Source organism: Balaenoptera ricei, chromosome 7 (genome assembly GCF_028023285.1).
Source record: "Balaenoptera ricei isolate mBalRic1 chromosome 7, mBalRic1.hap2, whole genome shotgun sequence".
NCBI lineage: Eukaryota > Metazoa > Chordata > Mammalia > Artiodactyla > Balaenopteridae > Balaenoptera > Balaenoptera ricei.
In genome coordinates, this window is record NC_082645.1 from 68,678,935 (window position 1) to 68,823,113 (window position 144,179).

At 37.5% G+C, this 144,179-nt stretch overlaps 1 protein-coding gene across 5 annotated transcripts; it reads left to right on the forward strand.

The window, feature by feature from the left end:
- The first annotated feature begins 15,295 nt into the window (after positions 1–15,295).
- UBE2E3 (ubiquitin conjugating enzyme E2 E3) lies at positions 15,296–106,197 on the forward strand. 5 transcript variants are annotated; one of them, XM_059928262.1, is made up of 6 exons: positions 15,296–15,454; positions 16,924–17,142; positions 18,918–18,968; positions 99,731–99,863; positions 103,780–103,927; positions 105,559–106,197. In XM_059928262.1, exons 2-6 carry the CDS (start codon positions 16,949–16,951, stop codon positions 105,654–105,656), a joined length of 624 nt encoding a protein of 207 aa, XP_059784245.1. In that variant the 5' UTR covers positions 15,296–15,454; positions 16,924–16,948; the 3' UTR covers positions 105,657–106,197. The 5 variants fall into 5 exon arrangements, with proteins under 5 accessions (XP_059784245.1, XP_059784243.1, XP_059784244.1 ...); XM_059928260.1 differs by lacking the exon at positions 15,296–15,454 and adding an exon at positions 15,490–15,884; XM_059928261.1 differs by lacking the exon at positions 15,296–15,454 and adding an exon at positions 16,106–16,293.
- The last annotated feature ends 37,982 nt before the right edge of the window (positions 106,198–144,179 follow it).

Sequence of the window (144,179 nt, forward strand, 5' to 3'; positions counted from 1 at the left end):
TGCAGCCTTAATTTCCCTTTGCCCCCCCCCCACCCGTAACCTTACATATGCACAGGTTCCAGGGATAAAGGTATGGACATCTCTTTTGGGGGGCGGGGAGGGCGAATTATTCTGTCTACCACATTAACAAATTTAGCCTAAACAACAACTGAGACAGAAGTATTAACGTGGTTTAATTTTGGTTATTTCCTTAGGATGAGTTATGAGCGTTGAAATTGGTGGATATATGCATTGTAAAGGTTTTTCAATCATATTGTCAAATTGCTTTGCAAAAACCATTGCAAACTATTACATCAAATTAAAGATTAGATTCTCAGATGCATTGTCATTTCATGTGCCATTAAGGAAGAAAAATGACTTCCAATTAAACTATGACACTTTTTTTTATCACTTAGACTTTTTATTTTAGAGTTACTTAAAGAATTTTCTTAAACTTACTTGGCCTTGGGTTTTTATCTTGCATCACAACAATATGAAGAGCTATGGCCAAGTTCATGCAGTCACAGGCAGTGCCAGCTACATCAGAAGTGCTGCCTGGCTGAGAGTGATTTAAGACCTCATCGATTAGATGGTACATTTTGATTTTGGAGATGTTAAAATGTGCACGTTAGAATCAATGAAATGTAATATATAGAGACCCTTAGAATATGATGATTTAACATTCTTGATTCCCACTCTTCACTAGTACCTGAGATGGTCCGTGACGGGGGGTGATTTCAACTTTGCTGTGACACATATTGCTTGTTTCCCATCTGGTCACAGAACAGGGTACCTCACTTGGTGAATGAGCGTGGTGGGTTATGCACTTGACTCACATGGCCTTGAATGCACCTGTGCAGCAACTCACACACGGCTTGCCACTCTACGCCTAAATTTAAGAATATGCAAAAATTTCCTGTAACTCTCATGAATGCCGAGTCTATGGTGGACAGTTATAAAAAACAGCACATATTACCCTGGGGGAAGAAGAGTTTCAAAAAATGTGCTTGAGTAATTAAAAAATAACTGCCATTTATTTAGAGCTTACTGTGTGTCAGCCATTATACTAAGGGCTGTGTCAACGTTTCCTCACTTAATCTCCCACAACTAACAACCTTGCACAGAAGATATAAATATGCCCCTTTTGTAGATGAAAAAAGTGAGTCCTGGACTAGGTAAATAATATGTTCCAGGAAACCTGGCTAGGAGGGGCAGAGCTAGGTTTTGAACCATGGTTTGTTTGAGTCTAATCACAGTACATACTACCTTCTATATTAATTATATCTAAGCAAATAAATCACTGCCTTCAACTTACATTAAAGTTAGGGGGGATTTTTCTGGTTCTACTGTAATTCATCTTTCTTACTGGATAATGCTAATAAGATACCTCAGGAAAGCATACTTTATGAAAATGAATACATTTCAAGGAGTAACAGCACAAAATACAGATTTATCATTTTTTCCCTAAACTGAGAATGGCTAAAATCTACTTCCCTCCCAAGGACATCTCTGCTACCTCCAAGTACCATTTGAGAATTATTTATTCTGCATAGTTTTTGAATTAATAATATATTTTTGCTAAGTATTCAAATTTACTTCTCTGAAAAAGAACTCCACAAATTAAAAATTATTATATATTGAAATGAGGGGCAACTTATATCACTGGCGTATTTCAATCTTAATAAATAGGTATAGGGCTTCCTTGGTGGTGCAGTGGTTAAGAATCCGGCTGCCAATGCAAGGGACACGGGTTCGAGCCCTGGTCCAGGAAGATCCCACATGCCACGGAGCACCTAAGCCTGTGTGCCACAACTACTGAGCCTGCGTGCCACATCTATTGAAGCCCGTGTGCCTAGAGCTCGTGCTCTGCAACAAGAGAAGCCACCGCAATGAGGAGCCAGCGCACCGCAACGAAGAGTAGCCCCCACTCGCTGCAACTAGAGAAAGCCCGTGCGCAGCAACAAAGACCCAATGCAGCCAAAAATAAAAATAAATCAAATAAATACATTTAAAAAATAAATAAAATAAATAGGTATAAACACTTGTATAATCTGGAAATTTACCCTCTCATATAATAGGTGGAACTGAAGTTATGATTGTCAAAGAAATCAGAAAAAAAGATAGCCTAATAATCTCTTTCTACATTATCATTGGTCTACAGCAGTTTGAACAATCATTGACATTTACTTTTTAATTTAGCAAATAGACGTTCTTTTCTTACTATTTCTCCACCTCGCTGATTCTCAGCATTCCTACCACTAAGTAGTTCTCCACCTTGACCTTACATTGGAATCACTCGAGCAGGGGGTGGGGGTGGGGTTAGAAAAGTACTAATGTCTGGGTCTCACACCCAGAGCTTATGATTTAATTACTTGGCAGTGTAGCCCATGCACCAGGAGTTTTAACCACTCCCCAGTCATCGCCAGGTGATTCTAATATGGAGCCCAAGTTGCGAACCATGAATACAAAGGGTTAGGTAATAGAAAACACACCTGTGAGTTTAAGAATGCTGATTCTAATGGCTTAACAGTGATACTTTTGAATTAGCTACAGATTTCCATGTATATGTCATATCTGTTCCTAACACCACAGCAAACGAAGACATAGTTGTGTTGCTAAATGCTCTAGGTATTTCGTGGACCAAGAAATATAACCAGATCATTATCTCATTTGTTAACTCTGCTTCTAAAATTATCTTATTTGTTTCTGGAATTCTGTAACAAATTTGTGTTTGGATCATAGCACCAGAAAAGTCGATAGTACTACTGTCTTGGGGGAGGGGAGTGGGAGTGTGTAGTAATACGGTTTAAAATTTATAACTTACCATCTTGAGCAGTAATCCTGGCCAAGTTTCTTAAAGACAGTTTGACACACTAATACAACTTCTGCCAAAAATAATCATTTGCGGAGCCAAAGTAACTTTAGGTACGATAAACTGGCCCCAATGCATGAATCTATGAAACAAAACAATTGTAGGTCTATCTGTACTTTTGATGTTGCTGTTTTCTCTAAAAATACACATAGAAGAAAGCAAGATTCTGTATAGAAAATGGTAGAGATACAGCTAGGCCCCCAATAAAAATAATTTCTATTCATATAGAATTTTATAATTTTTTTAGCTTCTTCACAATAAAGGTCTTTATTTGGTTTCTATGGTGATTTAAAGTCACCTCACTTCTCGGTAATGTTCTTTCTTAAATAAATGTTTTTACAGCTCAAGCGGTGTACTAATAAGGTAATTTAAAAGAAAATTCGTGACTGGTTGATGAGAAGCTATCATGATGCTGTCAAGAAGGATAAGGTAAGTCACTATGATGTTTATATCTGGCATTATTGCTGTTTCTAATTAGCATATTTACCTTTGGTTCAGACTCTACATCATTATACATGAATACTCCACTTTACATAGCTCCTTAGTGTTATGTCTTCTAAATAGACAATTGGCAACCACAATAGCAAACACTCTGTAAGAGGAAAATATGACCTCTTAAGAGGAAAGTGTCATCTACTGGGACTTGATGTCAGCGAATGAATATTCATTCAAATAAACATCTGTTAACTTCCATAAGCCACCGTACTAAATCAGTTTTAAGAAGCCATACAGAGATAAATATCATATCACGTTCACTCGCCCCAAATCAGTCTCTTTAAAATGGGATCCCATTTGTTAGAATTTTACATTCCACATCCCACACTAAACCACATTGTAGCTACTTAGCTTCTGCAATTTAGAGCCTATGTCTATGCTCCTGATGTCAGCCCCTGATACTAGTTTTTACTTATTCCTTATTTGCAGCACCTACGTCATGTGGTTTATCCAGTTATGTGGTTGTGAATGCTGCAATGTTGATCCTTATTTTCAGTCTTTAACAAACAAGTGCTTGTCCTTGTAGCAAATTGACTATCTGTGCACACACACACATACACTCATATATGTGTAAACATTTGCACTTTTTTACTAATTAGACTGAATTTACTCAGATTAAGTCATTAATCCGTTTACTGTACCAGGCTAGGCACAAATTGTCTAGTTATCCTGAGAATTTTCTCTAGACAACTCCTGTAAATGACTCACTATTATTTTTATATTCTCACATAGTTAAATGAACAAATATAATTTCTTAATCTTTTAGTGTTCTTTTCAGAAACCCAGAAATTTCAGCATTCTATAAACTATCCCTTAGCTGACATTAGGCACAAATGAACTCTTGATCCTATCATAAAGTGAAGAGTCTAATCAATGTTAAAATGTTCTTCAGTCTAAACTTGGAGATATTTTTAAAATTTGAAAGAAAATGTTAAATTTCAGCATGAACTGCTTTGTATTTAAGATTGGCCATCTCTTCTACTAATATTGAAGTGATAGGGTACCAAGATTTAGTTTCATAATGTCTCACTTTTTAAGGGTTAGTCCACTTTGGGAGACTTTTTTTTCTATTAAGAATCACTGACCTGCATGTACAGCATTAATAAGGAACAATTTCGAAATAACTTTGGTTGTTTTTTTCTAATGGAACTGCAGAGGAAAGTGGGATGATATATACATTTGATTTAATAAATACAATAATTTAAAATTTAGGTCAAGATTATAACAGGCTAAAAGGGATAGTAAAGAAAAGGGACAAAGGAAGAGAATGGCATAAAAAAGAATGAACTAGAGAGAGATTAGCAGAAGAAAAATTGCCCAAACGGACCACAGATCATTTCTGATTTTTATAAGAGCTTCCTTACATGTCTCTTTCTCATTGAACAGTCTCTCTGTCAACCCCAGCAACCAAAGACGGTCCAAAAGTAACCCTGATGGGATGCCTAAACTTTCTCATTCTTCACTGGCTGTCAACATCTCCAGCCTGTCCCAAGGGTCCCAATTATTTCCCTTCTGGCTATGGGGCCAATGATGCTAGTTCCTTCTCCTCCCTCCCATCCCCTCACTCGGAATGCCACTTATTTATTTAGAAGTGGCATAGCATAGCAATCAAGAGCGTAGGCTTCCCAGCCAGAGTCCACCATTTACTTGTCACGTGACCTTGGGCAAGTTGCTTTATCTCTCTGTGCCTTGGTTTTCTTATCTGTAACATTAATATATAATAACAGTACCTGCCTTATGGGGGCTATTGAGAGAATTAAATGAGTCAGTGCATGTAAAATATAGCATAAAAGACATTAAGTGTTACAGAAGTGTTTGCTATTTTCCAACAAATATTTCTTGAGCTCCAACAACATGCTAGGCACAGGGGATACAGTTGTGATGGCAGGGAGTGAGTGAAAGAGACCAATATCTGAAGTATCCTAGCTGGAAGGTTGAACTCTGAACTCTGGTCTCCTTAAAAAAAAAAAAGAAAAGAAGAAAATGGATAACTTGCTACGATGCAAAAATAATTCAACTGCTGCTTTTTAAACCATATAATTATCCTAAGATAGAACTTGTTTTCCATCTACTCAACCAGTGCTTACTTCTTCAGAGCCTGCTGTGTTTGTGTGTGTGTGTGTATGTGTGTGTTTTGAAAGACATGCCATCTACATTCAAAACTATAGTTTTCCCAGTTGTTCAGTAGGTACTCAATGTTTGTTTGTTGAATAAGCATATAAAATCCCTCTTTTACATCCTCTGGCTTCTCCTCTAATGTATTTGAAGGTAGTAAAAGCACAATTCTAAGGGGCTGCTTATGATAAGAAGAGGAGGTGAGTGAAATTCTGCTATTGTTTTTTAGGCAGGAAACTCCTGTTCTTGGATCTTGAAGTCCTCCCTCTTAAACCATCCTGCTAGATTATAAACCCTTTAGAGAAGAGACAGTATCACGTATTGTTTGACACACATCTTCTAGCACTGTGCTTTGTCCTTGAAAAGGCATTTGTTATGTTTGTTAAACGAGTAAATAAAGGCTCAGATATGAAAATAGTTATATTTCCTAAGTTCAAGTGGGGTTTTTGTGTGGGTGGCAAAAATGGCCATAGGTAAGTTATGGACTTTTTTTTTCTAAGAAATTTTTCCAGGGACAAGGAAAAAACTTAAATTTAGAATTAATCCAACAAAGAAGTGGAAATTTCACCTGATGTAAACAACCTTATTAGAAATGACATTATTTTCTTTGGAAAATTTCAGACAACTAGAATTACTGGTATATATATTTTCCACTTAAATTGACAGCTGGTTTGGAGGCACGTATATTCATATAGCCAAAATAACTGAGGGTGGGGTGGGGAGGGATAGCTGTTTATGGTAGCCTTTATGTAAGAAGGACATTCAAATTTTTTCAAGCCAAACTGAGTTTTAATGGATAATCAACTTGTGTGGTTACATATGGCCTTAAATCATTGCTGGCCAATACAACCCAGCAATCCCACTACTGGGCATATACCCTGAGAAAACCATAATCAAAAAGAGACATGCACCACAATGTTCATTGCAGCTCTATTTACAATAGCCAGGACATGGAAGCAACCTAAGTGTCCATCAACAGATAAATGGATAAAGAAGATGTGGCACATATATACAATGGAATATTACTCAGCCATAAAAAGAAATGAAATTGAGTTATTTGTAGTGAGGTGGATGGACCTAGAGACTGTCATACAGAGTGAAGTAAGTCAGAAAGAGAAAAACAAATACCGTATGCTAACACATATATATGGAATCAAAAAAAAAAAAAAAAAAAAAAGGTCTTGAAGAACCTAGGGGCAGGACAGGAATAAAGACGCAGACCTACTAGAGAATGGACTTGAGGACACGGGGAGGGGGAAGGGTAAGCTGGGACAAAGTGAAAGAGTGGCATGGACATATATATGCTACCAAAAGTAAAACAGATAGCTAGTGGGAAGCAGCCTCATAGCACAGGGAGATCAGCTCGGTGCTTTGTGACCACCTAGAGGGGTGGAATAGGGAGGGTGGGAGGGAGGGAGACGCAAGAGGAAAGAGGTATGGGGATATATGTATATGTATAGCTGATTCACTTTGTTATAAAGCAGAAACTAACACACCATTGTAAAGCAATTATACTCCAATAAAGATGTTAAAAAAAAATCATTGCTGGCATAATCTTGCCATTAAGCAATGCTAGAATTTAAAAAGCACTACCAGCCATACTAGTTAATTCAGTTTGCTCAACAGCACTTACTTATACAATAGCATAAATCATAGATTCCAGAATCAGAAACAACCTCCAGACTTATTTTGCTGATGAGGAACCTGGCATCTAGAAGGCTGAACAATGTAATGGGAACTAGAACCCAAGATGCCAGGTTTCTGGGTCAATGACCATGATGTTCTGATTAAGAGCTAGAGAAAGTTGGACCAAATATATAACAGTTTTATTTTTCCATTGGTCCTTTTAAATGGCTCTGCCAATGAGTCTGAGATTGATTGAGGTTGATTAATTTTAATCTTAGTCGCCAGCATTTAGCTTTATAGAACACATAACTCCACCTCTTCTATGTAGACACTGTATAACGCAGATTAGAAAAGGTTTTGCTGCCCTACTGTATTTTTAGAAAAGAACATAAACCAATATTCATTTTCTGACTATGGTTCTATAAGAAGTTTGGTCATTGTTCTCCTGACACGCATTTCAGAGCTTAAGGTCACATACCAAACACCCTTAATTTATTTGAATGTATGAACCTACTGGCCTTTAATTTCTCTAAATAATTTTGGACTCCCATATGCTTAGCCTGTGCTACTTTTCATGTCCATAAATATGCCAGACAGTGGGAAAAGATCTTTCTTCTTGTTGTTGCTGTTATTCTATAACAGTCCCTTCAATTGACTTTGAGTGTGAAGGTAACTTGGCCATCCACTCATTCATTCAGGTATTATTTACTAAATATTATATGCCAGGCACTGTATTAGGCACAAAACACTGATATGGTCCCTGCCCTCATTCTAGGAGGGGGATAAAAATATCAAAGAAATAAACACAAAATATTTGTTTACAAACCACGGTAAGTATTATACAATATATATAGGATATTATGAGTGATTATTACCAGATTACCAAATTTATAACGGCGTATCGGAGCTCTTTCTCATGCTTATGAACATGGGTGAGAAAAGACTGTTACACTTTCAAGAACTTTCTGATGATATCCTTTTGACATTTCTACAGGAGCTAGTGACTTGGTAAAGTGGTCTATATGCCCTGGTGGATATGACAGCATAGTGAAATGGGGGCAGAATGCAGACTTGAGGAAAGTGATTTGGTATCTCTGAGACTGTTTCCTTGGTTAAAAGTCTAGCACTTCAATATCCTTTTCTTGGATTATAAGTACTGCTACTAAGCAGTCATTCCTTAATATGAGTCCAAGTTTCTCCTTACCCTCACCACACACTGAGTCTTACTGAAAACTATCACTTTTTTTAACCCACTCACATCACTCTGTGATATTTACTTTATCTGAGCTATTTTGGGATGTTGTAATTCAGAGAAGTTAAAATCATATGCATTCTGACATTTTACTAGGCACATCTTTGAGATCTTTTATAAATGACAAGCCTGTAGAATATGGACCTGAAAAAAACTAAAGTATAACTCAACATATTTAATTAATATCCCCATTTTAAAAAATATTGTTTTACTTCTTTGGTATAAAGACATTTAAGTAAAATGGAAACTTGTTTATCATTGCAAATTAAACTACTTTCTTTGCAACCCCAAATTAAAACATATTGTTTCTTATTGAATCTCTTCCAATTAGATAACCACTTGTGCAATATGGAAAAGATGGCCAGAATCACAAGTAAACTGGCCCTTAACCCAAAATGATTGTTTGCATATTTCTTCCAAATCTCTTGTATACATTTTCCAGGCAGTCATATTGTGCATACAAGTTTGTTTTCTGAAGCAGAAAGTATACACTTAACCTGATTTTACACATGACATACTGTAAAGCATCTTGGAAAAATTTAAGTGACATGATGTTAAGTAAAAACAACAGTTAAAAAGATGATGCATGACATCTTTGTTAGTTTTATTAAGTAAGTAGGACATGAGCTGATCTCATAGAAAAGGATTTACCATGAGAAGGAATTGTTAGTACAAATGATAGTTATAATACTCACTATTTTATATTCACGTACAGTCCATTGAGTGAATGGACCATAATTTACTAAAGCATAGCCTTTATGTGGGACAGTTTGAGTGGTTTCCATTTTTATATAGTATAAATTACACTGGGATAAACATTGTCAAGCATATGGCATTTTTTAATATTTTGGATTATTTCCTTAGGATAGATTCCCAGAAGTAGAATTACCAGGTTAAAGGGTATGAACATTTTTATGACTCCTGAAACACATTGCCAAATTGCTTTCCAAAAGAAGGTTATATCAATTTACAATGCCACCAGCAATACAGGAAAGTGCCCTTCTCATAATATTCTCACAAGTATTTGGCATCATACAGCTTTTAGATGTGTAAATTTTGTGGAATAGATATATATATGTGTGTGTATATACACACACACATATATATATCTCTCTTAGATTTTTAAGACAACATGTAGTTTAATAACCTCCAATTTCTAATCTGTCCTTTAACTGTCTATGATGATTTGATATTTTTATAAGTCTATTTAGAATTATATGTGATGTATGTTAATCTTTTTTCATAGTACAAACTGCTTTGTCTATTTTGATGTTTCAGCTTGGTGACTGCACGTGTATGTGTGTCAGGAAGCATACTGAAGATTCAATTTTTGTACCTGGTCAAATACATATTTTCTTCTGTGATTTTTCTTTTTCTGTTGGTTTTTAGCGTAGCTTATCATAACTCATCTCCATCTATATTAAGTAATCAAATTATTCTAACTTTCCCAAGGAGCGATTTTTTAAAAACTTAACTCTTGAATTCATCTGTAATTTATGTTGATGTATAAGGTATGGTTCTAAGTTATGTTTTCCATATTGGGAACTAGTTACCTCAATATCATTAATTGAATAATCCTTCATTTTTCTATGTTTTAGATGAAGTCGCATTTGTTACATATTATATCACCTAATTCTTATTTACTTCTTCTGTTTCAGTGATCTATCTGTCCTTGAGCCAGAGCTTACTGTTTTATTTAATGAAGAGCCCCTTCACACAGCTTTTTAAGGATTTAAAAAATGGTCTTGTTTATTTTTTCTTATATCGACCTTAAAACTTTGACAAATTCTGAAAGTCTACTTGTATGTACATTTCTTTTAATTTATAAAAATAATAATTTTAAAAACTTAAAACAGTATTTATTTTCACCAAATGTACACCTCTGTATTTATTCACATCATTTTTTCCTCATTATAGTAGTAGTAGCCTGCTCATTAAAAAAAAAAAAGCTGAATATAGAAAGAATTAAAAAGGTTATTCATAGTTGCTCTAAAATATAAGCATAGTTAACCTTTTATTTTATTTATTTTTCTTTAAAGATTTTTTTGATGTGGACCATTTTTACAGTCTTTATTGAATTTGTTACATAATTGCTTCTGTTTTACGTTTTTGGTTTCTTGGCCTTGAGGCATGTCGGATCCTAGCTCCCTGACCAGGGATCTAACCCGCAGCCCCTGCATTGAAAGGTGAAGTCCCAACCACTGGACCGCCAGGGAAGTCCCTAGTTAACCTTTTAGAGTATATTCCTTTCAGATATTTTTGTCTTGCTAGTTGTACAGATATAGTACATATTCATTTGACAGATATTTATTGAGCACTTACTTTGTGCCAGATACCTTCCTAGGCATTGAGTCAAGCTCTGGTTTCACAAAATGGACAAATACTGCCCTCATTAACATTTTATCATAATCCATTTTTGTATTTTTGCATATTCCTCATATGTATTACTTTAATAACTGCAAATTTCATTGTGTGGGTGAATCAGTTTGTGTAATCATTTTCCTATAGCTGGACACTTCCAATTTTTCAATGCTATTTTTTCCACATTTAGAATACCTTCTTAAGATACATTTCTTGAAATGGAGAAATTTGGTTAAAGGCTATGAACACATTTAAGATTCCTGACATAGACTTACAAACTGCTTTTCAAACAGCTAGTACCAACTTTCGTTGCCACTGGAAATGGACAAAGGGAAATTTTTTAACTAATTTGCCAGCAATGATTATAATCACTAAAAATTCTTTTTGTTATTTTGATATGTATCTCATTTTAATTTTCCTTTTTTTGATACTTAGCAAGGTTGAGGGTTTTGTTTTGTTAAAATAAGTTTAAATAAATGTATTTCTTTTAAAATGAATCTGTTCAGGGAATTCCTTGGCGGTCCAGTGGTTAGGACTCTCCACTTATACTGCAGGGGGCCCAGGTTCCACCCCTGGTCAGGGAACTAGAATCCTGCAAGCCAGAACTAGGATCCCACAAGCTGCACGGTGTGGCCAAAAAAAAATGTATCTGTTCATGACTTTTGTCTTATTAAGGTGCTTATGTTTTCATTTCATGTGTACAAGCTCTTTATGGAATAAAGACATGAGCCCTTTTTGGTATATACTCTCCCTCAGAGTCATCTCAAAGGAGAAAAGCAGGAAATGATCATCGAGTTTTGTGCCTTGAAGTCCCTGAAGTCAAACAGAGGCTTAATGCACCTTTCCATTTCCACGCCCCAGCCCAGGGTCTGGCACACAGCAGGTTTTGTACACATGACACAATGGAGGAACGCTAGATGTCAATCAGTGCATTGGACTCTGGAGGTCCAGAGACACTGAGACTAACAATGGCAATCATGGCTTCTTAAACTAAGCCTGGGCCAGGAAATGACTTCCTAATAAACCAAACTCTTTTTTTTTTTTTGAATGGATAGAAAGAGTTTTATAGCCAGAGGACAAAAGGATACAAGTAACTGGATAGCATCTGAAACAGCCTGAAAAAAAGGCTAAAAGGAAGGGATGTTGAGAAAGGTTATTGTGTGGAAGGAAACAAACGAAAGCACTCTGAAATCAACAAAACAAATTAATAAGTATTCTATATCCATTATGTGTAAGGTATGTTGTTGGCCATGGTGGGTGATTTAAAAAGATCTGTGGCTTCCCTACCGTAGCTTATATAATCACTCAATTCAGAAACTTATTAAGCAAATCAAACGTATATTCCTGTAGAATTCTTGGTTACACACACACATACTCATGTACCTATATAACACTGAGACCCATTGAAAGGCACGGGAGAAAGCAACTCCCAAACCAGGTAAGTCTAAAGGATTCTGGGTCCTGCCTTGTCTGCCCTTGTAATGACCAGTTCCTTTTGGTCACAGCATTTGGGGGCGGGGGGGGGGGGAAGAGAGAAGAGATCTTTGTGGCAATATCTGCTGCAATTGAATTTTTTATCTTTCCTCTTACTTCTGCCTTTTTCAGAGTTGTGAGTGAGAAGCTGGCAGGACCCCATACCAAGAAGAGAAAAAGAGGAAACCAAGAGGGAACAATCTTCTTGTGGTAGCTGATGTCTACTTTGTGGTACTATTTTGAGGGGTCATATGGGAAAAATTTTTATTACATACTTTATAGAATAATTTGCACTAGGTGAAATACGTATGTGCTCAGGAATGCCTATAAGACATGATCCCTGTTTCCAAGGGTAGACACGGCAAAAAAAAGAGAAAGATAAAACAGGTGTCCTGTGAGGAAGAACTTCAAGTTAGATAACAATTCATAACTTACAAGTTGCTTCTGGTCAAGATAGTGATGTCAGATGACCTTGGAGGAGAGCTGTGAGCTGGAAACAATTTCTTGAACAAACCCCTTCAGTCAAGTGAATAATGGTAGCTGGGTACCTAATACTGTGAGGGCAGGCCACTAATGTCCCTCACCTTATGGAGCCATTCATTTTCTTTATGGTGACTTTAACAATTTGGTAAGTACTATTTATTGAACACCTATTATGTCCCAGGTACTTTGCCCAGAGCATTATCTATATTATCACTTATTGATCCCTCCAGGCCCAGTTCATTGCAACTTCTTTTGACCCACAACCCATGGTGCAGAACCCCAAGCTGAATTAATAATTCCATTACTAATTTTTAATTCATAATTAATAACACTCCACTCATTCTGTCCACTCCTTGAATGCAGCACTTCTCATCCTGTAGTCTACATTTCTGGCTGTTCCACTACCCACTGAGCTCAGGAAGAGCAGCACCCATTATTTCACTCCAATTTCTTAGCATTTGGTAGTTCCTAAGTAATCTGTTGCGTGAATATTGAGTGGAACTCCATGACTTCAAACTCATTGAAGAATCATGAAATTTTTGAGCAAGGATTTACACTTTTGCTACATACGAGAAAGACTGAACTGGAAAGAGTAACTTGCCTAGGCTTCCCTGATGGCGCAGTGGCTAAGAATCCGCCTGCCAATGCAGGAGACACGGGTTCGAGCCCTGGTCCGGGAAGATCCCACATGCCGCGGAACAACTAAGCCCATGCGCCACAACTACTGAAGCCTGCGCGCCTAGAGCGTGTGCTCCGCAACAAAATAAGCCACCGCAATGAGAGAAGCCTGCGCACCACAACGAAGAGTAGCCCCAGCTCGCCGCAACTAGAGAAAGCCCGCGCGCAGCAAGGAAGACCTGACACAGCCAATACATACATACATACATACATACATACATACATACATAAATACAATTTATTTTTTAAAAAAAAGAGTAACTTGCCTGAGGTCACATGAATTGGATAGAATAAGATTAGAATCCAGTTCCCTTGCTTTTCAGTCCACTGTTGTTTCTTTTATCATGGAAAATGCTACCAAACACAACTAAATATCTTTATCTACCAATCTCCTAGCCCCACCCTAATCCTATCAGCAAATTGCCATTGGGCCTTCAGTCTACTTCTGTGATATTAAATTTCCTAAAATAACCCACTTTTTTATATATAGCTTTCCTTTCACAACTTCCCATTCCAAATAGAGCAAAATCCAAACTCCAAATTGGTTGGCTTTTGCTGTAGCAGCACAGTGTAAAAGTTGGGGGAAACTTCTGCCTGTATTTTCACTAACAAGCTCTTTCCACAGGTACACTTTGATCCAGCCCAGTCAAACTTCTTGTCAACACACACACCGTGCTCTGTCTTCCACATCTGAGACTTCCTATTCCTTCTGACTAGAGTGTCCTTCCTCCTAATCGACCTGGTGCACTTTAATGACCTGTTCCCCTTCTGGACTGGTTGCTTCTAGCACAGAGGAGAGACCTGGCTTGAGTCACACAGTAATTGAATGAGTGAATTTTGTGTGTCCAGCACCTAGGGCATAGCCCTCCGAAAGGTTCGCTGAATAACTGTCTTTGGAAAATCACAGAAATGTAACTTACTCGTCAGAATTGTAAGCAACAATTTACCAAAACTTTTCTATTTGGAGGAAAAATAAGTAAATATATTGGCTCACTCAACCTTTTGTTTTTTCCTTTAATTCTAGTTCAGCTGTTATGACTCTGCTATTGTCACTCCCTCTGTGAACTCCACATTCTCCCAGCACCCCTGCCCCTGACACTTGTGGGAGAGGAATCCCCAAATTCCTTAGGGGATCCATCACTGGAGCAAGTTCTCAGTAGCAGGAGAAGGTCTGGGCTGCAAACAGGAAGTTTTTGTACTTCTGGCCACTTTGTGCCCGGGGCAAAAACTGCAGAGTCCACCTGGAGATTGCAAGCGAGAATGACAGAACAAAACTAACCTTCCCTTAACCCCATCTGAAGATTTTCTGTGTGGACATTCTGACCCAGTATCACTTAGGGCTTCTCTTTCCAGAACTGGCGTCTAGCAGGCACGTCAGAAGGGCATCCAGCAAAGCATCAGGTATGAACCCTCCTTACAAGGACCCTCTTCACTTTAAAAAATGTTGAGTGGGACATTTCAATAATTGTTCTGAATTTTTAAGTTTTCGAAGCATCCGAAGGACCTTCCCCTTTGGAAGGCTGAGGGCCAAGGAGAAGCAGAGGCTGCTCACCTAGTCTCGAAATCCTTTTCCCCTCCCTCAATGCCCAAGACCCCATCTTGCCCCTTTAGCTCACACGAGGGGCAAGAGGCAGCTTTCCTCCGCCTGCGTGCCTGGCCTCGTCAACGACACCCATTAGTCTCCAGTCTTCCAGGGCAGCGGGGGGACTCCCGGCCACGCGCCCCGGGCCCTTGCCCAGGCGTGGGGGCCCCGTGGACCACGCCGGCCCGTGTGTAGGGAGAGGGGATGCGGCCAGCCCCGGGGATGACCCTGGCCCCAGCCTGCGGGGCGGGTAGTCCAATGGGCAGCCTCGCTCCGGAGGCGGGCTCAGGCCGGAAGCCACCCCGTGGCACAGCGGCCCCGCGAGACGGCGCCCGTGCCCCCGCCTTCTCCGGTACCAGCTCCGCGGCCAAGGGCGTCAGGGGCCAGTCCGCCGGGTCCCCGCCGCGCTCTTTGTCCTGGCCGCGCGCGGGCGGACGCGTGCGCCCCCCGGGTGAAGGGAGGTGCGGAGAGAGCGCGCGGGAGCGCGCGAGAACAGCTCGCGCCCGCCGGGCGCCGGCGGCGCGCGCCCGTCCGCCAGGCAAGCAGCGAGCGAGCACGCGCGCCGCCGCCGCGCCCTCCCCTCCCCCCGCGCTCGCCTCGGAACTTGCTGACTGCGCGGCCGGGAGGAGCCGAGCCGGGCGGCGGCGGCTGGAGGCCACAGTGCGCGGGGGTCTCCCGCGTCCCCTACGCCTCGCCGGGAGCTCGCGCCCTCGCCCAGCCGAGCTCCCACCCCCCACTTTTTTCCGAAGGCGCTGGGCGGCGCCACCCTCCGGCCGGAGCCCGGCACTGCACAACCCCCTCCGACTTTCAATGTTCCACACTCCCCGGCCAGAGCCTCCTCGGCTTCTTTTTTTCCCTCCCCCCCCTTTCCCCCCCCCAGCTGCCTCCATTTCCTTAAGGAAGGGTTTTTTTCTCTCTCCCTCCCCCACATCGTAGCGGCGCGCGAGCGGGCCGGGCGGGCGGCCGAGGTAAGGCGGCGGGGCCGGGGGGCCGCGTGGGGGGCGGCCGGGGCGGTGGCGGCGGTGGGGGAGGGGGCGGGGGCGGGCAGCTTTGTTCGCGCCGGGAGCCCGCGCCGCCGGTGTCCGCGAGCCGCGGCGGGGCCGGCCGGGCTGCTCGCATCACTTGGCGCCCGGCGCGGTGAGCGCTGCCCGCGGCCCCCGCGCGGCCCTCCCCACAAAGGGCCGCGGAGCTGCGTGGCCGCCGTCGCCGGCCGCGGCTCGCCTCGGCGGGCGCGGAAATTTGTTGCACTTCTTGGGGCTTTGTTTGTTTGTTTGTTTTTCCTCTCAAATTTTTTTTTTCGTTATTTTGGACAAAATGTCGGTCCGTGATGTAAAAATTGAGCGAGGAACCTTGATGGCACGGGGAGCTTTGCAGAAGGTGCAGTTTGAATTCTGCTTTTCCCAGGGTGGCAGCTCGGTCTTGGCCGGATGAATCTTCTCTGCTGGCCGTGAAAACGGCCAGAGCAGCTTGTTAGTTGATTTTTTAAAATTCGTAAGTGTTGTATTTAAAGGCTTACGGGCTCAGAGGAGGAATCGCCACCTTAAATAAGCATATGGGCTATTAATAGGGTATGTTTTCCTCTCGGAAAGGGAATTTGGTAGCTTTGACCAATGTCAGTGTGTAAATATTTAGACGTTATTAGTGACTTTTTAACATTTTTCAGCGAGATCTGTTATTTACAGTGTGTCATATGTTATTAATGCTCGTTGCCTAAGTTCCCTGGCAAATCTGTTTCATGCCTTCTGAGAAAGTAGACAATTGATAGATTGTCCAAGGGATGGAAAAAAATGTGAGTGGGTTTTCTAACTTGAGTTCGGTAAAGCCCTGAACGCTGCCGTTGTGAGACACATCACCTCCCCTGTAACCTTCCTGTACGATGAGATGTGTGAACACTTTTGAAGCGTTTTCATTAAAATATGATTTTAGGTGAAGATTAAGAGAAGAAAATGCTGTTGGCTTATTTCTTAGACTTACATTTCCTTTCTTTCCCCCTTTTCTCTTTAAAAGTTTTCCAAGAAATAACTTCACCAAGATGTCCAGTGATCGGCAAAGGTCCGATGATGAGAGCCCCAGCACCAGCAGTGGTAGTTCAGATGCGGACCAGCGAGACCCAGCCGCTCCAGAGCCTGAAGAACAAGAAGAAAGAAAACCTTCTGCCACCCAGCAGAAGAAAAACACCAAACTCTCTAGCAAAACCACTGCTAAGTTATCCACTAGTGCTAAAAGGTAATGTGTAAAAAAAGGATTAAGCACGTTGTCAGGTTGTCTTCCAAATGGCTGGACGCTTTTGTTGGTTTTATATCAGTAGCAATAGTTCGAAAACATTTCCTTTGCGCTCAGTTTTATTTGGACTTGAATGAGTTGTCATTCTTTAGGTGGCATATAATCCTCCTCCCTAGAATTAGACTTTTAAGCAAACTCGTTCTGTACTTTGGTAACTTCAGTGAGAGTGTCCTCGAGCAGAGATTGGACTAACATCTGACAGATTGTTTAAGGAGTTGGCAAGGAATATTTGGTGAACCCAAATTAGCTGATGCATTGAGGATGTTTCCTTTTTATGAGTCATATTCGGCTTCCTTGAAATTGACACTTAGGTCCGCAGTGTCTCTCTTCATGAAACTTAATGATCAGAAATGGTCATGTTTGCTAGAAAATTTGTAAATTCAAGGCCTTGGCTATATTTGAAAGCAGATTTTAAAATTGTGCTCCAAATCTGCTTTCAGTTTTACAAACGACTTTAAGTCATGCATCCCAGGTATTACTTTCTGTAATTAGGCTATGGTTATATAGCTCTGTGTCCTTGTGAGGGCAAATAAAACTGAAAAGTAGCCATTTACATTTTAGGTGGCACTTGGTGAGTGACAACTTTGTCATTTTTCCTCTTCACTCTAAAACTTGTGGATATGCTTGTCACATTAATACTCAACAGCAGGAGAAACATATTTTGTTGGATATAAGTGAAAGATCATTTGTTTCTTGTTGATTTATGTTATCTGTAATGGTGAAAAAAAGACTGTCAGTGGGACTCCATCAGTGGTAGTAGTAGTGGAATACCCATGATTTCTAGTAATTATACATCAAATGCTTCTATAGCACTAACCAATATTGACATTTTATTGATTTTTGTTGATCACAACCAAAAGAAAAAGAAAATATAAAAGCTGATCAAATGTTGGCATTCTGTAGTGATATTCTATGGATTTTCACCTCTATTATATCAATAATCAAGTATTAATAATGAGAATATTTATGAAATAACAGCAGTCTTTGAGATAATTTAAAATTCTCAATTTGTTGTAATCTTGTTGATGAACGTATTAGACACATCTTAAGTTTTGAAAGCATTTTAAATTTGAATAAAATAAGGACTGCGTTTTTTTCCTCTTACCTCAAGGCTATCATTATCTCTTCTCCCAAATTTATTAAATTTAAATGCTGTACCTAAGGTCAGGGAAGACAGATTCAGTTAAATAAGAATGCCAGAATCCTTTGGAAGTTTTTCACTGGTAAAAATATTTGTAAATTTCAAACTCTTTTTTTTTAAAGATAAAATATTGTCAGAATTATTAATGTGCACTTGCAGTAGCCTGTTAACTCTTACCTTGGTAAAAGTGACTTGAAGTCATTGTCAAATATTCCAGTGCTTTCCCTCCTCCCTTCTTGTCTCATTTGCATATAAGCTTGAAAAGAGAATTTCTTTGGTAAAAAGTGTTTTAAAATACATTTTATATCCTTTACTGAGTACTAGCAGAGGGCTAGTTCTCAAATCAGGTGTAAACGTCTTACTTATTTATAGTAGCAAGTGAGAAAAAAAGCTGCAAAGTTTCTGTTAAGGGATTTGGGTTATGCCTCTGAGAACAAAGAGGAAGCAGCCATGTTAGCGTTACTGAAGGCGAAGCCAGCCTTGCATTTAACTGCATGGTGGTAGAGGGCAGTGTGATTCCCCGGTTATTCTGTAGACTCTCTCAGATCCTTTTTGTCTCTTCTCATTTCACTAACAGAATTCAGAAGGAGCTAGCTGAAATAACCCTTGATCCTCCTCCTAACTGCAGGTAAGAAACAAATCTTGTTTTAATTTCAAATTGTGGAAAAATATCAAGAGATTCATGTATTGTCCTTGAATATGTGTGCTGCAGAAGAGGCTACATTTGCTTCTTTTCAGCTTTGCAAGTGGATGAAACAAAAATTGTCTTGGGTGAATTAAATAAATTCGGGAGGAATAAAACCTTTTTAGCGTGTATCATACACTTCGGACTTACGAATATATTGATTTTGTGCTTCTTGCTGGGATTAGTATGAATAGTGCTGATTTTTGTTCTGCCGTAGTAGTTCTATACTGTGTTTATTCAGAAGTATATTGCAGAAACTTCTAAAATTTTGCTAAGCTTTAAAGTTACTGCTTGTGTGCAATCTGAACTGACCTTCCAAATTTAGAAATTGCTGAATGTGGTGTTACAAAATGTAAATGCAGTAAACAAGAGTATAGTTGTTTCTGTTTGATTTATGCAGTAACTTGCCTTAAGGACAAATTTTACGTGCTAAGCTAATGGTTTTAGTTGCTGCTTTCTAGAGAATGCATTGCTGGAATTATTTTCATTTTAATTAAATGGCCTAATTACTTGGGAAAATTCTTAGTAATTTTAGTACTTGAAATACATGTATAAAAAGCAGTGAATGAGTTGGAATTTGTGGAAAGAAGTCATTTCAGTGAAACTCATGTAGAATAATTTAAGATTGTTGGTTGGTATAGGTGTATTAAAAGTAACTGGTTGATAATTTTTTCCCTGAAAAATTTTTTTAAATTCCTCTTACTTAGTGCTCAGTTTTTCAGCAGTGACTTTATGGCTTCCAAAATTCATCAAACTTAGAAAACCAGTCTTTAGATAATTTGCATGGAGATACCTGCTCAAGAACAAGAGTGGCTGCTAGAAATAAGGCAGTGTTGTGGTTTGGTATGAAAATGTTTTCTTGTCTTACCTATATTTTTGCTACAAGTTGTGTTCACTTGTGATGATCAGACCTATTTCTGAAGTCTACTTGAGATATAATAGGATATAATCCAACTGCTTCTTATCATGTGTGTTAACTGGGTCCTCCAGTAAGGTGATCTGATCCTTATTTGCTCATACTTGTTGTAATCAGACATTTCAGTTCAAAAAGGAAACATGAATGTAGACTAATTTTAAACATAGTGGTATGTCAGATCTCAAAGTAGCGCTTACGAGCTGCACTGTCCAGTAACGTAGCCACTAACCACTTGTGGTTATTGACCATTTCAGCTGTAGTCCAAAAATGAGATGTTCTGTAAGTGTAGAATACACATCAGATTTTGAAAACTTAGTATGAAGAAAAGAATTTTTGTAAAATATCTTAACTGATTTTCTGAAAAATATTTATTGCATGTTGAAATATTAATATTTTTGATATGTTGGGTTACATAAAATGTTTTAAAATTAATTTCTTCTTTTTACCATTTTAATACGGTTATTAGACAATTTAAAATTACATATGTGGCTCGCATTATATTTCTGTTGAACGGCACTGCTTTAGAGAATAAATAAATGAAAGTATTTCCTTTCAGGCTTCTAAATGGTGTGTCAAATCTGTAGCCATTTAGGGAGGTCAAGTTAAATTTGCTCTCTGGAAGAATCACTTAACTTGCAGAGTGTATTCTGGTATTTCTCATTGTAAAAGGCATAAAGATCTATCAGTTCAAAGGTCTTAAATGTTTTAAAATTGCACGTAAGGTCAAACATTTTTTAAAAGTTTTTGTTGATTTTCTGCAAATGGCACAAACTAGTGTTCTTGTGCAGATCTAGCGAACCCAGTAGGCATGTGTGAGATGCCCTCAGAGCAGTTGCTTAGTGTTGCAGTTGCTGAAGAAATGTGCTCTACATGTTTAGCCCAGGAATGTTTCCACAAGGTCACTGATGATTATTTTAGAGGAAGTAGAGTCTTTCTTGGAGATAGAAAGTTTAACTTGTTATTATTTTTCTCTTTATCTACCAGATTTCCTTTCAGTCCATGAAATAATGCTTCACATTTAGTGATTAGGCTAGTGAAATAGTGAACCTTTGGGCTTGCTCGTGTGCAGTAACTTGGACTACATCATCTGTGCTTTCCCTCGTCACAACTTGTGATCACTGTCAACTATTGCAAATGACATCTTTCAGTTCTCTGCTTCTTGTTACGTATGAGTTTCTTTGTGACTGTGTGAGTGATTAAAGAAAAAAAACAGAAAATATGAGTCTTAGTAGGAGACTGGAGAAGTTTTTTTTATTAGTTTGGGCACAGCCTTCCTTCATATGCTGGACAAGTAAAACACCCACATAGTTTTGTGTGTTTTTCTATAAGTCTTCAGATTCTTTTGGGTGGAAGAACATCTAGTCCTTGTTCTTGAGCAGGAATTTGGAATAGTGAGTGTTTAGTGGAAGCATTTTAGGATTTTGACAGCTAATTTAAAATTTGTATTGTGTTTTTTTTTTTTTTTTTTTTTTTTTTATTATGTTTATTTTTGGCTGTGTTGGGTCCTCGTTTCTGTGCGAGGGCTTTCTCCAGTTGCGGCAAGTGGGGGCCACTCTTCATCGCGGTGCGCGGGCCTCTCACTGTCGCGGCCTCTCTTGTTGCGGAGCACAGGCTCCAGACGCTCAGGCTCAGTAGTTGTGGCTCACGGGCCCAGTTGCTCCGCGGCATGTGGGATCTTCCCAGACCAGGGCTCGAACCCGTGTCCCCTGCATTGGCAGGCAGACCCTCAACCACTGCGCCACCAGGGAAGCCCTGTATTGTGTTTTTACCTTTGTGTCATACTTGTGGTGTTCTTGTATTCACAAGTGCGTTGGTGAGAATTTTAGCTTTATGATGATCGTACAGTTTAAATTTGTTAATTTTTGTCTTAATTAAAAATGAGACTCTATATTAATAAATTGTAGAGTATGTGAATTCATATTGCCTGAAATCTATGAAACCTAATTCTTTTGACTTTAATGTGTAATCAGAATTCCATTATGGTTTTGAATATGATTTTTATTAGCTTATCAAAGTACGTGACACATTTAATTCTTCTTCAGGTAAGAAATGTAAAGTATGTCTGTGTACTTTCAGGAAAAAGTTGAATGGAATACAAGAAAACTCAACAAAACCAAAATTACTCAGACTTGATTAAGATTTTTCTTAAATTCCTTCCTATGTTTAATTAATAAAATATTCTTTAGTTATTATACAGCTGTGTCAAATATGTATACACCCAGGGTGATCATAGGATAGACTTAATTACTGAATTGAGTGTGTGGCTTTAAACATGTTTGAAAACATTTTGATAGTATTGATATTTCTTTTTCCAATAGTATAAAAGTTTGATAAAATGTTATTTCCAGTGATTTGATGGCATTTCAATTTTTAGGTACTAGAGTGCTTTAGGCCAAAGCATTCTAAACATAGGGATATAACATTTAGTGCCTTCAATTCATACTCTTTACTGTATTCCAGATTAGAGTATAAACAGCTGATACACCAGTGAGAATGAAGGGAATGTGCTATTAAGACATTTACGTTCCATCCAAAGAGTGTCCTTGTCCTCTCAGGACTTGACAGGTGGCAGAAGTTTAGAAAGGTGCTGGATTTTGAACTTAGCCTCTAATTCTTTCTGTATCTGAGAAAGTAGAAAAATACGCTCCAAAAATATTCTTTAACATGTTCAGATTGAATCTGTGTTAAAGTAGGTATTCAGGGACATTTGTAAATAGTTTTTGAATGTGGAAAAGACCTTATTGGGAGGGAGGTGTGACGGTATCAAGTTATAGTATTAATATGCGAAACCTGAAAGTAGGTACTAATGCTTGCAAATTTTGCTCATTTCCTTCTTTCTAAAAAAAAAATTAATAAGAGAAGCAGTTAAGTTCTAAACCAGAAGTTGCCAAGCCCTGATTTATTTGTAAGCCTAATTGTCTAACCGGATGAGCTCTATCTCCTTTGGAGGGTTACCACCACTTTGCACCATTTCTAGGGAAGATAGAACTTCGCTGCTCAAAGGGTGGTCTTCAGACCAGCATCATCTGCATCACAGGTGAGATTTTTAGAAATGTAGAATCTTGCCTCCCCCGCTACAGAAGTACTGAATCAGGATCTGAATTTCAACTAGATTTCCAGGTGAATTGTATGTATATTAAGGTTTGAAAAGCAGTGGTACTGGAACTGGACTGTGTGGGTTCAAATCCCTGCTCTGGCACTTAATAGCTATGTTAACTTAGATAAGGTATGGAATATTTCTGTCTTTCAGTTTCTTATCTGTATGATGAAGATTAAAATGATATCCCTCTTTATAAGTTTGTTGTGAGGATTAGATGAATTAATATGTTTAAAATTTTTTTAACAATGTAAACTTGGTCAATAAAGTGGCCGTAGCATGGTTAAAGAGCTAGTTTATAGCAGTATGCCTTCACTCTTGCTGGCGTTTTCTCCAGTGCATCAGCATCTGACTGTAGGAATAATTTCATCCTAATCAGCTCCGCACCTATTTATTGAGACTATGTCAGGCAGCTGTTTTTTTGATGTTAGTAAAAGCAGTTCCTTGGAACTTGAGTAAAAAAGAAAATAAACCTAAGAACATTGGGTAAAGCTGAACAAATAGTATATCCTCTTTAAAGGAATATGCATAAGGTTAATGATACGTCATTCAGTAGAGAATGCTCTGACTGTCCAATAAATTATAATAAAAAATTCTTAAATAATGGTGATAGTTATGTTTTCCCTTTTAAATGTTCCATTGTAGGAATTTGTAGTTTTACTGTGTTGAGAATGAGATTATATCAATGTTTTTGTAAAATTTAGATTCTGAATTGATACAGTTTACTCGTTACCTAAACATAGCATTCTTTCCTTCTCTCTGATCTAGGGAGAGATTTTGGAAGCTTTCTCTGATTGGTGTATGAAAGCAGGTCATGATCAAAATAACATATGATATCTACATAGCTTTGTTGGTTGCTTATACAATACTTGGTTTTAAACCCTCCCACACATATGGATAGATTGCTTTTTCTTTTTTACTTATGCATTCGATTGTTATTAGCCAACAATATTAGCCAGTTTATATTAGCCAGTGTGTGCTATGTGAAGGTACCCTATTTTATAAAACAAAATTGTGTCATTAATCATCTAGTCCTTTTGTTCTCAACTCTTGAAAAAAAATCCTGCAGTTGCCTTTTTATAAAAATTAAATCTCAGTTGGATGCTCGATTTGTAAAACAGATAAGTATAGAACTACTCTGACTGAAGGTGTTTTCCATCTCACTCTACTGTGGTCATCTACCAAGGGAGAGTTCTTTTTTTTTAAACATCTTTATTGAAGTATAATTGCCTTACAATGGTGTGTTAGCTTCTGCTTTATAACAAAGTGAATCAGTTATACATATACAATATGTTCCCATTTCTCTTCCCTCTTGCATCTCCCTCCCTCCCACCCTCCCCATCCCACCCCTCTAGGTGGTCACAAAGCACCGAGCTGATCTCCCTGTGCTATGCGGCTGCTTCCCACTAGCTATCTATTTTACATTTGGTAGTGTATATATGTCCATGACACTCTCTTACCCTGTCACATCTCACCCCACCCACTCCCCATATCCTCAAGTCCATTCTCTAGTAGGTCTGTGTCTTTATTCCCGTCTTGCCACTAGGTTCTTCATGGCCTTTTTTTTTTTTCCTTAGATTCCGTGTATATGTGTTAGCATACTGTATTTGTTTTTCTCTTTCTGACTTACTTCACTCTGTATGACAGACTCTAACTCCATCCACCTCATTACAAATACCTCCATTTCATTTCTTTTTATGGCTGAGTAATATTCCATTGTATATATGTGCCACATCTTCTTTATCCATTCATCTGTCGATGGACATTTAGGTTGCTTCCATGTCCTGGCTATTGTAAATAGAGCTGCAATGAACATTGTGGTACATGACACTTTTTGACCTATGGTTTTCTCAGGGTATATGCCCAGTAGTAGGATTGCTGGGTCGTATGGTAGTTACTATTTGTAGTTTTTTAAGGAACCTCCATACTGTTCTCCATAGTGGCTGTATCAATTTACATTCCCACCAACAGTGCAAGAGTGTTCACTTTCCTCCACACCCTCTCCAGCATTTATTGTTTCTAGATTTTTTGATGATGGCCATTCTGACCGGTGTGAGATGATATCTCATTGTAGTTTTGATTTGCATTTCTCTAATGATTAATGATGTTGAGCATTCTTTCATGTGTCTGTAGGCCATCTGTATATCTTCTTTGGAGAAATGTCTATTTAGGTCTTCTGCCCATTTTTGGATTGGGTTGTTCGTTTTTTTGTTATTGAGCTGCATGAGCTGCTTGTAAATCTTGGAGATTAATCCTTTGTCAGTTGCTTCATTTGCAAATATTTTCTCCCATTCTGATGGTTGTCTGATAGTTCTTATTTTATTATTAATTAATTACATTTTGGCATCAGCATAGACCTCAAAAATCATGAGGATTTTTCTTGGTACTTGGACATTCCTGATAATTTTAAATGTTTTATTTTTCAATAAGCTAATAATTGGTTCAGCGCAGCTGTAATATCAATACGTGAATCCGGTATGTTAATACTATATACTATAATTATTTACTTATTTGTCTACCTTCTGCAAGAGTTAGTGTTCCTTTGAAAGGAGGATTGTCTTGAACATTTTTCTGTCTTGCTTCACACCGTGCTTTTCATGTGAAGATTTATTAAGTTAATAAATAAGTTGAAGTCTGTCAGATTGACAGGAATAGAAATTCCAGGCAAAACAATGAGTTTGGATTGGAGAAAATCTATTAAATATCCCATATATTCTTTACTTTTTCATAATTGTAATTTTTAATATGATTATTCAGAGGTATTTGGTTACCATTTTTATTATAAAAGGAAATTGATTCACAGTAAAGCTAATTATTTCCCTTATATATGCCAGTGTAGCAGAAGGACTCAGTTCTCTTGTGACTAAAAATTTTTTCCAAAAGAATGATGTGATTGAAAATAATATTCTTCCCCATCTAAAGGTCACATTTCTATTAGGGATCTATTAAGTTCAGTGCAGATAATGTAATTACAAAGTGTGTGAAAACTGTGCATTTAAAAAGTTGCGTGGTTACTTTGCCGCTACATGCAGGACTCTCAAATTGTTTTGTTGTTCCTTTCTATACATAACCAACTGGTACCTTATTCTCTCCTTGAATAAGTTGCTGTAACAGCAGATGGATATGTTTAGTTATAAGAAAGTCAACAAGTCATTGTTCCTTAGAGTGCCGGGCGCTCCGATTGATAACGGAGAACTTGATCTGCCATTCTGGTCTTTCCTACAAAATTAAGATTAAAAACATAGAATAAAACCACCTGTAGATCTAGAGAAATAGAAAATGGTTTTTTCCCTTCCCATACTGCTTTTAACAGGGAAATATATTTGGCATTTTAGAATCTTGAAGAATAAACATCTTTAAACTTTTAATATTTCTCTTGCCTCAGTTCTCAACTGGGGGCAGTTTTTGCCTTCTTATTCCCTCACCCCACCCTGGCCTAGGGGGCAATTGGCAATGCCTAGAGACTTTTCACAACTGGTGGAAGAGGGGCTGCTACTGATAATTTAGTGAGTAGAGGTTAGGGACGCTGCTAAATACCTTGTAATGCCTAGGTCAACTCCCTCCAGCAAAGATTTATCTGGGCTATAAAATGTCAGTGGTGCTGAGGTTGAGAAATCCTGCTGTAGATGTTTATTCCAGTACCTTGCCTCTTTAATTTTTACATGGTTTGCTTTTTACCATTTTCCTATCTTACTAGTGATGCCTACTGAATACATTCTCCTATACCTTCCTCAGAGTTGGTGTCCACATCTCCCACTACTCTTGTGCTGTAGTTTATCTTATGTTATCTGATACATGTCTGTTTTTTTATGTGAACCTACAGGAATGGCTACCTTGAGTACCTGCTAAATTATGGTCTATTGAGGCCAGAAATGCTTACAGCAGTATTTTTAATTAACTAGTCTCCTAGTTAATTATACCCTCTCATGATTTAGCTTTAGGCTGGTTGTATCTGTGTGCTACTGGGAATATTGAAGTATCATCAAGTAGAAATACCATTGGAAAGTCATCAAAATTCAATTGGATTCAGTACATTGATTGAACTACAAACAGGTTAGAAAGCCATGCTCTTCATTTGACTTTTATTTTTATCATTAAGACAATACAGAGATTATTTACTTCTATTATTGTTACAAGTCCACAGTCCTTTATTTCAAACTCTTGGGGCCTGTAATGTTTCAGAATTTGGAAATTTTAAGATTTTAGAAAGGGAATATGATATGTTTGTTGTGTTTTATGTAACACCGCCAGTGGGATCTGGAGAAGCACTCCATAAACAAACACATTCATATTTCTACAGTCAAATTGTATGCATGTTCATATTAAGGGGATAAATAGACACTACAGATAGTTTTTGGTTAGTTCATGTTTGGTGTTGCTGCCAAATTATTTTTCTCCAAACTTACTTTTTTTTTAATCTTTGATTTTTAGAGCTTTTGGGATATTCCAGAATTGCGGGTAAGCAGTTGTGGCTCTATAATACTTCTGTTACAATGACAAGTGACTTCAGCTATTTTACTCATGGTGAAAGGGTGTTTAAAGTCTTGTTCAGCTTTTCTTTCTTTTACCTGTTTCCTGATAGCTGTTTTTAGTTTCTCAGTTGTTGTTTTTGTACTGTTGCTTTTTTTTTTTTTTTTTTGTATAATTTGTGTGCTTAACTAGAAAAAAGTTTAGACTCTTGATTTTAGAATCTTTTCTCCTTAAGGTGAAACTATAAGTATCAGTTTCTTTTTTAAGTTATTCTGTGTACATTCGATTACTTTTCTGCTTTGCTAACAGAATTCTCTTTTAACCATTCTATTCATCCTGGATATACAAAATTACACAGAAAGGAAGATATCCTTTAATACCTAAGCTCAGGACTTGCCATTTTTATGTATGCATTTTGTCTAGCATTTGAGTGCAGTTAGGCTGTAAAAGGAGACGTTGAATTTTGCTAAGCTGTGTTGCGTTAACAAACAAACCTAGAAAGCTTATAACATGAACATATAAACATTTGTCTCACTTGTATGAAGTCCTCTGTGGGTCCACACTCTCCTGGTTAGCTCTTCCACGTGTCGGCTCAGATCTGTGCAGCTTACATCTTGTAGCCCTGCCATTTGGAACATGTGTCCAGGCAAGATAGCTAGAGGGTCATGTGCTGTCTAACTGTTAAGTGCTTTGGTCTGGAAGTTAAGACATGAATTAATCACATGGCCTCGACCAACTGCAAGGTGGCTGGAAAATGTCGGGGAGCGTATGGATATTCAGTGAGAAATCGATTTCTCTCCCTATATACAAAGGATATATACTTCATGAATAGGTGAGCACCCAGACTGACACTACTGGATTCCATAGTATAGTGCCTATTAATATGCTATTTTATTTAATTCCCAAAACAATCCTTTGAAGTATCATTCTTGTTAAGATTTCAAAAGCTAATCTGAGAGTTGTCACACATGTAGTGCATATATATATAACAGCTCCAGGGCAAAAATGTAGGCTTACTTTTTTTTTTTTTAATACATTTATTTATTTATTATTTTTGGCTGTGTTGGGTCTTCATTGCTACTCGCAGGCTTTCTCTAGTTGAGGGGAGCGGGGGCTATTCTTCGTTGCGGTGCGCGGGCTTCTCGTTGCGGCGGCTTCTCGTTGCAGAACACGGGCTCTAGAGTGTGCAGGCTTCAGTAGATGCAGCACGTGGGCTCAGTAGTTGTGGCTCATGGGCTCTAGAGCGCGGGCTCTATAGTTGTGGCGCACGGGTTTAGTTGCTCTGCAACAAGTGGGATGTGGGATCCGCGGCATGTGGGATCTTCCCGGACCAGGACTTGAACGCGTGTCCCCTGCATTGGCAGGCAGATTCTTAACCACTGCGCCACCAGGGAAGCCCTTTAGGCTTACTTTTTACGTGAAGGTAAGCACTTTTGCTTTTGTACACTGCTGCTTGAGAAATCTGGTAAAAGCATTCAGAGTTGTTTAAGGGTTTGTAGGTGCATGCTTAGTATAAGTACATCCCATTTGTTTGCTTATAGTCTCTTGAAGGATCCAAAATACTGTATGGTTTTAGAACCTGGCAAGTGAGGTCCAGATGGTGAGTTGGAGAAAGAAGAGTTGCCTTCTTCGGCTTGGGGGTGCTAGGCTCGCCTTGGGTTTTTATTTTTTTTCTTCTTCTTCTTCTTTTTAAATCATTCAGAAGCATTTTCTTTTCAAGGAGCATTCCCCAAGTTGCCAGCTTTCTTGCCTATTCTCTTGCCTTGTAAGGAAGAAGGTCAGGGATTGAATATGATCGTAATGGAAAAGGCAAATCTTTGTTCTCTGGCTTGTAGTTCCTTGTGTAAGGCTTTTCTTTGGGCAAAGCAGTGAGACTTTAAATCTGCCTCTACTTTTTTGTCTGGGGTATTGTGAAGTGGTCTATGTTTATGAATTGCTTTGAAGTTGGAAAAAAAATCTATGGATAAGAATTTCTAGTTTTATGGAGAAAAGTCCTAATCACATAGGATTTTAGGAGTATTTTAATGCTGATTTCTCAGCAACATGTGCTCTTGTTATTTTTTAATACTGGTATTAGATCTGACTTTTTATAGAAATTTGGCTTTATATTAGATCCCTCTTAATTTTGTCTTGTTTTCTATAGTTTCATAGTTTATTTAAGCACTATTTTTCCTAAACTTGTGAATTTATACAAAAATATTTCCAGATAATAGTATGGAGATTTGCTTTTTTCCTAGGAGTTTCTCTGGAAGAGGAACTGTTCTGCTTAGAAAACAGACCTAATGTTTTCAGTGTGACCTGCTAGGTTGATATAGTTCATTTTAGATTGATAAAACTAAATGAGTTTTGTGAATCATATCTGTGTCTTGCATCTTGTCTAAATGCTGTATAAAAATTAAATTCTAAAACTTTCAGCTTTTTCTTTCTGTTGACATTTCATCAGTTTTATAAGGGTATAAAAGGAAATAGCGTAAGCTTGTTTTTAGCACCTGTTTTGGATGTGATGGTCAGTAAGATGTGATTAACCTTAAGTAATAGCAAGAGGGTCAAATTTCTAGAGTTATTAAATTTTAAAAATCCCAGCCTCCTGTTTGGTCCTTGTTGTAAATAATAATTATTTTAATTTTATGGTTATTTGCAACAGATAAAACTTTGAAAGGAGTTGCAATATTGCCTTGTTCATTCATTGTCCAAGGTTTAATCTGTCTGTTTTGGAGGGATTTGGACCAGTTTTGCCATTCTGAAGTTTCTTTGCTGCTTCACTGTCCCAGAGTAAATATACTTTGTCATTCTGTTTAACTTCTAGCTTGTCTGGGGAAAAATAAAGACATCTCTAGTCTGAAATTGCTTTTGGGAGTATAGCTCCACATGTTTTGGTCTGAGTGAAAGGCCTAGGGAAACATGAATTTTGTTACCTTTTTATTTTATTTTCCTTTACTTATAAATCATCATGATGATTCTCCCTTTATATCCATGGGACTCGCTTTTTATAAACACCATTCATTCCCTTTCTGAGGGTGGTTATTTGTAGTTTGTTTTGCCATTTACAATCTTATAGGTCCTTTACAAATGGATCATTTTTTTACATTAAATTTTAGTAGGTCAAGAATCCATTTATTTAGGGTCCCCAAGAGAATCGATCTCAGAAGATTGTGGCTACACATTTTTTATGGCTTCCTACTGCTTTCTGTAGTCTTCTCAATTTAAACAGTAACAACATCAAAATATAGAGGGCATCATAAAGCCTTGGCTTTATGGTTTTATTTTTGTTTCACACTTGTTTCTAAGGGTATTGGTAATATTTGTTGGATTTGTAAATACTTGTAGTAAATCTACCTGCTATCACAAAGAGGGGAAATCTGGCATTTGAAGGGTTTAAACACAAACTTAGATGCACACGACCCGTGTGGAATTCAGCGACGGTTTTAACTAGTGCACCTTTAGATTTTCTTTATTTTATTTACACCAGTGTCTGTTTAAAATTTGTAAAGACATTTCTGTTATATCCTCCCAGATGCTTAATATCCCCATATCCATTAGAGGACTATGCCAAGTATTCATTTTGTTCTTTTATAAGCCGGAAAATAAACATGTTGCAAATGATCGCTTTTCCCTCCTGCTGAGGTTTCTTAATTTTTTAAAATAAACTTATTATGGAGAACTTGAAACATATACAGAAGTAAACAGACTAGTGTGATAAATGCCCTTGTAGCCTTCACCCAGTTTCAATAGTTACCAACCTTTGACCAATTTCGTTTCATCTATAACACCAAACCATTTCACCCTCCCATATTACATTGAAGCAAATCTCAGACATCATTTCATCTGCATTTTGAAAGAACAGCTATTTCAGTGTGCATTTTCAAAAGGTAAGGACTTCTTTTAATTTAACCACAATGTCATTAACACATCTAAAAATATCAGAATTCCTGAATCAGTCATTGTTCAAATTTACAAATGTCTCAGGGATGTCTACCTTCCTTCTTCACAACTAATTTGAATCAGTATCCAAATAAAGTAGAGACACTGTGATTGGTCAATGTTTTTTATGTATCTTCCAATCTATAAGTTCTCTCTTTTTGTTTTTGTCTTTCTCTTTTTTCATTTTTGCAATTTATTTAACGAAATAGGGCTGAGTTTCTAAGTCTGGATTTGCTTATTACATTCTTAGTCATAGTATAATATCTTTCTTTGTGTTCAGTGTTTCCTGTAAATTTGGGAGTTAGGTCAAGAGGCTTGTTCATATTCAGGATTGATATCCCCCCCCCCCCTTTTTTTCTTTTGACAAAACTGCTTTATAGGTTGTAGTGAGCTTTTCTATCAGGAAACACTTAAGATCTGATTGTCTTTTTGTGATGCTGATAGTCATTGGAATACACCTCTTAAGAGAAATTTACCCACATCTTCCATTTGGTTACCAATCTGGTGAGTTACATAGTGAAGGCAGAATAAGTGGTTAATTCTTCCCCTTGTTTATCAGATTTATTTTTTTCTTCCTTTTCAGAATAATGAGTTGGTTTCCTATTATCCTTTTCAGACTCGTTGTGAACTTGTAGTGTTTCATTCCATTGCAGTACTTCAGTATATGCTGCTATAGTCCTTACAGACCTTCTTAATTTTAAATAAACTTCAATTTAAATTGCTTTGCCTTAGGAAACTTTGGATGTATAAAAGTTGCATGGACATATTTGGTGGTAAAATAATGCAAATGCATGTTATTCAACTTAACCAATGCCCTAGGTGTTATTTTTAAAACTGAATACTTACCGAAACTGTTGCTTTAAGCATAACATATTTTCCTGGCCACCTCTTCATTTGTCAAGGGATAATCAATGTCTTAGCATTAGAATAACCAAAATTCCTTTATTAGAACTATATGTCTTAAGTTCTGAATTTAAATAGATTAAGTTGGAATGCAAAGACCTTTATCAGAATCAAATTATCACAAGAATTAAGTTTAAGAATGAACTTTGTTGTTCATTTTTATCTAAATATGAAAGAAGAATACACAAGAAAAGCGACCTTCTTTGTCTGTTTACAGTGTTTCTTATCAGTGTCCACCTCGGCATTTTGGACTGGGTTGTGCTTTGCCTTAGAAGACGCTGAGCATCCTTGGACTTCGCTGACATAGTGTTAGTAGGGCCTCTCCCAGTACTGTGGCCACCAGAAACCAACTCCTCCTCCCATTTCCAGATGTCTAGGGGGGAAGAAGGGTTATCATTTCCAGTTGCAAATTACTGGTCTAGATTCCACATTATAATGATAGCAAATCATAATGCTGTGATAAAAATATTTTTGTATAGCATTGCTTTAGTAATGTATGATTTGTAATAGACTTCTTATGTAAAATCTATCATGACCAAATGTGTATGATTTTACTGCATATGAAATTGTCTTCTATGCAAAAAATAGATATTTTTTTCCTCTAGCATTTTACTTTTTACACCTCCCCCAAACTCTGAAATCCTTCATTAAATTTAAGCTTTTTGTATGACCTTAACGTGTACATATACACACTCTCTGGCAAATATGTATCTTTGTATATTCCTTTGATCTTTTTATTGTGAGTGAATTTGATTTTATTTACAGGAAAACCTGTGCTCTTAACAGGATTTTTCTGCTAGCCCATTGCCTGAAACTGAACCTTTCCTTTTCATTTATCTCCAGTCTCTTTCCAATTATTAACCTTATCCTGTTTCTGAGAGGTTTTTTTTTTTAAAGCCCATTTAATTGTCACCTTTTCTCTTCTTATCCACTCTCTGGCTGCCCATTTATCTTCTAGTTTACTGAGCCATATATATCGCCACATCTCCACCTTTCTGTCTTGTATTTCTTTCATCTTTTTGTAATCTGGCTTTTCCTCTTCTATTTTATTTGAAAAAGCTATTTGGTAATCTAGCTGTCAGTGTTTTCTTCATATGACTTATTTTTAATTTCTTTTTTGTTTTAACTGCCTGCCTTCTTATATGTCTTTACTTTCAACTTCTTTTTGACGTCCCTGAAATGTCTCTTCTTTCTCCTAATTACTCTTCTTTAAGTATTTAGTATTTCCTCTTATGTGGGGTATTATTCTTTTTTTTCACTCTTGTATCTTTTATCCCTTCTCATTTCCCCTGGGCACTCATGTCACATTGTGTCACAGCTGCTTCTTGATTATGGAATTCCCTCAGGAATTTTAGTGGGTGTACGTCAAAACGTTCTGCATTTGGTTCTTAACTTATCTTTATTTTAAATTTCTGTTACGTATAAAAGCTATGCTCTGGCAGAAGTGGTCTGTTTCCCACCCCCTGGGCATAACATGGGTTTCTAGGCTCTGCATCTCTGTTTACCTTCTCTCACTGCATAGACTGGCTTTCATCCACCAAACAGTAGTGCTCCTTTAAGGCCCATTTCAAATCCTACATCTTGTGAAGCCTTTGCTGCATATCTCTCTTTTGAGAGACCTACATATTTATTCTCTGCTACTTATCGCCTCTTGTCACATGCTCTTTCTTTCCAACTGAACTGGGCACCAGAACTGGGTGTGGATCTTACGTTTCTTTACATTTTCACCTCTTAGTATAATACTCTTGCACTACATTTTAGGATAATGTTAATGAACTCCTAAGTTGAAAGTAGTTCTGAAGCTAGCCAAATTCTCAGAGGTGAGGCATACCACAGGAACCCTACTTTGACCATACATCCTGGTTTATATCTTTTGTCTTGGTGTAATTGTTAATAGCATTTCCTTTCACTTTCAGAAATATCCCAGTTAGTATGATAAGTTGTGGCGTTACCTTGCCCTAATGCTATATGTGGGCAGTGTTCTGGTTAGGCTTGGTGAATCAAAAGATTCTTGTAATCAAGCATTGTCCAAAGCAGAGATTCTAATTTCGTAGTCCAAGGGTGGCCTGAGAATGTGCATTTTGAGAAGCATGTCTTAGGATTCATGTACTAGCTGCACTGTAATCAGTTTTTTGAGAAATAGTGCTCTGAGGTTTAGGGTCCTTGTTGGGATGAGCAGACTTGGGAAGGGACAGGGGAGATAATGAAATACCATGTATTCTCTATGAAGCTAGAGAAAAGTTAAGATCGTGTTTCTTACTTGGTTTTTAATGGCTAGCTGTTTCTTAACATAAGCACTCTCTATACTTTGATTGCCTGTGTCCTAATGCAAAAGATTGGTAAAAGTGTGTGGCAGGAGTGTGCGAAACATTAGGGCCGTGTGTATATGTATGTGTGTGTAGCTAATGACTTAATGAGGGCATGAAATTTTAGTGTGAACAGCTGAAAATAGAAGTTAATCAGAACTTAATAAGATGCAACTTTGGAGGAAGATGGCATTAGCTAAAAGCACCAGAGACATCCCTAAATTACTAGATGTTTTTATTTAAAAAAAAAAAAAGAAAATTTAAAACAAACTTCAACAGCAGTCTCTTAACGATAATTGACAGAGTATGATTCATTTGAAAACATGAATTAGATTATTTGTAAAATAACTTTTAAAAATTTATGCTTAATACTTTTATTAAATACTTTTCTCTATAGATTTACAGTTAAGATGTTTTAAACTTCCAAGTGGTAACTCTTTCCGATATTATCTTTTATTCTAGAGCATAGGAAAAGATGACAAACTACCTTAAATGTTTTGAGGCAAATATGACCTAAGTCCCCAAGCATGATACTAGTACTGCCAAAATGACAATGGTCTAATTTCATTGATGAACAAAGAACATTAAAATTGTAAAAACAAATAGAATACTCTTCAAACAAAGGAAGTTTGTTGCAAGACTGAAGAATGGCAGTTCCCAGTCCTCTGATATATCACAACAGTAGGCTAAAGAAGAAAAGTTATTGAGCATTTCAAGAAATACATAATATGATATAACTAAAAAAAAGAAACAGACTCACAGATACAGAGAACAAATTAGTCGTTATTGGGGGGGAGGGGCAACATAGGGGTAGGGGATTAAGAGGTACAAACTATTATGTATAAAATAAGCTACAAGGATATATTGTACAACATGGAATATAGCCAATATTTTATAATAACTATACATGGAGTATAACCTTTAAAAATTATCAGTCACTATATTGTACACCTGTAATTTATATAATATTGTATATCAACTGTACTTCAGTTTTTTTTAAAAAAAGAAACACAATATGAAATAAAAGCATTTGGTACATTTTATCCACTCATAAGTTATGGACATTTTGGTTGTTTCCACCTTTGGGCTGTTGTGAATAGTGCTGCTGTTAACTTGTGTGTACAGGCATTTGTTTGAATACCTGTTTTGAGTTCTTTAGGGTACATTCCTAGGAGTGGAATTGTGGTCATATACTTGCCAAACTGTTTTTCACAAAGTCTATGCCACTTTACTGTCTCACCAATAATGTATGAGGGGTCGAATTTCTCCATGTGCTTGCCACACTTATTTTCTGTTGTTTATTTGTTTGTTTGTTCATTATAGCCATTCTGGTGGGTGTGAAGTGGCATCTCATTGTGGTTTGGATTTGCATTTTCCTAATCGCTCCTGATGTTGAGCACCATTTGGTGTATTTTAACTGACTCTCAAATCTTAAACAGTGAAGTAGAAGAGAATTCTTCCTTAAAATAATAAAATATGCTTCTCTTTTAACAAAAAGCCAATATTCTATTTGTTGAAAATACTTGTGAACAGTTCTTTTAAATTTAGGGATGGGGGGAAACCAAAGGTGCCACCATTATAGTTAGGTAATAACTGTGACTATAAAATTCCCAACTATTGGGAAAGCAGAGACAGATCCCCCCCCCCCTTCCACCCGCAAAACAAACAGACGAGCAAAAACTGTCCTTTTGTACATCCAGAAAGTCCAGCTGACCCAGATAAAGGGCTCTGGAGTTGGACAAATACAAGTTCAAGTCCCAGCTCCACAGATTAACTGTGAGCTTTTGAGCAAGTTATTTAACTCTTCTCTCAGAAATCCAGATAATAATCCTATTTCATCTGTTTTTTTTAGTGAGTTAGATATTACATACCTTGTATATGTTACATGTAATGGTAAATAGCAGTTATATGGAAAAATAAACAGGCATGTTTATGGAAGAACATTTTGAAAAACTGAGGTATTAGAACCAATAATTGTACAAAAAAATAATTCTAGTCCACAAATAGCAGTGATGAGTGGGACAGAATAAGAAAATATTATACAGCATGGTAATTGATTTATTTCTCTGGTGAGAGTTAAATTTTTGTGTTCAGCAACCATCCTTTGCATTTTTCATTATCAGCATTTAGCCCAGTTTCTAGCATGTGGAAGATACATATGTATTTTTTTAAGTTTTGTTGAATACAGGTTCAGATTGACAGAGAGTATATTAAACAAACACCTTAAAAAATCTGTTAAAGTAACTTTCCAAAACATGGAATTAAGAGTACTTATCAAATCAAGCTGAGGTAAATGAATAGTGATTTTAAAAATTGTTAATCGGCCTTCCCTGGTGGCGCAGAGGTTAAGAATCCACTTGCCAGTGCAGGGGACATGGGTTCGAGCCCTGGTCCGGGAAGATCCCACATGCCGCAGAGCAACTAAGCCCATGCGCCACAACTACTGAGCCTGTGCTCTAGAGCGCACGTGCCACAACTGCTGAGCCTGTGTGCTGCAACTGCTGAAGCCTGTGCTCCTAGAGCCCGTGCTCCACAACAAGAGAAGCCACCACAATGAGAAGCCCGTGCACCACAATGAAGAGTAGCTCCTGCTCACCGCAACTAGAGAAAGCCCGTGCGTAGCAACGAAGACCCAACAGAGCCAAAAATAAATTAATTAATTAATTAAAAATAAATAAATAAAAATTGTTACTCACAACTTTTACAATATAATCTCCATATGGATGAAAATCTTAAATATACTGTAAAAAGTCAAATACTTATGTGGAACATTTCAGGAGGTTTGGGGACCACAAATTTCCTTCCAAGCTCTAGTTTTATAAGTGGATTATTACATTTACTGTAAATTCGTATGAAGAAACAAATTAAAATTTGTCACTTATTCAGGAAAGATACTTGGGAGAGAAATAACTTTATACCCTTTAGAAAGTTGAGAGCTTGCATGTTGAAAGTAGAATTAAAAGAGCTTCTTAAATAGCTGGTGAAAAGAAAAATAAAATTATGTTTTGCCTTGACTTTCCCCCTTATGAATGTGTGGGGGAACAAGAAGTGGAATTATAACAAAAGAGAAGATTTGGAGAAGGAGTGGGTTAATGGAGCACCAGATCAGTAGGTTTGTTCAAGCACAATGGAAGGAATAGGCGGAAAAGTAGAGAAAAAATAGATTAGCCTAATGAAACTCAAAATTGAAGATAAGGATCCTGACATGGAAGGGCAATGGGAAATCTCTGCAGAGTATTGAAAAGAGGAGTTGGGGTTTAGAGGTGTAACAGATGAGCCTGTAAAGTGAGTTGTAGGGTGGCTAAAGCGACTTAGGTAACTAATTGGCAAGTGGATGCTCCTGGGGGAAATGATCTGGATACAGTTCATTGTTCAAATCAATTAATATATTATTTTCAAATATGAATGAGGAGACTTTATAATTTTACCTTTTTAAACCTCTTGTAAGACAGTGCTATTCTCACTTTTAAATACTCGGTGACTAAAGAAAGTGACGTTTATATATGTCTTTGTGTTTTAATAACGGAAGTTTACAAGGAAGTTGTACTTTTCTAGCTGTTGCACATTGGGGATTCAAGGACTTGAGTATCACAAGCAGCAGGCATTAATTACAGTATCACAGAAGCCCAGTTGTCATTAGTAAGAACTACATGTGGCCTTCCACGCCTAGCTGGCAAATAAAATTCTGGGAATTAGGTTGACTTTATGATTGGCCTACTAACCACCTCTTGAAATGGATTTGTTTTAATGGATTTCTGTTTTGATGAAAATGTGTACCAGTTGTTGGCTGCATGACAAAAGCACTAGTACGTTAGTAACAGCATAACGATCAAGTATATAATCTATATTATATATTAATACGTTTACTCTGTATTTGTAGTGTTCACTGGTGTTAACAAGTCCTAAGAGGTTGTATGAAAAGTATGGAGGTGGGACAGGACATGTAGATTGTGTAAATTGGCAGATGCTTATCTCTTTTTTGTTGTTAAAGACAAATTTAGGAATGATTACAAATGAAGAAAGTCCTCTAAACTCATAGATTTAGACGCTATGACTTAGAACAGTGCTGTCCAATAAAAATATAATGCAAGTCACATATGTAATTTTCAATTTTCTAGTAACATTATTAAAAATTTTTTTAAATGAAATTAATTTTAAAGTTTTTATTAATGCAGGTATCCAAAATTATTATTTCAACATGTAAACAATATATACAGTATCTTTGAAATTTGGTCTGTATTTTACACTTACAACATATTTCATTTCAGACTAGCCACTTTGTAAGTGCTTAATAGCCATAGGTAGCTAGTGGCTACTGTATTGGACAGCATGGATTTGGAATGTTTGCCGTGTCTTTCTATCTGTCATGGGTTAACTTGTCTTTTACTCCCTCTTACCACTTTTTATTGTGCATAGATTTTAAGAACTGGGGCACACCCCAGTTTGTAAAAGTAAGATTAATAACCCTTCATGGCTGGAGGGAATTAGATGTGAAAGGTCTAAAAGAAAGCTCAGCACCCAGTGTAGAAATGCAAGCTGCTTTCCAAGGGATTCTGTTTTGAAATATATTTCTCTGCCCATGATTCTTCATTATTGCTGTCTTATGGTAGTATGTGCATCCTTTTTACTTGATAAAGAATCTTTTTGCGAATGGAGAGTATGTCTTGAACATCACTTTTGTGACAGGAAGTATATTTGGCTTAATTAGGATTCCTAGATGGAGGAGTTTATTTAGTAAGGAGGTTACATTGGACTTAAATGTATTATTATTGGTTTTCTAAGCTGAAATGTCATTTGTTATGAGTTTAATTTTTTATATTAACACCTTTTAAGCAAATGTAAGCTTATGTATTTGTAACTCTTTTACCTTGTTACAGATAATCTTGCCATTAGCAATACTCATGTTTTAGACAGTCTCTAATGAGCAAATATGGTGTTCTCACTATGGGCATTTTTAGAAGTACTGCTTTAATTCAAATTATTTGTGTCTTATTTTCTAGGAACTTAATTCCTGGAGGGATAATATTATCTCAAGATGTAAAGTTGACTTAATCTAGTTACAGTTGGATCTTATTTGATGTAAACTTTAAATAAGATAGTTAGTTCTCTGTTTTTCTGGATTGTGATTTTTATTTACTACCCTAATGCCATAGTCATTTTGCTGTTTTTGAACACTTAATTTGAATATTAAAAACTTCATGAAATAAAATTTGCATATAGTACACGGTAGAACCAGACTGTGTTTTCCAAGGCTTCTAAACTTTTATATTTTTATACCATTTTTTCTTATGTGTTGAATTATGACAAGTGTCACTTAATTGCAGGTATGCATGCCCATTTGATGCAATAGCTATTACTTATTGACTGTGCTAGGTACTTTGCTAGGTAATGTACATGTATTATCTTTTTTCTCAGTTCTCTCAGGGAGATATTATAATCATCTTTTTAGAAATGAGAAGAGTAAATCTTTGAGAGATTATGTAACTAGTCTAAAGACATGCTAATTAATTGTGGAAGCAAGCTTCAAGCTCAAGTCTGTCTGATCCCAAAAGCCATGCTGTTCATCACAATGCCTTAGATATTCTGACGGCATCAGGTGTGAGTGTGTGTGTGTGTGTGTGTGTGTGTGGGCACGTGCCTTAGTGCGCGGCTGTGTGTATTTGTGTGTGTGAGAATGTGTATGTGGGGTGGCGGTGAAGAGATGAGGATAATCATTTTAGCACAGTACTCCATGAATACTTGTCAGTTTATGCTTGTGTTGTGTGCACATGCTTAGGGCTTGTTTCTTTTTAAAGAGGCCTAGGCATTATAGTCTGCTATACTTGTAAGAAAGTAATATATATTATGTAGTGACGACCAAGGCCGCTGTTGCTTCTTGGCCTTTTGCCAAATGTAGTTTTGAAGGCTAGTATTGATATATTAAATCTTAAGGTATACTATATCTTACAAAGAAAATATTTTGAAAAAAATTTAAATAAAACCCAAGAGTTTATATTTGCATATACTTGCGTACCGGCAGCCTGTAAGCCAAACGTAGCACTGTGTGTTTGTGTGAACTGTTTTAAAAAACTGATTTTGAATTCCTGTATCGAGACTCACTTGGTTGCAGTAGTAGAAAATGCAAACCAAACTGGTTTGAGAAAAGCATTAATTTGTTGGCATTAACTGAATAATGGCACAACTGAATAAGTTGTCTCACGTAACTGGGAAGTTCGGGGTAGAGTTGGCCTTAGGCATGTCTTGACTTACCTCTCCATCTGCCAGGTCTGTTTCCTTTTAGTTGACTCCAGTATTGGACAAGCTTTGTCGTTGTGGTTATAGGATAACTGCCTAGCACCTCCCAGTTACATCCTTTAGGTTCAGATGTAGTATGAAATAGTGTGAGATTACTAGCCCCAGTATTTCTATCAGAAGTCCAGTTGCATCTCCATAACTCTAATTGGGTTCATCATTGAATCAATCACAATGGGGTGAGTGGAGCAAGGGTGAAATGTTATGCACTTATGGTTCATGCCTATCCCTGATATTGGGGTAGGTGTATAGGTTATGAGAAGGGCTGCAAATGTGAAGTGGCTTACCACAAGTCAGGTGAGTGGGGCTGAGTAGCAAAACCAATGTGCATTTCTTTTGGGGTGGCAGGTATTCTTTATTTCACCATAGTCCTCACTCTTTCAAGCATGCTGGCTTATTTAAGTAATTTACATTACCTGCTTGGTACTTTAGAGTACTTGGTTTTAATTCCTCTGGTTTATATCTTCCTGTTATCAGAAATTATTGAAGAATTTGTTGTGTTTATATAAAATGTATATTTTTCTCTAGTGCATTTAACAGATCTATTTTTATAGTTTAATCTTTTGGATATCTGTGGCTTACTTTTTGAATAGGAAGTTACATTTGTTTGAGTTGTGGAATGGCAAAGATGTTTACAAAGGGTTGGGTTATTTTTTAAATGACTTTACCAAAACAAGTTTATTTCTTGGTTAAACCTCAGCCAGATGTCCTGAACTGCTTCTGGCAGTTTTTTAGAAGATCCTGTAGCCAAGGTTTTGACATGTATGTATAGTTACAACTAAACCAGAAGCTACTAATCTGAACACCAGTGGATGGGCTGCTGTAGTTGGAAGGAAGAGGTTCCAAGCCTAGCCCTTCTGTAGGAACAGAATCAGAGGCATTTCTAGAGTCCCTGACTCAGAGCAAGCCAGAACTGGATGGGGTAGAGAGGCACGAGTCTGTGGCACTATTTGGGATTTGTGTCAACAGGTTAAAATTAAGAGTGGGATCTACAATTGAGTACAACTAATGTAGAAAAAACTCTTCCAACAGGATTCTCTTGCACTGGCATTAGATTCAGAGCCTTAGGGTTTGCTCTCAGGCATGTCTTTGCATGTTTTAAAGACACACCTCTCCACCCATTGTCTATATTTACTCTCTCTATATTGATTGTGATTTCCGATTTTGTCGACTTCCACTCTTTGCCTTTAATCCTTTTGAGTCTAGGGTGGCCGGATAAAATACAGGACACCTAATTAAATCTGAATTTCAGATACACAACGAATAACTTGTTAGTATAAGTATGTCCCAAATATACATGGGATATACTTATACAGTATTTCTTGTTCATATGAAATTCAATTTTAACTGGGTGTCCTGGGTTTTTCTTCAAATAAACTTTTTATTTTGAGATAATTATAGATTCATATGCAGTTGTGAAAAATAATTCTGAGAGACCACCCTGTATTTTTATTTGCTAAATCTGGCAACCCTCTCTGGGTCTTTTCATCATAAGGCAACCCAACCTCACAGCAGTTGTGTTTTGCCAATGATAAATATTAGTTGGAAACCTTTTGGAGACCCTCTAATACTTCAGAGAAGACTGATTTTTGAAAGAATAATGTTTGATGTAAGATACTACTAAAAGTACTTCAACATTTTCAAAATTGCAGAATAAAATTACTTTAAAAGCTATGCAGGATAATGCATTGGAAATGTTAGGAAACAATGAACTAATTTAGCTTGAGACATCTCTGAGCAGGTAATATTTTGAGCCAGGTATCTCAGATCTCTTTCATCGCCCAGTCCTTTAAAGTTGTTACAACTCCTTTGACCCAGATTTGGCAAGAGGGTTTATAGTTCTCTCTTTTCTAGCAGTTTGTGGTGACTTCAGAACTGTGGAATTATAATTTGCCTACCACACCTTTGAATAAGATGGGAAACAGAAAAGACGGGACACTTCCGGTTTTCAGAGTTCTTGCATCAAATTGAATCAGCTAGCTTGTTTCAATTTGTCCTTTTTCCTCATCTTGACAGGATAGCATGGGGAGAAACATGACCAGCTTGTTTCCCACACAGCTACTTAGTCAATCCCAGCTGTTACTCTTCATTGGTAAACAAACCTCATTAGTACTTTTATCTTAGAATAGACCGAACTGGGGGAAAGGAGAGGAAGTAGAACTGTGAAGTAAAACTGTATATACTAAGTAAAACTTAGTAAAAATTGATCATCTCTCTTTTTCCTTTATGCTTGGAAATAGTTGGGTAAATAGCTCTAGAACACTGTTCTCTAGTGAGGAGATGAAAATTGGAGCTGGAATTAATTAGTCCACTGGACCTTCCATTGGGTCACCTCTGGTCTCCAGCTTTACCTCCTCTGGAGGGGCACTGCCTCGATATGTTCTTTGTGTCACCACTCCCTGGGAGGCAAGACAGTGCACGGAGGCCTTTACGGCAGTGGTGCTGCTGCAGGGCTCTGATTACGACAGCATTGTCCAAAGAACTTTCTGCAGTGGTTGTAATGTTTGATCTGCCACATGTGGGAACTGAGTGCTTCAAAGGTGGCTAGTACAAATGAGGAACTGAATTTGTAATTTAATCTTACTTATTTTAGTTTTTATTGAAGTATAGTTGATTTACAGTGTTTCAGGTGTACAGCAAAGTGATTCAGTTATATATATACCTATTTTTTTTCAGATTCTTTTCCATTATAGGTTATTACAAGATATTGAATATAGTTCCCTGTGCTATACAGTAGGGCCTTGTTTATCTTTTTTTATATAAGGTAGTGTGTATCTGTTAAACCCAGATTCCCAATTTATCCCTCCCTCCCTAATTTTACTTATTTTAAATTTTAATAACCACATGTTGCTAGTGGCTACCATAGTGAATGGAGTCTTAAATCTTTATCCAAGCTTCTTCAGGAATAGACAAGTCAGTTTGTGTTTGTTCCCCAAGCATACACTGAAAATAAAACCAAACAAATATAGTATTTTGAATAGTCTATAGCCTGGCTTTTTAAAGTAGGGCTTGACAGGTGTCAAGATCTAATCATTTAAGCTTTGGCCTTAATGATAAAATCACCAGTTGTGACATCATGGGTCTCTACAGTATAGACAAATATGATTGCTGTACCAGTCAGGCAGTTATTTTGTATGAGGGTTTTGTTTTTCTACATGAGACTTGGCTGAATGCTTTGCAAGTAAATAATTCTGATATTTCTTGAACAATCACTATTGCCGGGCATTATTCCAAGTCTCACAGCAGCTTTATGGATGTTATTCTCACTTTAAGAAGAGAAAACTGAGGCACAGAGAGAGAAAATAATTGCCTGGGATCACACAGTTGGTAAAAGGTGGAACCAAGATTTGAACTCAGGCATACTGGCTCCAGAGTTCATGCTCTTAACTGCTGTACTGCACTGATCTTGTTAAGTTGTTGTTAAAGTGGCCATAGACATTTTGTTTGTATGCTTACAAGCTGAGTACTGGTGGAAAATGCGTTCTTAGTTCCAGTTGAGGTCCAGGGATGTGTACTGCAGCCCTGATTGTGTAAGGAAAAGTATCCCGGTTCTAAGCCATTGAGGGGAGTGCTGGGGGGTCAGCTCTGGGTTCTAGCTGAGCGATAGCTTGGGCCTGGCTCATGTGCTGAGGATAGTGGAGTGGGAAGGGAATTCCTCAGTGGCTTTGGGCTGGGAAAAGGGCATACTTAAAGCAGATCAAGAGCACTGGGCATGGCTAAGGCAGGTCAGCTTCTTACAAGCAAACATTAAACAGTTACTGAGAGGTGACGGATTAATCTCTTGAAAGCTAAATTTGAAGTAATAATTTGATACATTATGACCATATACTTTGACAGAGTCATTCAGTCTAATAATACTTGTTCCTCAGCAGACCAGGCTATAATTTGTTTTATTTTCCAATGGAAATATAAAATTAGTTGAATAGAATAACGTTGGGTCTTATGCATTAAATACTATGGCAATGCTAAAAATACTATGGCAGTGCTAAAGACAGTTGTCCTAAAACAGTGTATTTTATACTGTTTGTATAAGGTGAAGGAAGTAGTAATTTCTTTTAGCCAACTCTTTTTTTTTTTTTTTTGGCCACACCATGCGGCTTCCAAGCGCCTTGGGGGATCTTAGTTCCCTGACCAGGGATTGAACCCGCACCATCAACAATGAAAGCGCAGAGTCCTAAGCACTGGACCATCAGGGAATTCCCTTTTAGCCAACTCTTGACATTTTGTCACCTGCCTGCTCCTTTTGAAAGAATGTCCTATCTAATCCCTGATTTTCCTCAGTAATTAATGCTAATGTGTTATTTTTCCTAGGCATGTACTATTTTTAATGTTGACAGATTGGGCACATTACAAAATAAGTGACTAAAAAATAAATTATCTTCTCTACCATTTATCTTCAGAGACACTATGAGTTATTAAGTTATCATATTGCTTTAATTTGTTGTAGTATATACACCTGCCTGAAGTCATGAACAGATATAAATTTCTTCTTTTCAGTATTTCTCTGCTACTGAAGTGTTGATTGTGAACATGTCTTCGGACTCCTGCGCTCTAAAGTATGTGCTAGCCCTCATTTATTTAGGAAATGTAAGAAACACTGTTTTAAGGATATGTTGATATCTAGATATGCAGGGTGGTATAAATAAGGACATTGGCACTTAGCTACTTTATGAATGCTTTTTTATCATAAAAGTACAATTTATGATTTTTTAATAAACTAACTTTTCCAGTTTCTTTTTTTTTTTTTTTTTTTTTTTTTTTAATTTTTTTTTTTTTTTTTTAATTTTTTTTTTTTGGCTGTGTTGGGCCCTCGTTCCTGCGCGAAGGCTCTCTCTAGCTGCGGCAAGCGGGGGCCACTCTTCATCACAGTGCGCGGGCCTCCCACTATCATGGCCTCTCTTGTTGCGGAGCACAGGCTCCAGACGCGCAGGCTCAGTAGCTGTGGCTCACGGGCCCAGTTGCTCTGCAGCATGTGGGATCTTCCCAGACCAGGGCTCGAACCCGTGTCCCCTGCATTGGCAGGCAGATTCTCAACCACTGCGCCACCAGGGAAGCCCTTCCAGTTTCTTTAATACATTTTTTACTCCTCATCAATTGTCCTCTTGATGTATTTGTATTTTGATATCGTAAATACTATTTCTGTTCTGTTCTAGCCAGATACGTGGTTGTAATGGGATTCTAGTTACATCCATTTTTTTTACCCTTTCTGGATCATGGTAGTGTTTTACCAACTAGAAACAGAGTAAGATGAAAGTCTACCGAAGTATTACTTCTGGTATGGTACTAGTACAACAATTAGAGGATATATATTTGTGGTAGACTGTATCCTTTTGTATTATTGTGTTTCTCTATGTAGTTCTTTTCCTTTTTAAAATAAATTTATTTATTTATTTATTTAGTTTTGGCTGCATTGGGTCTTCGTTGCTGCGTGTGGGCTTTCTCTAGTTGCGGTGAGCAGGGGCTACTCTTCGTTGTAGTGTGTGGGCTTCTTATTGTGGTGGCTTCTCTTTGTTGCAGAATACAGGCTCTAGGTGCGCGGGCTTCAGTAGTTGTGGCACGTGGGCTCAGTAGTTGTGGCTTGCGGGCTCTAGAGCGCAGGCTCAGTAGTTGTGGTGCACGGGCTTAGTTGCTCCGCGGCATATGGGATCTTCCCGGACCAGGGATCGAACCTGTGTCCCCTGCATTGGCAGGCAGATTCTTAACCACTGTGCCACCAGGGAAGTCCTATGTAGTTCTTATTTTCAAAGAAATCAGTAGTAGGGTCAATTTCCGGTGTCTTAGAGCTGGTTACTAACATGTTATTGTACTACTGTTTCTCCTTTGTCCTATCCTTTATAATATTGAAGGGTTATTTTTTGAGGTGGTTGCTTTTCGCTGATTTCTTTTTAAAATAAGAGTAGTGGCTGATATTATTGGTTGTAGAGGAAGTCAAAGGGATGTTCATTTATTTCCAGGTGTGCCTACCTGCCCTAAACCTTTTTGTGTGCTCCTCAGTTATAGTAGGTTACTACTATTACTACTAAAAGGGAGAGCATGTACAGGAACTATGCAGGTTTTTAATATTCCTATCAGATTGAAAGTTTTCCTCACTATGGTGTAAAAATTCTATTAGGATTGGTGTTGTTTTAGTTAGATTTTGATAATTGTTTCGTGGTTCCCAAGAATGGATTCAGAAGTTTCATGTGAACTTGATTTTCACAGTTAGATATAAAAGGAAAACAGTAGCTAGTAGAATTTTTCTCAATATCATGTTATACTCTTCCTTTTTCTCCATTTGGATAAATAGTGTTTTCTAGTGGGAGTTAAGAATAGCTAAAACAGCCTGTGACTCTTAAAACCTGTTTAGGGGGAAAAAAACCCCTTTCTGATAAAAAGAAGTACGATGTTACAGAGTATTGAATATATGTACCTCCTGCTTGTAGTTTTTGTTATATTCTCTTATTTTTGCATTTTACTCCTACATGGATGTGCTTATTGGCAATATTCAAATCTGTCTCAGACTTTTATGTGTGCCTTGGGTGCCTCTGCAAAAAAGAACCTACTGATTTCTTTATTAGTGAGTGCCCTGAGTTAAAACTTACTATTGAAGACTTATTACTTCAGCTGCACATCATAAAACACAGGGCCTTTGTGGACTTACTTACTCTTAGCCCCTAATGTTGTTAGTAAAATCAAGGAGTGATTTGGTGACTTGGCCATGAGGTCTTGACTCATTTTTGATCAGAGCCAGAACAAAAGTCCAGATCACCAGGCTCCAGTCCATTGTTCTTTCTAGTGCTCCTCGAGCAAAATTTTCTTTTAGAAAGATAACCCAGTAGCTGCAAAGGAACCATGATATAGAATCATCATTTCTAATTATATTAGTTGCCAGGTAATGTTCTTCCATTCTTCAGCTTTCATCTTAATGCCAGCTTTGTGTGAGCTATAACAGTTTAATCACTGAGATCCTCTGGCAAGTAGTGTTATAAAAATTGGATCATAACATTATTTATTGTTTTATTTTAGCTTCTGAAGCGAATGAGCCGTGTATCTTCCTTTTAGCTGCTTTTAGGAAGAACAAATGGTAAAGATTGACTGTAACATTTTTTCCAATTATTTAATTTCACATTATGAACAATGGTTTGTATTTATTTGTCCTTAAATTCCCTGAGTGAGGCTTATTAGGCAAAGTGGACTCCATAGAATACATCATGTTTTCCTGTCACTTTAGTGTTTTCAGAATTAAACTTTCATTTTATGTGTAAGGGCAGATCTATTTTGTTCCACTGTGAGGTAGAGGACTCAGTTATTAGGTGGGAGGGGGAAAATTAATTATTGTCTTCTTTTCAGAGAAAGCAGTGTGATTGGTCACTAGCTACAGATTTGTTTTGTCCCTTGCCAAGAATGATAATTTTTAATAGTTTGTGTATTCCTTTGTTGTGTGGCAATCCTGATTAGATAACAACACCAATTAGATTGGTTTTTAACAAATCTATTATATATATAAGGTATGCTAGGAATTTTCAAACATGTCAGGCAAATATTTTATTTTGTCTTATTGAGTTGATAGAGAGCCAAGATGTTTGTCAGTTATAGTTATCATTTGAATCAATGTTGTCTGATGATTAACATTATTTCCTAGGTAGTTTGCTGTATAATTAGGTACTTTACTAGCTTTTTAAAAACAAACAAACATGGTTGGGGTGGGGGGAGGTGTGTGTGTGTCTGTATACATACACACACACAAGTGCGTGCACTCTCATGGATTCATGTTTATGTGTGTATAATTGATTTTAAGTCATTTATCTACACAACTACACATCGTCAGGTAAGCGCACAGAGGTTTAACATTTAACAACGAAGTAATATCTTTGTTATGCCTGAAGCCAGTTTGGAAGATCTGACTAGTAAAAAAATGCAGTATATTCCATGAACACTAACAATTTGATAAACACACATACATACCCCTATATCTGTCATTTTATATACATATATATGTAATTAACATCTACGTTTTGAATCAAGGTGTTAAGCCATTTGATGATGTCATACTTTAGACTAAAGTTTTATTATTATCTAATAACACATTTGTAGTCATGAATTTAGAGATATTGATAAACATTGACATCTCTCATATTGAATGTTTCTGGCGTCCCTACTATGTATTAGACATTACTTGGTGATGAGAATATAATAGTGAACAAGTCAGCCTTTGTCCATATGCTTCTTCCTTTTTAGTCAGGCAGACATATAAATTTTTTTTTAATTGCAAATATATTAAGTGCAACAAAGGAAAAATACTAACTGTTATGATAGATGCCATAGGGATTTTGTTAGCTATCTATTGCTGCTTAATAAATTACCCCACAACTCAGTGGTTAAAATAGCAAACATTATTATACTTTCTGTGAGTCAAGAATTTGGAGAGGATTAGCTGAGTGATTCTGGTTAAAGATCTTCCATGAAGTTGCAGTCAGGGTATCAGCAGGCCGAAGTTATCTGCAGGCTTGATTAGATTGGAGGATCCATTTTCAAGATGGCTCACTCATATAGCTGTTGGCAGGAGGCCTTAGTTCTTCACCACATAGGCCTCTCCATAGGCTGCTTAAATTTCTGTATAACATAGCAGCTAACTGCCTGCAGAGTAAGCGATGGGGGGAGGGTGTTGGAGTGTGGCTTCTCCATGTGGCCTGGGTTTCCTTAAAACATAATGGCTGAGTTTCAAGGGCAAGCATTCTCAGAGAGAGAAAGACAGAGAGGGAGAACCAGATAGAAGCTACATTGCCTTTTCTGACCTAGCCTTGGAAGTCATACAGCATTACTTCTGCTGCATTCTGCTCATCAAAGTAGTCTCAAAATCCCACCCAAATTCAAGAAAAGAGGAAGAAACCATACCTCTTAATGGGGAATGGCAAGGTTCTGGAAAAAGCATTTGGACCACAGTATTGATGTGGTCATTTTTGGAAAATACAATCTGTTGCAGAAGGGAGAGGAAGAGAGGATGCTGAGAGATCAGTTAACTTCTCGTAGTCCAGGAGGGAGATGATGGTGGTAGTAGTGGGAGTGGAAAGAAGAGGATGCATGTAAGAGATAGGCCAGAAGGATGGACAGAATCTAGTGATTGAAAGGATGTGGATGGTAAAGAAGATGGGATGTTAGAGAAGACTCCCATCCTCCAGACGTAAGCAGTCAAGTGGATGTGGTGTCATATTCTGGGATGGGAAATCTTGTATAAAGACCAAAGTGGGGAAGGAGATTTTGTTTCTGTTTTCAATGGTTTTTGTTTTCAGTGGCTATGGTGGGCTGAGTTGGGAAGATTCTAAGTTTATTTCTGAACATACTGAGTTTGAGTTATATGAGAGACATTCAATGGGAGTGGAATGCTGCTAGTCTAGTTCAGAGAAGCAGTCTGGGCTGGAAATAATTATTTGAGAATTTTAGGTATATAGATTGCAATTGGTATGGGTAGGTTCACTTAGGTGAATGTAAACTGAGAAGACTAAAAAGGGGGGAAAAGGTTCTGAGGAATGTTATCTTTAAATGATTGATTAGAGGAGACTACATTAGCACATAAGCCTGAAAAGGACTGGCCTGAGAGGTAGGAAGAAAACAAGAAGAATATAAGTATGTCAAGGGAACCTAAGGAAGATAGTATTTCAGGAGTGCATAAAAGTCAAGTAAGTTGAGGGTTTAATAATATTTTGTGGATTTGGCCTCTTGGAGGTGACGTTAACCAAATTGTTTTTGTAGAAGAGTGGAAGTGAAGACAAATTGGAGTGGTGTGAAAAGTGAGTGGGAAGGGAGGAATGGCGATGCCTGATGAGTCAACTCTTAAGAAGTGTGGTTAAGGAGGAGAGGAGGGGGACTGAGGCCAGTAGCTGCAGAGGCAAATGAAGTAAAGAGTTTTTTTTTAAATTAAAATTGTTTTCTTTTTTAAATGGAAAGGGCTTGACACTTGAAATGTGTGGGTTTTTTTTAATTAATTAATTAATTTATGGCTGTGTTGGGTCTTCGTTTCTGTGCGAGGGCTTTCTCTAGTTGCGGCAAGCGGGGCCCACTCTTCATCGCGGTGCGCGGGCCTCTCACTATCGCGGCCTCTCTTGTTGCAGAGCACAGGCTCCAGACGCGCAGGCTCAGTAATTGTGGCTCACAGGCCCAGTTGCTCCGTGGCATGTGGGATCTTCCCAGACCAGGGCTCGAACCCGTGTCCCCTGCATTGGCAGGCAGATTCTCAACCACTGCGCCACCAGGAAGCCTATTTATTTAATAATTTAGAGAGATTTAAAAAAGGTTGGAAGAACCAGGGACCCAGAGAGAAAGAAATTTCTTTGTGTTAGAGGCCTGGAAATGCCAGAACAGTTCAGAGAATAGGTGTGTTTGGGACTAGCAATTTGGATCCCATCTGAGGACTGTATCACAAACAAGAAGATGGGGGGAGAGAGTGAGGAGCACCTGGGTCTGATTTAAAAGAGAGCTCAAGGGTAGAAGACAGAATTGGACCAGAGATGGAACCTGGATTATAGGAAAGCCTGGAACTGAGGATGGAACACTCCCTGGGACAGGGAAAAAGAGTGTAAAGCCTGAAGGAGGGCCAAAGGGTTTGGGAAATCTGGAAGAAGCATAGGACTGGGAGCTCAGATTAAAGCAGGACAGTGGCCAGGACTCTCCAGAGATTACGAAAGTGTGCAGGTAAAGTCTGTGGCCCAAGAGGGGCCACTAGGACAAGGGCAGGGCCAGTGAGGGGAGCTCAGAAATGAAAGTTCAGAGTTGGGGACATCTGAGGTTGGGACCCTGGAGGTTGAGTTGGGGGCATAGAATGGGGAACCAAGTATGAGTCTCTCTTGTACTAAGCCAACAGTTTTTCTTCTAAGACTAGACCATGAATTCTGCAGCTTGGGCAGTTTTCTCCAAGGGGAGATAGTTTGTATGTATACTACCATTTTGGTAAATGTGACTGATTCTAAATTTGATTCATCTGTCATAGCTCTGGGTTCTTCCTTGATCTGATTTGTGTAGAAGTACTCCTTTCATATGTTGCTTATTTGAAAAGTGGTAAATAAAAGGTTTTTAAAAAATCTCTTGTTTAAATAATACTTAGATCCAGAATGCTCCTTCAGCCTGCCTTATCTTTCAACTCCCAACTAAAAAGAGGGCTTTGATAGCCAGAGAATAGGGGATCTAGGCTGCCTTTCTAAAGAGAGCTATTGACCTGAGTGACTGAGTCCTACTGACGGCAGATTTTCTTGGTTACAGAAATCCCATCCCTCGTGTTGTCAGTCATCATCTTCCAACTTGCCAGCTTGGTTTACTTTTTTTCTCCATTTCCTTTCAACAGTATGTTTACTTTCTGCTTTCTCTTTCTACCTCGAAGATCACCCTAGTTAATTTTGTTTATAATGAGACTGCCAAAGTGGCTTTGTTTTGGTTTCATTCATGCCTGTTGGACTTTCATTTGCTTTGCTCTTGGTACTTGGTTGGCTATCTCTTCTAAAATGAATATTCTTAAATAACTAATAAAAAAGGTTATATTACAGTAGTACTTTATGCCAGTAAAACCTAAAGAACAGTGCTTATATTTAAAGGTTCTGTCTTGGAGGACTATATACTGGTAATGTACATGCATACATAAACACACAAGCACCCATGTTTCCACATATGGTTAATATTTTTACATATACATATATATGTTTGACCTATAGGAAGACACAGTTTTTGTACTATATATCTATTGGGGTGGTATGTGTGTGTGCGTGTGTGTATACCTATATACACATATACATATTTCAATGTACATGATCTATTCATTATTAGCTTTTGTGCCGGAGGACCCAGGGGAGTGTAGGTAGTTAAAAACTGTGTGCCTTTCTTACTTGCTGACAGCTCTGTATTTTGTTTCAATTTCTTATGTTTGTTCTTTTATTAGACCTTTTAATAAGCAGGTTCTGAAGAGCTTGAAGAAGGAAATCATTTTAATTGCAGGAGTTAGGGATTTGTCATTCTGGTTTTCCCTTCTGCTAGGATTCTTCATCTTTGATTTGATACAATAGTAATATCAATAAATGGACGTAGGGTAGTAGTACAACATACATACTTTTTTTTCCCCCAGTATCTGGAGGATCTAGAAAAGCTCATGCTTTTTGTGTAGGGGAGAATCATTTTCCTGATAAATGATTATCTGGGCTAGGAGCAGGAGAGATCTACGTTCTCTGGACTCAGATTTTTCATTGTAAAATGAGAAAGTTGAAAATACTAAAACTCTGAAGTTTCTTTCCAGCTCTAAAATTTATGAGAATATGGGTTCGTGAAATTCTTAGTTGACAGACATTAAATCATTGGAGCATGTTCAGCTACTGCTCAAAATTTGCTGCTCATAAATGTCACTCAGAAACATATTAACTTTGCATTAATCTCTTTTTCCTCCCTACAGTATATACTTTCAAACTTTCAAAATGCACTGTGCAGTGGCCTCTTTATTTTGTTTTTATTTTTATTTGTTAAAGATTTAATTTTATTTATTTTTGGCTGCGTTTGGTCTTCGTTGCTGCACGCAGGCTTTCTCTAGTTGTGGCGAGCGGGGGCTACTTTTCGTTGCGGTGTGTGGGCTTCTCATTTCGGTGGCCTCTCTTGTTGCAGAGCACGAGCTCTAGGCACTCGGGCTTCAGTAGTTGTGGCACGTGGGCTTAGTTGCTCCGCAGCATGTGGGATCGTTCCGGACCAGGGATTGAACCCGTGTCCCCTGCATTGGCAGGCAGATTCTTACCCACTGTGCCACCAGGGAAGTCCCACAGTGGCCTTTTTAGCTTCTTGTTTCAGTTTGTTACTTTGGAAAGCACAGCATGGATTTTATTTTCATTTCACATTTTAAAGGAATAATAGTAACTACAGAACTTTCAGGAGTGGGGGGCTTCATTTGTAATTGTATCTAAATTTATTTTCATTGGAGGGCACAATGTACAGTGATTTTTTTTTTTTTCAAGTCTATTTACTGTTAGTTTTTTTCAAAAGGTTGATATATTAGTTTCTTTGGGCTGCTGTAACAAAGTACCACAAAACTGTGGGTGGCTTTAAACACAAATTTATTGTCTAACAGTTGTGGAGACTAGAAATTCTTGAAAACAAGATATAGGCAGGACCATGCTCCCCTCTGAAACCTGTAGGAGAGACTCTTTCCTTGCTTCATCTAGTCTCTAGTGTTTTCAGGCAGTCCTCCGCATTCCTTGGCTTTGTAGATGCATCATTCCAGTTTCTGCTTCCATTATCACATGGCCAGCTTCTCCTTGAGTGTCTCTGTATCTCTTCTCTTCTTAAAAAGATAGAAGCCATATTGGATTAAGGGTCCACCTTTCTCCAGTATGACTTCGTCTTAACTAATTACTTCTTCAATGACTCTGTTTCTAAATATGGTCACATTTTGAAGTACTGTAGGGTAGGACTTCAACATATCTTTTGCCGGGGGTTGGGGGGAAGCACAGTTCAACCCTTAATTGTTGATAAGATTATGATCGTAAGCACTAATGTACTAAAACCAGATTATTGTCCTCTTACTCCTTATTTCATAAATCTTTCAACACTGCCACTACCACCTTTCCATCTGCTGAGCAAACGTTACTGAATTCTGTTTGTTTCTGGTATCTAAGATCAAATAAAAGCCTTACAGTAGATTCAGAGAAATGTTGAAACTAGTTTTCATATAAAGCTAAGAGAAAGAAGGTGAACAGTTAGAAGTGGGTTACATATGTAATGCGCAAGAAGAAAATATTAGGTAGTCATAGGAAGTAGAAAACTTTAAATTCACCTTAACATATCCAGGAATTCCTTGATGTGAGTATAAAATCCAGTGCTGTGGTTGTAGCTGACTGGATAGATTACAATTCTAATTAAATTTTTAGATTCAGAGATTGATAAAAGATGGAAAAGAAAGGGGGAATTGTATCCTTCCTGTTTCATAATGTTTTATTTGGAAATGTTTCAGTATTTTAATGTATAAGCATTTGAAACTAATAAAAGGGTTATTGTATACTTTGTCAATAATTTTATAGACTACTGTGCATAAAAAGCAGTAATTATTTCAGGAAAGATGGTTTAACAGGTACAAAAATAATGGAGTAGATCATTGCTACAGCAATATACCACTCTTTGTGGACTTGCATATATAATAATATAGTTGTAATTAAAAAACGTGAGATTAGTTGAGATTGTGGTATTTACTGGCAAACAAAATATTAATTCCAATGGAGTATTGTTCTCCCTCTTGAAATTATGTATTCATTTAAATTACATTTTTCTGTCCTTATTCAGGTTTTAAAAATTAATTATTCACATAATTGCAAGCCCCTACCCCCCCCAGTTAACAGTTTTTCTTTTTAGATGTGCTATATCTATTAACAGCTGTGGTCATGGAACCAAGTAAAGTAATTTTAGTAGTGGTTTTTTGTTTGTTTTGTTTTAAATTTAGGAGTGTTTTGAAGCGATGGATTTCTTAATATTCTTATAGACTATCTGTTTGTTAGTTTGTACTTCATCTTTTTCAAGGATCATATGTAGGTTGGAAAATGTTTTTGGATTTTGTTTTTTTAACTTAAATGATTTCTGAGTATACCTGCAGGTTCAGAGTAACAGTCCTGAGAATCCATGACCTAGGTCTTCCTTATATGTGAAACCACTAGTTTTTCTCTTTTGATCAGTTTTGTTAAGGGAAAAGCTGCCCTGTCTCACTCACAACTTTTGTAAAAATTAAATAATGTGTGTATCATTTTGGAAATTGTAAAACACGTACAGTTGCAAAACACAGTAAGATGTCATTAATAATAATATTAGAACTTAATAATATTAGAACTTAATGTGTGATGTCCTCTGATTAATGTTTGTTATGATAAATATACTATAAATCTAGGAATTATGGAGTGCTTTTTTAATGAATATTTAATAGTTATCTGATGGTTATGAAATTTAACCTTTTCATTAAGACTGTCTTGAAAATAAAATTAATTTTGCTAGCTCGATCCATTTCAAGAAGACTTATCAGGTGGTAGGAAAAAGAAATTCAGTCAGTTCTCATTATTTGCAGTGGTTATGTTCTTTAGTGTTGCCACAAACACTGAATTAGTGAATATCGAACCATTGTCCCTAAAGGAAATACAGGGTTAGTTTCCTGCGAGCCTCTGGTTACCTTTTCGTCAACAGATGAAGGCATAACTTTATGTTTTTGTTTAAAGATACCTTATCTAATATATACTGTTAATTTATTAACATTGAACCGGTGGCCAGCAGCACTATAACTCAGGCCTGGAGAGAGCTTATGTAACACATATGTTTTCTTAGGGCACATCAGAGCCTTCTTGCATTTCGGAACAGACACTAGACAGCACTTCAGCACTATGCTTCGGGGGCCATCCCAAACAGCAAGTCACCCACAAAAAGCACAAAAAATGGGAAAAACGTAGTACTAAATACACAGTGAAACTTGTTTACAGTATGAGAGCTGAAACAAAAAGGCAGAGTTTTTATTATTTATTTATTTATTTATTTATGGCTGTGTTGGGTCTTCGTTGCTACGCACGGGCTTTCTCTAGTTGAGGCGAACGGGGGCTACTCTTTGTTGCGGTGTGCGGGTTTCTCTTTGTGGTGGCTTCTCTTGTTGCAGAGCGTGGGCTCTAGGCTTGCGGGCTTCAGTAGTTGTGGCGCACAAGCTTAGTTGCTCCGCAGCACGTGGGATCTTCCTGGACCAGGGTTTGCATCGGCATGGCGGATTCTTAACCACTGCGCCACCAGGGAAGTCCCGAAGGAAGTTTTGTCTTCTACCTTAGCTGAAACTAAAATTTTTTGCCACTGTGCACATGCCTCGAATGACTGCAGAAGCACTGCTAGTATTGATTTGGAATTTATAAACGTATTTTCAGGAGTAAGTGAATTCAAATATAAAATCCATGAATAAGGGGCTTCCCTGGTGGCGCAGTGGTTGAGAATCTGCCTGCTAATACAGGGGACACGGGTTCGAGCCCTGGTCTGGGAAGATCCCACATGCCGCGGAGCACCTAGGCCCGTGAGCCAAAGCTACTGAGCCTGCGCGTCTGGAGCCTGTGCTCCGCAACAAGAGGCTGCGATAGTGAGAGGCCCGCGCACCGCGATGAAGAGTGGCCCCCGCTCGCCGCAACTAGAGAAAGCCCTCGCACAGAAACGAAGACCCAACACAGCCAAAAATAAATAAATTAATTAATTAATTAAAAAAAAATACTGATCATGAATAACCTTTAGAGGAACTGTCACCTTACAATCTTTAAAAAAAAAAAAAATCCATGAATAAGTGAGGATCAACTGCCTACTGAACAGTGAAAGAATGAGTTGGGTTAAGTTACTAAATTGCTAAAGTTGGATTCAGAGACTTTTCATCTTAATTTCTTAAATTTATGTTTACAGTAAATAAACTCTATCTTTATCTTTTGATTTCTCAAACAATATAACCACAAAAATATCCATTATCCATGATATTTGTAACAAATTAGTAAATATAATGTAATGCCTTGCCCTTTCATTTGATGATAAGAAATCTGCTATTCAAGGAATCACGAAATGCTGTGTGGCATCAGAAAGATGACAGAGGACTTTGGCCAGTGTGGCCAATGTGCGGCATCCCTTATACTACCTGACTCAGCAATAGCTAAGCAACTGCACTCTGACAACCTCTGGGTAATTCTGGGTGTAAATCAGGGGCATCCAGTATAGCAAAGGGGTTAAGAGTATGGACTCTTGTCTATCTTGGTAAGATCAGTTACTAGATGTGTGACTTTAGTTCTGTTAAGTTTATTGTGCCTCAGTTTCTTTTTTACAATGAGGAAGATAATAATACAATCATGATTTTGGTGAGAGAATTAAATTAACTAATACATAGACCATACATAAAATAGTGCCCACCACTTAACTTACTGCTCAGTAAATGTTAGCTGTCATCATTATTACTATTGTTACCATCCTTAGTTTAAGTAGACCTATTTTATTCCTCCCTGCCCCTTACTGTCATGAGTGATAGAGCAATTGAAAACCCCGTGCTTTATAGTTTTCATATTTGTCACCTCTCCCAGCATTCCTGTTTATCATCGATGTAACTAGTCACTCCCCACCCTTTTACTATCCTTGTTAAGAGGTCAGGAAGGGGAAGAGAGAAACTTGTACATTCAGTCCTCCATTATGAGCCAAAAGTTGATATGGGTACTTGAGCAATGAGTCACCAAAGGATTATTTTTTTAAAATATTTATTAATGTCTTCATTTTTCTTCCCCCAAGAATAGTCTTTTGGCTGACTTTTTCTTAGAAAATAGTTGACAGTGTATGTAAGATTGACTCTTAAAGTGAATAATGGATTATGTTAAGACTTGATCAGGGAAAAGTGAGACTCCATCCTTCTATCCTACCATCTTGCAGTCATTCAGCATGAATGACTGCATGAAAAATAATCCAGAAAAGTTTTCAAAAAGGAGGGAACATTTAATGAAGTATTTGGGGAACTGAGTTTCAATCATCATGAAATGAACAAGCAATAACAAGCAATAACAAGATTAGGTAAAGCTCCAATAAAATAGAATTGTAGAACTATAAATTATACTTTAATATTTTTCCTCAATTTATTTTCAGACTTCACATTATACCTATATATATGCATACATATGTACGCACACAATATCCTTGTATATAAAATACTGTAAAGATGTAATTGTGATGTGCTGCTGTGTAGATATGAGTCAGTGTTTTTTCCAGTTTTTCTCTCAACATTTTGTTATGAAAATGTTTAAACATACAGCAAAGCTAAAAAAAAATTTTTTAAACATGTTTATTGGAGTATAATTGCTTTACAATGGTGTGTTAGTTTCTGCTTTAAAACAAAGTGAACCAGCTATATGCATACATATATCCCCATATCCCCTCCCTCTTGGGTCTCCCTCCCACCCTCCCTATCCCACCCCTGTAGGTGGTCACAAAGCATCGAGCTGATCTCCCTGTGCTATGCGGCTGCTTCCTACTGGCTGTTTTACATTTGGTAGTGTATATATGTCCATGCCACTCTCTCACTTCGTCCCAGCATACCCTTCCCCCGCCCCGTGTCCTCAAGTCCATTCTCTACGTCTGCATCTTTATTCCTGTCCTGCCCCTAGGTTCTTAAGAACGTTTTGTTTTGTTGTTGTTTTCTTAGGTTCCATATATATGTGTTAGCATATTCCATATATATGTGTTAGCATATGGTATTTGTTTTTCTCTTTCTGACTTAACTTCACTCTGTATGACAGACTCTAGGTCCATCCACCTCACTACAAATAACTCAGTTTCGTTTCTTTTTATGGCTGAGTAATATTCCATTGTATATATGTACCACATCTTCTTTATCCATTCATCTGTCGATGGACACTTAGGTTGCTTCCATGTCCTAGATATTGTAAATAGAGCTGCAATGAACATTGTGGTAGATGACTCTTTCTGAATTATGGTTTTCTCAGGGTATATGCCCAGTAGTGGGATTGCTGGGTCGTATGGTAGTTCTAGTTTTACTTTTTTAAGGAACCTCCATACTGTTCTCCATAGTGGCTGTATCAATTGACATTCCTACCAACAGTGCAACAGGTTTCCCTTTTCTCCACACCCTCTCCAGCATTTATTGTTTGTAGATTTTTTGATGATGGCCATTCTGACCGGGGTGAGGTGATACCTCATTGTAGTTTTGATTTACATTTCTCTAATGATTAGTGATGTTGAGCATCCTTTCATGTGTTTGTTGGCAATCTGTATATCTTCTTTGGAGAAATGTCTATTTAGATCTTCTGCCCATTTTTGGATTGGGTTGTTTGTTTTTTTGATACTGAGCTGCATGAGCTGCTTGTATATTTTGGAGATTAATCCCTAGTCCATTGCTTCGTTTGCAAATATTTTCTCCCATTCTGAGGGTTGCCTTTTCATCTTGTTTATAGTTTCCGTTGCTGTGCAAAAGCGTTGAAGTTTCATTAGGTCCCATTTGTTTATTTTTGTTTTTATTTCCATTTCTCTAGGAGGTGGGTCAAAAAGGATCTTGCTGTGATTTATGTCATACAGTGTTCTGCCTATGTTTTCCTCTAAGAGTTTGATAGTGTCTGGCCTTACATTTAGGTCTTTAATCCATTTTGAGTTTATTTTTGTGTATGGTGTTAGGGAGTGTTCCAGTGTCATACTTTTACATGTAGCTGTCCAGTTTTCCCAGCACCACTTATTGAAGAGACTGTCTTTTCTCCATTGTATATTCTTGTCTCCTTTATCAAAGATAAGGTGACCATATGTGCGTGGGTTTATCTCTGGGCTTTCTATCCTGTTCCATTGATCTATATTTCTGTTTTTGTGCCAGTACCATACTGTTTTGATTACTGTAGGTTTGTAATATAGTCTGAAGTCAGGGAGCCTGATTCCTCCAGCTCTGTTTTTCTTTCTCAAGATTGCTTTGGCTATTCGGGGTCTTTTGCGTTTCCATACAAATTGTGAGATTTTTTTTTGTTCTAGTTCTGTGAAAAATGCCAGTGGCAGTGTGATAGGGATTGCATTGAATCTGTAGATTGCTTTGGGTAGTAGAGTCATTTTCATAATGTAGATTCTTCCAATCCAAGAACATGGTATATCTCTCCATCTATTTGTATCACCTTTAATTTCTTTCATCAGTGTCTTATAGTTTTCTGCATACAGGTCTTTTGTCTCCTTAGGTAGGTTTATTCCTAGATATTTTATTCTTTTTGTTGCAATGGTAAATGGGACTGTTTTCTTAATTTCACTTTCAGATTTTTCATCATTAGTGTATAGGAATGCTAGAGATTTCTGTGCATTAATTTTGTATCCTGCTACTTTACCAAATTCACTGATTAGCTCTAGTAGTTTTCTGGTAGCATCTTTAGGATTCTCTACATATAGTATCATGTCACCTGTAAACAGTGACAGCTTTACTTCTTCTTTTCCGATTTGTATTCCTTTTATTTCTTTTTCTTCTCTGATTGCTGTGGCTAAAACTTCCAAAACTATGTTGAATAATAGGGGTGAGAGTGGGCAACCTTGTCTTGTTCCTGATCTTAGTGGAAATGGTTTCACTTTTTCACCATTGAGAATGATGTTGGCTGTGGGTTTGTCATATATGGCCTTTATTATGTTGAGGTAAGTTCCTTGTGTGCCTACTTTCTGGAGGGTTTTTATCATAAATGGGTGCTGAATTTTGTTGAAAGCTTTTTCTGCATCTATTGGGATCATATGGTTTTTCTCCTTCAGTTTGCTAATATGGTGTATCACATTGATTGATTTGCGTATATTGAAGAATCCTTGCATTCCTGGGATAAACCCCACTTGATCATGGTGTATGATCCTTTTAATGTGCTGTTGGATTCTGTTTGCTAGTACTTTGTTGAGGATTTTTGCATCTATGTTCATCAGTGATATTGGCCTGTAGTTTTCTTTCTTTGTGACATCTTTGTCTGGTTTTGGTATCAGGGTGATGGTGGCCTCGTAGAATGAGTTTGGGAGTGTTCCTCCCTCTGCTTTAATTTGGAAGAGTTTGAGAAGGATAGGTGTTACCTCTTCTCTAAATGTTCTATAGAATTCACCTGTGAAGCCATCTGGTCCTGGGCTTTTGTTTGTTGGAAGATTTTTAATCACAGTCTCAATTTCAGTGCTTGTGATGGGCTGTTTATATTTTCTGTTTCTTCCTGGTTCAGTCTTGGAAGGTTGTGCTCTTCTATGAATTTGTCCATGTCTTCCAGGTTGTCCATTTTAAGGCATATAGATGCTTGTAGTAGTCTCTTACGATGCGTTGTATGTTTGCAGTGTCAGTTGTTACTTCTTTTTTATTTCTAATTCTATTGATTTGAGTCTTCTCCCCTTTTTTCTTGATGAATCTGGCTAATGGTTTATCAATTTTGTTTATCTTCTCAAAGAACCAGCTTTTAGTTTTATTGATCTTTGCTATTGTTTTCTTCATTTCTTTTTGATTTATTTCTGATCTGATCTTTATGATTTCTTTCCTTCTGTTTACTCTGGGGTTTTTTGTTCTACTTTCTCTAATTGCTTTAGGTATAAGGTTAGGTTGTTTGAGATGTTTCTTGTTTCTTGAGGTAGGATTATATGGCTATAAACCTCCCTCTTAGAACTGCTTTTGCTGCATCCCATAGGTTTTGGGTTGTCATCTTTTCATTGTCATTTGTTTCTAGGTATTTTCTGATTTCCTGTTTGATTTCTTTAGTGATCTCTTGGTTATTAAGTAGTGTATTGTTTAGCCTGCATGTGTTTGTATTTTTTACAGATTTTTTCCTGTAATTGGTATCTAGTCTCATAGGGTTGTGGTCAGAAAAGATACTTGATAACGATTTCAATTTTCTTAAATTTACCAAGGCTCGATTTGTGACCCAAGATATGATCTGTCCTGGAGAATGTTCCATGAGCACTTGAGAAGAAAGTGTATTCTGTTGTTTGTGGGTGGAATGTCCTATAAATATCAATTAAGTCCATCTTGTTTAATGTATCATTTAAAGCGTGTGTTCCCTTATTTATTTCCTTTTGGATGATCTGTCCATTGGTGAAAGTGGGGTGTTAAAGTCCTCTACTATGATTGTGTTACTGTCGATTTCCCCTTTTATGGCTGTTAGCATTTGCCTCATGTATTGAGGTGCTCCTATGTTGGGTGCATAAATATTTACAATTGTTATATCTTCTTCTTGGATTGATCCCTTGATCATTATGTAGTGTCCTTCTTTGTCTCTTGTAATAGTCTTTATTTTAAAGTCTATTTTGTCTGATATGAGAATTGCTACTCCAGCTTTCTTTTGATTTCCATTTACATGGAATATCTTTTTCCATCCCCTCGCTTTCAGTCTGTATGTGTCCCTAGGTCTGAAGTGGGTCTCTTGTAGACAGCACATATATGGGTCTTGTTTTTAATATCTATTTAGCCAGTCTGTGTCTTTTGGTGGCAGCATTTATCCACTTACATTTAAGGTAATTATCAATATGTATGTTCCTATTACCATTTTCTTAATTGTTTTGGGTTTGTTATTATAGGTCTTTTCCTTCTCTTGTGTTTCCTACCTAGAGAAGTTCCTTTAGCATTTGTTGTAAAGCTGGTTTGGTGGTGCTGAATTCTCTTAGCTTTTGCTTGTCTGTAAAGGTTTTGATTACTCCGTCAAATCTGAATGAGATCCTTGCTGCTTAGAGTAATCTTGGTTGTATATTGTTCCCTTTCATCACTTTAAATATGTCCTGCCACTCCTTTCTGGCTTGCAGAGTTTCTGCTGAAAGATCAGCTTTTAACCTTTTGGGGATTCCCTTGTATGTTATATGTTGCTCTTCCCTTGCTGCTTTTAATATTTTTTCTTTGTATTTAATTTTTGATAGTTTGATTAATATGTGTCTTGGCGTGTTTCTCCTTGGATTTATCCTGTATGGGACTCTCTGCGCTTCCTGGACTTGATTAACTATTTCCTTTTCCATATTAAGGACGTTTTCAATTATAATCTCTTTAAATATTTTCTCAGTCCCTTTCTTTTTCTCTTCTTGTTCTGCGACCCCTATATTTCGAACGTTGGTGCGTTTAATGTTGTCCCAGAGGTCTCTAAGACTCTCCTCAATTCTTTTCATTCTTTTTTCTTTATTCTGCTCTGCGGTAGTTATTTCCATTATCTTATCTTCCAGGTCACTTACCCGTTCTTCTGCCTCAGTTATTCTGTTGTTGATTCCTTCTAGAGAATTTTTAATTTCATTTATTGTGTTGTTCATCATTGTTTGTTTGCTCTTTAGTTCTTCTAGGTCCTTGTTAAACAATTCTTGTGTTTTCTCCATTCTGTTTCCAAGAGTTTGGATCATCTTTACTGTCATTACTCTGAATTCTTTTTCAGGTAGACTGCCTATTTCTTCATTTGTTTGGTCTGGTGGGTTTTTACCTTGCTCCTTCGTGTGCTGTGTGTTTGTCTGTCTTCTCATTTTGCTTAACTTGCTGTGTTTGGCGTCTCCTTTTTGCAGGCTGCAGGTTCCTAGTTCCTGTTGTTTTTGGTGTCTGCCCCCAGTGGGTAAGGTTGGTTCAGTGGATTGTGTAGGCTTCCTGGTGGAGGGGTCTAGTGCCTGTGTTCTGGTGGATGAGGCTGGATCTTGTCTTTCTGGTGGGTTCTTTTTGGGGTGTCTGTGACCTTATTATGATTTTAGGCAGCCTGTCTGCTAATGGGTTGGGTTATGTTCCTGTCTTGCTAGTTGTTTGGCATAGGGTGTCCAGCACTGTGGCTTGCTGGTCGTTGAGTAGAGCTGGGTCTTAGCGTTGAGATGGAGATCTCCGGGAGAACTTTCGCCGTTTGATATTTCATGGAGCCGGGAGGTCTCTGTTGGACCAGTGTCCTAAACTCGGCTCTCCCACCTCAGAGGCACAGGCTTGACACCCAGCCAGAGCACCAAGAGCCTTTCAGCCACACAGCTCAGAGGAAAAGGTAGAAAAAAGGAAGGAAGGAAGGGAGGGAGGGAGGGAGAGAGAGATGGAGGGGTAAAATAAAATAAAATAAAATAATCAAAATAAAAAATAAAAATAATTATTAAAAGGTAAAACATTAAAAAGTAATAAAAAAAGAAGAAAGAAAGAATAGAGCAACCAAACCAAAAAACAAATCCACCAATGATAACAAGTGCTGAAGACTATACTAAAAAAAAAAACAGAAAAAAAAAACCAGGCAGACAGAACCCTAAGATAAATGGTAAAAGTAAAGCTATACAGACAATATCACACAAAGAAGCATACATATACACACTCACAAAAAGAGAAAAAGGAAAAAATATATATCTATATATAAAAGAAAAAGGAGGAAGAGAGCAACCAAATCAGTAAACAAATCTACCAATGATAATAAACTCTAAATACTAAACTAAGATAAACATAAAACCAGAAACAAATTAGATGCAGAAAGCAAACCCCAAGTCTACAGTTGCTCCCAAAGTCCACCGCCTCAATTTTGGGATGATTCTTTGTCTACCCAGGTATTCCACAGATGCAGGATACATGAAATTGATTGTGGAGATTTAATCCGCTGCTCCTGAGGCTGCTGGGAGAAATTTCCCTTTCTCTTCTTTGTTTGCACAGCTCCTGGGATTCAGCTTTGGATTTGGCTCTGCGTCTGCATGTAGGTCGCCTGAGGGCGTCTGTTCTTTGCCCAGACAGGATGAGGTTAAAGTAGCAGCTCATTAGGGGCCTCTGGCTCACTCGGGCAGGGTACGGAATGCGGGGCGAGCCTGCGGCGGCAGAGGCAAAAGTGAAGTTGCAACAGCCTGAGGCTCGCTGTGTGTTCTCCCGGAGAAGTTGTCCCTGGATCACGGGACACTGGCAGTGGCGGGCTGCACAGGCTCCCAGGAGGGGAGGTATGGACAGTGACCTGTGCTTCCACACAGGCTTCTTGGTGGCGGCAGCAGCAGCCTTAGCGTTTCATGCTCATCTCTGGGGTCCGCGCTGATAGCCGCGGCTCGTGCCCATGTCTGAAGCTCATTTAGGCGGTGCTCTGAATCCCCTCTCCTCGCGCACACCGGAACAATTGTCTCTTGCCTCTTAGGCAGGTCTAGAGTTTTTCCCAGACTCCCTCCCGGCTAGCTGTGGCGCACTAGCCCCCTTCAGGCTGTGTTCCCGGAGCCAACCCCAGTCCTCTCCCTGCAATCCGACCGAAGCCCGAGCCTCAGTTCCCAGCCCCCGCCCGCCCCAGCGGGTGAGCAGAGAAGCCTCTCGGGCTGGTGAGTGCTGGTCGGCACCGATCCTCTGTGCAGGAATCTCTCCGCTTTGCCCTCCGCACCCGTGTGGCTGCGCTCTCCTCCGTGGCTCTGAAGCTTCCCCCCTCTGCCACCCACAGTCTCCGCCCGCGAAGGTGCTTCCTAGTGTGTGGAAACCTTTCTTCCTTCACAGCTCCCTCCCACTGGTGCAGGTCCCATCCCTATTCTTTTGTCTCTGATTTTTCTTTTTTCTTTTGGCCTACCCAGGTACGTGGGGAGTTTCTTGCTTTTTGGGAGGTCTGAGGTCTTCTGCCAGCGTTCAGTAGGTGTTCTGTAGGAGTTGTTCCACATGTAGATGTATTTCTGATGTATTTGTGGGGAAGAAGTGTCTCCCCTATTACTCAAAGCTAAAAATTTTATAGTGACTACTTGTATGCCCACCACCTGGTGTCTGTCACTGAGCAATTTATTTCTATAAAGGTAATTTTATGTCACAGTTTCATAAACAAAGCTGTACACTTTAAAAAACCAATGTGTCTTTCCCCCGAAGTCTTTAATAGAAATTAAATAAAGGTGTCTTTTTTTTTTTTTTACTTAGGATAATTTGCTTAAATTGTAGTAATTCAGATGGAGTAATTTCAAAAGTATGTCTTTCTGATGTGTATTATCATACTGTTTCATATCAGCTCCACTAATAAAAGTAGAAAAATAGCAAAATAATTCTCATTACTCCATTCACAGTACTGCCAATTGTAAAGCATTGTTAATAATATCAAGTAATTTTTAGGGTCAACAGTGTTTTGAGGTACAGTTTTGGATTTAGCGTGGGTCTACGCATTTGTCCAGAGACCAGACCACTTTGCTCAATATGCTTGAATTACTAAATGTATTCACTAACCTAAACAGTCTCCTACGTAAATCAGAAACCCTACTCTTAATAGCATATAAGATGGTGTAGTAAGTTTACTTTTTGAAAATGTTTTCATTTTTATTAGCAGTATTTTCTTTACAAATAAATACAATTTGCACAGGGTCATTGTGTTGATTTTTGTCACTGAGGATGTTACCTATTTTTTCCCGGTAGTTGATGTTAAAATGTGAATAGCGTTGTTGGCCAAGATAACTTCAGTAGTTTCCTTCAATATTTATTGTGAAAACAGGTATAATTGCCTATAATATATGCATTTAAAGATATTCTTTTAGAACAGTTATCTAAGAGGTACCTTTAATCATAGTTGTTAAATACCACTTGCCACTTTTTTCTGGTTTTAAGTGACTAACAGGCTGTGTTATTGAACTTGTCTCAGAAATGATAGAAATATCGGGTCATTATATTAAATTAATTCTGGATTTGGATATTATTGGCTATTAATGATCTTCCAGAGTCACATCTACATATGTTAGCGGTAAAGAATCACTTTAGTAACAATCTGTTAGACTTAATAAAAAGAGAAAAAAAAAAGGAAAAATGTTAAGTTCACATTTTGTCTTCTATAACAATAACTCTAATGTAAGTGTACAGCCCTTTTTTATTTTTAAAACTCTCTAAGATAATTAAACTTTATATGAAAACAGTTTTCAAGAGAGCGGGAAATGGACTTAAGGAAAGTTGTACAGTAAACTTTTACTCACATTTTATCTAAAATGTATAAAAATTATTTTTAATGTTCAAAAATGTTAACATTTGAATAATACCAGGAAGCAATTTTACTTCATTTAGAGGGTCAGCAGAGTAGTTAATAAAATGATAGAACTGAAGAGACTTTTGCTATAGGATCAAGTGTGTTGGGATAATGAATAAATAGTTTGAATTAAAACAGCAGAAAAAACTGAAACAGCAAACTCAAATCCTTTGGGAGATTTAGTCATAAATTTTGAAAATAATGATTTGAGCCTGATATTTTAGACGTTTTCATAGAAGCAGAAAAACAGGTAAATGTATCAATAGATTACATATTCTATAGATTGTTTTGGCATTTTCTTGTAATCTGATTTTTTTAATTTAAGAAGACATTGAATAAAGCTAGGTAACTCCCTCAGTTAAATTCCCCGAAAAGACACCTGTGGGCTCATAGAGAATTTTTATTTCTAGTGCTTTCTAAGTTTTGTTTGTCTGAAGGTAAGAAAGAGGCTCCTCTTTGCGGGTATATTTTCTGTCAGGGAGTTATTAGATCTTTAAACCATTTTTTGATAATCCTGGGAAAATGCCCTCCAGAGGCTGAGAAGAAAAGAAAGAGATGGGGGGAAAGCTACGTTTCAAAGGAATTAAGCAGGGTAAATTAGTGTTCTTCAAGTTGCAACAATGCCATTAATTTAAATTTTGGATATGAGATTTGTTCAACCATCACTTCAAGTAGATTACATTTCCTTGACTGGGCTGCCTGTACTTCTGTTGTGTCAGTCAATATGGTTATGTTTAATTAAATCTGTGGCAATGCCAGTATTGGATCCGTTGTACATAAATTGTCAGTAATCTTGTATTTATTTGATATTGATTGAAATCCATGTCCAATTTGAGTCTGTTGACCATGTGACATTTTGTATAATTTCTATGGTTATTGTAAACATAAAACTGATAACCGGTTACCTAGGGAATTGTATTTTAAATGTTTTGATTTGGATTTATCTAATCAGTCAGAAATCTCTCTCTCTATGAAGCTAATTATTTGTTAGTAAAAAGATTTGTGAACCAGCATTGTGCAGCATATCCAAACTTAATTTTATCTATTCTTTCCTAATTTAAACTACATTTATGAATGTTGTCAGCATTTTTATTGAAACTTTATTCAAAATTTCTTAGGTAATCTGTACTCCTTTAAAATGTTACCTGCAACTTTTAAAATGAAAGGTCATATATTTTATAACTCATGTTAATTTCAAATTTATAGCAAATATACGTGTATGTATATGTATGTGCATGCGTGTACAAATTAAATCTTAGAATATAAGATGGACTGTAACAAAAAGTGTAGGCAAGTTTTATAGTAACAATATCCTGCTTTTTGCTTTTCTGGCTAAGAAGTTAGTAACTGCATCATGGCCAGCCAAACCTCTTGTTTGAAATGATAGGCATGGTTAACCATGATTTAAAATACCCAATAAATCTGAAAGTAGAACTATTTGACCCATTAAATGAAAAAATCTTAGCAGGAATTCCTAGATGTAAAGCCATTTAATTCTGAGATTTAACTTAAACAATTCATTTATGGGTAGACTTTTTAAAGGTTTTGTCATTGGAGCATTATGGAGGCTAGACATTTTGGGGTTTTTTTTTATTATTATTTGAAGGTCTTGGGGGGAAAGTGTTATATAATTATGAGATGCAAGAGAATTGTAACATATTGTGTCTTTTAAAGGCTTTTAGAGTGACAGAAAAGCCCAAATTCTCTCCTAGTATCACTTTTTAAATAAAGTGTTGAAGCTGAATGTAGTTCAGCTAGGTTTTGTTTGCTATCTCCCACTCTTAACATTGCTGTAACTACTTTCCTAGTCATCTGATTCTGCAGAAAAATTATACTCTTATTTTGTTTGTAAGTATACTGTTATTGAGTATCTATGCACTACATAATGCATAGAAAAAAATAGATGTAACATGCTATAAAGCATAGTAATAAAATAAACACTGATGACCTCTCACCTACCTAAGGGACTAGAATACATCATTGAACCTATATTGTCCATCCATATCCACTCCTCTGTTTCCCCTCACCCAGATGAGATTTTAAAAATTATTCCCTTGCTACTTTAAAAATATAGGTTCTCTGTATATTCCTAAACAGTGTATCTTTTGCTTATTTTTGAGCACTATATAGTTGGTATCATAACGTAATTAGGCTCCTACAATCTTCTTTTTCTCTTTTGTTGAAACTGAAAAAAAATTTTAATGAGGTATAATTGAGGTTTAACATTATATTAGTTTCAGGTGTATAACAGTGATTCGATTTATGTATTTATTGGGAAATGATCACTACAATAAGTCTAGTTAACATCTGTAACCACACATACTTTAAATTTTTTTTCTTCTGATGAGAACTTTTAAGATTTACTGTCTCAGCAACTTTGAAATAGAAAACACAGTATTATTCACTATAGTCAACAGGCTGTACATTACATCCCCAGGACTTGTTTATTTTATAACTGAACGTTTGAGCCTGTTAACCACCTTCACCCATTTAGCCTGCTCTCCATCCCTCTGCCTCCAGCAACAGCCGTCTGTTCTCCGTATCATTTTTTTAAAAATTCCACCTGTAAGTGAGATCATATGGTATGTGTCTTTCTGTCTCACTGATTTCACTTAGCTTAATACTTTCAAGTTCCCTCCATGTAGTCACAGATGACAATATTTCATTCTTTTTTATGGCTGAGTAATATTCCATTATATATACGCCATGTTTTTTTAATGCACTTATCCATCAGTGGACATTTAGGCTGCTTCCATATCTTGGCTCTTGTAAACAATGCTGCAGTGAACATGTGGGTGCATATATCTTTTTGAGTTGGTGTTTTCACTTCCTTCAGATACATACCTAAAAGTAGAAATGCTGGATCATATGGTAGTTCTATTTTTAAATTTTTGAGGAACTTCCATACTGTTTTCCACAGTGGCTGCACCAATTTACTTTGCCATCAGTGGTGTCCAGTCTTCCCTTTTCTTCACATCCGTGCCAACAATTGTTATCTCTTGTCTCTTTGACAGTAGCCATTCTAACAGGTAAGAGGTGATAGCTCATTGTGGTTTTGAATTGCATTTCTCTGATGATTGGTGATGTTGAGCACCTTTTTGTGTACCCTGTTGGCCATGTGTATGTCTTCTCTGGAAAGATGTTTATTTAGATCCTCTGCCCATTTTAAAGTCTGATTCTGGAGTGTTTTTTTGTTTTGTTTTGTTTTTTTGCTGTTGAGTCATATTTGTTTTAAAATATATTTTGGATATTAACCTTTTGTCAGATATATGATATGCAAATATTTTCTCCCATTCTGTAGGTTACCTTTTTTAAATTAATTTATTTATTTTTGGCTGTGTTGGGTTTTTTTGTTGCCTCCCGCGGGCTTTCTCTGGCTCATTGCGGTGGTTTGTCTTTGTTGTAGAGTACAGGCTCCAGGCGCGTGGGTCTCAGCAGTAGTTGCAGCTCGCGGGCTCCAGAGCACAGGCCCAGCAGTTGTGGCGCACGGGCCTAGCTGCTCCGCGGCATGTGGGATCTTCCCGGACCAGGGCTTGAACCCGTGTCCCCTGCATTGGCAGGCAGACTCCCAACCACTGCGCCACCAGGGAAGTCCCTGCCTTTTCATTTTGTTGATGGTTTCTTTTGCTATGAAGAACTGCTTTTCAGTTTGATGTAGTCCTACTTGTTTACTTTTACTTTTGATGTAGATCCACATGTTTATTTTTGCTTTTGGTGATCCATGTCAGGCAGCTTACTGCCTGTGTTTTCTTCTAGGCTTTTTATGGTTTGAGGTCTTATGTTTAAGTCTTTAATCCATTTTGAGTTGATTTTTGTATTTGGTGTAAGATAGTGGTCCAATTTGATTCTTTTGCATGTGACTGCCAGTTTTCCCATCACCATTTTGTAGAGACTGTCCTTTCCCCATGGCTCCCGTGTTGCATATTAAATGACCATATATGTATAGGTTTATTTCTGGCTCCCTATTCTGTTCCATTTATTTTGTGTGTCTGTTTTTATGCCAGTACTGTACTGGTTGGATGACTATAGTTTAGTAATAAAGTTTGAAATCAGGAAGTGTCATGTCTCCAGCTATCTTCTTCTTTCTCAAGAGTGTTTTGGCTATTTGGGGTCTTTTTTGGTTACATACAAATTTTGGGATTGTTCTATTTCTGTGAAAAATGTCATTGGCATTTTGAAAGGGATTTCGTGGAATCTTTAGATTGCTTTGTACAGTATGGACTTTTAAACAATATTAATTTTTCCAATCCATGAGCACAGAATACCTTTCTATTTATTTGTTTCTTCAGTTGGTTTCATCAGTGTCATAGTTTTCATTGTACAGGGCTTTCACCTCCTTAGTTAAATTTATTCCTAGGTATTTTATTCTTTATTTTAATAAATTATTTTTATTTTTTAATTTTTTTTAACACCTTTATTGGCGTATAATTGCTTTACAATGGTGTGTTAGTTGCTGTATAACAAAGTGGATCAGCTATATGTATACGTATATCGCCATATCCCCTCCCTCTTGCGTCTCTCTCCCACCCTCCCTATCCCACCCCTCTAGGTGGACACAAAGCACTCAGCTGACCTCCCTGTGCTGTGCAGCTGCTTCCCACTAGCTATTTTACATTTGGTAGTGTATATATGTCCATGCCACTCTCTCACTTTGTCCCAGCTTAACCTTCCCCCTCCCCATGTCCTCAAGTCCATTCTCTACATCTGCATCTTTATTCCTGTCCTGCCCCTAGGTTCTTTAGAACCTCTTTTTTTTTTTTTTTTTTAGATTCCATATATATGTGTTAGCATCCGGTATTTGTTTTTCTCTTTCTGACTTACTTCACTCTGTATGACAGACTTTAGGTCCATCCGCCTCACTACAAATAACTCAATTGCGTTTCTTTTTATGGCTGAGTAATATTCCATGTATATATGTACCACATCTTTTTTATCCATTCATCTGTCGATGGACACTTAGGTTGCTTCCATGTCCTGGCTGTTGTAAATAGTGCTGCAATAAACATTGCGGTAATATGACTCTTTTTGAATTATGGTTTCCTCAAGTTACACGCCCAGTAGTGGTATTGCTGGGTCATATAGTGGTTCTATTTTTAGATTTTTAAGGAACCTCCATACTGTTCTCGCACCAACAGTGCAAGAGGGTTCCCTTTTCTCCACACCCTCTTTAGCATTTATTGTTTGTAGATTTTTTGATAATGGCCATTCTGACTTGTGTGAAGTGATATCTCATTGTGGTTTTGATTTGCATTTCTCTAATGATTAGTGGTGTTGAGCATCTTTTCATGTGTTTGTTGACAATCTGTATATCTTCTTCGGGGAAATGTCTATTTAGATCTTCTGCCCATTTTTGGATTGGGTTGTTTGTTTTTTTGATGTTGAACTGCATGAGCTGCTTGTATATTTTGGAGATTAATCCTTTGTCAGTTGCTTCATTGGCAAATATTTTCTCCCATTCTCAGGGTTGTCTTTTCGTCTTGTTTATGGTTTCCTTTGCTGTGCAAAAGCTTTTAAGTTTCATTAGGTCCCATTTGTTTATTTTTGTTTTTATTTCCATTTCTCTAGGAGGTGGGTCAAAAAGGATCTTGCTGTGATTTATGTTATAGAGTGTTCTGCCTATGTTTTTCTCTAAGAGTTTTATACTGTCTGGCCTTACATTTAGGTCTTTAGTCCATTTTGAGTTTATTTTTATGTATGGTGTTAGGAAGTGTTGTAATTTCATTCTTCTACATGTAGCTGTCCAGTTTTCCCAGCACCACTTATTGAAGAGACTCTCTTTTCTCCATTGTATATTCTTGCCTCCTTTATCAAAGATAAGGTGACCATATTTGCGTGGGTTTATCTCTGGGTTTTCTATCCTGTTTCTAGGTATTTTATTATTTTTGATGCAATTTTAAATTTTTAAAAATTTTCTCTTGCTGATAGTTCATTATTAGTGTATAGAAATGAAACAGATTTCTGTATATTTTTAGATTTTTGTCCCGTTGATTCTCACTTCTACTTCTAGGAGCCCTGTGATGCTCATATTGGTCCTCTTGTTGATCTTCCATAAGTCCTTTAAGCTTTCCTCACTCTTTTATATTCTTTTTTTCTTTTTGCTGCTCTGATTGGATGAGTTTTGCTGCCTTTTTTTTTTTTGCCATGCTGTGCGGCATGTGGGATCTTAGTTGCCCAACCAGGGATCGAACCTGCGCTCCTGCATTGTGAATGCAGAGCCTTAACCACTGGACTGCCAGGGAAGTCCCAAGTTTCACTGCCTTCTGTTTGAGTTTACTTATCCTTTTTTCATTCTCATTTAGTCTGTTGTTGCAGCCCCTCTATTGTATTTTTCAGTTCAGTTGTTGTATATTCTTCAGCTCTGTGATTTCTGCATGGTGTTTTCTTATATTTACTATCTGTGTTGAAATTCTCACTTTATACATTGTTCTGACCTCAGTGAGAATCTTTATGTCAGCTATTTTGAACTCTTTATCAGGTAAATGACTTATCTCTGTTTCATTAAGGTCTTTTTCTGACATTTTATCTTATTCTTTTGTTTGGAATATATTCCTTTGATTCTTCATTTTCCTTTACTCTGTGTTGGTTTCTATGCATTAGATAATTCAGCCATCTCTTAAAGGGGTAGTGAGTGACCTAGTGTAGTAGATGAACTTTATTGTTTAACTTTGCCCTAGCTCTTAGTTGTCTTTGAAACCTTGAGACAGTACAAGCCAGCCTACTTTGTTCTTAGTTGCTCCCAGTAATTCAGGGTGTGTCAGTGTCCCAAAGGGAAGGCTCTTAATCAGCACCTAGATTCAGGCAAATTGGAAGCTAAATTCTCAGGTAGTATCTTTTAAAGTATTTAGATATACCTCTTTCTGGGGAGGACTGGGAGATGAGTGTTTTTTTGTGCTTTCTCTGCACTGAGCCCTGGGGTGATAGCCAATTAAGAACTGTTTGTTTGCTACCATCTGTTGATCACAAGCCCTGCTGGCCATCAGAGCCAGGGTATGAGGGTGGCGCCAGACTTCTGCACAAGTTCCTTGGAGATTGGAGATACCAACAACCTGGAGTCAAGTAGAAGGAGAGAGTGAAGATGATACCGGTTGGCTTCCTGTTCTTTGGGGAGAATTTCTGTAGGCCCCTAGATGTGTATTAAATTAGAGGCCTGCCCTCAGGCAGAAGCTTTCAAGATAAGCAGATGACCTCTTTTATGCAAAGACAGGGTATTTCAGTCAGCTGCTCTGTGCTGGGCTCTGTGGGATAGCCTTAGTGAGTCTCTTTGTGCCTTTTAAGACCTGTTTGTCATTTCATTATAGCCTTGTGGATCTCATGGACATATGTCCCATTGTCTTTCAGAGCTGATATTTTTGGGGCCTGTCTCTTAGGTACAGGCCTTAAATGTTGCCATCTTGAAGTGAAACTCCTTTTTCTCTTAAATTGTGTTTCGAGATTTATTTGAGCCATGGCAGCTACCTGTAGTCCATTAAATTTCACTGTTGTATACTAAATATTTCATTATGTGAAAATACCTTGATATATTCTATAGTAGGGAATATCAAGTGTTCAATGTTTATTTTGTCATGAGCACTTTTAATGTGATGATTATTTAACATGTGTTGTGGTATATGTGAGTAAATTCTTTACGTGTATATCTAGGAGTGGAATTAGGGTCACGGTATGTGCGTGTTCATCCGTGCAAGATAACGCTAAATTGGTCATGCACCATTATACAGTCCCGTCAGCAGAGTGCAGTAATTCTCTTTGCTATATATGCTTATCAATACTGACAGTCTGCAGACTTCTTAATTTTTTTTCCTTAGTCCATGTGTATCATTCTCTTACATGGTTAGAACTTTTTTAGGTCATGGTTAAGAACTCTTCACCTGCTCTAAGGTCTTGAAGATACTATCAATATTTTATTTTTAAAGTCTTGTCCTTCATATTTATTTTAAATCTATTTGGAATTGGTTCTTTGGACAGTGTAAGTTCATGGTCCAGTTGCATTTTTCCCCGTATGGATAACTGTTTGTTCTAGTATGATTTATTGAATAGTCTCTCCATTGACTAGAGTACCACTTCTGTCATTTCATGATTCTGTGCATGGTTCCATGCTGGGCTCTTCTGTTTTATTGATCAGATTTTCTGTCTCTGCACAGATACTACATGGTACTGTTTTAATTACTAAAATTCTATTGGGTCTTGATATCTGTTAGGGCAAGAATCCATGCCTCCTTCATCAGGAGCTGCTTGACAGATCCATATAATTTGAGAATCAGCTTATCAAATTCTTGAAAAATTCTTTTTGTGGTCTTGATTGGAATTTTATTGAACTTGTTTATCAAATTAGAGAGAAGTGAAATTCTTAAAAATGTTGAATCTCTTTGTCCATGAATATATACATTTCTGCATTAATTTAGGACTTCTTTGATTACAGTTATGTTTTATAACTTGTTCTATGTAAGTATTGTACATCTTTTACTAGATTTATTCCTAAGTATTTAGAATTTTGATGGTATGTATTGTAAATTACATCATCTAAAAATTTCAATTTGTTCCTGTTCTTCTATTTAGAAATTAGGTTGACTTTTTTTTCTGTCCTTGTATTTAGCAACCTTACCTCAACACTTTTATCAAATCTAATTGCTTAAACATTTTTTGTGCTTTCTATGTAGACAATTTTATTATCTCTAAATGACAGTTTTCTTTCTTCTTTTTTAATCCCTTTTCCATTTAGTTCTTTATCTTACTGTAATATCCACTAGGTCATAAGTGGGTTTCCTGTCTTGTTTGAGATTTTAAACAGAGTGGTACAAATTTTTGTCTTTAAAAATGATGTTTGATGTGTATGTTTGAAAGATTACTGTTTATCAGTTAATGAAGTCCTTTTTTCTAATTTTCTAAGATGGTATTTTTGTTGTTTGTGGTGTTCTTATGGAAACTCTTCATTGGGTATTAAAATTTTCATCAAATGCTTATCTGCTATTGAAAGAAATAGTCATATTTTTTTCTCTAGTCTATTAATATGAGAAATTTCATTTGTATAATTTTTCTAATGTCAAACTAACTTTGCATTCCCAATTTGGTCATGATATATCATCCTTTTTAATATAACACTTTTGGATGTGGTTTGTTATTAAGAGTTTTGCATCTATGTTCGTTAGTGAGATTAGCTTTTACCTCTTTTTTAAAAATTCTACTTTATTAGCCTGTTTTTAATATCAAGGTTATATTGGTCTCAGAGAAGAAATTTTTTGGTTCTTCAAAGAGTTTTAAGATTGGAATGATCTTCTGCTTAAAATTTAATAGAACTCTTCTGTAAAACAATATTTGGACCTGGTTATTTTATATTTGGAGTGGCTTGACATAAAGAAAAGGTAGAGGTTATCTACTAGTCCACTTCTTAATTGATTATAGCAGTATTCTCATAGTCTGTTTCTTTTGGTAAGTTATATTAATATTTTTCTATGAGTAGGACCATTTGTCTAAGATTTTTTTTCTTGTCTGTTGTTTGTGCCTTTTTTCAGTCAGTCTTGTCACAGGTTTGTATATTTCATTAGTCTTGGCCAAAATAAATAAAAAACACTTTTAATCTTTGTTGATTTTCTATTCTGTGTTTGTATTCTATTTCACTAATTTATACTTTTACCTTTGTAATCCTTTCTTATTTATTGTAGCTTATTCTGTTGTTCTCTTTGTAGTTTTTTTTAGTTTGAGTATTTAGCTCACTAATCATCAACTTTTCTTCTGTAATGTAAGCCTGTGAACTGCAAATTTACCTCTAAGTACTGTTTTTGTGGTTCCTCCGATACTGTGGTTCTAAAAATTTGTTGAGATGTGCTTTTTGGCCTAATACATTGTTAGGTTTTGTAAGTATTTTCAGTATGTTTGAAAAAAATGTGTCTTCTCTGATTGTTAGGTTTAGGGTTCTGTTTGTCTCCATTATATAAAGCTCAGTAATTGTGTGTTCAAATATTTTATATCTTCTTTTTTTTTTCCTACTTATCAAAAACAAACATGAAAATGCGTGCACTTGTTTAATCTCTCCCATAGCAGTGTATCTTGAGGCTATTTTCTTAGCTAAAGCAAGTTTGAAATCATATGCCTCAGTAAATTGAAATGTTTATCTTTTTTTTTTGGCTTTCCCACATGGCTTGCAGATCTTAGTTCCCCAACCAGGGATTGAACCCGGGCCATGGCAGTGAAAGCACTGAGTACCAACCTCTGGACAGCCAGGGAATTCCCTGAAACATTTATCTTTATAGCTTTTGGGTTTTGTCTTTTAAAAATACCTTATTACTCTTTGTGTGTATGTGTGTGGGGGACAGAGAGAATTCACTTTGACAATCTTTGAAAAGTGATCCATTTATATTTGTTGGATTGGGGCTTGTTTCTACTATCTACTTAATACTTCCTATTTTTCTGTCTTCTCCTGTCCTTGTCTCACTATTACCTTCTTGCACGTCTCCCTTTTTAAATTTATTGAAGGTTTTTTACATGTTTATTAGTTCTTTTTTTCTTTCATTTTTTTTCCTCTTTATTTTTAGAAGATACACACTATTTCTGTTTTCTTACGGTTCCCTTGAAATTTTACCATGCCTACTTAAAGAAGTTCTAAGTTAATATCTTAAGAGCCTCTCATGTAACACAAGGACTTTAGAACATTTTAACTCCAATCAGCTCCTTTCCTGATTTGAAATGGTTCCAGACTAACAATTTTTTAAATGCCATTGTTTCTGTCTAACTCAGAGTTTGCCAGGCTCACAAATGCCACTTTGGAAATTCCATATAACCTGTGTTTATCATCCAAGAGTTATTTTCTGCAGTGGGAAACCTACATCAGGGAGGGACTCCAATAGCAAAACCTGGAAACCAAAACCTACTGATAATCACTCTTCTGAGGTTTTTCTTCTCTGAAGAAGCAGAAGCTTCTAGTGCTACTTTGAGCAGATTCTATGTCCAGTTTTCCTTGGGAGACATCTCTGACAAAATGAACTTTCATATTGAAGTAATATCTTATGAAAGCTAAAGTGAACCTCATCATTTCAAAGGGAAAGAAAAATAGAACACAGCCCTACTTATTCATCTGGTAGTAATTGTATGAAATAACATATTCAACATTAATTTTTAATTGGTGACATTTATTTCTCTGTAGAGTCAGCTTCTGCTGATAAAAATGTATATTATTTCATATATATAGACTACAGAAAAATCATTTAGCTAACTTATTCAAATGACCCCTATCAAAGAGAACCTCTGTAATGTAGATAGTATGGATAGGATAATGAAGTTTCAAATAATATTACAGTGACTCATTCACTGTTTTTGCATATGTTCTTTGCATCTTAGAACTTTCTCATTTGTGTGCATTTCTTTATAGTTAACTCTCTCAATCTTTTTACCAAGTATTTCTTTTTTTTTTCTGAATAAGAAAAATTGACAGTCTCTGAATGTAAAAGAGAAAATTTTAAGTGTATCACCATAATTTGGACATGCAAAGGAATGAGATTGAAAAAATATAATTTTCAAGTGTGCTTCCTTATTCCCAACTATTATTCAGAATCACTGAAATTTATGGGCAAATGTTTCATGTAATTTTAGGATTATCTAACACTATCTGAAATTTCTTGGAGCTAGCATGATGTAATATTATTTTATGTCCTACTCAAATTTTAGTATGTATTTGAATTGTATTTCATTTCTATTTATATTGAAGTTTCAAAGCAGGTACTGAGGAGGACAAAATATGAAGGACAGGGGAAATGGTTTTAGTAATAGAAAACACAACTTTATCATTGTCATGGAAATTTTTCTAAAGTTAAAGGATATATAATAATATCTTCAGGGAGGAATTAGTTTGAAACTTGTAATATATGAAAGGTAGAGAAAGGGGTAAGGTAAGACACTAGTATTTTATATAATTCCAGGTAAATAAATTCTATTTAGGTAAATGACAAACTTCTGGCTTAGTATTCATAACTTTTAATTTTTGTGTATATATAGCAAAAGAACTATTTTGTTGCAGTATTTGTGTGCATCCTCTTTAAGGGACAAAACCATTTTCAGCAATGAAAATTTAAGCCTCCAAGTGAAAAATTTCTAAGGTACCTACTGTTCTATGATTTGTATGATGCAAGGATATGTATGAAAGTATATATATGGAGATAGGCAGACAGACATAGATATATAAGGTATATAAGGATGGATGTATAATGATATATATAAAATATTCTTATAAGAATGTATGTATTTGTTATACACACACACTCATAAAATATTCCTTTTCCTGGGGTATTCTTTTTGCTGTTACAATAGCTCTTACAACTAGTAATTTTTCTTTTTTTTATGCGCAAGAATTTTCATCATTCTATTGATTTTTAAATGTGTTCCTAAAGAGTATGAGTTCACTTTAAAATAATTATTATTGTTAATACAAGTTTTACTTTATATGTTCCCAAGGTTCTTGGCAATGGCAGTATGGGGACAAGAGGAGGGTCACATAATGGGCAATATATGCTTATAACGAATTTTTTTAATCCTTCAGTAGTCAGCTGTCTTTGGATTCAAGATTTATTTTATGTGATATTGAACTCTAGAGGTATATATTAAAGTAAGTATATACACACACACACACTTAAGTAAGTGTATATATATATCCACATACATACACTCGAAGTACGTATTTATACTTATCTATATATGTAAGTCTCCAGTGTGGTAGGTAATATCAATACAGTACATTTTTTAAACAGCAGAGACATAATCATTTTCTTGAGTAGTATCTTTGAAACACCAAGTTTTTAATTGAAATGAACAGGATGGAAGTACTGGATACAACTGGTACCACCTTGGACATTATAATTTTTCGAAATGAAGAACAAAGTTGGAGGACTCGGACTACTTGATTCCAAGACATACTGTATAAAGCTATAGTAATCAAGATAGTGTGGTATTGGCATAAGGATAGACATACAGATCAGTGGAACAGACTTGAGAGCCCCAAAATAGATCAACACAAAAATGGTCAGTTGATTTTTGACACATGTGCCAAGGCAATTCAGTAGGGAAAGGATTTCAACAGATGGTGCTAGAATAACTGCATATCCACGTGCAAAACAGTGAGCCTTGACCTTTGCCTTGCGTCATGTATAAAAATTAACTCAAAATGGGTCATGTGTTAATGTAGAGGCTAATGTAATAAAACATCAAGAACAAAACATATGAGACAGTTTTTATGACCTTGGATTAAGCAAAGATTTCTTAGGCCTCAAAAAGCATGAAATAAAAGAACGAAAATGGGTAAATTGGACTTCATCAAAATAGAAAACTATTGAGAAAATGAAAAGTCAAGCCACAAACAGGGAGAAAGTATTTGCAAAACCTGTGTCTGATAAAAGACTTGTATCCAGAACCTATAAAGAATTCTTATATCTTAATTATAAGAAAAAGAAACCAATTCAGAATGGGCAAAAGATTGAATGTACATGCCACCTACAAAACTGTATAAATTCCAGTGATGATTAACATTATTAGTCATGAAAGAAATGTATTTAAAATCACACTGAGATACAACTACACACAGACTAGAATGGTTAAAATTAAAAAAAAAAATCATACTAACTGTTGGGGAGGATGTGGAGTGGTTGGAGCTGTCATACGTTTGCTGTTGAAAAGGCAAAATGGTGTATCTGCTTTGACTAATAGTTTGGCAATTTGTTGTTATAAACGTACACTTACCGTATGACTCATTGTTCGGTTTGAATTGTGCCCGCGCCCCCCCCACCCCCCGCCAAAGGTATGTTTAAGTCCTAACCCTCAGTACCTCAGAGAATGTGACCTTATTTAGAAATAGGGTCATTGCAGCTTAATATAAGGTCTTACTTGAGTAGGGATTTCTTAATCCAATATGACTTGTGTTCTCCCAAGAAGAGGAGAGAGACAAGGAGGATACAGAGGGGAGAGATGGACTGCTGAGGATTACAGACACTAACATCAGCTAAGAAAAAGACATGGAGCAGGTTCTTTCCTAGAAGCTTCAAGAGAGCATGGCCCTACCAACACCTTGATTTCATACTTCTAGCCTCCAGAACTGGAAGAGAATAAATTTCTGTTGTTTAAGCCACTCAGTTTGTGATTCTTTGTTATGGCAGCTCTAGGAAACGAATACAGCCACCAATACCACTTACAGGCATTTACTTAAGGGAAATGAAAACATGTTTTTACAGAGATGTACTTTGAATATTTACAGCAGTTGTAGTCCTAATAGCCAAAAGCTGAAAATAATCCAGTGTCTACAAACTGGATGAGTGAATAAAAATTGTGATATATCTGTGTAGTAGAATGAACTACTGATACATGCCACAACATGAATGAGTCTAAAGGGATTATGCTAAATGAATGAACCCAGTCTCAAAGTTCTGCTGACTCTGTACTTCTACTGATATGACATTCTAGAAAAGGAAAAACTGTGATGGCAGAAAGCAGATCAGTAGTTCTTAGGGGATAAGGGTGGGGAGAGATTAACTGCAAGGAACATGAGGAAACTCTTGGGGTAGTGGAAATGTTCTCTATGATGATTGTGGTGATGTTACAGGACTATATATACTTGTTGCAACTTAACCAGTTGTCCGCTTCAAAATGGTGAATTTTATTATAAATTATAACTCAACAAAGCTGATTAAAACATGTAAAAAGGAATATAATAAGTGGTCCCATTGAGTGTATAATGAATATGCTTTTAGATTGAACGAAAAAACATTTAAAGATTGTACAAATCGTACTTTTGGCCACCATAAAATTTGTGATAACGGTGTCAATTGTAGAATCAAAAAGTGCTGTATCTCGATAACTTAGAAGTGAAGATCGTGTACTCTAGAAAAGGATTCTGGTGATGATGAAGACACTGATGTCAAGGAGCTGAGTAAAATTTTAATGAAACATGAGTAGAGAAAAGCATTATTCGCAAGTTAATTTCTTATTTTATTGGGTGATTTTAAATATCTCAAAACTAGTGAATATTTTAAATGGCTGACTGTTTCCTTGACATTCCTAAAAATTGATGTATTAGATTGGAGGGAAAAAACTTTTTTTCTCTTTGTACTGGGAAAATGGTGGATTGCCTTATATTCAGGCATGCATAGAGCCTTCTGTTCTACACAGTTAAGCAGAGTTGATACATCCTCCCTCATCCTTCCACGGGACATTGAACTGTCTATAGTTCTGCACGTGTTACACTGTGTTGCAACCATTCTGTAAATTTAGTTATGTGGCATTTTATTTATCTTTTTTATCCCTACCACGGTCTACAGTGCCTGATTTCTGATGTACGTAAAATAAAAAATTGGTGGATAGGACAAAAAATATTTTTATAAAGAATCAATCTTGTGCCATGATGCCTTTTATCATGCTTGACATTTACTCAACAAGCATTTTATTAAATGTTATGTGGAAAGCATTATACTAGCTGCTTTGGGACGTATAAAAATGCTATAACATCTAAACTTCTAAGGTTAGAAGAAATTGTAATCTCTATTTAGTGTAAAGTATAATATAAAGGATGAGGGTGAGTAGTCACTAGAGCTTTCAGGTGTATCATAGGTTAAAATACTGGAAAAACTGTTTAGCCTGATGACAAAGGAAATCACTTTTCAGCAACTATAATATTCAAAGTAATCATAGTTTAAATGTCATTTAACAAAACAGTTTCTGGGATTTTTATAAAATCATTCTCCTTACTATCATATTGTTAGGTTGATCAAAAAGAGTTGGACTGTGCAGTAAATGAAATAGTCCTTACCAGGAAATAGTGATTTCCTGATGACAAAGGAAATCACTTTTCAGCAACTGTAATATTCAAAGTAATCATAGTTTAAATGTCATTTAACAAAACAGTTTCTGGGATTTTTATAAAATTATTCTCCTTACTATTATATTGTTAGGTTGATCAAAAGAGTTGGACTGTGCAGTAAATGAAATAGTTTTTACCTTGGAAGAACGGGAGACTTGAATTTTCATAAGTAGGCTCTTAGAGTTTCCGTCTCGTGCTTCAGCACATTTCCTTTCTCTAAAGAAGTACAGTGAAGAGTAGTGCTTCAAAGATTCACTGGCATTTTTTTTTTCCTTTTTAAAGTAGATTTTAGAGTGTTTAATAGCACTTGAGACAAAGCCCTTTACCTCTCCTCATAGGGGCATTGAACAGTAATGGAAGCTTAGTGTGAAATATATTTTATGTACTAATGGTTAAAATGGATGTCAGGGTTTTCTGTGAGTGCCGTGAAACAAAAGGATTCTTAATACTGCAAATTGTGATAAGGTTTTGTCAAATAGAACTACATTCATTCCATGGCTGGTGCTTTCACTCGGTGGATTGAATGACAACCAAGACTTGGACACGAGGCAACGTAGTCTAGAAGAGCATTGGAGTGTGAGGCAGAAGACTTCATCTCTCATCTGGGCAGACCTTAGCACTATTGACTTAGTGCTATAATGGTGCCTATCCCTTAGGCAATAGAAAGCGATTGGAAATGAGAAGATATTTGTGAAACCTTCTGCTATATCTGTCAAAACTAAGAAATTAATACTGGTAAATTACTGCTAACTGAGCTGCAGGCTTCATTCAGATTTTATTGTTTTTTTCACTAATATTCTCTTTTTGGTTCCAGGATCCATTCCAGATACCACATTGCATTTAGTTGTCATGTCTCTTTGGTCTAACACATCAGTTTTCAAGAATATTTTAAGTTTTCCAGATGTTTGAAAATTAATGTTTGACTTGTCTCAGGAAACAGAATATGTACTGAGCATCACTCAGTCTTGTCCTGTTAACTCAAGGCTGTTATTGTGTAACATGTTGCTATTCGGTGCCTTCAGGGGTTGTTTACATGTTTCATGTTTTCTGCCTTGACCTCAAGCTGCTGTGCTCTTCTTCTGGTTGGCCCTCCATCTGTGTAACCTAACTAAAAAACCAAACAGCAGTGTGTATTAAATTAGTTCAGAAGGAGGGAGAAGTCACTTTAGTATTAGGGAGGGCTTTCTGTTTATTAATTAATTCCAATAAAGTATATTAAAAGAGACAGGGATGATCATGGAGGTGGGAGAAATGGCATGAGCAAAAACATGAGGAATTTTTCCGAGGATTCCAGAGGATTTCCAAGCCTTCCCAATACAGTTAGTTTGCTACTTCCATTCTTGTGTTGTAAGAACGATTGCTTAAAAGGGCTTGTTGAATGATTGGATATGGGGCCTGGAGAAGAAGGAAGTTTAATACTCAAGTCTGTATAACTTGAACAATAAGTGAAAGTGCTATTTTTTTTAAATAACATTTATTTTCTGATTATAAAAGTATAATTATTATAGAATATTTGATAATCAAAAGCAAAAATATACATAATAAAAATCAACTGATTTCAGTATAGACATAACCACTGTTAACGTTTCCATCTATCCTTGTTAAAGTATGATACATATACATATTTTTTACACTTTGATTACTACTAATACAGTGTTGTGACCTTTTTGCACATTAATCTGGTATGAGCATTTTCTAATGTCAGTAAATCTTCAGAATCTTAATTTTTAGTGACTGTTATAGTTCATTGAAAACCACGTCATTTAACTATTACCATTTTGTTGGATATTTGAGTCTCATTTTTAATTTGCTTTGAGCCTCCTTGTACAAAAATCTTTATCCACATCTCTGTTATTCTCTTAGGACAGCTTCTTGGAAGTGGGATTACTTGATCAAATGGCTCTTGAGACATGCAGCTAACCTTTAAAGTTATACTCCTCTCTCCTCCCATCAGTAATGTGTGAGCATGACTGTTCCTCCCACACTTTTGCTATCAAGTACTATAATTTTTGGTCTTTAGAAGGGCCAGGTTTTATTTTGAAGATTATTTTGACCTTGTTGAGTTTGAGGTGACAGTTGGACAGATAAGTATAACATTCAGTAAGTAGTGCTTGAAGAAGCAGAGTGATAAATGCAAAATATGCATACTGCAATTAAAGGTTTAGAAACCATCTGTATGTAGTTCATGTGAAATAAGTTATCTCTAAGCAATAAATATATATAGTGTGTGTAATGATATCTGTGGTATCATTGGACAGATGAGTATAACATTCAGTAAGTAGTGCTTGAAGAAGCAGAGTGATAAATGCAAAATATGCAAACTGCAATTAAAGGTTTAGAAACCATCTATATGTAGTTCATGTGAAATAAGTTATCTCTAAGCAATAAATATATATAGTGTGTGTAATGATATCTGTGGTATATATAACAAAAAGTAGGGTAGTTAAAGACTGATGAACTTTAGGGCAAACCCAGACAGTAAGAGATGGAAGTGGGGGAAAAAAGGATCTTTCAAGGTGATAGAGAATGCGGGGTTAACATCAGTAGGAGGTTGTGTTTTCTGTAAGGTCTTACCCTAAGGAGTATTTTAGCTTACGGTGCAGCAACTGCTTTTGTAATTTCACATTTCTAACCTGGTTTCAATATTCCAGTGTTATGCCAATAGAACTGTTTTATGTCACATAGATTAATATATTCTTGATCGTCTTAGTGAACCTTTTGCTGTTTTATATTCTTTTAGATGATATTACTAAAGACCCCAAATGGTAGTTGCAGGTCTGAAACTGTTCAGGTCTGTTTTAAAAGTATTTTATAGCACGGTGGTCATAATAATATCTAGTGATGTTACTGATAAATGTTCTAGACTTAATGATACATGTTAAATGCAAAATATACTATTTTAAATACTATTTTAAATAGTATTTTACCCATCTCTAATTGCTCTACTCTGTGTTTATGATTTTAAGTCTGCTTCTGCTTTATAATCAGAGAGGGAGGGAAATGGCAAGAAAGCAGAGAACAGCAAGAGCAAGGATCTTAAACTATCATAAAACATTTTACTTTTTAGAGACAAATGTATAGGCAAAATTATTTGTGCCTTATGTGATTAAGAATATTTTTGAGACATTTTCTCATTTGACCAGTTTCTTTTTTTCAAGTTGTTGTATTCTGCTGCTTATCATTGTAGCTTTCTGAGGTGGTGATAGGGAAGTTGTCCAGGGAGGCTGGCATGCCCCTGGCTGAGCCCAACCGGAGTAGCATTACCTTCATAAATTCACTATAATCCAAAGATGATAATGAGTTTTGGCAAGAAGCTATCGTAGCCTGTTAACATCTGTCTGCACAATAGGAGTAACAGTTACACAGCCTAGATAATTATGTCATATCTGAGAATTAGAATATTTTCTTACGTTTCTATTCTGCCATTTCCCATTCTTCTGCATATCAGATCTCCTGCTCCCCCAAGTCGTTTTGAGTCTTGGCTGCACTTTATGTCACCTGATGAGTTTTAAAATCTCTCTAAGCTCAGATCACACAGCACACTCCCACACTGATTAAATCAGAGTCTCTCAGGGCTACAGCCTAGGAATCAGTAATTTTTAGAGCTCCATGGGTGATTTCACTTGGAAGCCAAAGTTGCAACCCATGGTTTCAGCTGTAGTAATACCATCAGTGAACTTAGTAGTTATCTTTTTTTTTTTTTTTAATATTTATTTATTTGGCTGAGCCGGGTCTTAGTTGCGGCGTACGGGATCTTTAGTTGCGGCAGCTTAGTAGTTCTTAAGAGGGTTGCTTATTAAAATCACCTGGGAGTTTTTCTCCATGCTGTTCCTTCCCTCCCTCTTCCCTTATTACTGGAGTGAACCAGTGTCAACTGACAGGAGTATAACCCACTCCTTAGATGTGTTAGGACAAAAAAAACCAAACAAACAAAAAAAAACAAAGGATCAGTTTGTTAAGTACTCATTTTCCTATACTCTTTTTGGGAGATATTCCTCTTATGTAAGTGACTTTGCATTTATCCAGTATTATTTCATGTTAATAATTTTGTGGTGTTTGTTTAGTATTTGTATAATCTCTGTGAGGGCAGAGGTCATGTCTATTCTGTTCATCACTCTATTTTCAGTACCTAACAGTGCCCAGCATATAGTGGTTACTCAGTAAATGTTACAAAAATGAATCATTAGCCCTGAGTTTTGGGAGTACCTCACTTACTGTTTTATATCTATATGTACTACCTATATTATAAAGCTTTATAATTACATTATCTGCTAAGGAAAAAGATCTTCCATAAAACAGAACATAAACAGGAAGTAGATTTATTTAATTTTGAAAGTTTTTTGCAGGTCAGGGATTCAGTGTGGATTATTAAATTTTGAACAAAGATGCGGCACACAACACAATTCATACTTGGCTCTCAAATCAAACTTCAAAACAAAACATATAGAAAAACTAAAAAAACCAACAGGTACTTTTAGAGTTTGTGCTTAGTTTAAGCTTCATGATAAACTAGACTAGAGCTTGGTACATTTATCAGCTTGTTAGTTGTATTTTACCCAGTCATAGTCTGTCTTAAAGTAGAAGGTGGTAAATTAAAATGACATGATCCTGTCAAATATGGTTGACTTGTGATACAGATTTACAATGCATTGGCAAAATGGCTTAAATTTTGGTTGAGCTCTAAACTTTATAATGTGCAAAGAATAGGGGAAAGGATGTTACCTAAGATATCTAAAAGCTGTTATTAAATCTTTGTTATTCCAGAATTAGGGAATCTCTAGTGCCAGAGTGCTAGGATTGAGGATAACATAGCATGTCATACAAATTCATTCTGCCTATTTAAAAACCTTTATGGTTTAGATTTTCTCCTGTGGCCTTAGTGCTTTACTCACTGGGTTTTCTGTTGTTTCCCCCCCGCCCCTTACTTTTTAAATTAAGAAACAAGTAAAAAAAATACTTTTTTTTAATACATAGTGAACAATTCAGAATAGAATAGAAGAGAGTATACAGTGAAAAGTAGGTTTTCTTTCTACTGTAGAGAACTATTCTTAGAGGAAACCACTGTTACCATTTTCTTGTGTATCTTTCCAGAAAGAGTCTGTTTATATTTCCAGCATACACATGCAGATAGCTTTTCATATCCACTGTTCTGTACCTTCCTTTTTCTTTCTGTTTCTTCTTTTTTGTTCCCCCACCAACCCCATTTAACATATGTCTTAGAGATCTTTCCAAATTACTTTTTTATTTTCCTCACAGTGAGCTGGTATGATCCCCATGTCCTTACCAGATGAAGTCTTCCTCAGTCTATAACATCCTTTTCAAACCCAGTTTTCCCCCCATGTCTCTTCATGTAATTAATCTCTCCTCTGCTTTGCTCCCATTTATTTTTTTTGTCCCTCTATTACACACCTGTCACAGGTCTGCCATATATTATCATGACTTATGTGTGGTTCTCTCATCCCAGGTGTCATCTCCTCATCTCACTCTATTCTTTCCACAGTCTGGCTCATCCCATCTTTAGGACTTTAGTTACCACCTGTGTACCAAGGTCTCCCAAATTTATATCTACAGCCCACCTCCCCCCGCCACACACACACATCATTGACATATTTATTTCTTGTATATCTCAAAGGCAGCTTAATCCTAGTGTGTCCAAAACCAGCTCCTTTTCCATTGTCTCTATCTTAGTAAAAGGTATCTGTATCCATCTCAGTTGTACAGTCCGGAAAACTATGAACTATTCTTGATATCTCCTTCTCCCTCACCTCCCATATTCCAAAAACATAAGTTTGGTTGATTTTTTACTTCCTAAATCCCTCTCAAATCCATCCTCTTCCCTTTATCTCTGATATTACCTTAGTCCAGTCTGCCATAATCTTCACCTGAATTATCACAGTAGTCCACTGACATAGCCTCTCTGGTCCTCTTCCAGACCATTTTCCACACAGCAATATAAGGAATGTTTTCAAAATGTAAATATTAGTGCGACCCCCTTCCCTGCTTAAGATATTTTGATGTCTCCCTGTTGCTTTTAGGATAAAGACAAGATCTTTAATATAGCCTAACAGGGTCCTGCACGGATATTTGTTACTAATTCCCTCTTCAGTTCATCTCTTACTGCACTCCACCCCCCAGTTCTCTTTGCGTCTACCACACTAGACTTAACTTCCAGGCGCTGCCGTTCACCTTGCTCCTTACTACCTCAGGGCATTTACATATGCTGTTAAGTCTTCCCCAGCCCTTCCCTTTTACCTTCTCCTAGTTAACTCCCACTTAGTGTTTCAAATATCATCTCAAACATTGGTTAACTCTGTGAATCTTCCCTGAACTTCCTGACTAGGTCACATCTTCCTGTGACTCAGCAAAGCACATATACCTCTCCTTTGTAGCACATTTTCTGCTGCATTTGTGTGTGTGCTAGCATTTGACTAATCACTATATACCCAGGTAGGCAGTAATCTCCCTGGAGGCAGTAGCCTTTATATCTTTAGTTTCCTGCACAGGTGCTCAGCACAAAATAGTAGACACTCATATCTTTAATGAATACATGAATGGATTTGTTTCTGTTTTCTCCATTGACTCATCTTGTGGAAACTATGCAAAATTTTGCAAAGGCTCAAATACATATTTCAGGTTCAAAGTGAATCCATATGCTCAACAAGGCACAGTATGGCTTAATAAGCAATATGTACCACAGACTTCCCAAGGCCTTAAGTTTACCAGAAAGAGGTCATTCTGGGGGCAGGGAATGGGAAGATAATTGTGAACTGCTAGCAGATTTCTAGGTCTATTTTGTAGTTAGTGGAATTATTTGCCTGTATTGTTTCCTAAGCCATTTCCCCTCTCCCATTGTCTTATATTTCCCTAATAAATGATCTCCTAATTACTTTCAACCTAGAGAAATAAAACTTTTCCCAAAGCAGTCAGGAATAGACCTTTTCACTTATAAAACAATTGAAGTTCGGAAAGAAATAATAAAGATATGGTTAAGATTGTATTCTCTCTAGATAGACTGACTGTGTCTGCCTACCTATTAGCCATGAGAATTTAGGGGAAGCTATTTAACTGCTGTGAGCCTTGGTTTTCTCATCTGGGAAGCTAGGATGGTTACAGCATCTATCTCATAGTATTACTGTGAGGATTAAATGAGATAGACAGCATTTAATGTAGTGACTCCTGGCAACATACAAATGCTCAGTCAGCACACATGGTTGCTGCTGTTGCTGCAGCTGCTGTTCTTGTTGGGACACATTTTCCCAGTACAAAGGTTGTTTAGTCTAGTTCACACATACCTTCTCCCCCCACTCCACCTTCCTGTGTCACAGGGAAGGTAGAACTCTACAGGCTTCAGCCAAGAGACAGTAGAAGGGACTAGGAGGAGAAAGGGTGATGGGTGTTTGCATTAGCAGTTTGGAGGGGAGGATAGGTGTTCCTGATGTCTCCATTAGTAAAAGAAAAGTCTGGATCTTCACATACATGGTACCTCACTTAAAGTTATGGGGGAAATGGTTTAAATTGACTTGTGAGCCAACATTGAAACCACCGTTTATATTACTGTGGTTAAAATGTGATCCAGAGTTCCAAATTACCTGATTTTAAAACACATTATTGTGTTTCAAACTCTTTCTATAAACCAACACTTAAAGAAACAGTTAGTACTTTTTGCTTTAATATGGAAACATTTACTTGTTCTAAACTTCATTTGTATTTTTTTAAATTAATAAATGTTATTTTTAGAGCAGTTTTAGCTTCACAGCAAAATTGAGCAGAAAGTACGGAGTACCCACCCGCGTACCTGCTGCCCCACACGCACGCCTCCTCACTACCAGCACCTCACACCACGCCAGTGCACCTGCTACCATGGATGCACCTGCGTTTGACACACTGTTACCACTCAGCGTCTTCAGTTTACGTTAGGCTTCACTCTTGGTGTTCTGCATCCTGTGGGTTTGGATGACTGTATAGTGACACGTATCCACCATGGTGGTATCATACAGAATAGTTACACTGTCCTAGAGATCCTGTATGTTCTTCCCGTTCATCCCACCCTCCCCATTAAACCCTAGCCACCACTCATCTTTCTACAATCTCTATAGTTCTGACTTTCAAGAATGTCATATAGTTGGAATCATACAGTATGTATGATTCAGATTGGCTTCTAGTAATAGGCATTTACGTTTCCTCCATGTCTTTTAATGCCTTGATAGCTTATTTATTTTGACTGCTGAATAATGTTCCACCATCTGAATGTATCACTTTATTTATCCATTCGCTTACTGAAGGAGATCTTGTTTGCTTCAGAGTTTGGGCCATTATGGATAAAGCTGCTATAAACATTCGTGTGTAGGTTTTTGTATAGGCCTAAGTTTTCAGTTCATTAAGTACCTAGGTGCACAGTTGCTGGGTTGTATGGTAGGAGTATGTTTAGTTTTGGAAGAAACCGGCAAACTGTCTTCCAGAGCGGCTCTGCCATGTTGTGTTCCCACCAACAATGAATGAGAGTTCTGTTGCTCCACATCCTCGCCTGTATTTGGGGTTGTCGGTGTTCTGGATTGTGGCCGTTCATATGGGTGCGTAGCGATGTCTTGTTGTTTTAGTTTGGAGTTCCCTGATGATGTTTTAGTCCATTTGGACCGCTCTAACAGAATACTATAGACTGGGTGACTTATAAACAACAGAAATTTATTTCTCACAGTTCTGGAAGCTGGGAAGTTCCCGATTTGGTGCCTGATGAGGATCTGCTTCATGGCTCGTGGATGGCTGTCTTCTCACTGTGTCCTTCCATAGCGGGGGGAGCAAGGGAACTCTGGGGGTCTCTTTTATAAGGGCACTCACTCATGCCGTTCCTGAGGGCTGCATTCTCAGGACCTAATTCCCTCCCATAGCCCCCCCCCCCCCCAACACACATATACCACCACATCAGGCGTTGGAATTTCAACATGAACTTTGGGGGTGGATGGGAGACAACTCACAGACACTCAGTCCACACCAAAATGTGATGTTGAACATCTTTTAATACGTTCTTTTGCCATCTGTGTATCTTCTTTGATGCGGTATCTTTGTTCATGTCTTTTGTCCATTTTTTAATTAGGTCGTTCATTTTTTCTTTGAGTTCTAAGGGTTCTTTGTGTATCTTGGATAACAGTCCTAATCAGATGTGTCGTTTGCAGATATTTTCTCCCAGTCAGTGACTTGTCTTCTCATTCTCTTGACGTTGTCTTTTGCAGAGCAGAATATTTTAATTTTAGTGAAGTCCAGCTCATCAATTATTTCTTTCCTGTATTGTGTCTTTGGTACTGTATCTGAAAGGCATCACCATACCCAAGGGCAACTAAGTTTTCTCCTATATTATCTTCTAGGAGTTTTGTAGTTTTATATTAGGCCTGTGATCCATTTTCAGTTTATGTTCGTGAAGGGTATAAAGTCTGTGTCTAAATTTCATTTTTTTAACATATGGGTGTCCAGTTGTTGTAGCACCATTTTTTGAAAAGGCTGTCTTTGTTCCATTGTATTGCCTTTGCTCCTTTGTCAAAGATCACTTGACTTTATTTATGTGGGTCTATTTCTGACCTCTCTGTTTTGTCCCATTGATCTGTCTATTCTTTTGCCAATACCACACTGTCTTGATTACTGTTGCTGTATAGTAAGTCTTGAAGTTGGATACTGGCAGTCCTCTGACTTTGTTCTCCTTCAATATTGAGTTGGCTATTCTGGATCTTTTTCTCTCCATATAAACTTTCTAATCAGTTTGTTGATATCCACAAAATAATTGGCTGGGATTTTGATGAGTTTGCATTGAATCTGTAGATGGGAAGAACTGACATTTTGACAGTATTGAGTTTTCTTACCCATGAACATATAGTATTCTCCATTTATTTAGTTCTTCTTTGATTTTATTTGTATTTTAACAGATTTTATATTAATATATAGTATTTTAAAATTTAGTCATGGTGGATAAGGTCTATTGAAGTTATACCAATATGGCATCTTAGTTCAAGCTCTTTCATTTCTGTAGCTGTAAAATTAAACCCATGCTTAAATAAGAACTTTGTATTAGTAATTTTTTTTTAAATGCACACTACACACACAGGTATATTTTAACAATTTAATGGTTTAGAATGGGACACTCACCATTCCACCACTTTTCATAGTTATGTCCGTCTTAAGTCAGACATAAGTTATATTCTTTTCTCCTTGAATTTAATTCAGCTCTTCTTAAGATTGCCATAGGGATAAAAACCATACAGATTTTAGTGTAAATCTTTGCATTTGGCTTAGTATGGGATTTAAAAATTGTATAAAAAAGCATTGTGTTAAAAAAAAAGGATATTTGTAAAATTGAATCTGTTATTAAATTAAGCATTTGAGAGTTCTTGTGGGAAATCACTCCAGTGCTGTAAAAGGCTAGTGTTTATGACCCTTGTAGTAACAGTAATTTCTGAACGAATATTCAAGTGATGAGAAAATGGATTTTGCTAAGATCAGTCCTCTTGCTGCTAATGTTTAAAATATTGTTACTCATTAACAATAAGAGCAGCTAGTAACAGAAAATTCCCAGGTGCAAATTTGTCACTCTATCCAAACTTTCTGCCTGCTTTTTACTTTTGTTTGTTTTGTGCAGAAGCTATAATAGCTTATGGGAAACATGGTATTTAAAGGGAGGAAAGTAATGTTTGCAGGGGAAAAACAGTAAAATAAAAGTACTACTCTTTTTCTTAGTGGTATTTAAACAAAAATTTACATCCTCAATTCTGGAATTTAACAAGTGATCTTTCTTTTTGGCATTAGCAAAATATTGAGGTTGCAGTAAACAAAGTCCCTGTTAACTTTGTCTCTGCTTTTTCATAATTTGACTCAGAACTGGAATGAATTTTACTTCTGCTGTATCAGTGAAGTAAATTACTAAGTAAATTAACCCTTTTTTATGAAATTAATACATGTTTACCCCACTATCTGAAAGTAGAGTGTTCCTATAAAACCTTTTGTAAGCCTAAATGATGTAAAGCGAAGAAGCAGTTACCTTAGGACACATCTTGCTAATGGCTGCACAAAATAAATCGAGATAAAGCACAGATACTCACAGACACACAGTTCAAAGCTACGGAGGCTTGATGCTGAGATGCTGAGTGTAGTTCCCCGGGAAGGAGCTTGGCAGTGCCGCTCTCCCTGCCTCTAGAATGTTCACTGCAGAACAGACTGAACGCTGTTTTTGCTTTTCACCTGTTTTTGTAAAAGCGAAAATCTTCTTTAGATCTCTTTTGGTTGGTGAAAACAGGTACTAATGTAAGTCTTTCGTAAGAGCAAAGTGGCATAAAGTGAATTTTTTAAAAGCAGGGGATACCCATTTAAGAAAAAGTTCCCTTTCTGCTTCCCCCTTGCCTCTTTTCCCTTTCCTCTGCCATTAAACATGCTCTATGACAGGGGTCCCCAACCCCCGGGATCTAATGCCTGATGAACTGAGGTGGAACTGATGTATAATAATAATAGACATAAAGTGCACAATAAATGTAATGCTCTTGAAGCATCCTGAAACCATCCCCCCTACCCCCGGTCCTTGGAAAAATCGTCTTCCACGCAAACGGTCCCTGGTGCCAAAAAGGATGGGGCCCGCTGCTCCATGAGATCTCTCTTTCCTCTCCCCTTGGGCAGATCCCACAACTCTTTAGTCACTTTGAGTTATTAAAGTACATCTGATTTTCAGGGCATAAAAAGCCCGTTTCACCGTAAGTTGAAGAGCCAGGTCCACATCTTGCAGCCTCATGGAGCTTCCATTTCTAGTGGGAGACGGACAATAGTAAGTAAGATAAATAGATAAAATATATGTTAGAGAGCGATAGAGGCTATGGAGAAAAAATAGAAAGGCGGGTGAAATGTGTGGAGACCGTGTGTGACATTTTAGGTAGAGTGGCCAAGAAAGGCCTCGCTGAGAAGGTGGCTTTTGAGCCAAGAAAGACCTGTAGACGGTGGTGGCGCAAACCACGTGGATATCTTGAGGAAGAGCATTGCAGGCAGAGACACTGGTGCGGAGACCCTGAGGTGGAAATGTACATTTTAGTTGGAGAAACAGGTTGCTATAGCCAGTTGAGCGAGGAAAGGAGGAGCAGATAAGAAGGGTGGTAGTGGTGATGGTAGCAGCAAATGATACAGTGCCTTATAGGTCAGAAGACTTTGACTTTAACACAGAATAAGGAGGTAAGCCGTTGGAGGGTTTTGACCAGAGTTCCGTGATCTGATTTACTTATCGCTCTGCCTGGTTGTCTTTGAGAATAGACTACCGTGGTGGGGCTTAGGGTCTCAGGTGGAAGCAAGGAGGCTATTGTAATTAACCAGACAGAGAATGCTGGTGTTTTCAATGAAGGTTGAGGTGGTAGGAGTAGGGAGAAGTAGTAGAATTTGAGGTATGTTTTGAAGATAAAACCAGTGGAATTTACAGGAGGTGGGATAGAAAGAGTGTTGTCAAGGGTGAGGTCTAGGTGTTTGCCCTGAGGAACTAAAGAGTTGCCATTAGCTGAATTAGGGAAGCTTGTAAGAGGAATTGGAATATCTGGGATTCAGTTTGGGGCATGTTAAACTTTTCAAAATTACTGGATACAAAATATTAGATTTCAAAATAAAGAGGGTTTAGTAGGCATTTAGATGTATAGCTCTGGAATTTAGTATAGAAATGTAGGCTAGAGATACAGGTTTGTAGGTTCAGAGCTTACTGATGCTATTGGAAGCCATAAAACTGCAGGAGATCAACAAAAGAGTAGATGTAGTTAGGAGAAGAGGTTTAAGGACTGAGCTCTGGAAGATTGGCAATATTTAGAGGTTAGGGAGATAAGGAACAGCAATAGTGATTGAGAAGGAGAGGCCAAGAAAGTTAGGAGGAAAACCAGTAAGTATGTTATTCTAGCAACAAAGCAGAGAAAGTATATCAAGGAGGAAGAAGTGACCAACTGTGTCATATGTTGCTGGGCCAGTCAAATAAGATGAAGATTGAGAAATGAGCATCGAGTCTAGTGATGAGGTCATTGGTGACCTTGGATGAGAGATGTTTCAGTGGAGTGTCGGGGGGGGGGGTAAGAGCCTGTTAGAGGTAATTGAAATGAGAGCTGGAAGGGGTAGAGGAATCGTGGTTAGTTTTTAAATAAAGATTGGGGAAATGGCACTGTAGTATTCTTGTGGGCATGATTCACCAGAGAGGGAAAAATAGATGATCCAGGATGGAGTGTAGAATTGCTGGAGTGTTGTCTTTTTGGAAAAGAGAAAGAGAGAAGATGGAGAACTAGTGAAAAGGTGTGGCTAGCACCTATCTTGAGATTGTCAGCATTTAGCACCCATTTTCTACTCAGCTGTGAAGCCTCAGTGGCAGGTCAATTACTAGCCTATAAAATGTTACGTTTGAATTAGGGTGGAGTCAGTCGTGCCTCCAGCACACCCGCACACCCCCTCCTTACCACCCCCAGCCCCCCATCTTGATTAGCAGGTGGCATCTTTGTGAGAAGGAAAATGGAGACTCTTATTCCAGACAAGGCAGCCAACAAGAGGTGGATATTTAGCCCTAACTCACCTTAGGCTAGGTTCCTTAGAACACAGCCATAAGCTGCAACCCTGCTAGGTCTACTCCAAAACAATAGGGAAAGTCACATTTCATATCCTGCTGCAATAACCATATCCTTAGTGTCTTGTAGCAGAATAGCATAACTGAGAAGACAGCAAATTTAAGAACCAAGAACTTGGTGTGGGAATTCCAGCTCTTCTACCAACTGGCAGAGGGGAGTTAAGATGGATCGCTTACTTTCTGTGAATTGGTTTCTTCAAGTGTAAAAGGAGGGGTTTGGCTTCAACCAGATCCTTTTCATGCTGAAATTCTGTGATTCATTAAAATATAGTAATCCCCAGCCATCTGAAGCATAACATAGTTCTTCTGCCAAGAACCAAAGAATATCACCGAGGAAATTTGGTTTCTTTGGAGAATTGCTCTCCTTGGGTTCCTACCCAAGTAAGTATTTGCAAAATTTGACTGGAGATTAAATTACACATAGTAGCACTGAAATTATAAGAGGGAATATAAATATAGCAAAACTATTGAAGTCAGTAGAGATTTATTCAGACTTTGTCCAAATTCTCTCTGAGTATTTTGTAGCTGTGGGACGTATGGAAAGTTATTTAACTCTCTGAACTTTAGTTTCCTCATCTAAAAATAGGAATATAATAATAGTACCTAATTCATAGATTTGTAAGGAGAATTAAATGAGATATGCACTATGGTGCTTTGACAAATGCTTGGCTTATTATGGAGTAAACCTTAGCTGCTGTTGTTATCATCATCATCATCATCATCATCATCATCATTATTATCATCAGTGTGTGACATGTGTAGTTTAAAACATTTTAGTATAGCAGGTGTACTATAAAAGTCTCATACTATAATTTAGTTTTATAACGATTACTTTGAGTCATCAAGGGAAAAATTAACTTAGAAAAGGAAATGCCATTGAATCAGTTTAAACTTCTCCTTTTTTTAAACAAAATTGGTACTTCATTTTGTATGCTTTTAGTTACAGTGAAAATTCCCTTGGGGAATATACCTGATTCTCAGATGATGACAGAACAATGAGCCATTACTGTAATTAGTTCCAGTTGCTGTGTATACTTAAAACTTAGAAAATAGTATTTTTCAAAAGTGCATTTTCCCTAAATAGGCCATAAAAGTAAGATCTTATAGTTCATATATATCTGCCTTAAAAATAGGTTTTTGAAACATCCGGTAAACATTTTGATTGTACCGTCAAGTTTTCTCCACCCTTTCTGTATGAACTGTTGTCAGAGTGATTATTGATAGCATCGCCTACTTGATGTTTACAGTCTGCAGTGTATGTTTTACAGAATTAATAAGCTATAGTTAAATCATTTAACGTATACCTGAATGTCCTATTGTAATTAATGTGGTTGCTTTATCAATGCTGGTTTGCACTTATTTTAAATCAAACATGCAGATCATTTTTAAATTGATGGTCATTTTAAAAGAAGAAAAACTTTATACATACCTTAGTGCAGAAAGTCAAGTTAGTCTATAGTGTAAAGGTTAGAGAAAAATGGAAGTGTGTAAGGTAAATTTGAAAAGGGTTTAAGGGGTATTGGATGTGTCTTACTAACAAATAACTGTGAGTTTAGACTTTGAATTATCTCTCATTGTAGTTTATAAATGAAATGATGGTGTTGAACACAATGTAATGTACTTGGGGTTTAATAGCACCTAGCACTCAGACCTTGAACAACATTCCCACTAAAAGGAACCAGGGCTCCTTGAAGAAATGGCAGATTCCAAGGATGGGAGCCTGGAACATATCGTTAGGCCAGAAAGTAAGGAAGTGTTCAAAAAAATGATGGTGGCCTATCACAAGGATACAGGGTCATTTTGAAGGTGTTCCCAGTGGCCAAATCTGGGGTGATTTGAGTATCAAAATAATTAAATTCAGTAAGAATTCTAAACCATTAGGAAAAAAGATAGGAATCCATGAGACCTCACCAATAATACACATACATATTCATAGAATCAGGAGAAGAGAGGGCTCAGGGGCCAGCTGGTAAATGTGGAGGAAATGCTGACGTTGGAAAATTATGATTTTATCACTATCATAGTAAGGTTTAGTTTAGCCAAGAATCACAAGTCGATGTTAAATCTAGGGGAGAAATTCTGATGAAGAGTGGGGTATTTGCAAAGGTTGCTTATTGGTTGCAGTAGGAAAATTGGACAGCACTTGATCTGGATAGTGAAAATTAACATCACCAGTGTGCCTCTGGATGTGGCACCCTGAGAAGAACACAGCATCACTTAACGTTCTCTTCTAGCCAGGGCTGAACTACCTGCATCTAATCATAAGGAAACATCAGACGAGTTCAAAATGATGAGCATTCTATTAAAAGAAAAACTGTATTCTTCAACAATATTAATACTATAGAAGGCAAAGGAAGGCTAAAAGGCTCTATATTAAAGGAGACTAAAGGCACAGGATATATAGATGGTCGATCCCAAGACTGGGCATCTTGTATCTGGAGGAAAACTAAGATTTTTTCCTAAGGCGTAATTGGTTCAGTTGATAACATTTTGCAGATTGTAGGTATTGTGTAGATTTTACTTTTACTGAAATTGTAGCTATATTGCAGTTGTATTAGAAAATGCACACTGAAATATTTATGGGGAAAGGGCCATGATACATTCAACTTACTCTCAAATGGTTCAGAAAAAAAAGCACTTTGTGTGTGTGTGTGTTGTGGTGTTGTGTATGTGTGTGTGGTTTTTTGTTTTGTTTTTTTTTTTTAGCAGGAGGAGATGGAGAGGGAGAGAGAGGGAGTTGATAAAGCAAATGAGCAAAATGGGATTCTGGATAAAGTTATACAGGTGTTCTTTGTTTTTGTGATTTTTCTGTAAGTTAGAAATATTTCCAAATATGTTTATACACACATGCGTGCACAAGTTGGTTGAGACTTATTTCTTTTACACTTATCTCTTCTTGTTCTAGTTTGCTAATTTACCTTTGATACTTAATTGGTTTAAGATGTTAAATTCATTGATCACAGATATACACATTGATTTTTAATTTCTTTTAAATAGTGCTGGGCCTAAAGGAGATAACATTTATGAATGGAGATCGACTATACTTGGTCCACCAGGTTCTGTATATGAAGGTGGTGTGTTTTTTCTGGATATCACATTTTCATCTGATTATCCATTTAAGCCACCAAAGGTAAGAACCTAGAATTGCATTCTTTAATACTTATCCTTTTCCACAGTCAGTTTATTCTAGGGGATGGACGCAGTTATTTTTATTTAATTGTTTTTCATGGATTATACAGAAACTCTCATGTAACCAAGGATTTTTAAAACTAGAAGTAATTGATTTGTGTCTTTTACAAATAACTTTGTAACCAGCGGAGAGTTTGTTAATTGTAAGTGAAAGTATGCCACTTTGCACATCAGTAAGCACATAAATTTTAGATTTATGATATGAGAAAAAGTATCTTATGAACCTTGCTTAAGAAACCTGTTGGGATAAAAAGTAAATTTGTCTGACAGCTTCCGGAAAGAAGAGTTAAGTAACTTGAATCTTGTGTTAAATACCCTATCTTTATAGATGAGCAAAGACTAGATACCTATAGCACAGAAGAGAGAACTAATACTATTTAATAAACTTTTTTGTGCTCTCTGTAAGTATGATGCATTAGTGGGAGTGAGGGTGGCTGGCTGACTTATGCCTCCTGTTGCCTCTGAATGTCAGTTAGGTGGATAACAGCAAGAAGGGTTGAGTTGTGTCTTGTGATCACTGGCAATTATTTTTCAAGTCTTAAACATAGCAGTTACTTGAATAGCTTCCTCCTCTGACTTCTCCCAATAAAATGGTCAAGCCAGCAGTTTTTACCATCAGTATTAAGCCTGAGCATAATTATGCTGTAGTTAGAAAGACTTCTGACATGTCAGGGAGAAGTGTTATCAAGCCCTTAACTTTTAGCGTAGTTCCTTATGTTCCCTTCACTATTTAAAATATATGTAGCGATTTAATGCCTGCCTCACGTGCATGTGTGTTGTTATGTGTGTGTGTGTAAAGATAAAGGATTTTTTTTTTTTTTGGAAAGAAGGCAGATCATTTCTCCCTTATCTAACAAGGTAACAACAGTTCCACCTAGTGGTATTTACCTCAAATTGCAGAGACCAAGTTTCCCTATCACCTAGAGGTATTGGCTCTCAACTACAGCTGTCAGTTTTTGAGTGCTTTACTGTGTGGTCCCATCAGAACCTAAGATCTTTAAATGATTGTCTTATTTAATGTTCTTGGGTATGTCGAGTATCTCTTACTAGATCAATCAAAGAAAGGGACAAAACCCTCATGTTAATAATACTGCAGATTGTATTCACATTCAAAATGACACATGTTAAATGCCAATATATCATTAACTATTCAGTTTGCCTTCAGTGCTTAAGTTTTCTGTATTATAGCAAACAAAACCTTAGCAAAATAGCACATGACTGTATTTATAGTGAGGCTTATTTCTACTTTCATCATTTTTCATATTGGAAATTGGTTTTAACATGGTAGCAAAATTAGAAGAAAAGTTTGCAAGATATAGTTTTTATGAAATAATTTTTATACATGAGGGAAAATTTGTTAAAGGAAGAGACATTTTTCTTGGAATCTTTTAATGGAAAATAGAGATTGACTAGCATAGTTCTGTATATGATTTGTCATAATTATTTTGGTTAATATGATGGCTATTTATTAATTTAGCATGTTAATTTTTTCACTAAAGTCTCAGTATCTTTATTTTCTAACCCTTTAATGTTGATTCCTTCCTCTTCCCTAAGATATCTTATGCAGATTATGAAGCATTCTTCAGATCTATAGTTGGACAAGTGAAAAAGAAATAAGACTTCTGCTGTTATCTTGGTTTAGGTATAATTATTTCTCTACAGTTCTGCTTATTTTTGAAGTTCAGATAAGGTGTTGAACTTCTTGAAGAATAATAGAAATTTAATTCTCTTCTGTTCATTGATTGTTAAAAGCTGAAAGGAATCAGAGTATTAATTGTGTTTGTAAGCCATGCATATCTATTGAGTAGTCAGCTGTCAACGATATGAACATACATTATTCCCATATTCTGGAGCAGGGCTGTCTAATAGAAATATAATGCAAGCTACATGTGTAATTTTTTATAGAAACAGTGAAATTAATTTTAATAATATTTTACTTAATCCAGTGTATCCAAAAATATCGTCGTTTCAACATGTAATCAATAGAAGCATCATTAGCGCCATATTTTACATTCTGTTTGATATTGAGTCTTTGAAATCTGGTATGTATTTTACACTTTTAGCCCATCTTAATTCTTGTAACCACATTTTAAGAGCTCTGTGTAACTAGTATGTACTGTGTTAGAACAGTTCTAGAGTTATATACAGTAGTCCCTCCTTATCCTCAGGGCGTATGTTCCAAGACCTTCAGTGGATTCTTGAAATCATGGAGAGTACTGAACCCTATATGATGCTATTTTTTCCGATGCATAAATGCCTATGATTTATAAATTTATAAATTAGGCACAGTAAGAAATTAACAATAATAAAGTTAGAGCAGTTATAACAATATACTGTAATAAAAGTTATGTGATTGTGGTCTCTCTCTCTCTCTCAAAATATCTTGTACAAACTTAATGCCTCTTCCATCGTAACTAAGCACTTATGCCTGTAGCTTTTTCAGCCTTAGGTACAACAGCAAAACTAGCACAAGTGTTTTTTTCCTTTTACAATTTCATGGATAGAAGACTCATTCTTAACCATAGATCTTAGCAACCTCAGTGTAGAATTTTTTTTCCTGCCCTTATTAAGTCAAAAACTTTCACCTTTTCACTTAAAGCAAGAATTTCACAGCTTCTCTTTGGCAGATCTCAGTTGCCAGCATCACTGCTCTTGAGCTTTGGAGCCGTTATCAAATAAAGTAGGGTGACTTGAGCACAAGCACTGCGACCCCGCAGCAGTTGAACTGATAACCAGGATGCTACTTAGTGGACTGACTGGGCAGGATTATGCTGGACACCCAGGCAGGGTAGAGCAGGATAGGGCAAGATTTCATCATGCTACTCAGAACAGCGCAAAATTTAAAACTTATGAATTGTTTATTTCTGGAATTTTCCATTTAATATTTTTGGACCCCAGTTGACCTCAGGGGTCCAAAACTGAAACCATGGAAAGCAAAACTGTGGATAAAACGAGTACTACTGTGGTCTCTTTCTCCTCCTTCCCCACCACGCCAGTGGTTTCTTTCTTGTTTTTAATTATGCGTCCTTATCAGAAATACACTTTTGAGTGCTTTAAACATTTTCTTCCCAGACTCCACTTGGGAGATCACAGTACATAGCTAGTTCCAAGGAATCAGGCACTGTCTTTTTTCTTTGCAACTCCAAATTAAGAATTAACCACCCAATTTGTGTTTGTGATTGTTTGAAACTGGTGAGTGTTTGTTTCCATGATTTATTCTCTTTTTTCACATATCTCAAGGATATAATAGTTTCCTTTATTCAGTAGCTTAAGACCTTACTTGTTTCATTTTACTGTCTTAGTCTAACAAGACAGTGAGCCATTTGTGGAAATGAAAGTCTGAGAAATAGAAAGGCTGGTGATTTCACCAACCTTCTCCAGTATTTTCGGACACATGGCAAGAGATTAGCTGAGTTGGTGACCTTTTTCTATCAAGAAACTAATGTAACTTTAGTTTTATGTTTAAAAAAATTCTTCACTAGTTTCTCTTACCTTTGGCACCAGAACGTTTGTGTTCTCCCTCACTTCCTGTCTTTAAATAGTGGTGTGTGTGTGCACGCCCACACACTCATTCATAGAATTACCCTATCATTTGTTTAAACAGTTCAGCGACTCATTTGGTTTAAAAGCAACATAGTTCCTGCTATACTGGGTAAAAACAAAATTTCTCTGAACTGAATTAAATAAAACCATTTAATTTTGCTATTACTTAAACCTAGTGTTTGTTAGCTCGTCAGTGAAATTATATGCTATTTGCTATGATCTGTGATATGTTCCACTTCCTTTTTGCTAGTGAGAGTTTTAGTTGGTAACAAAGCTTTTTATTTTCTTTCTGTCTTTAATGTCACTGCCCTTAGGTTACTTTCCGCACCAGAATCTATCACTGCAACATCAATAGTCAGGGAGTCATCTGCCTGGACATCCTTAAAGACAACTGGAGTCCTGCTTTGACTATTTCAAAGGTTTTGCTGTCAATTTGTTCTCTTTTGACAGACTGCAACCCTGGTAAGCAGATTTTTATTAACACATGCGATGAGGCTACAAAAACAGTGCATTTTTTTCAGTTTAAAGTGAATTTAAGAAGTAAATGCTGTTGGTAGAAAGATCAGCATAAAACACTTTTTGAGGAAATTATCCATGCCATTTCAATTAGAATAGACCAGAAGTTTCACAATAACTTCCTTTAATTTGTTAATGGCATACTACCCTATAATTATTTTCTCCCTGTCATTGGTGACTCTCTGTTTTCTAAATTAATGGAGTTGTACAAACCACTTTTGACGGGAGTAAAGTAATGTTTCTGACACCACTGCCTCCTCCTCTTGCTCCTTCCATGCTGCCGTGTGCTTTAACGCAGCCTCTCAGTAATGATGGGCTTCTTGTTCTCCCTTCCTTTTCGGATTATGGTTGGTTGTATTAGATGTGGTAATAGTCGATATTAAAATGATAGCCGATGAGAGAGTTAGACTAGATTATGATTATAAAAACTCAGAGATAAAGTCATTAGTGCGTAATCTGGAAGAAATGCCTAACTGCCACACGTGATCTTTAATGTGGGTAGCTGACTTGAAAAAATAATGTTTAGACCTGGGATTTCGCATATGCTCTCTTACTAAGTGGTCATTTTTTAAAGAAGTTGGCTTAATTTTTCTAAACATTGAATCAATCACCAAAGGTTATTACTATTATATTAGGCCTAGCAGTTGTACATATACCCAAAATACATTGATTGATTGCTAGATAGATAGAAGGATAGATAGAACGATATATAGAAGGATATTCATTGTGGCATCTTTTATTAAAGCAGAAGATTGTAAATAACCTACATATCCATTAATAGAGGATGTAGCTTAATGAGGTAGCTCTATGTGAATGGTTAGAGAAAACTATCTAAGATATGTTAAGTAAAAAAGCAAGGCACTGAAAAAAAACACACATGCGTAACAATATTCTAAATGCTTATAAATGTGTATAATGTCTCTGGGTAGAAATGCTGTGAACAGGTATAAATTATTTGCCAGGAAGAGAAACTTCTGAGTAGTTGGAGTCAGGAGGGAAGAGAGCTTTACGTTTTACTGGCTGTTGTTTGGTGTACTTCAAATGTAGTACATAGTACACCTTTTTGAAAAATAAATTCAAAATAAAGTTTACATCTCAGATTCAATTTCTCACTCAATACTATTTAAAACAAAATGGCAAGTAAGCTTTCAAATGGAGGTAAGGGTAGTGATTTAAGTCGTGTTATTGTACAGAATGAAGGAAATATTTCATTCTGAATAGCATTGCATCATAGGATCTGAGTTTGGAAAAATTAATTTTTAAATATCCATAGAAAAACAAATACAATCATCTAGCACACTTTTATTGTTCAATAAAATGCTAAGAGTGAAAAATAGTTTTTGTATATTAAAGGCATACACATTTTTAAAAATCAGATTTATTAACTCAACATTTATTTTTTAGAGGCTTTTCTAATTTGAATACTAAAATATAAAGATGATTATGTTACTTTAGAGAAATTAGCCATTATATATCAAGATGCTGCTGAAAAATCAGCATTTCAATTCAGTAGACTATTAGAACTGAACCTTTAAGACACCATATAATATCTTTTAATGTTCTTTCCACTTTTCCAGCGGATCCTCTGGTTGGAAGCATAGCCACTCAGTATTTGACCAACAGAGCAGAACATGACAGGATAGCCAGACAGTGGACCAAGCGATATGCAACATAATTCACATAATTTGTATGCAGTGTGAAGGCGCAGAAGGCATCTTCTCACTGTGCTGCAAATCTTTATAGCCTTTACAATACGGACTTCTGTGTATATGTTATACTGATTCTACTCTCTGCTTTTATCCTTTGGAGACTGGGAGACTCCCCAAAAAGGTAAATGCTATCAAGAGTAGAACTTTGTAGCTGTAGATTAGTTACATTTAAAACGCCTACTTGCAAGTCTTGCTTCTTTGGGATATCAAAATGTATTTTGTGATGTACTAAGGATACTGGTCCTGAAGTCTACCAAATATTATAGTGCATTTTAGCCTAATTCATTATCTGTATGAAGTTATAATAGTAGCCGTAGATGACTAGGAATTATGTCATTTGTATTAAACCCAGATCTATTTCTGAGTATGTGGTTCATGCTGTTGTGAAAAATGTTTTACCTTTTACCTTTGTCAGTTTGTAACGAGAGGATTTCCTTTTACCCTTTGTAGCTCAGAGAGCACCTGATGTATCATCTCAAACACAATAAACATGCTCCTGAAGGCATAGTTTCCTGTCGTAATATTTTAAGTCAGTCTTGTTAGAAGGTGTGTCTGAGATGATTGTTGATGAAATAAAAATGTGGATATGAAGATTGACTACAGAGGACTAGTATAAATAAATCATTTATTAAATTGAAAACATTTGAAATCTTATAAATGTGTAGAGTTTTTTTCCTTTAAGTCCTAATGAGAGAATACATGAGTTTAAATATACAAAACTGCGTTTTTTAACCATTGGTCTCAAAAAAAAGATAAAGCTCTACTTTGATAATATGATATTTGAGCTAAAAATAACATGAAATCCTGGCTTACGAGATTTTGTTTCCAGAATGATCTGTCCATCATTGGGCAGTATTGTCAAATAACTTTAATCTGGTAGCCCTTCTGTGTCTTTCATGCATTTTTGACTTCTAATGCTGTTCTTGAATTTTCATGGTGTTTTTGGTGTGCGTTACCATTCTTATTGTGCATTTGTCCAACAGATATAGGCAGAGGCAGAGATGAACACAGAAACCCTTGTCTGCCCTGAAGGTAGACTAGAACTCTGGATTACTGTGCAGTTGTGGCATTATTTCTCAGTTGAAAGGATAGGGAATTTTAAGGGTTTAATAGGTTATATGAATTCCTTCTTTCTAGTTATAATTATTAAATATTAGATTTCTTACAGGAGCTAGTTTATTTTTCAATATTCAGATTGGTCAACAGAGTATAAATGTTTTTTTCTATGACTGGGATAGTTATTGAGGTAATTCTCTGGTCATGTAACCAAAGTTGTGGAATATGGGCAAATATCTTCTCCAGTCCTAAATATGGAAATAGAAAAACACCCTAAAATTTATAGGCTGGAATTATTAGCATAAAAATACATTGCTCCAAGATAATAAAGTAAAACATTTCTAGTTGTATATACCCTCACAAAGAATAATGGACTCCTACTTGAGTATTTGTCAGTAGAAGTCTTAAATCAGGGTAAAAAAAAAATTACACTTTTATATCTATCTTTCACTTAACACACACCCGCCTCTCCGCCCCCCACCAAAAAAAAACAAAAAGAATCTCTCCATGTTACAGAGGTACACCAAACAGGCTTAGGCTTATGAAAACCTCTGAGCCTTGACTATTTTAAGCAGTAACTAATAATCTGTACTGGAGTTCATGTTAATGTGATGAGAATGGGCATCTTTTATGTAAGCTATAAGGATTTCTATGTAGGTGAGCTGTAGAAAGTAATTTTTACCCACTTCCAATATTGCACATTCTGCATCCTAGGTTAATAAACATCTCTTAGTCCTAGAAAAGCTCTCATCATACTGAATATCAGGATGTTTGGAGATGCTATCCTTTGACTTCCTTCATTTGCTATCAGCCTAATTACTACCACCAAACTGCTTACTTGTAGGCTGTGTCCCATACTCACCTGGGACAGAGTGGAGAGAACTGGTGACATAAAAATATTTGTGGCTCGTCCACAAACTACCTTTGTGGCCTTAAATAAGACACTTCCATCTCTTATGTAAAACTCAAAGAAGTTAATATCATTATTTCCCTATTCTCTATTAGTCCTTAGTCCTCAAACTCAGTCGTTCTAATCTTATAAAATTTGTTATACTTGTTCCACTTTCTCTTGCCGGGAACAGGCCACAGTTTCAAATGGACTGAGTAATAAGTCATCACTTTGGTTCCTACTATTAGGTTCTCTTAAAATTCTGAATTTTTAAAAATCTTTTCTATTTTTGATCCACTTCCCAGTTACATAGATGTCCATCCATGTGTACTACAGATAGGTTTTTTTTTTCCCCCATGGAACTTTGTTCTAGATGTAAATTGTGATATTTTAAAACCTAGACTTTTTTTTATTCATTAAGAGCAAATTTTACAAGTCCAAATGTAATGTTGTAAGTATTCAAGAATGGCCATAGCACCATGTACCCTGTTGAGCCTGGAGTGTTCTAATTATGATCGTGTGCCCTCAGAGGGGCCACGCAGTGCACAGACCACTACATGCCAGGCTCCACTTAGTTACTGAGGTGCCTCATCTCATTTACTATCCCTCAGAAAGCTTCAGGAGAGAGACACTCTGATGATCCTCAGTTGACAGAATAGAACTGATTCACGGACAGGTTAAATAACTTGATGCAGATTACACGGCCAGTATGATGCAGAGGTACAGCCCCCATTCTTTACCACTAGGCTAAGAGTTTTTGTTTATAGCATTACAGTTAGTATTGAATATATATATGTTTATATGTAAAAGCGGGTATACATAAATTAGAAAACTTCTGAAAGGTAATCTATAAGATAAAGTACAATTTTGCATTTTAGTCAATCCTTATTTTAATCTTCTATTTTAGTCTCAAATGGAACCTCACAAAATAAGCCTTTATTAATTGATTCCAATGAATACGAGGTATGTTTATTTATCTTCTGTCTCAGACATTTGTCATAAGAATACTTTTAATATCACTGGCTTCCCTTTTTTAATTTGGAAAATGAGATAAACGATGTTATTTTAAATTTATTTAACCGTGCATCACATGACCACATCAGAAGATTTATATTGATAAATTTATCAATCATTTAATGATGACCTTTTTCAAAATAAGAAGATACATTAGTTATCTAGACATTGCCTTTTTTTTTTTTTTTTTTTTCCTAAACTAGGGTATCCTAACATGTCACAGGGATAAAATTCGTAGGTTTGATTTGGCCCGTGTGTATGTTACTCTTTCTAATAAGGACGTGGAGGTGCTGTGTACTTGGAGTCAGTCCTCTACTTGCCCATGTGTGTTCTTACAGCAATACAAGAATGACTGCATTGTAAAACTCAAGTCAGTTTCAGTCCTGTGGCATCACATAGTAACCTGTGTCCTAGTCATGTTAATGCAGTACATTTGCACGTCTTCAGCTGACATTCATATTGTGGTCTTTGGACAGAATCATGGCATGATTTGAAGCATTAATAATTTTCATAAAACCATTGCAAATGATTTGAAGGGGTTGAGCTAATGATTCTACAATAATTATCCACTTATATTTCAGTTAGTGGTTCTTACTTTAGATAAATAGAATATGTAAATAAATCCCTTGTTTCATGTTTCAATTAATAAGTTTTTTCAAGTAATACCAAAATAATAAAAAATAATTCATAATTACTTTTTAGTAGATAGGCATTATTTGAAATATCAATTTTTTGTAACTAGTTTGTTAACCTTTTTTTGGTAAAGTTCTTCAGTGATTTAAGTGAACCGCTCCAGTGCGTAATGGGATGTTTCTACACAGTGGAATGATAGTCCTTTCAAAGTGGTTATGAAATGAATTTTTAGGACTGGTGTGGATAAGTGGTGTTAAAGCCTTGTCAGACAGAATCAACCTAGATATTACCAATGAGTGCATTTAGAGAACTATAAATTCACTTTAAATCTTTTGTATCTGTAGGTTACCTTGCTGAAATCCAGTGAGGCTAAAGCCAATTACGCAGGTGTTTTTAACATAGAACATTAAAAGCAGTTTTTCCCCCAAATCTTCCAATTCCTAAAGTTTATCTCAAGTCCAGCTCTTTTGATGAAACCTTTCCATTTTACTATCATGTACCTTCAGTCTGTCAGTCTGTCTGTTTCTCTGAGACACCATCTGTACAAACATCAGAAATAATAGAAGCAGTTCAAGCATGTACATTATTTCCAAGTGTGAGCAAACAAACCAGGTGCCCTTCTGGGCAAGAATTCTTTTTTCTTTCTCTTTTTCTTTTGGATGGGGTGGGTGGAGGGGGGAGGGTGGTTATACCATATACCACCTTAACTGACCTCCATTGTGAGGTTATTCTACAAATTTTAAGAGTTTGCTAATCGAAGGTCCTTTCAGGCACTGTGTTGCATGCAGAGATGAATACATTCTTAAATAGTTTTTTTCCTGTCCAAATAGATTTTTCCCTCTTGTTAGCAGAGGAGAACACATCTTTGCTAATGTGTATCCATTTTCTACTGAATGAGAAATCAAACAGATGTCCCTGCTGATTTAGCTATGAAAATATTAGTATAATAATTAGGTAAGTTTTATCTAATCTATATGATGTTAAACATTCTTAATACTATTTGATGCTTTGAAAATAATTACTGTCTTTCAAACTACTCTGAATATCTAATGTCTCTAGTGTGCATTTTGATACTTTATTATACTCAGTTTAACACTTTATACATATTTCTGGATAGTGAGCTTTTGGGGGATAATGTCTATAGTCCTTGTCTCTGTATCTCAGCCCCATGTATAACATGATATATGTTTGCTGAATGAATGAATATTGTATCATGGGTGTAATCTTCTCCATAAGGTTATCCAGGGACCATGTAAAGCGTATCAGGCACGTCTTCTTTAATTCCCCATCATACTGATTCAGTGCTTTTATACTTGGTAGGTGATATTCCTGTAAACTTGAAATGTGAGAAGTAGCAATGGGTTATTTTCATAACCTACTTAATGCCTACTTGTTTAAAATGGAGAATGAATTAATCTTGTAATTTTAAAAGTCCTTAAATATACCAAAATGCTTTCTATCCTACAAAATGTACATCATTTCCCATTATCATTACTGTCTTAATTGATATATTTCTCCTATTCCTTTTTACTGGTAAAAAGGAAAAAGACACAATGGAATACATGTATCTGCTTACAGTGTTCTTTTAGGGATATCTAATAGGAAATAAGTGGTAGCTTTTGAAAAAATTTCTTTTAAGAGAAATATTTTAGGGAAGAGGAACAAGTATACTGTATAGTAGTACAAAGGGGGGGCAGTCCTGGAGTGTTGAAAGTCATTGAAATATTATCCAAATCTCTTCATTTAGTTTTTCTTTCCCACTTCTATCTTCTGTGAGAAAGGGAAATAGAATAGGACAAAGAATCAAACAGGTCACTTTTTTTTCTTTATTGCCCCATGTTATTCCTGAGCCAATAGGTGTAATTGAAAGGTGACAGGGTAAAAGCTCCGTAATTCCAGAAGTGTAATTAATTCCACCTTCTCATTGTAACATGAGTATTTCGTAAATTGGCTAAGCAAATTCAGGTATGTTGGCTGCTTACTGCTGCAGGCCCATCTCACACCGAGAGGGGATTGAGGTAAACCCATGGAGAACAGGTTACTGAGCGTTGTTGGTCGCCAAGAGAAGTCCTGATACTCAGGGGGCAAGTGTGTAAGGAACGTTAAAGATTCTCTAGGACTGAGGCTGGAGTGCTTTATGACAAGTCTTTATATGAGCATTTCATGCCTTCATCTCCCTAGTGATGAAGAAGAGTAATTATAAGGAACACAAGGAGGTGAGGAAGTGAAGCTATATTGCAGGGATATTGCTGGCACCCCTTGCCTGATTTCTTTATTATTTTTTAGGAGCACGTTAGCCCTCTGCTGAACTCTTTCCCTGGCCACACAATTCCCAAATGGTAAAGGTCATTTTAAGTATTCATGTGGGACAGTTTTTTCTTCTGTAGTTTTTTTAATGACACACATTTTATTTGTATGTCACCTCCCTTGATCACGAGCCCCTAGAAATCAGGGATCCAATTTATTTCACTAACATTGGTTTAGATACTTAGGATTAGCAGTGAACAAAGCACACAAAAATCCCTATCCTTAGGGCGTTTACTTTCCAGTTCAAGGCGACAGACAAAGTTTAAAAAGGGGGGGAAAGTGTATATATATGACGGTAAGTGCTATGTCAAAAACAAAACAGGGAAGAGAAATAGAGAATGTGCCGAGAGGGAGAAAGGGGAGGTTGCAGTGCTGTTGTGAAAGGGTAATCAGAGAAGACCTCACCAAAAAGGTGAGTCAGGAGCTGAAGATGGTGAGGGATAAGCCGCGCGGGGTGAAGAGAATTCCAGGCAAAGGAAATAGCAAATGAAAAGACCTGGGAGCAGGAGCGTGCTCAACGCTTGCCAAAACCAGCAAGGGCCCGGAGAAGGTGGGGCAGAGAAAGCAGCCACTAGAACAGCAAGAGGTGAAGTCAAGAAGATGGCAGCTGAACAGGTCACGTAGGGCCGTGTAGTGTGTGTAGTGCCTTGTGAGGAGTTTGGGTAGTATTCTAAGTAAGATGGAAGCCACTGGAGCATTTTTTAGCCAGAGAATGATAGGTTCATGACATGTTTTGGAATTTCTGATTACTGTTAGGAAAAAGACTTGGTGGGGAGGGGGAGAACGAGCCAAGCTAGAGATACTGATGACCTCAACCTGGATGGCGTTAGTGTAGATGGTAAGAAACGATCAGATTCTGGTTCAAGGTAGCTACTAAGATTTGCTCATAGATCTAACTACATGGTGTGAAAAAGGAGTCAAAGTTCGGCACCTGAGCAAACTATAGAAGGCTGGAGTTGTAGTTAATGAAGATGAGGAACCTGGGGGCGGTGGGTGGGGGGTGGTGGCGTGGAGCAGGACTGGAGAAAGATGAAGAGCTTCGCTTTTGACAGGTTACGTTGGAAGTGCCTGTTAAGCATCCAGATGGAGGCATCAGAGCAGCGGACATCCGAATCTGGAATTCAGGAGTTAGTTCTGGGCCAGGCGCAACATTTGGGATTCATGAGTGGATAGGTGATATTTACAGCTATGGGACTGGATGAGATCATCAAGGAAATGAGTGCTGCTAGAGAAGAAAGAAGTCTGGGCACTCCAACATTAAGAAGCTGAGGACAGACACGAGGAATCAGCAAAGGAACCCAGGAAGGAGCAATCAGGAAGTAAAAGGAGAAGGCTTGGAGAGCGTGGGGACCTGAAAAGGAGCTGAAAAGTTTCATGGAGGTGGGAATGATCTACAGCTTCAGATGCGACTGATGAGCCACCTAAGATGCAGGTGTGGACCGAAATGGCCATTTTATTTAGCAACTGACTGATGTCAAGCATCGTTTTGTTGGAGTGGCGAGATCAAAAGCTCTGTTGGAGTAGGTGCCAAAGGTAATAGAAGCTGTAGACCTCTGACAGTTTTGCAATAGAGAAATGGAGAGTAGTTTTTTTTTTTTAAGATGGGGGAGAATTACACTGTATGTTGATGGGAAAGATAGGGAGAAACGGATGATTAGGGCAAAGAAGCAATGTCCTCGAGAAAATCATTTGTACTTTACTGGGGGTGTTTCCAAAGCTCCCTGCACTTCCCTTGGACATTTCTTTCTCTTCCTGAATAGACTAGGAGCTCTTGGGAAGCACAGTATCCCCACTTAAAGCAGTACTGACCTTTACGAAACTCTTGAGCTCTACGAGTTAGGCAGGAGAAGATGGGATGTAGTGCACGAGTTAAGTGATTGTCCTTTGCTGGGAATGCAGCATCTCATCCCATCCATAGTTAATAGGAGAACAAGCAGAGGGCCAGGAGATAGGTCCAGGCTGGAGGGTAGATGTGGCAGTGGGAAGCTTTCTTGTGGCTTCTACTCCTCCACGAAGTAGGAAGTGGTTATTGGCTGAAAGGGAGGATGGGGGGACCAGACCTCATGTGTCTGTGTGACTCCTCTGTGCCCAGGAGAGTGGTCATTTATTGTTGAGAGAATAAATGAATGGTTAAGTGAATTGTTTAGCTAGATGGGCCTTTGATTTTATAGTTACATGTTAATAATGAACAAGTAATTAAAATTCCCCTAGTGTCTGGAATAGCTGTTCTTCATCAAGTATGGTTAGCAATTATTAGCTGACTTGAATCTTGAGCACCTTAGTATTTTCTTTCCTTGAAGTGATTTTCCTTGTCATTGAAGAATCTACCTTGACACCAAACTGAACTAGATTTAAAAATTTAAATCAACAAATTTAAGTATTTATAACTAATGCTGCTTTACATGCTGGAAGCGGGAGAAACTTACATCTCCCAAAGAGCTCATCAAAGTCTAGTCAGGAAAAGAGATGTCCTAGGTAAGCACAGAGAGCTTTCAGGAAAATGGCTTATCAAAAATCCTTTCTTGCCCATTCAGATGATTCTAGAAAATGGAGCAGTGTTTATTTACCCCAGGTCTACTTTGTAACATAGTAGTGAGAGAAGGACGCAGAAATGCCAACTCGTGTTACCCTGACTTCTACCCCTGGTTCCATGGTAAGACACTTCCAGTTCCAGGCCTTCTATCCCTTTACCTTACTCAGGAAGTAGGGAATTTGAAGGGCAAGTTTCATTTCCAGAGAACCCATGGGGCAGTGAGTTAAGGACCAGGACTCACACCTTCTATTGTGTTTCCCTTTCCCTGCTCCTGTCCTGACTTCCTGCTTCCAAGGTTCATACATAAGAAATGGGGCGCTTCTTAGCTTATTTTCTCTGAAAACCTGGTCAGTGACAGACCCGAATCACAATTGGCTCAGCCACTTAATTTTGCCTAGAGAGTCAGGAATTAAGAAATACTTAGTCAGCTTTTTTCCTGATTGAGTCTTGCTGAACAGTACTTTTGCTGTGTGATTATTGCACATTTATACCCACCTAATTATCTGAACTTAAATAGGGTATGACTCTTCTTTCTTAACCTAAATTAATCATAATAATATTCTTTAGACTATCTCACACTTATACAGGCTGATAGTTGCTGGCTTTTCACCTTATTTCTGAAGGACAGCATGTTTGGATTCTGTTCTCAGATTTTTCAGTCCTAGGTCTAATTCAGGCCCTTTATCTGCAGGAGTCTTTTTAAGTCACCCTCTTTTCCATACAAAGGACTCCAGTCTCTTCTTCACGCTGACGTCACATTAATCTTCCCAGAGTAAGCACACTCTTTGCTCACAGACTTCAGTGGCTGCCCGCTGTTTTCAGAGTGAAGTCCAAACTCCTTAGAAGCCCAGCTTTCTGTCATGACATCAGTACGCCCCCATATGATGAAGCAGCATCTATTTCAGTAGTAGGTTCAGATGCACTGGTTTTTAGTGAAATACCAGAGTCATTCTGGCCAATGGCAGCCGTTCTATCCATCACTTAAAAATATTTTCTCAGAGAAATGGCAATAGTGACTCATTGAGAAAACTTCCTTAATCTTCTGACTCTTCTTCAAGGCCTTCTTGCTCATAGGACTACAACTCTTCGATGCTCTGACATTTTTATAATTTCTTTTACTACTAGCGGTTCAAAGTATTGATGCATATAACCTTGTTGCTGGCTGTGTTAAGTTTCAAGCATCAGAAAATAGATTGCTTAAGATACTTTGCTAGGCACACCAGTATTTTATATCTGAATTGATATACTTGTTACTTCAAGACAGATGGTGCATTGCTTCTGTGCCTAATAGCATTTGGCAGTGCTGAAATTTAGCCTTCTGTTCAATCCAGAATAATTCAGTGATGAGTGGGCAACTTTGTACTTTTTTTTTTTTTTTTTTGCTGGATTTGAATATTTGGAAGTGTTTTAGCTTACTTACTAACTATATGTAAGCGCCTTCATAAAATGACATTCCAAGTGTAGGCAAGTACATAATCAGTGGATGAACACTGTATCAGTTTGGCGTATGGCACCACTTGTTTTTATTTTCATTATAGTGATATGTTTCTAGTAAGATTAGCGAGTATTCGGCCACATTTAAACATGGGCACAAAACTTTCCAGGTTTAAAGTTAACTGTTAGGCTGACGTTAGTTAACATCAAAGGGGAAGGTTTGCACATGTTATTGAAGTGAGTCTAAAGGAGCAGAGGTTTTTAGGTCTCATGTTGATTGTCTCTCCTCAGTTTCATTTGATTCCCCTGGTTAATACCTCTCCTCAGGCACCTTGCTAAGACAGCATTTCCTTATTTAAGGCCTGGCTGGAAGATTGCAATGAATAGCATCTCTAAAGCCCTGTATTTTGTTACTTAAATTAGAAATCGTTTTGTATTCTTTCTTATTTGCAGCTTGTTAGAGCTTTCCTAGTGATTTGCTGGAAATGTATTTTCTCTCCGTGCATTTTCAAAGTAGGATTTATGTAATTCTGTGGTTATCATTAGGGGAAGACTGGGTGTTAGGATGCCAAAAGCCCACAACATGAGAACACTCCAGTGGGGACATCTGAAGAGAAACAGCAAAAGCACCGTCCTTCCGCACTTGGTTGTGGGTTCTGTTTGTTGATGGAGGATGTTGGTGGTTGATTTAGGAGAGGGCACTGTGACGTGGAGAAAACGTCCATCCCATTTAAGCTTTGGGAAAAGGTTTACTCCTCTGAGCTGGGGTTAAAGATACTGTATTGCCTGCTCTCCTAATGCTGGAAGGATAAAGAAATCAATAAAAAGTTTCCTCGGATTCTGTAAGTCAGAGCTGTTTCTATTTTTTCTACATTTCCAGAGAAGCCAAGATCACAAAGACTGGGGCATTCTGTGTTAGTACTGATTCTATAATGTTATTGTAAATCCTTTTTCTGACAATGAATATATTGTGCACGGGTACTCTGACCACTCCTCTAGATTCATTTCATACAACACACCCATGGACTGAACTTCAGAGTCACTGCTGCTTTAGCATCTGCAGCTTGTCTGGAAGTTGTCTGGAACATGTGTGGAAGACTCAGTTCCCGTCTACTGTGTAGTGGCATACCTGGGACAATGGAACTAGAAGAATGACTTAGGAGGACACATTTACACCCAAACGACTCACGGCTTCTCTGAAAATCACTGCAATCTGCTTATTTAACACAGTGGGGATAGTAACCTTAGCTCTTAAGTCCGGGTCCTGCCCAGGAATCCTTAAAATCATCATTTCCAAAATAAAACATTACCTTCAAATAAAGTATGTATTACACATAATATGAAAACTGATTACCAAGAGTTGCCGCCTGACATATTTTGACACTTTGTCTTGAAAGAAATGAATAGAGAGATGACAACTTTTAAATTTTAGTTGTATTATCACTTAGAGTAATTAAAGGTCACTGATGTATCCACAATAGTTACTTTGTGAGTAAAACACTGCAATAGTAGTTATTTCAATTCTAACTCCTGGGTCTTCAGATTCTGAACTCTAGGGTCAAAATAGTTGAATTAAACACCAGTCTGTGATAGAATAACTAAGCTTTCAAATTTCTTACGTACTGTCTTATTCTGTAAGTGGATTTTTTTTTTTTTTTAACTTCTCTGGGCCTGACTTTCCTCAATTATATAACTGAACAAAAAACAATGAACAACACTGCAGAAATGTTGGGAAAATGATGGGAGAATTTTGTTTAGTAATAGAACACTGAGCAGTGTAAAGTGTCTGGAGAGACTTTTTTAAAGCAGTAAAACAATACGATTGCAAACTGTATGGATAATTATATGTTTGAGTACAGCATGAAGCTTCACTATTAGAACATTGTTTTTGCTTGTGCTAATAGGTTGTGTCGCATCTTTTTTTGTTGTTTTTTGTTTGTTTGTTTTTGTCTCTGGGCTCTGAAGATTGGAGTTTACTCTTAATTGCCAAGAAGGACATAAGTGAGTATATTTCTTTTTTTTTAATTTAACAGACCAATAATGGATACATATTTATTTCAGAGTGTTTGATTATAATTAAGCAATGTAGATGCTGTAAGATTCTTCTAGATTTTATGCTTGAGAGCTGGTCTGGTCCAATCATTTCTAGATGATTCTTCTGATTCCCAGACAAAAATGAAAGACTGAAGGAGTTAAAGAATTTAGACTCATTCTGGGTGTGGTGGGAACAAACTCATGCACGTTCTTCTCTAGAGAAAAATCACACTTTCCTAATCCTTGAGGTTTCTTTTAATCCCATGTTTCCTCCAGACCAACAGTAAGATGTTTTCACTTTTTTTCTTTTTTTCTTCTTTCTTTTTCTTTCTTTTTTTTTTCCTCCAGAGGGGGTGTGGTGGAAGGGTCTGCCAGAACCAGAGGCTAAGCACACAGCAGTATAAAACAAATTCTTTATTCCAGCTTCCAGAATTCATCCTCTTCAAACTTTCCTGTTCACTGGAATAACGAAGCCATTAAACAGTGGTGTCAAGAAGTCTCATCCAGTGGTTGAAGCTCGGTAGAAAACAAGGAAGCAGGCAGGTGTGGATCCAGTAGACCAGCTGCACTCAGACCTTCCCACTTTCACTAAAGGGGGTGGGGAAGTGGGGAGACAAAATTTAAATTAAATTGGTACTGAAGCAGATCTGATGTGACTGTGACGATCTTCCAGTGAATATTTATCTTAAATAGTCACGTGTTAAAAATGTGAGTGTCAGATTTACTTCCTCCCAAGGCCACTCAGCTATGCTTCTTGTAGTCTTTGGAAGGGATGAAGAGGAAACACAGAGCCACACTTTAATGATGGTGCTAGACGTGTGTGAAAGCTAAGTGTAATCGTAGAAACATTTTATTTTATATTTTTATTCCAAAGTAAATGCAGTGTAGCTAAGTGAGCAGGTTTAGATAAATGTTTCGTGATATTCCAGAAAGGTTACACATACATTTGCTTAAAGAAACTCTCCCTCTGGATTTAATAAAATTCTAGCCACAAAGAGGTACAAAATTTAACTCATGGGATGTAATAAAAAACCTAGAAAACTTACTTCCCACACATTTTCCTTCCCTTCCCTCCCTTCCCCTGCCTTGTCTTCTCCCCCATCCCCCCCACCCAGAGCCTTGCTCGCCATGGTTGTAGGAAAAGAAGAACAGCTGAGCTCATAGTTATGTTGTTCCTTTACACTCTGAATCAGAGGGAGGTTTTCTGGGATCTCCCAAAACTACAGTGCTAAGGAGCTCGTTGCTACCCGCCGCACATGATCCCACAACTGATTAAATGTCTTGAGAATTGGCCGGTATTTTTAATTGAACAAGGGAAAACTTAACTATACAGGAAGTGTACCTTTGTTTTTTAATTTATTTGTATATTTTCTTGATGCTTCGCATAAAGACCAAAAGGTGCTTTTGCTTCCCTCTGCCCCCGCCAGAACTGTGTGGAGTTATTGTGGGGTGTATGGTATTCCATAGCACACCATAAATCTCCACTAGATGTCAGTGTGTCACCAAATGAAACCAGTTCAGCGCGCTCTCCGGACCTGTTCTTGAAACATTGAAAATGGGAACTCATCTATAACTTTTTAACCAGAATGATACAGAGAACTTTTAGTATGCGGGTTAATAATAAGTTGTATGTGTCAATCAATCCTAATAAAAACGAAATCTTTAAAAAATGTTGTACCTTTCATCTGAGGATTTTAAAATGCTTTACTTATATTCTAGTTTTTGCCATAATAGCCCCAAAGAGATAGAATGCAAGTATTCATTTTACATTTTACAGTAAAGTACCTGAAGTGCAAGGGGACAAAATGATTGGCTCAAGGTCACACAGAAGACATCTGATAAACCCAGGCTGGTATTTCTGCCATCACAGAACCTACTCTACCTAAATAGTGCTGCTTCTCCTTTGTCATGGAAAGTGTACTTGGATGCAGATGCCCTTTATTTCTCATTTGTATTAACCACTTTGCCTAAAAAACAAGCTCAAGAAAAGTGGAATAATAATTAAGAATGATTGAAGATTATTGATTCAATTAGTATGGAGATGTTTAAGATGTAATTTTAAGGTTTTATAAACATTGCACAAAGAAAATGTGCTAAACAATGTAGATAACTTTTAAAGTTTATAGCAATGTTTTACCTATGCTATTTTATAGATGGTGAACTTAGACCAATGTTAGCCTTGTCATAGCTCATGTGCTCAAGTGCAGAAGGAAAGAAACGCTGTTGTAATTTGGTCTGGAAGGTTGAAGCTCTTGGGTATTTTGGGATTGATGGACATATTGCATTTTGTAGGTTTTACACTGTATAATTTTCTTAAAGAGGAGTATACATACAGTCCTGTATATGAGGATTTAAATAGTGATTTTCTCAAAATTGTGTAAATACACAAGTTACAACTATGTGAAAATCATGTTTGTGGATAGAGATTAAAAGGTAACACATTAGGGTGGTGAGATTACAGGTGAATTTAATCTTCCCCTCTATATGTGGTAACATTGTTTTTATAATAAAAAGGAGAAAATGGTTTTTATTGTCTTGTAAAAATTTGCCACGATCTCCAGTTTAGAAAGGCTTGTTTCCTGTCAATGAGGTACGTTGTAAACAACTGAAATTCAAAAGATTTTGTTTGGTTTATTTACTTCAAATGTTTTAGTAATAATAGAAACCAAGGTTAAACTGGCAGAAGTACATATTTTCAAACCTTACTGGGAATTTTGAGTGAAAATAAATGATTGCCCCAATCCCAGCAGGCTGTTTGCTGGCACTGTTCAGTGCATTGTCGATGTTCATACTGATGAAGAAATGTTTAATAAATGTAGCTCGCTTCAATTTGTGTTTTCCTTTGAAACGGTGCAAGGTTAAAGGAGTTGCCAATGAAGTTCAAGAGATTTTCAAAATTAAAAATTATAATAGCTATTGATTTTGCATGCTTGGACCCATGTTTTGGTTGAGAACTTGTATTTCTCAAATCATGCATGGATCAAATTGAGGTATAAAATAACATTTCACATATGTGAAAGAAAACTTGTACTTTTATGATATGTCTCATTTCAGTAATAACAGTGTAGACACCCTTGAATTGTGTATAAAAGCTTCTTGGGCAATAATAAAACTTATACAACTGAGCGGTGATTATCCGTTGGAGAAGTCAGGCATGTGTATCAGAACTGCCTAGAAAACTTTTTAAAACCCATGTTTCCCTGCCACCATCCCCATCCTGTAATAACAGATTTCCAGATTTGGCGGTGGGGTGGGTGGGTGGAGAATGCAAGAGTGTGCGATTCCAGGACTTTTCAGGGTGCTGCAAAGTACTGGTGCCGATGGGGCCTTCAAAGTCACTCCCACCCCAGGCGTGCCCTCAGTTTGAGTTAATTCTTGGGCTCCTGGAGCCACTAAAACACCTTGAATACTGGACTCACAGTTGGCTAGAGTTGATAGTTGTAACAAACCTAGGGGATAGCTTAATGGAGTTGATAGGCTCCCGTTTGGAGGTGAATTCTTTGTTCAATCAGTTCCTGTTAAATAGAAAGGTAAGGAATCCCAGGGGGAAGACCAGGACCAGCTCAGCCTCCCTCATGCCTGATTTGTAGCATATCAAAAACTCCAGCTCCCACAAAACCTTTATTTTCTCTACCAGTTTCTCACTATGCTTAGAATCCCGCCATTAGATTCATTCTTGGGCTTAAAATATAGGCATCTTCAGAAATCTTTCCTTTTTAATGCTGATATTACAGGAATCAGTAATACATTGAGTTTTATTAGTTTTATCGGGAACTCTACACTAAAGCTCATTAGCTCAGAAAAATCACTCCTCACCCCTGACACCTGGCTGAAGCAAATTGTTGGGTTAATGGGGATTTTGATAAGGGAAAGAGGGAAAAGAAGCCCAGAGCATTCTAGCTACTACTTGAGAAGACAGGCAGAAGGGGGCAGGGGCTGATTGCCCGAGGGAGTACCTTCCAGGCGCACAGAGGAAATCAATTAACTGAAATGCAGGCTCTGATTGTAGTTCTGGGCAGGACAGTCTGCACTGCAAGCTCCTAAGTGAGGCCCCTGCCGCTTGTGTGGACGAGCTTCTTCTCCTTCGCCTGTTGTCTCTAGCAAGTCCTACACCCAGCACGCAGGGGTCCAGAAGTTCTTGTTATTGCACTGCAGTGAGACTGAGAATCACCTGGAGAGCTTGTTAAAGCAAAGTCCTGGGCCCTACGTCAGAGATTCTGATTCAGTTGGTGAGGGCCGCGAGTTTGCCTTTCCAATTGCTGGTGCCTGGGACTGACTTTGAGTAGCAGTGCTTTAGACAGCGTTATCTCCAAGCCGCGTCTGCAACCCTGGCAGAGCACCCGATATCCCAACATACGCTGAAGTTCTAAGTCGTGGGCGCTTCCTGACATGCTGCAAAGGTGAGCCCAGCCTCCTCATATTTGCCAAAACGTATCATCTAGGAGATCTCCCATTCAGGCTCTCGTGATGTTGTGTTTCTTGTCTTTGCAAACTTAGTCACACACAGGAGGATCAAGATTTTGTATTATGTCTTGCATACTAATTTATCAGGAGGATAAAGAATAAAATTCAGTAGGCATGGGACTTCAAAATCATTTTGATCAGTTTCCTGGCCTTGGTGGGTTTAATTGGTTGAAATCCACAACCTGCTTGCGGTTGCTCAGCAGGAGTTAGGAATGATACTGTTTTAAATATAGCAGACTTTTCCTGGCAAAATCTCTTAAAAACTTTGATAGAAATATTTTAAGAACTTGGAAATTCTTAGGGGTTTTTCTTGGTTTGTTTTTGGAATTTAAGAATTCAACACATTGAAAATGAAAAAACATCCGCAGAGTACTGGAAAAAATGTCTTAAAGTTCTTGTCTCCTTAGAATGATGCTTATTATATTCTGGTTAAGCTGAAGGATAAAGATGGGGCTAAGTATAAAAATATTTTAAGTTAACTTGAAAGAAATTTCAGTCTTAATTATTACTGAAACAGCTTAAAATACAGAAAAGATTATTGTTTGCAACTAGCAGTTCCCTTTCCATTTTAATCAGTTCCTTTCTTCAGTATCTTTGAGTGTGTTATCTTTATTATGAGGAAGTACGGTTACAGTTTCTCGACCTTCATATAGCAGTATTTAATAATTAAGGGTTATCAAAATTTGTCTCAAAGATTAACTATGCTAAATATTATTTTAAAATGTATCTTTAAAATATAGAGTTTTCTTTCATTTTTAAATCAGTTTTACTTTTATTAATACGTAGCTATCCTCTTTGAGCTATAGAGTGCTGTGATTTGTAAAATTTCTCTCAGCGGGCATGCATTTAAGAACATTAGCTTACCTCGTTGGACATTTGTGAGAACTGATAAATAATAAAGTACCCCATGCCACAGCTGGGTATTACAATTGGAAATAGCTAAGAAACCTTGGTTTCATAACAACATGAGAACGTGGACTCAATGAAACGACAATAATAAAATTTGTCAAATGTTGCTTGTTAGAGTCTGGTCTACTTAGCAGTGCTAATCTCCATAAATCTATCAAAAGCGCATTTCTTTTCCTTCCATATTTACAGAAACCTCTATGTCATCTACTATAGTGGATGGATTTCTTAGGTAGCTTTCAGTGTTGATAGTTCAGTTACATTACCAACTGTTCTATCACTCTAAAAGATTTTCAAATGGGAAAACTTCTCTATCCCACCAACACAGGCCACTTTCCTTTGTTATATGCTCTCCATAAGCAGGCTTTTTTCTTAGCAGAAATCGCTTTAGTCTGTAACTAGGGTATTTTCTTATTTGTGTCTATTTGACTATACATCGTCCTCACCTGGGCTTCTGAGCGCATGTGCACAAGCACCCTGCCTTACGCTTCATTGCAAGCCCCGGGCCCAGCATAGTGGTAGCAGCTCAAACTACTTTTTATTAGCAGTTACCTGCTACAAAAGGTTTTTCTATACTCACAAGTAACAGGGATTATTTCCCTAGGTCATCAGCCTCGGGGACCAATCAGAATGTGTGTTAATAGTTATGTTGTACTTTTGGTCCCTCATATTTCTCTCTAGTTCAAATAAAGGAGAGGTGATTGCTTGGAAGCCTCGCAGCTGCCGTCTTCCTTGTGTTAAAACGCGGCTGCTCTGACTTGCTCTCACTGACTTCCTAGTACAGGCCTGGGAACCCGGGGGGCCACGGCTGCCGCTTCCTTTGCTCCACAGCCGCCACCACTGTGCTTGGAGCCCTCACTTCACACAAAGGCTGCATCTTCCGTGGAGATGGGAGGCATCAAGTCTTGAGAGGCTTCTCCGTTATCCTGAAACCATCCTTTTCTGCTTCCGCTCCTGATGAACGCAGCAGCCCCTTTGTAACGAGAGACTGGGGAAAATCTTATTTGTCTCCTCCTAGACTACAAGTAGGCTCCTTGGAAACACAGTTGTCATTTTTCTATAATCAAAGTCTAACCTGATGATGGGCACATTTTTGTGCCCTTAGTAAATTCTTGTGAGCGAAGCATAGTTGAGAGGTTAGTTTTCTACGTCTGTGCTAGGGACTTCAAGCTTCCATTGTGTTCCTTCTCCTGGTGAAATTGAACCACCATCCCACCCCCTGCCCCCAACCCCTCCACTGGAGCCCATCATCAAAGGAGCCAGCTAGCCAGGCACACTCTTTCTAGTGCTTCTGAAATTGTTTTGAGTTGTCTCTTACCATTCTCAACCCCACCCAGCCTGGGCATTCTCTCCTAGCTCTGGCAGGGAGATGTATGTGCTCGTCAACCAGGCTGGGTCCTACCCCCCTATGTTCCAGATCCTCTCTGCCCCGCCAGCCACGTCTCCCACTCCCTGGCACAATTTCCTGTGAGAGAGGGCAAGGGGGGTTTTGACTAGGAAAATGTACATTCCTGTCTTAAAATGTGACATGAAGGAAATATATAGAAACAAATGTTTTGCATCAAGTTTATTTCTACATTTAGCAGTATTGCTATTTGGGGGAGGGGGTTGTGGATATAAAACGTTTTACAAGTTTTGTGAGTTTAAAATAAAAAAAACCTTGGGCCATCTGTACCATTTCAATTTCTTTCTGTTTTTATTTATTTATTTATTTATTTATTTATGGCTGCGTTGGGTCTTCGTTGCTGTGCACGGGCTTCTCATTGCGGTGGCTTCTGTTGTTGCGGAGCACGGGCTTTAGGCACGCGGTCTTCGGTAGCTGTGGCTCGAAGGCTCTAGGGCACAGGCTCAGTAGTTGTGGCGCACGGGCTTAGTTGCTCCGCGGCCTGTGGGATCTTCCCAGACCAGGGCTCAAACCCGTGTCTCCTGCATTGGCAGGCGGATTCTTAACCACTGCGCCACCAGGGAAGCCCTCTTTATGTTTTTAATAGGAAAACTTTGGCCTTTCCCCACCCTGGTTTTCATCAAGATAGTACCTCCCTTTCCTCTATTCTTATGGTATATTTTTTTACAGTATAATCTTGTTATCTGGATTAATTAAATCTTTAGTTTTGTTATAGAACCAAACTTTGGTCCACTCGCCTGCGTGCAGTAAAACCAATATACTGACACCGGGTTGTGGTGAAGCAAACTGTAGCATTTACTGCAGGGCGCCGAGCAAGGAGTTCAGGACAGCTAGTGCTCAAAAACCCCGAACTCCCTGGAGGGTTTCAGCAAAGCATTTTTAAAGACAGGGTGACAGAGGTGCATCCCAGGGTATGTGATCAGCTTCTGGGCAATTCTCTGATCAGTTGATAGTGAGGTCACAGGGCCGTGTCACAGGGATTAACATTATCAATCCTTAGGCTCCAGTAGGCTGGAGGGCTACATGGTGTGGGTTTTAGCATCTGTAAAACAACTCAGGAAATGTGTATCAGATACTGTTATCTAGGTACTTCAGAGAGAAGCTAAAGCAGAGGATATTGGGGAGAGGTCTGTCCCTGGAAGGCCCCATAGTGTCCTACTCGGTTACAGTTTTATGCTCAGTAGAGAGGAAGTATGATTTGATCACTACCTTAAAGCTTTTAACAAGGGTTTGTTTTTCCAGTTTATGAGAAGCAGACAAAATTTGATTAGTTAAATCTCTCAGTATCACACAGTACGATGGTGCATATAGTGTGGCAGTTAACCACATGGTCTCTTTACCCCATGTTAGCTGTTTAACCTTGGGTAAATTACTTAACCTCTCTGTGGTTTAAATTTTCATCTATAAGATGTACATCGCAGTAGTACGTATTTTTTAGGGTTGCTATAATGAGATACGGGTTGTCAGTGATGCTGAAACCTCAGCCTCTGTGCACCAGTGCCAAATCGAATCTCAGAGACAGAGTTTTGGGTGAAGTAGAAAAGAATAGCTTTATTGCTTTGCCAGGCGAAGGGGGACACAGCGAGCTCCTTCCCTTGAAAACTGTGTGTCCCAACCCAGGGGAATTTGGTAAGGAGTTTTATAGCAATGGTTCAATGGTCGGGTTGCTGATAGGATTAGGGTATGTGCAGGGCCTGCACTCCTTTCATCTGGTCTCAGGTAATCTCTCTCGATGAGCTTCTCTGGTTTCTTTAATCTGGCCTCAGGTGGTCTTCTCTGGAATGAAGAACGCTAACTCCATTTGTTGGGGGTTTCGGGGTTCGTAAAGAGCTCAAAGATATTGTTATGTGTATCCCTTGAGGTGGAACCCTTGAGGTGGAACCAGGACCCTGCCCCAAGGCTGCACTATTGTTTCCTGACTGCTCCTCCCTTGTCTGCATCCCCTTCCTTCCCTGATTAGCAACTGTTTGAATCTGCCCTTTGGGACTCAGGGAAGGTCATGAAGGCTAGAGTCTGTTCCCTACAAACAGGTAATAGGGGACAGAAAGGCTTTCATGCCCAGGAATCCCACAGGGTCCTGCTCGGTTTCATCAGGAGTGTAGTGTAACTCTACATGAGCCTGGCACAATTAGGTGCTCCATCCATGTCAGTTACTGTGTGTTTTGAATGTACAATATCAAACAGGTCCTCATAATCTTTATTTTCAGAAAAGGAACCCTATTTCCTAGACAATCTGACTAGTTCTTTTTCTAGCTCTAATTGCATGATTAACTGCACCTACTCCAGCCTCTCATAGGGGGCTTATTTCTTTACTTAGCATCAGCATTTCTGACCATAGATGAACTTAAAGAAGATGGAACAATAAAGCAGTAGGTAACTTGTGTCGTGGAAGTCTTCCTTGTCATGATGTTGCAAAAGGATCCACGCCTCCGCCCAAATCCCAGAACACTTTCTTGTAGTAACCTCATGAGGCTGTCTTGTATTTGGCAAAAGTCTGAATAAATCTCTTAACCATTGTCAGGTCCTAAATGTGTTTAACCCAGTTGAGGACAGGTTTCCTGACTAGGTACCATGGACCAGTCCCTGGGGCCTGTGCGTGCTGCTTTTCTTTTCCTGCCTGTTCTAAGTGTGCCACCACCAGGTATATAATTGTGCTCTCAATAATTGGCATTCAAACCTTTAGAACTTGGTTCTAGGAATTGGCAGCAACAAGAATAAGGCAACGAAATTCTTGTTCCTTTCAGTCATCCCTTTCTATTTTGTATAATTGTACTCTTTAATATCTAGGCCCATCATTTATCACAGATATATTGATTTCTGAGAATCACTTATTTTACAGTGCCTTCACTTTATCTGACCTAAGCTACCTGTGAAATGGGTGATTCCCTTTCTCTTTCCTCAGGGGTAAGCCCCAGGGGGTAAGCTGGCAGTGGGCATTGTTTTGCACAGGCCTTAGGAGCCTCAAGAGAGGGCAGGGATAGGTATTGACTGTATGCTTTAAAGATCATGTCCATCTTCAGGACTCCACCCAGAGCTTGTGTTAAAAGGTCACTCTAACTCCTAGAGCCTGGATCCAGCTGAAGAAGGAGCTGAGCCATAGGGCACAGTGCAGGTGTGCAGTGCTGTGGTTCTGACAGCACTGTGTGACATTCAGCTGCCTTGTTACCCGCGGGAAGCCTGTGCAGCACTGAATGATCAAAGGCTTTGTGACATTCTAAAAGCAAGAGACATCACCCTCTCTCCTATAGAGGAATAGAAGGGGAAGAACAATCTAGATAAAGGAGGCGTCAAGTATAAAGGCCTGATAGAGCAGATGGTGTGGGTGAGGTTTCTAGGGGCAGAGTTGATCGACTTGCTGACTAATTGGATAAGAAACTTGAAGAAGTGGGTGGATTTTTAAAAATGACCCTGAACCTTCCAGTTTGGATGACTTGCTACATAGTCATGCTGTCAATCAAGAAAGGAAATGTATTACTAAAGAAGGGAGTAAGAAAGAGTAAGAGAGGGTGAGAACTCACTACAGCTATGCCTTGTCATCTCCATATGGGATTTCTTTGATTCCTTTAAAAAAAAAAACCTCAATATAGGAGATTTTATTGAGACTAAGTACTTGCCCAAGGTTGCAAAGCTAAAGTGGCAGAACCAAGATTCAAACTCAGGACGCTGCAACTACAAGGCCAATGACCTTTCGTTACACCAAAGAGAATAGACCATAAGGCACACTATCTTAGGATGCTTCTTCTGCTGCTAGCACTGTGCCCCAATTCTAAAAAGGATCCTATGTATTGAAATGCCCCCCAAATTAATCATTATTGTGAGGACTCAATGTCTGCAACAACCTGCCCAGTCAGACTTTCTCAATTTACATCAAACGCTATTTATTTAATTAAAGAGAAAGTTATCCACACAACTGAACCACCAAAAATTCAGCACTGAAGTGTTTTGCTGTTTTGATAATTATAAGTTTGCACGGGAGCCTTGAAACTGAGTATCAAACGTTCTGTACCAAATCAACTGCCAGTTCTATGACCTTGTTATAGCGAACCTCCCTTACTGGAAATCTTCATATTAGAGCCCATCCTTCCCTAGTGCAGCATGCTGTTGCAGACGCGATTAACGACCTCAGAGCCCAGACTGGCTCAGGTCCTGAGCAATATTGGTGGGAGACCCATCAACATTATTTCCATTTCTCACCATTGAGAACATAGGCCCCATGTTGTCCAAGATCCAAAAAAGTGTGGTTCCACAACTCCTCATTTGGGCTGAAGTTAATATATGAGTGCTTGGGCCCCACTCCAGATGTATTCACAGAAATTATTGCAAAGCGATCCAAGAATCTGCATTTTAATAAACGTCCAATATGATTTTCACGTATGCTGTTTGAAACAGCTGGTCAAGATGTGTGTAGGCAGACCGCTGTTACAATTGCGTTGTTGACGGCGGAGGGATTCCTCCCAGGGGAACAGGCAAGAAAAGTGTCCTTAGAAATGTTTTTTCTACAACCGTCTATTGGTCATTTGTCTTCTATAAGTGGTGCTGAAAACTCAGCCTCTGTGTACCAGTGCTGAATCGAATCTCAGACAGAGTTTTTTTTTTTTTTTAATTTTATTTATTTATTTATTTTATACAGCAGGTTCTTATTAGTTATCTATTTTATACATATTACATATTAGTGTATATATGTCAATCCCAATCTCCCAGTTCATCACACCACCACCACCACCTGCCACCGCTTTTCCCCCTTGGTGTCCATACGTTTGTTCTCTACATCTGTGAGAGACAGAGTTTTGGGTGAAGTAGAAAAGAATCGCTTTATTGATTTGCCAGGCATAGGGGGACACAGCAGGCTTGTGCCCTGAAAGACTGTGTGTCCCAACCCAGGAGGATTTGGTGAGGAGTTTTCTAGCAATGGTTCAAGGGCGGGGTTGTTGATAAGGATCAAGGTCTGTGCAGGGCCTGCAGTCCTTTAATCTGGCCTCAGGTGATCTCCTGATGAGCTTCTGGAGGTTATCAAACTGTGATCTTCTCTGGAATGAAGAATGCTAACATCTTCCATTTGTTGGGGGTTTTCGTTCTGTAGAAGAGCTCAAAGATATTGTTGTGTGTATCCCTCGAGGCGGACCCAGGACCCTGCCCCGAGGCTGCACTGCTGTTTCTTGGCTGCCCCTCCCTTGTCTCTGCATCCTCTCCCTTCCCTGATTACCAAATGTTTGAAATGCTTCCATGCCTAGGAGCCCCACAGGGTCCTGCTCAGTGTCATAAGGGCACAAAGGAAGTCATCATTTTTACTTACCTGTGATCATTGCTACAGTCAAGATACACAGATGATAGCAATAGCTTTCTAAAAAGCTGCCTCTCCTCTTGCTGGTTAAAAGTGTATGTGCTTTGTTAAGAGAAGTATTTCATATGCTACAAAACACTGGTGTTTGATGTTCATGGCAGTCTTTTTTAATTTCTGTAGTTGTAGCCTGCAATTTTTGTTGGAGTTGGCCAAGAATATTTTTCTCCCAAGTAATGCACTAGTAAACTGCTGTGCAGGGGTACCCCAAAACAATGCTCAGTGAAACTGGAAGCAAAACTGTGTCCCATAGGGAGCACAGCATGTCATTATCACTGATTTTTTTTAACAGTATCATATGAAACCAAAAGTGACCAAGAAAAAGCAAAGTGTTTCTGTGCACAGCTTTTTGGCTCCAAAATGCCATTATTTTTATATTGATAGAGCGATCAATAAAATAATTTGATGGATGCATGCATCCATCTTGTTAAATGTGAGAGACATTGATTGAAGACCCTCAGCCAAAATATGTTGTGCCCAGAAAACTACACTTAGGACTAAAAGGGGGGTGCTTTTTGAGAGGTACCTCAACAAGCATTTGATAAATAAGCACACTAGATCCGTTCTGCTCACTGGTGGAGCCCGAGTCCTACCCTCCCCAAATGACATGTTTTGTAGCTTGTGATTATGATGAAGATTAATTTGGGAGTATCAGCCAAAGCATTGTGACACAGAATTAGTATAAAATCTCGAAGAAATGATAATTAACCAGATTTTGTTATTATGAATGATTCTGCTTAAAACATATAGCTGAAAATTTGAGAGACTCAGACAACTTCCTTGTCATCTGTCTCTACAACATTAAACAATGACACACTCTGATGTTGCTGGTTACTTTTACTGAGTTTACTGGCCCCTTCCCTGAACTGGTCTAGAGACTAAGGTATATAAATATGAAAAGATAGGGATTAATCATCAAATTAATGACACACACACATATCCTAAAGCCATTAATGTTGGGGGCATTTGTGGAGAGGAGACTGGATCTGGGATGGACTAATCAGGAAGACTTCCTGGAAGAAGGGCTATTGAGCTGAACTTTGATAGGAATTAAATAGGGAGCAGAAAGTAGGAGAAGAGTGTGGAAATACCTCTGATGATAATGAAAAAAGGACGTTTGGTAGATGGTATGCTGAGAAATAGGTGTAGGAGAATACTTGCTTTGAAAAGGAGTGAAAAATAAGGTTGAAAAAGTGAATTCACTGAAAACAGTTTCCTTGAGGATGATGGGGCACATGCAAAATCTCTGCCCTGGGGTCTCCAAAATATATGCTCCTGAGAACAAAAGTACCAACGTACAGATGAAAGCCCCTCTTAGCAACCACCTCACACAAAAGTCCAATGGGGAGACAGTGGAGATACAAATTTGCATCACTGCAAAACAAATACCTTAAAAAGCCCAGTCACATCAGATAGTCCTTCCTCAGCCCCTCTACCACCGAAGGTTTCATTGATTCCTCTCACCTCTTCCCAGTTTCTTTCCATCTTGCTGGCTCTCCTCCCTTCTTCCCTCTGACATTTACCCATCTTTGCTCCTTTTATTTACAGGGGAAAAGACAAATGAGAAATCCCTTTCTTCATCCCATGCTGAGCGTCTTCCCGGTCCTCTGACATCTTGCTTTCCACTATGCTCTGCACTAAGAGGGAAAGGAAAGAGCACACAAACATGACATCTTCCTGAACAAAGGCAGTTCTTTCCCTAAGAGAAATTCTGGTGCCAGCTGTGAAAGCCCTAAGAAAAAATTAACTTCACTGAACATACAATGACAAACAAGGACTAGAACAAAAAAGATTCTCTCCAGGTCCTCTTAGCTTGCCCCTGTAGCTCAAGCTCTCTGTCTCACTGACTTGGACACTCCACCTACATTCGCTTTGTAAATGGCAGTTGGTTTATTTCCTGGTAATCAGGATCCTCCCCCTCACCTCCCCTCTCCTCCCCTCCCTGCTTTTCTCCCCTCTCTCCCCTGTGGTGATGAGAGAGGAATAAAACTCCCCCTGCCAGGAAAAGTCACTTAAGACCTGGTGTCCTTTACAGTGCTCCCTGGAAGTAACTAATATTCATTACTCGTTAATGACGTCTTGCCCAACATAATGTGGGTTTTACATACACATACCTTCTCCTATTTAATTATCTCCATAACTTTGTGAGAGAAGTATAATTATCCCCATTTTTATACATGTGGGAGCACAATGTTTGAGAAATGAAATAACCTGTCCAAGACAACACAGAAAATTCAAGACAGAATAGGATTTGAAACCAGCTCTGTCTTCAGGGATTTGAGAGTAAGTTAGTTTGACTCCTTACTACTTTCTACTATTTCAGCTTCTCTTCCAAAATTTTCTTCCGTTTTTGTCTTGACTGAAAGAAGAATTGCAGCTGTGTTAACGTGAACATAACCACCAGCATGTCATCTCTTAAATTACTATTAAAATTACAAATATGCTTCATATTAATGATCCTCTTTATGCATTTCTCTGTACTGCAATCACACAAACACCTCATCAGTTTATCTCTGCTTTTCCGTTTTCTGTCTGAGGATTTCTTTAGCTCATATCTTGTATTATTTAGCTCAGACTCATTCCTCTCAGCTTTCAAGTCTATTCTCAATATATCCTTAAAAACACTCCTATACTAGTCAGGTTCTCCAGAGAAACAGAACCAATAGGACGTGTGCATATACACACACAATTAGAAAGATTGATCAAAAGAGAGACTTATTTTAAGGAACAGGTCCAAATGACTATGGAAGCAAAGGCAAAATTTGAAAAGTAGGCTGGCAGGCTGGAAAGAATTGCAATTTGTGTTCAAAGACAGGCTCAGAGGCAAAATTTCTTCTTCCCTTGGGGCTTTCAGTCTGTTTTCTCTTAATGTCTTCAACTGATTAGGTGTGGCCCACCCACCTTATGGAGCATTATCTGCTTTACTCAAAGTCTAATGATTTAATATTAATCCCATCCAAAAAATTTCTCCACTGAAACATCTATAATACTGTTTAACTAAATATCTGGGTACCATGGCCTAACCAAGTTGACACAAAATTAAGCATGAAAAGTACTTACCCCCAAGCCATTTCTTTTACCTAGGTGCACATTTGCATGTGCAGAAAAAAATGCCCTGAAGTATACACACTTTACAACTAGAGAGGATACATCACCTTGGGCAGTGGGAAAGGGGGAGAAATTTACTTTTTTGGTTGGACCACTCTATATTGCTTAAATTTTTTTCAGAGTGCATTGTGATCACTGTTACTTATATGGTCGTCCCTTGGTATCCCTGAAGGATTGGTTCCAAGACTGTCATGGATACCAAAATCCACAGATGCTCAAGTCCAGTAGTTAGCCCTCCATATCCATGGTTCCGCATTCATGGATTCAACCAACAATGGATCATGAGGTATTAGAGTATTTTTTGAAAAAAATCGGCATGTGAGTGGACCCGAGCAGTTCCAACCTGTGTTGTTCAAGGGTCAACTGTATTTTCAAATTAGTTTTTAATCAAAATAAAATATACCTACAGTCAAAGTAAAACAATAGTACAAAGCTTATGAGGAGATTCCCAGGCCTCTCTTCCAGCCCTCCCCAACTTCTGATTCCCATTTCCGGCAGGCTTTCAATTTTAACTCTTGTAACTTTTTCTTTTCTTCTGGTTTTAAACTCTCTGTTTCCAAAAACAGAGAGTTTATATACATTTATACAGCTCTGTTTCCAAAAACACATTTATACAGTCTTGGCTTTCCAATTTGAGACATTATCTATTGATACAACACTCTACCATGGAAGATGGAGTTTTACACTACCCCCTCCCATACTTTCTCCCAATTTCCCTCATTCCATCCCCCCCAAACCATATCACATTTGGGTTAAATAGATGTTTAGTGTTGCATTATTATGATAGCATAAATGTCTTCCACAGCAAAGCAATATATTATTTTATAATTAAATTTCCTTTCTTATACAACTTACTGTCCTCCCTCATTGCCTAATTTTATTTTGTTTACTTAGTTTTCTATGTTCTTATGGTTAACTCATTTCCATACTACTACATCTCTAAAACTTGTCTTAATATAGTTTAACACATAGCTAACATATCAGTTTAAATGTTTTCCTCAAAGTCAGCACTTTGAAACTTCTGTCTTCTATTCCAGTCCTAATCACATACTAGTTATTATTTAATAATATCTTCCCTGTTTATTTTATCTGAAATAGTATTCCAGTCCTAATCACATACTAGTTATTATTTAATAATATCTTCCCTGTTTATTTTATCTGAAATAGTTTTCTGGAACTCTTGTTAATGGATATTAGAACTCCTCATCTGATTCTATTATTTTCTTATTTTTCCTCTCCTGCTTTCATACTTTCTCTGATTTTGTTTTCTTTAATTTTCTAAGCTATATCCTCAACATTACCTTCCAACCTGTTTTTGAATCTTTTATTCTATTATGTTTTTGGTTTTTAAGAGCTCGTTCTTGTTCTCTGAATATTCCTTTTTCTGGTCTCTTGCTCTCTTTCTTCATGAGTGCAATATCTTCTGTCTCTCTTTTAACTTTTCTTCAGCTTACTGCATTGTTCTTGATTCTTCCAAATTTTTATTTTTCTGCTTATTTCATTTGGTTTCTCTCTTTCATATCAGCAGATTTCCTTAAATGCCAGGTGATTCTTGATTGTTTATATTTAAGAGTCAGTCACTAAAAAGCTGATTGGAAGTTCTATGTGCATGGTTGTGTTTGCTGAGTGTGTGGGTTTCACTATAGGATAAAAAGGATTTTCCATGGTAAAAACACATAAATGGTGGTATAGGTAGGATTTTCCTCTTTGGTTTAGTTTAGTAACCAAAAGAATCTTCCAGTTTTCAGCCTGGGAGTGTATCTTGTTTGCCAGAATCTGCGTATGGACTGGAGCATGGTCTGGTTTGGGAGGTGGGGTGGGGAGACTGGAATATTACTGTTGGCATTCAGGCTTTCTTTTAATACCCCCTTTTTCCATAGATGCCTCACCCTTTCTTTAGCTGTCTGTTGTCCTGGAAGTACCTATTACATGAGAGTGGTGGAAGGTCATACAGGGTGGGGGTGGGAGTTCAGGTGTCCAACTGACAATTAGATACACTTAATTTTCAATCAGTGCTCCATGAATTCATCAGTATCTAAAAGGAATTCATCATTACCAAGTGAGTTTCATTCTAGGTATACCAGGCTGTTTCAATATCTAAAAATTAATCCATGTAGTCCACTATATTGGTAGACTAAAGAAGAAAAAAATCACATGATCATATCAATTGATACAGAAAAAACACTGGTCAAAATTTAGTAAACAGTCATGATAAAAACTCTCAGAAAAATAGAACTAGAGGGGAACTTCCTTGGCTTGATAAGGATAATCTATAAAATGTCTACATTTAATATTATACTTAATGGTGAAAGACTGAATGCCTTCCATATAAGACAGAAAAAAACAAGGATATTCACACTCACCTCCCTTATTCAACATAATGCTGGAAGTTCTAGCCCATGCATTAAGGCAAGAAAAGGAAATAAAAGTAATACAGATTAGAAAGGAAATAATGAAACAGTACATATTTGCAGATGACATGGCTGTTTTTGTAGAAAATCCCAAGGAATCTACAAAAAACCTCTAGAACTAATAAGTGAGTTCAGTAAGGTCAAAAGATATAAGATAAACAAAAGGTCAAAAGATAAGATAAACATAAGATATAAGATAAAATTAATAGCATTTCTGTATACTAACAATGAGCACTGAAATTGAAAATAAAATACCATTTTAAATCATTCAAAAGAAGAGAAACACTTAGATGTGAATCTAACATATCATGTGCAGGACTTGTTGCTGAAAACTATACAACACTGATGAAATAAATCAAACATCTATATAAATGTAGAGGCATACAATGTTAATGGATTGACAAACTCAACATAGTAGTAAAGGACCATTCTCTTCAAATTGTTATACATATTTAACTCAATTCCTGTCAAAATACCAGCAAGATTATTTGTAGATATAGAAAAGATTATTCTAAAATATATATGGGAAGCAAAAGAACTAAAATAGCTAAAACCATTTTGAAAAAAAACTAGGTGGGAGGAATTTATCTACCTAATTGCAAGACTTATTAAATAGCCACAGCAATCAAGACTGTGTGGTAGTGGCAGAGGGATAGAGAACCTAGAAATAGATTCACATAAATATGCCTGACTAATTGTGGGCAAAGGTGCAAAAGCGATTTAATGGAGGAAAGATAATGTTGTTAAAAAACAATGGTGCTGGAGTAATTGAACATTAATGGGGAAAAAAAAAGGAAAAAAAAGAAAATGAACTTTGGATTAAGTTTTTATACAAAATACTTTATATACCTTACACAAAAATTACTTGAACACGTGGACTTAAATGTAAACCATAAAACACTAAAACTTTTAGGAAAAAAACGTGAGAAAATCTTCAGGGTCTAGGGCTAGGCAAAGTGTTCTTAAACTTAACAGCAAAATCACAATCCCTAAAGACAGAGCTTATCAAAATTCAAAAATAAAACTTTAGTTCTAGGAAAGACCCTGTTAAGAGAATAAAAAAAAAAGCAACAGAGAAAAAAGCTGGGAGAAAGTTTTTGCAAACATATCTGACAAAGGACTGATACATAGAATATGAAAAAAACTTTGAAAACATTTTAAAAAATCCAGTATATAAGTAGATGTAAGATGTGAAGAAGCATTTCACTGAAGAGGATATAGTGATGGCAAATAAGCACATGAAAAGATATTCAACGGTCTGGCTATTGGGGAAATGCAAATTAAGACCACAATGAAGATATCACTACATGCCTAACAGAATAGCTAAAATAAAATCAGTAATAATATCAAATGATGGCAAGGATTCAGAGAAACTGAATTATTCATACATTGCTGGTGAGAATGTAGAATGGTACAACCATTCTGGAAAGCAGTTTGGTGTTTTGTTTAAAAAAAAGAAAACTAAACATGCAACTTCTATATGACCCAGTAATTGAACTCCTAGACATTATCTCAGAGAAATAAAGAATTATAAAAACCTATACAAAGATAATCATAGTAACTTTATTGGTAATAGCCCCAAATTAGAAGCAACCTAGATGTCCTGCAACAAGTGAACATTTAAACAAGCTGTGATATATCCATATGATGGAATATTACTTTGCAATAAGAAGGAATGATATAAATTTAATGCAGAAATAAATTTGTTATATTGTTTTCAAGGGTCAGTGCTTATGCTAGTGAGCACTGATCTAATTTTATACAAAAGCTATAAGGTTGGACCAGCCTTGTCATGGGAGTATCTCTTTGCTGCTTTGCTTCTTGGACCTATCTTCTTACCCATACCTTTGCCCAAAGAGAACCTAGTCACTTCTGATTATTGAATATTCTAAAATATTAAACAGTATATTTTAATATTTCTAATGTTAGGTTCACAGAATATGTTAATTAAGGAATATTTTTACCCTCAACAAGATGTAGTAGTATTGATTTCACACCAAGTTCCCAACAATGATCTATTCGTAGTTTAAAGACTAAGTATTTTACATGTTTACTTATTTAAGAACTTTTTACAGAACTTAGCACCTGGTAAAGTGGCTATAGTAGTCAGGGTTCTGATTGCTTAGAAAGAGAACTAAAAGGGCATATGTGTGTATGTATGTATGTATATATGTTTGTAGGTAGGTATTTCTTTGTTATAAGGAATTAGCTCACGTGACTACAGAGACTGAGAAGCCCAGAGCCAGGTGTAATTCCAGTCTGATCTCAAGGTCTGAGAACCAGAAAAGCTGATGGTGTAACTTCTAGTCTCAGTTCGAGCCAGAAGGCAAGAGAAGACTGATGTCCCAGCTGAAGACAGTCAGCGAGAGAGAATTCTTTCTTATTCAGCCTTTTATTCTATTAGGCCTTTAAATGATTGGATAAGCATCACCCACATTGGCCAGGGCAATCTACTCAGTCTGATACTGACCAGGGTTCTTGTCCTTCCTTAATCAATAGAAATTGATAAGAGGCCAGACAGGGAATTCAGGCAAGGTTTTATTGGGGCCCCTGCTGCAGCAGAGGGGAGTGAAAAAAAGTAACAGTTTCCCTTGCTTGCTCCCCAAGGGTGAGGGTAGGGGTGTGTCCAGGAGTGGGGCCGGAGGGGAGGCTTAGGTGTTTTTCCCACCTCTTTGGTGGTGTTTTATGCAGGAGGAATGTGCAGTACCCTGCTTTTCTCCCAACACCTGCTTTTGCTCCCAGCTCTTCAGATGTGGCAGTTGGGTTTTTTGGTCTTTTTGTATCTTGTTGTCCAGAATTTGCCCCAACTGCACATGCCTACAGTTATTTTTAGTCCCTTATAGTTTCTTTGTATTTTGTTGCTGGAGGAGAGGTGTGTCCAGGTGTAGGCACTGCAGCTCGGCAGCAAAGGGTCCCAGGTCCCAGCCTGTCTCAAGTCTACAAATGTTCATCTCATCCAGAAACACGCTCCCAGACACACCCAGAATAATGTTGAACCAAATATCTGGGCACCCCATGGCCTGGTCAAGTTGACACATAAAATTAACCATCTCAGTGGCATAGTTTATATTGACCTCTGAAATATAGCGAATAATATGAAGATCAACAAAAAAGAAAAGAGGCATATTAAGGATAGAATGTTTTTATCAGGTCATGAAACAAAAGTCAAGGATTCCAATGCATTTCTTTTTTGTTAGGGTGGTTTTCTTAGGTAGAAGGTAGAAGCACTGCCTTGTCTGTGCCTCACCCACGCCGGCCTTATTCCTTTAGTGCTCTTATAGCCCACTCCAGTCCCAGTTTCCACAGGTCTCATGATCCAAAACCTGTTGAGTTTTCTTTTTCCTTTCTAAACCTATCTTCCAGCTTTCCTGAGTACTCAGGGTCTTCTCTACGGCTTGTCAGATGTTTTCATTTTGTGAGGCCCCTAGAATAATACTAAATAAAGAACTACTAAATCAGGATTACAGAAACAATGGCATATGTTAAAAGTTTGTATTTAACAAATGAACATTTTAACACAAAAATTTGTGATAGACCTTGTTCTTGTGCCAGTTTTATCAACCTCTTTCTGTGCCTGTGGGTGTGGCCGCATTTGGAAGACAGTGGCTAAGGTCTAAAAGCACAGTTCTTTGTCAAGGTTGATTTGAATCCAAATGGTCCAGATCGCATTCCTTCTTTACTAAAGACTACTGTCTATACCTTCCCTACTTCATTTTACTTCTAATAGTGCTTGACTTTTCTACCTTTAGATATCTGGTGAGCAACTAGTGCTGCTTCCAACGTCCTTTTCTCACTGTCTAAGCGGTTCAGCCCAGAGTAGAGGGCCCCAAACATCCTAACTCTTTGGAAAGAATATTCCTCAACCCAGGTCTCTAGAGAGTGTCAAACTGTGAGCGTAAAATGGTTTTAGTATTTCATTACTCTAATTTTATGCCTTTTACAAATAATTTCTCTCCTTTGGACCACTGTATTTCTTTTTATAGGGAAAAATGGAAACCTCAGTTTTGTCACAGTTACACTAAATTTAGATTAAATTTATATTCACATTCAATGTGACAAATTTTTCTTCAAACGAAAGGTTTCAGAGGTGGTTTTATTGATTTAAAAAAAGCCACATTAATACTTAGTTTCTTTTAATCATGTACTATTCCTTAGGTTTAAAATGTATTTAGTTTTAAATAGGGAATACATCAGCATGGTTTAAACTACAAAACTACAGTGTCCTTCCCACCTTGGCTTCCAACTCACCCAGGTCCCTCTGTGAAGGTAATTTTTCCAGCTTCTTGTCTATCCTTCCAGAGAGACTGTATACATATAAAAGAAAACATATTTTCGTACAAGTGGTAGTTTGTAAAACACATTGTTCTACATCTTGCTTTCCCCCCACTTAACCAAATATCTTAGAGATTGTTCCACAGCAATATAAAGCTCTATTTCATGCTTTACTTTATGGATGTGCCATAATTTACATAAACTGATCAACAGTGAAGCTTACAAATACTTGTGTAATTTTGTACTTATAGCACTTCAGACACACATGGGAATATATCTGTAGGTTCTGTAGTGTAGGATAAATCTCTAGAAATTCACCAATCATTTTTTTTTTAAACAGGCCGTTGTCATCTCAACTACAGAATTTTCATGTACTTGATAAATGCACAAAACAGAATGGTTTTAAATAATATTTTAATTTCAAATGATAGCATTCTATAGATTTTATGAGGAATTAGATCTTAAGACCTGGAAGTGGTGTGTGTACTTGCTTTTGCTTGGTTTTACTCTCTTCTCCTCTTTCCTTTTCTTTTTTCTTTTTATATTCTCTTTTCTGTTTTTCTTTTCCTCCTGTTTTCCTTCCTTTTTTCCTCCCTCCTTCTGTCTCCTTCCTTTCTTCTCCTCTCCATTTGTTAAGATCACAACAGCTTCTATTTGGTTTCTATTAATGGGCAGATTGAGAGCTACTTAACCACTAGGTGGTGGTACAAGAACATAGGGAGAAGTATTTTCGTAAACAGACTAAGAATTAGTTTTGATTTCCTGCTCAGTTTTTAAATTGCATCCACTTGGGCCCTTAAATGCCTCCTAAGGGATGTCGTTGTGATCGCTGTTTAGCAGTTGAGCCAACATAAAATTGATGTCGAGCTTTACAACAGCTGTTAGAGACCACTTTATGTTGATGTTGAGACTTTTTAAAAACGCTCATGGCTTGAAAATTTTAACTCTTCAGTAGGAATCTAAGTTTTCTGAGTCATTTGAAGGACTTGCATTTATTTCTGACTGATTTACAGATCTTACAATGTTACAGTGGAGACTAAGACTTTATAATCGTGCTTTATTTAGCTGACTGAATTTTCAGTTAAAAAAAAAACACGACACTTTCCCAGCTCCTTCCTATGGAAACGAAAAAAGGCATCTGCTTACTGTGGTTTTACCCTATTGACTGCAATTCGGTGTTTTATACAACCTTGCAACATTGATCTTCATCTAAATGAGTAAAATAGGTGTTTTAAATGATATTGGAATTTGATGTGAAAGTACTTTCTGTGTGTGTTTGCTTAATTAACGTTTGGAAGTCTACCCTGTCCTTTTTAATATCCTGAATCTGTGCTTAAAATTTTTTGGATTGGTTGATTCTCCTTAAATCACACACACACACACAAACACACACACACACACACACACACACACACACACACACACACACATGGGAATCCAGCAAAAATATTGAAGGATATTTGCTTATTTTAGAATTGTGTGATCATTGACATTTACTCTCTGCTGAAATTCTGTATAAAGTATTCGGTACAGGAGTGTGGTTATGGTTATCCTGTGAAACATTCTGCTGGAAGTCGCACACACAAGCTCTCATCCCTGTTGGATTTGCAGAAATGGATATACAGTGACTCTCCTATTTTGTCACAGCGTGTTCATGTCAAGTGGCAAATTCACCCCTTCCTGAGAAGTAACCTTACAACAAAGTACCTACTGACTTGCTTTGATGGGTCAGGTATTTTTGGACAAGTGTTGAGGCATGTCACCTTATTTCCATAGCTATTGATAGTTCTACATACAATTTTTGCCAGTGCTCACTGGGTTAGAAAATGAAGAAGCAAACATTTTTGCTAAATTGTCTCACAGGTTTTGATGATAATGGTGCCTTCTTACCATTTAACATGTCTAGTCTTCCTAATGAAATTCTATGGTCTGGTATACAACAGGGGTCTGTTATAACATCACATCTGAAGCCTTCATTTAAAGCATTTTGTGTCTCACTATAGGGAAAAATGGCTTCTTTGTACCTGTTCACACATTAGGAAAAAAAAAAAATAATCACAGGGTTCAATTCAATGGTAGAGCATTAATTCAAAAGAAGCCTCCCTCAGATGATGAAACCATTACAACATTGTTCCAGGAAATAAAATCAACTGCAGCCGATTCCTTGGTTTTATTAGGAAAGATGGCCTATTTTGTGATCTGCAATGTTTAAATCAATTGAACAATAGTGAAATCACTCCCCTGAAATGGCTATTACACAGCTTGCAACCTTTTGTTCAAGAGATTAAGTTTGCATCTCCTCGCATTATCTCCTTGTAATTGGAAAACCTTCATTTTGACAGAGAAAATGTGCCAGTATCCCTGTGAGCTTTGCCACAAGCCAATGCAGAATGCCATCTGGTGGATGCATGCCCCAGTCAAGCAACAGCCTCCTGTCGGCTTGTATCTGGAACTTTGCAACAGAACAACTAATAGAATCTTAAGCTCCATTTGTCTAGCTCGCTAGTGCTCTTGGCAGAGGTCATAACCAGCAGTGGTTTTGTTGATTTGCTGCATCAAATATAATTAGGTTAAAGCACTCACTGACAGAGGCTCTGATAATGGCATAAAAGCCTCAGGCTTAAATTTACCCATTGTGTCAAATTTAAGTTTAGATCAACAAAGACATACTAATTTCATCACTGGAACAATAGAACTTAATAATTTTTAAATATGCTTATTTGGGATAACAAGATTTTCTTTTCTTTGGATCTCATAATTGCCTCATGTTTTCCCTTTTATTTTATTTTTCAGTCTTTGGTTTCCAACGAAGTGGTTGGTATTTCTTGCTAGGAAAGATAGTGTCATAGTGCATGGGCTATACCTCCCTTCCGAACCTCACATTTGAGCGCCTTGTGGAAAATAATGAGATGTTTTTATCAGGTTACATCAAATAACTTTGAACATTAACAGTTTCATACTCAAAGGGTAGAGGTAACATTATTACTGACCCTTTAACCCTTGCTTACTGGAAGACTCCAGTAGTGTCAGAAGCCTCTCTATAAATGAGTAAGTTTCAGGCTCTGAGTAAGATGGAGAAACCATTGCTTAGGGTTAAACTTAGGGCAAAGCTGGGCCCAGAGCGCAAGATAGACTTCAGCTGCTATTAAGAGTCAAAAGAAAAATACAAAAAAAGAATTTCTGCAGAGAAGGAAAAATTCAGCAGATATAAGGTTTAACAGTTTCCTGCATAAATGTTGTAAAACAAGTCAGCAGGGGTCTGTGCAAGAGAAGGAGAGCTTGGACTTGGTCTCAGTGGGGTGGTAGTACTTCCCTGCGATGGCTGGGCTGATGATGCGGATGAGGCTTCTTAAAGAACTAGCAGAGGAGTGAAGTATGATGTCACATGCAAAATAATAATATGTGAAATGCATTTTTTACCGACGGTTACATTTCCTCTCACTTCCATGGATTCTCTAATATCCCTCCAATACTAGAGCTTGCAAAGAAACCGCTATGAAATTTCAAGGGGGTGGCAGTGATTTCTGTGGACTTGCGGAAGCTGTCTTAGTTTGAGTGTTCCAGGTGTGCTGCTTTTGATAAAAGCAATAGCCATATGTGAGAATGAGGTTAAGTAAGTGTTTATTTGAGGATTTAATATCACACACACTCTAGGAATAAAGCAATTATCGTGTTGTTAATTTCATATTCATGTATGACTTATTTATTTGTTGTTTACCTCTCTGCATAATGAAAATGCCATGGAAATCCGCTTCTTCTGGTGCTCTAATTTTAAATGATGTTAAACGTTATGTATAATTTTAAGTTACAGATTGCTACTTCCATTCTATTTTAAATACTATATGTATGAGAAGCCCCTATGTTTTTGCAGAATGCTTTTTAAGCAGAATCAAAGCATAATTGTCTAAGTAATTACAGAATACGTAGTTAATAGATCAAAACATGAGTTCTAAGCATTATATTTTGAACCATATAGTAATCTGAGCCATATATATACATATTATTATACAAATACATATATTATACAAATATAATAAGAAGATAACAGCACATTGCCCCTACTGATAAATTATTTGCATCTGTTTATTTGTAATCTCATGGCAGAGTCAATGTTTGGTGAAGTGGTTCTGAAAGTTTCAGGGCACTGCAGTTTTCATCTATTTACATGACATGATATTTTTAAAGAACAACTCACTGGCAGAATTCTAAGCTAGTTCATCTTCTGGGGATATAACTAAGAAAAAGAAAAAGAAATTCATATCCAGTGTACATGAAGTCTCTCTCCAGTCTGGGAATCAACTCAAGTTACGTGCCTCAAATTCCACTTCCTGAACCTTTCTTATCCTTCTCTGCTTAATACCAGATCCATATCTGGAACCAGAATGGTGTGCTATCCAAGTTCGTCTAAATATATTATTTATTCAACAAGTATTACTGTGTGCCCGCCATATGCACAGATAAGGTCCCTACTCCTGGGCAGCTGCGTCCAGATTGAGAAGATAACACACAGATGGGAAATACTGAATAAATCATACTGCAGGTCAGTATACATTTAAATACTCCAAAGGCAGAAATTGTTGAGGAAATTCATTGCTGAACACCCTTAACACAGCCTGCAAAGCTTGGTATGTGCCAGTTGTTCAATCTCCATTGTTATTTACAAAAGTGAAGCTTTGAATTAAGAA

Excerpts from the sequence above, each read along its gene's own strand:
- UBE2E3 (XM_059928262.1), top strand. The coding sequence starts at position 16,949 with ATGTCCAGTGATCGGCAAAGGTCCGATGATGAGAGCCCCAGCACCAGC. Across the intron at positions 17,143-18,917 it reads TTATCCACTAGTGCTAAAAG|AATTCAGAAGGAGCTAGCTG; the intron begins GTAATGTGTAAA and ends TTTCACTAACAG. Across the intron at positions 103,928-105,558 it reads TTTGACAGACTGCAACCCTG|CGGATCCTCTGGTTGGAAGC; the intron begins GTAAGCAGATTT and ends CCACTTTTCCAG.